The sequence below is a fragment of the Phalacrocorax carbo genome, chromosome 19, assembly GCF_963921805.1.
Source record: "Phalacrocorax carbo chromosome 19, bPhaCar2.1, whole genome shotgun sequence".
Classification (NCBI taxonomy): Eukaryota; Metazoa; Chordata; class Aves; order Suliformes; family Phalacrocoracidae; genus Phalacrocorax; species Phalacrocorax carbo.
Window position 1 is genome coordinate 9,695,779 of NC_087531.1, and position 138,960 is coordinate 9,834,738.

The following is a 138,960-nucleotide window of genomic DNA, read 5'->3' on the forward strand; positions in this document are numbered from 1 at the left end:
TCACATGGACAAGGTTGTGATGCAGAGGAGGCAGTGGCAGCGCCGCACCCCCATGCGAGCCCACGGCTGCACCCACCCGTGTCCCCGTCCCTGCGGGTCCCCTCCGCGCTTGCCCCAGCCCCCCGGCTCAGCCCCCCTCCCCATCCAGGCCAAGGGCACCCATGGGTGGGGGTCCCCCCTCCAGGGTGATGGGTGCCTATAGTGTGGCACGGTTCTGCTCCAGTACACCCCAGTGCCCACCCCCAGCTGGGACACCCGGTTCCTCCCCTGGGCCGGGCGCTGTGCCTCAGTTTCCCCCGGGGCAGTGAAGGAAGGGCGGAGGCGGGCTGGAGTTGAAGCATAGCTTGTTTAATTTTTATGCATTTTTTGGGTCTTTTTTTTTGGTCTTTTTTTTTATTTTATTTTTTTAATCTTTTTTTTTGTGTCAGGTTTTTTATTATTCTTTTTGTCTCTTTTTCTCTTTTTTGCATAGGGGAAGGGGGGAACCAACAGCAACAAAAAAACCAAAACAAAAAACCAAAACCAAAACAAAACGAAAGAAAAAACAAAAAAAAACCCCAAATCCATAGTCATGGTCAGTAACTGGTATGTAGGCAGGAGCGGTGGCTATCAGTAATGGCTGCATACAATGGTATAATCAAATATCGTGAAGCACCAGGGAGGTGAGCAGGGGGCTCGGGGGGGGTCATGCAGGGGCTGGGGAGGGGGCACAGCTGGGGGGGGTCCCGGCCCCAGCTCTCAGCCCTGGTGCACTCGGCAGGTGTGTAACAGCTGTGGCAAGCGAGAAGCGAGACTCTGGCTAACTAATAAAATGTAACTGCAAGGGATGGGGCACCCACCCAACACCCCACGGGGGGGGAGGGGGGACCCCCCGAAAAGGCAGGCAAGGGCAGCCGGTGGCGTGGAGGCACTGCGGCGGGATTTTTGGTATGGGTGTGAGTCGTGGTCCTGCCGGCTGCTGCCTTGACACCTTTTTGGGGCGGGTTCTCTCCTTTTGCTGCTCTTTGCCCCGGGGGTGGGTTCCCCCCACCCCCGTCTCTCCCTCTGCTCCCACCTGCCCGTGGGCATCACGCGGGGCACTCACGGGTGTTGCCTGCCCCAGCCGGCAGCGGGAGCCTGGGCGGGGACGGACAGAAAGCAGCAATTCCAAACTCATAGTACAAAAAAACAAAAACAAAAAAACCCAAAACAACCACAAAGACCTATATATATAGGGGTTTATATATATATATATATATTCCTTTGCACTTTAAAGTACCTTAACTGTGTGTTGGCCTGCAGGGACTCGTGCCCACCTCTGGCCCCTGCAGCCCCAGAGATATATATATGTGGGGGGAGAGAGAGAGAGAGATATGTACAGGGTTTTTTTTATTTATAAGTCATAAGGACTATTTTTTTAATTAGTTATTTTTTTTAAAAGCTGACAAGCCTGACTAAAAACCCTCTAGGAGAGACTGTAGTGCATGAAACCCCTGCGGGAGCCCTGGGCGCAGTGATTGTCGAGCGGACCCCCACCATGTCCCCGACCTGCCGGGGAGGGCCTCCCTGGAGCATCCTCAGTGATGGGGACTCTCCCACTTCGCGCCCACCCCGGCTGCGGCCACCAAGCCCAGAGGCCACGGGGGGGGGGATTAAAAAATAAGGGAGAATGATTTAAAAAAAAAAATTAGTGGTCGTCCCCCCATGGCCAGTGCCCCCCAGCGAGGAGTGGGGGGGAGTTTGCATATCCCCTTTGAGCAGAGCTGGGGTGGGGGGATGAGGCCCTGGGGTGGTGGGTGTTGGGGTGAGCAGTGCAAAGACCCCGGGGGTAGTGGGGGCTTCCCAGATCCCCAAGCAAAAGCCCCCAGCCCGAGCCCCCGCTGCCGCCCTCCAGGCTGGGGAGGGGGGCCGTCGAGTTGATTATTTTTTTGCCTTTTCTTTTTTTTTAACATGTTTTAAGGTGCTTTTCTTGCCAAGGGCGGGTTTTGGGGGCTGTGGCTGCAGCCTGGCCAGACATGCTGCAGGCCCTGGCGGGGGGCAGGCAGCAAAAGGAGGGGTGCGGTTGGGACCCTGGATGGTGTCCCTGTGGGGCTGGGTGCTTCCTTGGGGCAGGGGGACCCAGGCCTGAGGGGTGCCAGCACCCCTCGCCTCCCCCCAGACCCTGTGCTCGCTGGGGGGGCTGCCCCAGGGGCCCCCCACTCCCTCCCTCCACTGGCTGGCGTCTGGTCACCACTGAGAAATGCTTTTTTTAATACTTTTTTTTTGCTTTGAGCTGATCCTTTTCTAGCCTTAACCCCCTTTTTTTTCTTTTTTTTTTTTCAATTTTCTCTCTTTTTTTAAAATCCTATTTTTTGAATTTATTTTCCCCCAACCAGACACTAACCTCCTGCTCCCCGCGTTGCATTGTCCTTGCAGAAATCAATACTGCACCTTGCATAAAGAAGAGTCTCCCAAGGATGTTCCCTCGCCCCGTGGGACCCCTGACACCCCGCACCAGGGGGCGAGACCCCGGCAGGACCTGATCCCCCCATCCCCCGCTAATACTTTTGGACACACACAGAAAAAAAAAATTAAAATTTTTAAAAAAATTGTTGACGACAAAGTTTCTTCATTACAAAGCAGCAGTGACGTGCGGTGCCACCTGCCCATTGGTGTCACGACCTGCGTCAGTCCTCAGCCTCGGGAGGGTGTCTCTCTCTCTCTGGCCGGTGGGACGCTTGGGTTTTAAGGCAAATTCTGGATTTTTTTGGGGTGTCAGGATCCTGCTCGGCAGCCAGCGTAGCAAGGAACAGGCGAGAGGGAACCCCCTGACAGGGCTTTGCCTGTTCCCAGCTGTGCCAGTTGGAGCCCTGGAGCTGCAGCCAATGGGGATGGAGGTGGGGAGGGGGCTGCGACCCCCCTGATGCCAGCCCTTGGCAGGGTTGCAAGGGGGGGCACACAGCTACATTCACACGGTTCCATTCCTGTCACAAGAGCAGCTGGGCTCAGCCCTACCGGCCCTGTGCCCCACTGAAAACTAATTAAAAAAGGGGTGTGGGGTGTCCCAAAGGGGGGTGTGGGATGCTGTGGCCCCCCCATAAGGGCTCAGTCATGGCGGTCTCCATCCCTGGTCCTCCCCACTTGGACCCCCCGACTGCACCCTTGTCCATCCTGCCAGGCATGGACCCCTGGGTTCCCCCAGGCATTACGGGGTGGCTCTGAGCCAGGGGTGGGGTGGGGGTGTCCCTGCCACCTCCCGCCTCACTGCCTTTGGTTGCTGTAAGCAGAAAAACAAAATAAAAACCCCCAAAACAGAAGGAAAAAAAAAAGTAAAAGAGGTGAAGCAAAGGGGTGGCCAGGGCCCCCCATGGGCCCACCCCAGCCGGGCCCCCCACTGGACACCCCTTCACCGGCACAGCCAAGCGGCTATTGCATATTCTGGTGTGTTGGCGCAGAGGATGCATTGGTATTACCAACTGGAAGACATTTCCGAGGGGGGAAAATTGGTTAAAAAAATAACAATAATAGAGAGAAAAGGGACTTTTCTGGCCGAGAAGAAGCCATGCAGGAGGCGGGGAGGGGGCAGCCGCTCCCGGCCCCCTCGGCCCCCCGGGAGCCCCGGGCATGCAGCGACTCCCTTGCACTGATATCAGGTCCGGTAATACTTAGTCTTCGAAGGCAAGGCACATCATGTGGTATAAAATTTCGTGCAAATTAGGAAAACATGGATTTTTTTTTTCTTGTGTGTTTTTTTTTACAGCTTTTTTTTCTTTTATACAGATTTTTTTTTTCTCCTCTTCTTTTTTTTTTCTCTTTTGCTGAAGGGGGAAGGTAGAGCTGGTTAATACAGTCTGCCATGCACAGCATCAGCCATCTGCGGCTGGGTTGAGCCAGGTCACCAGATCCTGTTAAAGCACCATGCAGTTTATTTGTCTTTTTTTTTTTTTGTCCTCTTTTTATTTTTTTTAATGTGTTTCTTTTCTCAGATCTTTTTTAAAAAAAACAGGTTTCCCTCTCCGCCAAGTGCTTTTTTTGTTTTTTGGGTTTTTTTCCTCCTCTTTTTTTTGGTGGGTTTTCTCCTTTTCTTGTCCTTTCTGATTGTTTTTCTCTCTCCCGGGATTTCCTGTGTCAGCCCTTTCCCCGGTGCTGCGCTGTGGGTGGGCAGGATCCGGCTTTGCTGTGCCGTCCCAGGGGAGTGGGAAGTGGGGTGAAGCGGGGGGCTGGCAGGGCGGGGGATGCGATGCCGGTGGTCCGCGGGGCAGCTCTGGGTGCCAGGGGAGGGTGCAGGCGGGTGGCAGTGGTGGCCTCAGCGATGTCCCCTGCTCCCCGACGTCCCGTGGCGGTTCCTCTCCATCATCACCCATGGGGCGTCATGGGGTCCGTGGGGTTCTGCTGGGGATGCTCCTGGGGTCTCCTCTGTGGCCACCACCATCTTGCTGGAGACGCCGGGTGCCTTTGTCAGCCTCCTCCTCCTCGCCTCAGCCGCCACATGGATCCCTCTGCTCTAAGGCACTGCCACATCCCCGCATCCCCGTCTGGCCATGCCGCCATCGCGTGGGATGGGGACAGCCGGGCATTTCCTCCAGCACTGCACCTGGCCAGGGGCTCCTCCGGGAGTCCCGGGACCCCTCCCCGCCGCAGTTCAGGCACTTGACGCAGGGCCAGGGGCTCCGTGGGGTTGGCTCTGCCCTCGCCCTCTCTCGGGCTCCTTTTCTCTATCCTTTTGTATTTAAAAAAAAAACACAACCCAAAAAACCCCAAACCAGCCATCCCAGCAAGCCAGTGCTGGGGGCTCCAACTCCTCTTCCTCCTTCTCCTCTTTCTCCTTCTCCTTTTTTGTGATCTTTTTTCCTTTTCTTCTTTTTCTTTTTTTTTTTTTTTTGACGATTCCCTCTTAAAAGTGCATTTCCTACAAAATGTGCAACACGAGCGCACCCTCTCCTCACCACCACCTGCTACCTGTCCACAGGAATGCATAGCTCAGACACACAGACGCGCACCCCGCCACAGCCCTGTGGTCTCCTGGTGTGGGGACACATGTGGGGCCAGGGCCGGTGCACACCGCGGGGGTCACGAAGGCATTGCAGAGAGACAGCGACCGCTCTCCCAGCCCAACAGCGGCAGCCCAGTTCCCACTGGGGCCCCAGTGGGAGCGTCCCCACGCCATGTCCCCCTGGGAGTTGGGGTGCCACCGCTGCCGCGACCGGCTCTGGCACCTTCCGTGGGCCCGAAGCCCCCTCCTCCTGTGACATCTGCTCATGCCAAGCTGATCTGGCCACCGTGCCACTGCAGCACGGCGTCACCCATCCCCGAGGCGCTTTAATGGCACGGAGCATCACCTTGCCCCACGGCGAGTGCAGCCGCATCCCTCGAGAACCGAGAGCACGAAGCAGCCCCAGCCCCCCCGTCCCCCCCCACTGTGCCCCCTCCCAGCCCCGGGGCCCCTCGAGAGTCTGTGTGGGGTGGGGGAGGGCGGCGGGTGGGGGGGGTGTTTGATCTTTTCTACTCACATAGAGGCAAGAATGAGAGTCAAGAGCCATTTGCATATCCGACCCTCTGTCGAAGGCCACAGTCCTGCTGCCACTCCGGGAGGCATTGCTGCCATGAGTTGTGTCAGGTCTCATTGCGGCACTGGACGACAGGGCAAATAATAGTGTTTTTTTTTTCCTTTTTTTCTGTTTCTTTGTTTTCTGGTGCATCACCGGGGGGGGGCAAGGTCCTCCTGGGATGGGTTGTTGTTTTTGTTTTGTTTTGTTTTGTTTTTTCCTTTTTAAAAGAGTTTGACCCTTTTCTTTCTTCCTTTCCCTCGCTCTTTCCTTTGTGTGTGGGTTTTGCTTGTCGTCATTGTCGTCGTGAGTCCGCGCTCTCTGTCATCACCGCAAGGCTGGGCCTGGTGCTCGGGGACAGGGATGTTCCTCTGGGGATGCCTAAAGCAGAGGAGAAGGGAGGCGAAGGGGCGGCACGGCGGTGGTTATCCCAGGTACCAGGACTGCCGGGAGAGAAGAGAGAGGCTGGCTTTAGTGCCCTGCATCGTGGAGCAGCTCCGTCCCTCCAGCACGCCCGCCCCCCCACCCCAAGCTGTCCCTATTCTGTCCCCCTGCTTGGCTCGCTTTGCCGTCCCACACGGGGCTGGCGTCCCCATTCCTGCACTGAGTTTGTCAGTCCTCTGCGCCAGGGCCCCTCTTGTCCCTCCGCACTTCCACGGCCAAGGCAACACTCCCCAGGGAATGGGCCCCCTTGGGGATGGGTAGGGGGGTGGCAGGGCTGGGGACCCCACGGGGTGGCCCCTGGCCACCCTCCCTTTGTCTCCCCCACCCCCAGCCCCAAGTTCAAGTTCATCCCCAATTACCTCATGTCTGGTTTCCATTGGCAATGAGACAGCTTGTGGCCGCCACGTCCCTTAACCCTTCCCCGCCCTGCCACACATGACCCGAGAGCAGCAGGTCTCAGCTACCCCTCCCAGGGACGTGGGACACCGCTTCGTTTCCCCATGCCTCAGTTTCCCCACACAGACCGTCCCTGAGCCCTGGGGAGGCTCCCAGAGTGTGATCGGACACACATACGCATGGACTCTGGAGTGCTGGGAGTGGCTGTGACCCCCGGGGGGGTCCCTTTTTAGGGACCCAAAGGCCTCGGGGTGCCCACCCCACTGTGCTCTGCCCACGCGTAGGACCGGGGAAACTGAGGCAGGGTGGGGGGCTGCGGTCAGAGCTGGGCCCTCAATGTTCACCCCCTGCTACAGCACAGCACCCTTGCGTGTCCCAGCTCACGGTCCCTGAGCGCTTGCACCCTGGCACAGCACAGCACCTCTGGGCGCCCCATGGCACGGCTCAGCACCCTGAGTACTCACCCCCAGCAGGTGCAGCACCCCAGGGTGCCCTGGCACGGCACCATCCACACACCCATCCTGCTGCCGGTGTCACCCGCCAGGCAAGGCTGCAGCCTCCCAAAGCTGCCCCCACTGGGACTGCTGAGGCTGGCCAACTCATATCGCAAGTGAGGCCAGGCGCTGGCACCCCTGCCCTGGCCCCGCAGCACTGCCCACGGCACTGGTGCCCGCTCACAAACTACTCATCAAAAAATACTCAGGACTAATGAAAAGCCCCTAGAAAGGCGCACGCAACATCCCGCTGCGGCTGGAGCAGCCGGCGGGTGCAGTTGGGTGAGAGCAGGGTGCCTAGGCCCACTTGGGGGGGGGCACATGGCCCCAGTGCTCCTCATTCAGGGATGCTGCGGGCACTGCGGCAGCCTGGCTGTGCCACGGTGCCAGGAGGGGCATGACCAGAGCCTGGCAAGGGGAGGGGACGGTGCCAGGCATGGGCATGGCAGTGACGCCCTCTGCCCTTGTGGACCTTGGGTGGCCCCTGGCCACCAGCAGTGCCCGAGCCCTGGCACGGGGCACTGGGTGGTGATGCCACGGCAGCGATGCCCACAGTAACAATGCTACAGTGGCAGTGCCCACAGTGGCGATGCCTACGGTAGCGATGCCCAGGGCAATGCGATGCCACTGCAGCAATGCCATGGCAGCGACGCCATGGCGGGGATGCCCATGTCAGCAATGCCATAGCAGCGACGCCCATGACGGTGATGCCTACAACGGTCATGACCATGGTGGTGACGCCCTTGGCAGCGATGCCGTGATGGGGATGCCCACGTCAGCAACGCCATGGCAGCGATACCCACGATGGTGATGCCCGCAACAGCCATGCCCACGGCGATGCCACAGCGGTGGTGCCCAGGATGAGGGCAGGAGGGTCCCCCCAGCAGCATCCCTGCTCTCACCTGTGCCTGATAGATACTCCCAGGATCCCTTGGTCCTAATCCCACGAAGGAACGGTTCGCAGGGGGCGTGCCTGGTGCAGAGTAGGCTGGGGAACAAACGAGAGCTTGTTAATGGGGCTTCCAGTGGCACCGCCATCGTCACCCCCGGGGCCAAACCCAGCCCACTCCCCGGTGCTGCTGGGACGGGTGTCCCAGGCATGTGGAGCTGCGGCTGGGCGATGTCCCCAGCTGCACCCCAGCAGCATGCGAGTGAGGCCAGGGATGCTGCGTCTGGTGCGGTGCTGCTCATGCCTGTGCCCCGCTGGAGAGGCAGCTTCAGGGTGACAGCAGGCTGCAGGCAAGGCGAGATGCCCCTGGGGTGCAGGTGCAGACGGGTGCTCCCCGGCTGTGCCAGCACTGTGGCTTCCTGAGCAGAGCTGTTGTGGGGCAAGTGCGATGGGAGCCACCGGCTCCACTCGACATATCCCCCTGCAGCCACCTCCACTGCCCAGCTGGGGGTCCAGCAGTGGGACCCCCAGCCCCGCTGAGCTCCTGGGCTCAGCCCTGTTGAAGGCAGGGTGCTGCTGGGGGACACGGGGGGCTCAGAGCCAGCTGGCCTCTGCACCCTTTGGGGACAACCAGTGTCCCCCACGTACATCCTTCCCCAAGCCCAGGGTGGAACCGGCACTGCCTGGTCACCCCCCGTGGCTGTGGCCCCATCACTGGCCAGGCTACGCCACCCCAAGCTCTGCCCTCCAGGTCAGCCAGGCTTTGATTTCTTCACACCACATAACCTCAACCCCCGCTGGCTGGTTTCCGGCACCCAGCAGTGGCCTGTGCCGGGGACGGTGCCCCCGGGCAGGGCTCGACCCTGTGGGGACGTGGCAGCCTCTTGGGGCGCCAGGAGGTGCCCTGTGGGTACAGCGGGATGGGGACAGGGCCAACCCCCTCCCAGAGCGTGGCGATGGCACAGTGTCCCACCGCTGCAACACATGCCCCAATGCCAGCCCAGGGGCAACACCAGCATCTCCCCTCTGCGGCCCTGGGCCCAGCACCCCAAAATCCTCCTGGCCAAGGCGCTGAAGTCTCCCAAGGTAGAGCAGAGATGGATGAGCTTGTCAGCCACCACTGCTAACAAAGGCCTCCCAGGTGCCTCCCGCCAAGGGCTCCAGGGGGCTTGCACGCAGTCCTTGCACCCATATTGCTTCACAGCCCCCGATCAGATTGGGGTCCCCAGTGCCGGGGACCCCACAGCAGCAAGAGGACGGCACACTGCTCCCAGCCCCAGCACTGCAGCTATGCTAGGTGGTCCCTGCGTCACAGGCAGCAAAACTGCTGCAAGCTGATGGGAAAACTGAGGCACAGAGAGGCAACAGCCTCCCCCACAAGCCCTGCCCACGCCAGCGGGGTTTGGGCAGGACATTGGCTCCCCTAAGGGAGCCCCACTGCAGCTCTGCTCCCATTCTCCCGGCTGCCTCAGACGGATGTGGGTCTCAGGCTGGTCTCTGGGACCAGCACAGGGCCCCCCGGCTTGGGGGACACAACAGCTGCCTGCCCAAACCCTGCCTGCTCTGATCTTCCAGAGACCCAGCAAACTCATTGCGTGCCAGCTGCTGCCCTCTCCCCGGCTGCGGGGAGGCCACCTCCGCCAACATCCCCTCAGCAGCACCGAGACTGGGGGGACCTTAGGGGGGCTGCAAGAGGAGGGGGCCAGCCGGGCCAGGGAGAGGGGTGGGCGCCACAGGGTGCTTACTGGGTGATGTCGGTGAGGTCGTCCCTCCCTCGGTAGTTGTCGTGGTGGATTTGGTGTCAGGAGAGACGGCCAAGCGGGGCATGCCAGGGGGAGGTGGCGGTGCCAGCATCTGCGTGGGCAGGTAGTGGCTGGGCACTTTCACTTGACCACTTCCATTTAACTGGGGACACAACACAGACAGAAAAACAAACAGCACAAGCCATTAGGAAGCACGTGCAGCACCGGCAAAGCCGTCCCGGGGAGCCCCCAGTGCCGCCTGGCACTGGCGCAGAGCATCCCTCACCACTGACACGAGTTTGTTGGGTCTCAGAACAACCCTGAATGGTCGGCAATGGCGACAGGGGAAATCATGTTGGTGCAGGGGGTTCAGGGTGGGCTGGAGGGGGCCATGACCTGTGGCGGCGCATACCAGAGCCGGGGCGCTATGACCCTCTTGCTGCAGTGGTGGGAGGCCTTTGAAGCGCTCACCTGCAGGGATGGGGCATCCCGTGGCAGTGGCGTGGTGCCAGCATTCAAAGGCTCCTGCGCCAGCTCCCCATGCCTGACCCGGCGGGGGGCTGCTCCAAATCCGGCCTACACCGGCCTGGCACTGAGCCGCTGTGCGGGTCAAGAGCATCCATGCCCCTCACCCTGGCATCAGGCCTCGCTGGTGCGGGGCAGCAGGTGGGTGCTGGGCGGAGCTCAGAGGGGCTCCCTGAGACCCTGTGCATCCAGGGGACAGAGTGGGGGTGTGGGGCATGGGAGCGGGAATGTGGCCACCCCCAGCTCCCGGCTTCAGGCATGAAAGGAGCCCTGGGAGGTGGGTGCATGGGGTCCTGGGTGCATAGCATGATGGGTGCTGCATGCACGGGGTGCTGGGTGCATGGGGTCCTGGGTGCATAGGGTCCTGGGTGCATGGGGTGCTGGGTGCGCAGGGTGCTGCGTGCATGGGGTGCTGGTGTGTGGGGTGCTGGGCGTGCAGGGTGCTGCATGCACGGGGTGCTGTGTGCACGGGGTGCTGTGTGAGCTGGGTGTGCAGGGGGCGAGGGAAAGCACACAGCAGCACGGTGTGACCCTGCCACCCCCATGGGGATGCTGGGGGACACGGCGCAGTGGTGGGGCTGACAGGCTGCCAGCTGGCTGCACGGGCGGATGGGGCACGCAGAGCCCATCGCTCTCCCAGGCACGCTGGCAGATGGTGGCTCTTCGGCGACGGTCACACATCCCCTGCCGGATGCTCCGCTCCCCCCACAGGCACCCCCAGCCCCAGCTGACGGCTCAGCCCTGGCACCTATTGCCCTGTCTCCCTGCAAGGCAGTGCCCTGTGCTGAACCAGGGGACAGGAACTCCATCACTTGAGAAACGAGGTGCCAACACTGACCAGGCACAGCAGCGCTCTCGAACCAACGCAAGGCACCATCCAGAGCCGCTCAGTCCCAACCGCAGTGGCAGGAATACCCTACCAGGCTGGGTGCCGGCACCCAGGTGCCACTGGAGAACCCTGATCCCCCATGTGTCGGCAGTGGTGGCGGTGATGGCAGACGATCCAGGGGACGCCCCTCTGGCAGTCCGGTCGGCAGCAGCCCCCGGCCCCCCACGGCAAGGTCGGTGATGGGATGCAGGGTAGGGCCAGATCCTTACCGGTCCGGGCTGCTGGTTGGACGGGTCGCAGGCCAGCGAGACGAGATCTTTCAGAGGGTCCTGCGGGTTGAGATGAGGCGGGTACCGAATGGCCGTGTGGGGGAAGTAGGTGGAGGCCGTCTGGGGGAGGATGGAGGTAGTGGGGAAATGCAGCGCAGACGACGGGTGTGGGCTTCGAGCAATACCTGTGGGTGAGAGCGGAAGGGGGGACCCACTGGTGTCACTGTGAACTAGCCGCTGCCCCAGCCCCCCACCCGCTCACCTGCGCGCTCTGTGCCTTGGTTTCCCTGCCAGGACACTCACCGCTGTGCACCGCGATGACAGGACGGTGGTGCTGTGTGAAGCTGCTCAGCCGGGGCGAGGAGTCCTGGGGTGATGGGCTGTGGAAGGGGGACTTGTCCATCTCAGTCTTTTTCACGGTGGGGGAGATGCCTGGGGAAAGTGGGGTGCAGCGTCACGCCCTGGCACCCGCCACAGGACCCCGAAGTCCCAGGGCTGCTGCCAGCCTGGCCTGGGGTTGGGGCGCTTGTTCCTGGTGTGAGGGGCACCCTGGAGACAGGCTGGGCATGGGAGGGTGTGTGGGTCTGAGCGTACGTGTGCATGTCTCTGTGTGTGCATGTGTGTGGGTGTCTCTAGGGGGTGCACTGCAGGTGTGCACGTGTATACATGTGAGTGCACCATCATACAGGTGTGCACACACCTGCGTGTGTATGTTCATGCACGGGCATCAGCCGGAGCGTGCGTGAATGCCTGTGTGCACAACTGTGCATGCAAGTGCACACGTGTGTGCATGCAGCTGCACACAGCTCTGCGTGGGTGCATGTGCCTGCTCTGGGTGCAGAAGTGGCTGCCCTCACAGTGCTCCATGACCCTGCAGCCCCCCCCCGGGCACCCACCTCCCCTGGCACCCCGGGGCTGGGGGCCACATCCTGCCAGCACAGCCCGGGCTGTGACCGCTCCAGGGTCCTGCAGCCCCGGCCCCCAGGACCCCCATGCAGCGCTGGATGCCTGGCTCCCCAAGGGCCACCCCGGGGTGCAGGGCCAAGTGGGAGGGGGCGGCAGGTGCGTTAATCCCCTGCTGCTGTGGTTTTAGCTCTGGCCATTTGGCCCAGGCCTGGTAATGGGTTTAGCCCCTTCTCAGCCAGGGGTTAGGAGGATTTCCCAGCACATCCTGTAGGGGATTGCCGTAACCACCATCCCCCCCATCACAGCTGAGCCCCCCGCCACCCCCTCTTGCCCCCGCCACAGATCAGGCCACCAATGGGGGACAGGGACACTACTGCACAGCTCCTTCTGCCACGCATGCCCGTGTGCAATGCTTCAGGGAGGGGGTTACATCTCCACCCAGCACCCTCCTGCCCTCCCATCTGTCCCCCATGGCACCGGCCCCGTGGAGCCTGACGTGGGGCAGGATGGGGCACAGTCCCCAGCACATATGGGGCATTGTCCTGGGGCAGGACTTGCTTTCCCCCAGATTCCTTCCAACAGGATCGGTGCCTCCAGGCCCCCTGGCTGAGCACCCCTCAGGCTCTGGCAGGGCTTGGGGGCCAGGACCAATCCTGCCCTGCTGTCGGGGGCATGGGGCGGCAGGATGAGAGCCAAGCAAAGGTGCCCCAGGGCGTGGGAGCTGCTGTGCCAGCCCTGCAGCATCTCTTTAATTAGCCCAGCCCCGCTCTTTTCTTAATGAACAGCTAATTGGGGCTGTCTAGACAGGAAAGGGAAAAAACTGCCAAGCAAGAAAGCAAGCTGTCCGTAATGCCAGTGGCTGTCATGGGGCTGGAAGAGGGTAGTGTGGGGCTGGGGCACTGGGCTGGCCCTATAGAGAGCACCTATGGAGAGAGCCAATGCCCAAATGGGGGGGTCCTGCAGCAACACCTCAGCACCTACAGAGAGCCTGTGCCTAAATGGGGGGGGGCTATAGCAACACCTGGACACCTATGGAGAGCCTGTGCCTACATCAGGGGGCTCTATAGCAACACTATAGCACCTATAGCCAGCTCGTGCTTTGGCTTGAGGCCCCTATAGCAACACCACCGCACACACAGAGTGCCCGGGCTTTCACAGGGGGTCTGACAGTGGTGCCTGTAGAGAACAGGTGAGCTGGCTGGGGGGCCCTATAGCAGCAGGAGGGCACCTATAGGGAGGCCCCTATAGGGGAGGCACTTACCCCCTTCCATGTCTTCTGTCCAGTTGCGGCTGCTGCTGGTGGGGGAGTTGGAGGAGGTATAGTACTCGCCCCCCGGGCTGGTGTCGATGTCATCCTCCATGGACCCCGACTTGTGCCGTTTGCTCCTGGGGGGCAGTGAAGGGATCAGCACCAGCCTGCGGCAGGATCCATCCTGCCCCCTGCCTCCCCCTGCGGCAAGATGGCCCGCGGCCCATGGCCATGCCCAGGCTGGCCCCAGCATCGCCCTGGCACAGCCCTGGTGGCACCTACCCGCTGGAGGAGGTGCTGGGCAGTGTCCTCCTCATGCTGGTGCTGGAGGGGTTCAGGTCATAGGCCAGGTGGCCCTGCAGCTCCCCCAGGGAGAAGTTTGGCCCCGTGCCCGTCACCACCGGCGCTGTGGGGAGAGAGGGGGATCAGGGAGGGCCTGGCATTGCCCCCTGTCCAGCAGGGAGGGGAGCCCCGGCCCGCAGCTGGGACGGGAGAGCTGGGATGGGGGTGGTGGTGGCACCATCGCGGCACTCACTTCGGGACACCTGGATTAGCTCAGTGACGCTGAACACCCCCGAGGTGACGAAGCTTTCCTGGAAGTCTGTCGAATCTGCACAGGAGAGAGGAGGGAGTGCTTTTTGGGGGGGCAGGACCACCCCTCCTGCCCTGCACTGTCTTGTGACGATGCTTGAGGGCACCCCAACATGCTCAAATCCCCTGTAACACCACCTGCCCCTCCCTCCTCAGCTGGCTTTGCTCCCCTTCTCTCCTCCAGCGAAAGACCACCCTGACTAGTCCCCTCTGCCGAGGATGCCCTGGGGCTGTTCCATGCCTCAGTTTCCCTGTGGCTGAGAGCACCAGCAGGGCTGGGACCCCAACTGTGGGACCGCCATGGCAACTGCTGTCCCCAAGGGACATGGCCCTGGTGGGGCTCTGTTGGCCATGGGATGAGGCTGAGGCCATGCCCAGCTCATTGCAGGTACCAGGCAGTGGCTGGCTGGGGGGCACCGGGTCAGCTGGTGGGAGCCGCTGGTGTAGAGGCCATGACTGCCTGTCGAGGGGGCTGCGCCGGCTGCAGGGACCCTGGGGACGGGCTCGGGTGTCCCTTGACCCCTTGCCTGAGCCCTGCCTGCCCCACTCACCCAGCGTGATGGGTTTGCTGTCCTCCTGGTCTGAGCCAATGCCTGTCCGGGGGCTGCTGCTCTGCTCTGCATCTGCAAGAGGGAAAAACCACCAGGGTGAGCCACCGTATGCTGGTACCAGCTGGGGATACCTGCTGGCCAACTGTCCTGGCGGCTGCCCTCACTGCTCTGCTGGACTGGGGGGACACTGAGGCCAGTCTGGCCAGCGGCTCCCACCCTGCAGGAGGACCATGACCAAGCCGGCATGTCCCCAGCCACCGAGCGTCTGCCCCTTTGGTGACAGGAACAGGGACACCCCATGCTGGCATGTGGGATGCAGGCACTGCTTCCCAGCAGGAGGGAAACCCATGGTGCTTGACCCATGCCAAGGCAGGGTGACGGCTGCCTGGCCCCGATCCTGCCTCCTCTCCTCCATCCAGCCGCTGCCATGACCCATCGCTGCCCCAGCGGGCAGCATCACCGTGGCCAGACATCACCCTTGCCACCCCGTGGCACCTCATCCTGCCTCCCCCAAGCCCTGCCGAGGGCAGCAAGGCCCTGGGGCAGCACCCGCTCTGACCCGCAAAGCCCCCGCTGTCTCTCCTCCATCTTGGCTAAAAATAACCTGGCTCCACCACTGAGCTCAGCAGCACCGGCGCACCCTGGCGCATCCCGGCACAGCATGGCACAGCACAGCGTGGCTGACACACCCTCTGGCTCCCTGCCCCCGCTGGGGCCTAATCCACAATTGGGAGCATCCTTCCTCCCCAGTGCAGGCTGGGTCACGCGCCCCTCACCTGGCTGCTCCCAAAGCCCTCCTCTGTCCTCCGCCTCATCCCACCCCTTGGCCTTTGGCGTTTCTCTTTCACAGCTTTGGCTGATGCCAGGAAAAGGCTGCGACAATCCAAACACTATCGAAACAGAGCAGCCGCCGCTGCCAGCCCGCCTGCTGTGGCTTGGGGCTTTTTCCTTTTCTTTCCTTTTTTTCCTCCCCCCCCGCCCTGCTCTCCCCCCAAGTCCCTCGTGCACGTGTGGCTCCTGGGGCAGTTATTTTTGGCCAGCCAGGCAGAGCCATGCAGGCAGCGGGAACTGCGTTGCTCTCCACCCTGACGCCCCCATGTGCTGCCCGCGCCACCCCCAGGGCTGCTTGATGTCGATGCTGAACGCAGCCATTTTGTCTCCCTCCCCAATTGCTGGTGTTCCTCCCCACCCTTTTCCCGCACCGGCCTGGCAGCCCTTCCATGCCAGCGGCCCCATGGCATCCCGCCCCAAAACCGCATCCCACCACCAGCCAGCCTCGTGCCTGCACGCTTGCCTGTGCACTTGCCTTCTTCCAGACAGCCATTTTAGGGAGCAGAAGTTTCCCCAATGATGGGCGCAGGGTTTTTTTCCCCCCTTCTCTCACTTTTTCTCCCCCCCCCCTTTTTTTTTCACCCCCCATTTTGAAAGCTGCTGCATGCCTAAGCGTGCAGGAGTGGGCAGCAGGAGTGAGCAGGGCACAAGCAAGCTGGGGAAGGGGGTGAGAGGCAGCAGGGACCCCCGGCACGCCCACGGGCACTGTATGGCCAGACACAGCCCCTCCTCGCCTCTTAAAACAACAAATCTCGCAGCGGCTCTGGAAGTGGTTAGTGGTGGAGCTTGGCCAAGGCACGGGGCGGTGTCTCGCGGTTACAGCCCCGAGGCCAGCCCAGCTCCCTGTGCCCCCCCCCCCCCGCCATCACCACGATTGCTCGTCCCGAGATACCAAGCACAGACCCTGCTCGCCTCAAGATGCCCGACATGGACCTTCGCTCATGCCGAGATGTTCCACATGGACCTTTGCTCCCCCAGGACATCTGGCACAGCCCTTTGGTCCCCCCAAAGCCACCCCAGCCTGGCCCCTGTTCCCCCCAGGGCACATAGCAGGGCCACTCACCCTGGGTAGCCCCCTCGCCCCACCGGTGTCCCTGTGCCCCCACACCCTCCCACCAGCATCACCCTGACCCAGCACCGCTGACACCACCCCATGCACCCCTGTTCCCAGGGGGCACCCCAGGGACCTTCCCCCAAGCTTGAGCACCCCACTCCCAGCCACGGCACCCCAAGGAGCACCGTGGACTTTCCCGAGCTCCAAGGTTTGGCAGCAGGATTGTCCCCTTCCAGCACCCTCGTGTCCCCACTGACGGAGGCGTGTGGGCACAAGGACAGGGGCCGTGGGCTCAGTACCCGCCCAGCTGCTGGCGATCCTCACGGCTGGGCCGGGTGAGCTCGCCAGCAGATTTCTGGCTGCCTCCTCCGGGAGGCCGCAACGTGGCCGGGCCAAACGCTGCTCTCACCGCCATGTGATGGCTGCCTGCGGCCAGCTGGCGCGTGCTAAAATGGCGAAGGGATCACTGGCCTCCTGCTGCAGCCTCGCTCCCCGCAAGGGTACCACATCCAGCATCCGACCCATGGCTCGGCCACACCAGGAAGGTGAAAGAAGCCTGGGGAGCCCCCTGCGCCCCCCCGGCCTTGCTGATGGGGAACATCCTGCACCCTCCACACCCCTGGGACTGGGATGGGGGATGGAGGGGGGGGGCCCTGCTGCCACATTGCAGGGACTCCAGGGGGGAGGGATTCAGTGCTGGGGTCCCCCCTGGTGTGGAGGGGGGGACAGTACTTGGTGTCCAAACAGGTTGATCAAATCACTTTTAAAAATAGCAAAGTGTGTGCCTGGGGGTGGGGTGGGGGGCTGCCTGGGCCCCGGCCATGCTGGCAGCCTGGACCGATGCCACCCATTGAATTATGGATCCCCAGCACCCTGGCCCCACTGGCTGGCAAGGTGCTGCCAGCCCCATGGCGACTCCCTGCCCATGGCCTTGGTGTGTGGGAACGACCCCGGGCAGCAGGGCCAGCCCTGGAGGGTGTGGTCCCTGCGGGATGGGTGCCCCCCTGGGGCTGGTGCAGCTGCGGGAGAGCCCTGGCTCTGTGCCTGAGCGCTGATGGCAACAGGGCATGGTGTTACTGGCAGTGTCGCAGGGCACAGGCGCAGAGGCTGGAGGATGCTCAGGGCTGGTGGAGCTGCTGGCACCGGCGTGCATGGCCTAGGCCCCCTAGCAAGGGCAGCAGCTGTCCTGCTCCCCCTCCAGCTCTGCTAGTGACAGGGCAGGAGATGGGAGGGGGTGCAGCACCACTGCCTGCAGGGTCCTGCCCTGTGCCTCAGTTTCCCCTGGGGTTGGCTTGGGGCTAAGTCCTCCAGAGAACTGCCCCCCTGCCTCTCCCTTGCTGGTGGCGCAGCCCCAGCACCTACCCAGGAGCAGTGCACAGCTCACCCGGTGCCTCTGCCTGGCCCTCCCCTGCCGTGTGCATCACTAGGGCCCAGAGTGAACAGCCTGGTCAGGATGGGGGAAACCTGGAGTCTGGAGGGGGCCTAAGTGCTGTGGGACAGTGGCCCCACTGCAAGGGCCAGGGGTGGGCAAGGCTGTGGGGGAGCATGACTTGGGGGCCCCTCCCTGACAGGGCCCTAGCACCCCCCACCCCCCAGTGGCTGCACTGGTCTGAGACCAGCATCGGGTGGGCTGGGGTGGCCCTTACATAAAACCCAGAACAGATCTGCTTGTGTAACCTCCTTTATATAATAACCCAAGAAATGCCATGTGTTCCTTGTAAATCCCAGCTCAGCCAGGCTGGCCAGCGTGCCAGGGGCACCGGACCCCTCCGCCATGCCCTTTGTAATGCCCGGCACCTCCTTCAGCGCCCCCCCTGCCACACCTGGAGGGCTGGGGTGCTCTGAGGGGGTGAGATGAGTTTGATGGGTCTCAGCCCCCTCTCTCCCAGCCCGCCAATGCTGTGTGGGGGCAGCTTCTCCTCCCCAAGCTGAGCAAACCCCTGGGGAGGTCCTGGCTGGAGGCATCCCCCGAGGCAGCGGGGGGGGACAGACGCACCCCACTGCCACGTTTGCCAGCTGCAGCCAGCTGGCCTGGGCAGGAGGCTGGGGAGGTGCGAGCACGTTGGCCGGTGCCTGCGAGTGAGCACTGGCACGCTGGGAGTGAGCGGGTTTGTCCTCAGCTGACCCCGGCCGGCGCGGGGAGAGAGCAGTGGCTGGGGGGAAACCCCTCAGTGGGCGGCACAGCCGCCCCCTCACTTGGCCCTGCCAAGCCTGGGACACGTCCAGGGCTGCCGGTGCCTGTGGAGGCGAGCGGTGGCAGATGGCAGCGGACAAAGGGATGGACAAAGATACAGCTGAGCCCCCTGCCTGCCCTGGGAGCGCTCCCGCGGCTGCTGGCACCCAGCCCCGGCACCCTGGGCTGGGAGGGCTGGGGGCACCTGGGCATGCAGCTGCTGGGAGAAGACAGGTGAGGGGAGAGAGGGATGGGGGAGAGAAAGGATGGAAGAAATCAAAGTGGAGGGAAAGGGAAAGGGAAGGAAAATGAAAATGAAACAGGAAAAGATAAAGAACAAAAGAAAAGAAAAGTAAGGAAAGGGAAAGAGCTGACAGGGAGGAGGGAGGGAAGGGAAAGAAGAAGGCAGGCAAGAGGAAGACAGAGGAAAGGCAGGAGAAGGGCAGGAGGAAAGAGAAGGGAGATGGGGAGGACAGGGTGGGGGACACCTCAGCCCTGCAGGCGCAGCCAGAGGGTCCCGGGTCTGGACCCCCTGTCTGCCCTGGATGGACTCACCGCCCTGCTGGACCCACTGCCCCTGCCCTGCCCTGCCTGGCCCTGGGCAGCTGCTGGGGGCTGCCAGCATCTCACTGCCCCTCCATCCCCAGCCCCATGGCACGGCCAGCCCCACCGCAGAGTCCCACAGCCTCCCCCCATGGTCCCCCCGAGCCCCGCAACCCCTGGCTCACTCCCACGCTGACTGCAGCATTGCTCCCAGTGTGCTGGGGGAACCTCCCACCCCACGGCCGAGGTCTGAGGCCACACTGGGCTCAGGGGAGGCAGGTTCCAGCCCTCCCCAGGGCCAGCTGAGACCCCAGCATGGGGGCTGGCATGGCAGGGGACCGCAGGCTTCAGCTGTTGGTGCCAGCCTGGCTTGGAAGCGCAGTGGCACGCTGGGGGGCTTGGCGGTGTCTGCTCACCCACTCCGTGCCTGCGGCTGCCAGCGGGAGGGAGCACTGTGGGCATCTGCCACCCCAGCTGACCCTGCCAGTGTGGCACGGAGCCAGGTGCCCGGCCAGGATGGCAACTGCAGCCCCAGGGAGGGCACGGCGCTTGCCAGCGCAGGGGGATGGTGGGTGGCAAAGGCGGGGGATGGCAGGTGCTCACGAGACAGAGCTCGCTCATCTTTAATTCATTGGGTGCTGAATGGTGCGGGCAACTGCTCTGGCCCCTTGTCCCCCTACGCTGACACCACAGGATGCGGCACCCCACGCCAGGTCCCCAGCAGGCTCCGCTCACCCCGGCCAAGGCTGCGGGGCTGATCATGGGGCAACTTGCTTCACTGGTGACGCGGGGCTGGGGCTGCCTCCTGCCACTGGGCACCGCGGGGGAGCCGGCTGGCTCTGGCACACTGCCAGCTCGGTGCACTGCAGGAGAGCTGGGGAAGCCCTGACCTCCCCAAGGTCGCCGGCACATCGATCCAGAGAGCGTCAGCATGCCAAAACCATCCCAGCTGCTGCCGCCGCTGGGCTTGCAGAAGGGCCAGGCACTGGGATGGCAGGTCCCTGAGTCAGTGACTCAGCAGGGGATGGGGATGGCGAGGGGTCACCGCACCCTGGTGAGCTCCTTCCCACCCCGCCTCTGTAGCACGCAGCTCAAGGGCAGGAACCCACCCCCTGTCGATTCTCTCACGTCTCACACCCTTGTGCCCTTTCCTGGGGGGTTTCTCCTCCGGGACCTGCTGGGCTCTGCCTATCTCGCTCCCCTCAACCCCAGCCTCCCTCGCTGTTTGGCTGGGAGTGGAGAAATACCTGGAGCAGGAGGGTTTTCACGTGTTTATCTGTGTGCTGGGGGGGTTCTCCGGCCCGCCTGTCCACTGGTGCCCAGCCCTGCGAATGGCAGAGCCTGAATATTGTACACGCCATCAATCTCCCCATGACCCTACCCATAAATATTTGTGCGGGGGCTGGTGGAGTGGCACTGCCCAGGGAAACACTGCTCTGCCATCTGGAGGGACCATGCAGACGTTTGGCATGGCTGGCCTGGCAAGGCCGGCAGGTGCACTCAAGACGAGAGCCCTGGCACGGGCTCCCTGGCAGATTGGTGCTATCCGCCTCATGCCGCAGCCAGGGGTGAGGCTGGTGAGGGGAGATAAGAGGCTGCCAGGCGGTGGAAGATGCAGATCCTGGCACAGTGTGGAGGTCCCTGCCCCCTGCCGGGTGCTGTCTGCTGGTGGTGGCATGGCCGGCTGCATGCAGCAGCATGCCAAGGGTGCCGGGAGCAGGATGCCACCCTGGGGCTTGCCGCCTGCTTGCCCTGGGCACCCATCTGCTCCCACCCCCTGTGGCCCTGGGAGGGGCACTGCCAGAGGAAGCTCACTGCAGGGCAGAGCATTGCCTCTACTGCCTTGCTAAGCATGTCCCTGCCAGCCCCAGAGCACCCCAGAGTGTGCGAGGGATCAGCACTGATCCCAGCGTGCTTCCCCCCAGCTCCTGGGATGGGATCCAGGGATGGGGGTGCCAGGATGGGGAGCCAGGGACAGGAGGTGCCAGGATGGAGGCCCGGGGATGCAGGATACAGGGATGGGTGCATAGGGGTGGGGATGCAGGGATGGAGGCATAAGGGTGAGGGCGCAGGGAAGGGGGACCCATGGAGGTGGGGAACACTGAAGTGAGGGTGCAGGGAGGGGGGCACAGCCCCCTTCAGACTGGCTGCTGCCGTTGGGACCTGCTGGGAGGAATCTCTCTGTAACACTTTGAAGGTCCTGGAACCATCGACTGGGGAGATTGATTACCATTTTACTGCAATGCTTTTGACTTTCACCAGTGACCTCCGAGCTCCCCCCCCCACTGCTGCACACCCAGCTCTGGGCTGCAGCGCCATCCCCTCCCCCACTGCGGTGTGCACAGCCCAGCCCTGCACCTAGCCCTGCTCACATCCAGCACCCAGCACGGCTCCTGGTCCCCCAAACAGCCCTGCACTCATCCAGCACCCAGCCCTGCACCCAGCCGGCAGCCCACCCTGCCCCTAGCCCTGCTCACATCCAGCACCCAGTCCTGCACCCAGCATGGCTCCTGGTCCCCCAAACAGCCCTGCACTCATCCAGCACCCAGCCCTGCTCAGATGCAGCACCCAGCCCTGCACCCAGCCGGCAGCCCACCCTGCCCACAGGGGTGCTGGGGGCCGCTGGTGTGGGGCAGGGTGTGTGGGGGGCTGGTGCTGTGCTGCTGAGCACTGGGGAGCAGATCCAGGTGTCTGGTGCCCCCCCTGCACCCCACGGCAGCCCCCCCTGGCCAGCCCGGCATTGCTCAAGCCCCATGTGCACCTGGGGGAATGGGAAGCTGGGCAGGTCTTCCAGGCAGTGGGATGGGGGGCAAGAGAGAGCTGAGAGGCAGAGCTGGACCTTGGCATCAGTCCAGGGGGGGACACCCAGGAATTCAGCCCCCTGGCTGCCTCTGACCCCAGGTGGGGAGAGCAGGGCCGGGAGCTCCTCCGCTGCCTCCCCTCCCTGGCATTGCCAGAGCAGCAGCTGGGAAATTGTGCTGACACCAGCAAAACGGACTGGGTGTAGGCAGGGGATCCAAGAGCCCACGTGCTCCGGCCTGATAATGGGGGGCCGTGGGGAGTCGGTGCTGCCCAGCCAGGAGGGCCCCGCATGGGCGAGATCACCTCCGGCCTCTTCCCGCTCACCCCCTCCAGCCTCTTCGGGGTCGGGGATGCCACGGGGTGGCTGGCTGCAGGGTGAGATGTGCAAAGGGGGAAAGCAATTGGGAGCGAGTAGGCGGCATGCTGGGCAGGGAGGAGGGCAGAGAGCCTTTGAGGCCGTGGGGATGCCCAGCACGCCCCGAGCGGTGCCGCGGCCTGGCCTGGCCATACAGTGCAGGGTCCCCTTGGTGCAGTGGCAACCCCGACCTCCCTCCATGCCTCAGTTTCCCCAGGGACGTGGCAGGCCAGATAAGCTCTCGCTAGCCACAGCCCCACGGAAAGTGCCCGCTGCGGGCTGGGGCCAGGGCAATGCCAAGTGCCCACCCCACCACAGCACCCAGCGGCACCCTGGGAGGTCCCACCTGGCACAGCTGGTGCTGCCGCCAGTCCCGGTCCCCCTTAACCGGGGCACAGAGCGACCTTAACAGGGAAAGTGAGAGCCTGCCAGGCCTTATCAGAGAGTATTTACAGCCGCGTTGTTCCCAATTAGACGGTCAGGTGACTGCGGCTGCTGGGGACCCAGACACCGGGGTCAAGGTCGCCGGTGGGGGGATGGGGGGTGGCAGAGGGGCAGCCATCTCCCCAGGGATGCCTGCCGGCTGCAGCGTGGCAGGGGAACCCGCCAGCACGGGCACCCCAATGCAGCATGCTGAGGGGCAAAGAGGACCCCATCACAGCTGCTGTTGGCTTCCTGGTCCCTGCCATTAGCACGGCCACTATAGTACCCCCCCAGCACAGTGTGACACTATACCTCCAGCCAAACCAGTGCAGGGTGTCCCCAGTCCAGCACAGTATGCAGCACTCCTATCCCAGCCTGTATGGGGTGCCTCCAGCATGGCATACAGCACCCCAGTTAAGCCCAGTATCCCATTCCAGTTCAGCCCAGCACGGCCGTGTCTCAGCCCAGTACACGACAACCCCCTACCCTGCCCAGCAGCCACTGCCTCATCCTGCACAGGGCACCCATGCCCCTACCCAAGGCCCCCCCATCCCCGGCACAGCACCCACTGTTCCCAGTGCACTGCTGAGAAATGGTGGCACCGGGCCCCACTGGGCCCCTCCGAGCAGACGAGCCACGTGCATGGTATTGGGAGACGTGGCTGGGCAGGCAGGTCCTGGCTGTGCACACGTGTGAGACTGCACATGTGCACACACCCCCCACCTGCCTGGGCTCCCACACGGGCCCTGGGGCAGGATCCGGCCCCAGCTATCCACTGCCAGAGGCTGTGCCCTGCTTGTCCCCAGAGCCACAGGTCTTGGTGGTGCCCCCCCATGCCCATGTGGCTGCCTGGGGTGCAGGGGGGGTCACAAGCCCACTGTGCCTCAGTTTCCCCAGTGACACCCAGCGTATCCCACCAGCAAACCTGCCTGGATAAAATAAGGTCTGACCTGAGCTACTACAAGCTTCCCCTTCCCAACACAGGGGGAGGTGGCGTGAGTTGATGGCGAGGATGATGGCTTAGTGACCTAATCTTCTGAGCCTGGAAACTGCCGTCTGCTCTGCCCACTGTGCCTCAGTTTCCCCCTTTCGATCGTCAAAGCTTCGAAAGCGGGTCTGACCCCCCCTCCTTGCTGCAGTGAAACCAGCCCAGTTCTCCCAGTGGGTCTGTGGGAACCCTGGCAGGTGAGGGGCAAGGGGGCAGCATCCCCTTGGTGCACAGCAGGAGCTGCTGGGAGCTGCCCCCACTGGCACTATTGCTGCCCCCTCCCCAGCCAGCCTTGGCTGCTCCTGTCCCCACCTCGGTCACCTGCTGGGTGAGGGGCCGGGACCACGGCCCATGTCAAATTGGTGCTGCTGGAACTCTCCCAGCTCCAGCTGTTGCTGCCCCATCCCTGCCCACGCCACCCACCCACTCCTCACCGGGCTGCCGGCACAGGCAGCCATGTCTGGCAGGCATGGGGAGTGGGGTCAACCCCCCCGCCCCGAGACTCCCTTCTGCGGATGCCCAGAGCCAGGAGCATCCTCAGGGACCACTTGCCTCCTCCCCTCCCTTGCACGCGTCCCCCGGGATCCATCCCAGCTCAGGGAGAGGGGCTGCATGGGCACAGTGCGGGGCACCCACTCAGGCAGCAGTTTGGAGAGAGGGGAGCACCAGGCTCATCTTTGCCAGGTCTGCAGTGGGAAATGTGTCCCCAAGCGGCATCTCCAGGCCAGAGCTGGGGATGGGACAGGCCTCGGGGGGATGGGAAATCTGGAACAACACCCCCCCCGGGGAGCTGGCTCCGGTGGGGACGCATCCTGCCTCTGCCCTGCAGGCAGGCGAGCACCCACCTCTCTCGCGGACGAAGTAAGCCAAGTAGAGGTCAAGCTCCTTGACAGAGACACTGATGTGGTGGGGCTGGACACAGAGGATGGGGTTGGTGCACTGGCCCGACTTGACCAGGCGCTCGCCATCGGTGCTCTCCAGCGGGATCCCTTTGAAAAGGATGACCATGACCAGGTCCAGCCGCCACACCTTGTCCGCCTGCCGCAGGCAGTCAATGCGGCGCATCTTCCCCTTCTGGTCAGGGTTGGAGAGGACGCAGCACGAGGGCTTCTTGCCCGTGATGGAGAGCACAAAGTCCTCACGGCACTCGGGCCGGATGTCCTTGCGCAGCTTGGCCAGGAGGCGCGAGGCCCATTTCTGCTTCACCTCCTGCTTCTCGCTCAGCAGCTCATCCTTCACTGCCCTCTCCTCATCCTTCGTCATCCTCTTCTCGTGCTTCTTGAAGTACTTGCGCTTGCGGGCCTGCAGGTTGAACCAGGTGTAGGCGAAGGCCCGGACGTGGGGGAGCAATGCCTCGATGAAGGGGTGGAACTCATCCTGCAGGAGCAGAGGGACAGGCGGTCACTCCCAGACAAGCCCCCCCAGACCCATCCCGGGATGGCTGAGGAGGCTGCCGGGACCCGCCAGGGACGTCCCTGCCGGGCTGCATCCCCACACAACCAGGAGGAAGAGGAGCTGGTGCAGAGGCATGTGCCTGCCAGGGATGGTGGACCCCTTCCCATGCAGAGGGATTTCCCCCATCCCAGCAGCCCCCCATAAATCCCACTGGCTGCAACGCTCCCAGGCCAGTAACCTGCTGGGGGTGGCTGGGGCATGCCGGAGCCGGCAGTGCTGTGGAGGGGGAGGCACTTGCGCAAGGCACGCCACCTCAGCAGCACCCAGACCCTCTCCCCTTCCCACCCATGCGTGCTGGGATCTTCTCCATGCCCACCAGAGCTGCCATGCCAGTGCCAGGCGCTACCAGACTGCAGCACCCAAGGGATGGGTCCCCCACACCTGCAGCATTCTGGGTGCTCCCGCACGGGCTGTGGGTGCCTTGGACCTCTCCACTCCCTCCGGACCAGCAGGAACTCCCCCAGTTTGCCCCAGTTGCAGCCAGCCCAGCAGCTGGCGCCTGGCCCAGCACACAAGGCGTGCTCTGACTGCCTTTTTCCATTTGGCGAGCACTGCTGGATGAGTCTCGCCCCAAAAGAAAACAAAGAAAATGCATCCCTCTCCCCAGCCCCTCCTTCCCACACCCCATGTTTTTTTTTCCCCGGTTTGGAAAATCAGTGCTTCCTGGTGGGGGGGCCCACAGCCTGCCGGGGGATGGAGAGGTGTCAGGAGCCCTCCCAGCAGGGATCAGCATGGCTTAGAAAATGGCAAGGAGAGGGCCAAGCATCCCCATGCATGGCCAGGGCGGCAACAAGCTGGTCCCTGAGGGCAGGATTTGGCCATCAGGGACCCTCATTATGGGTGATGATGTGGAGGAGGAAGGAACCCAGCTTGGTGCTGGAGTCCTGCCAGAGGCTGGCAGGGCCAGGTGGGGGGTGGCTGGTGGCAGCCGCCAACATCTTGCCGAGCCCCAGTTTGCAGGGTCATGCCCAGGTTTGGGTCACCCCCCCCGGTGGGGATGGTGCCAAAGTCAGGCGCCGCTCCAGGGAGGGACACGGGAGGTAGCTGCAAGCAGGAGCTGGGGAAGGATGGAGCCCTGGCAGTGGGATGGGGTGAGCGGCTCCGGAGTGCCCCACACATCCCAGGGCAGCGACGTCATTCCCCCGTGGACACAGCCCTGTCCCAAAGTGACCCTGCTTGGAGGGAACAGTGTCCCCTGAAGCAGGCTCCCAGCAGGGACCGACCCCATATGGACCCACTAGCTCCCACTTGGCCCCACATCCAGCAAAAAAAACATTAATCCCAAAACAAGCCCCTGCACGGCCCCTACGAGACCCCAAACCTGCTCCCCCAGCACAAACCCTGCTAACCACCAGTGTAGGTCCCCGGCACGGCCCCTGCTGTCCCCTGAACCCAGCACTGATGCCAATAACTGTCAGCACCAACCACCAGCACAGCCCCACTACCCCCCCAAAAGTCCCCCCAAGCACAGACCCCATTATTTGCCAGCACAGACCCATCACCCCATCACAGACCCTGCCAACCCCGGGAGCAAACAGCCCCCGCTCCAGACCCAGCTCCACCAGAGCTGTGACCCCACAGGTATCCCCCCATACACCACAAAGGACAGGGGCCCACCCTTGCTGGGGAACCCATCCCACCTGTGGCGACCCAACCTTCCCAGGGGATCCATTGTGACCCTGGGGACCCGTCCTTGCCTGGGGGACTCATCCTGTCAGGGGAACCCGTCCCTGCCAGGGGGACCCATCCCCGGCAGCTGCTCCCAGGGCAGCTGCAGCCCTGTGTAGCCGCAGGGTCTGGTTCCCTCCCCTGCAGCAGCTGCTAATTCAGTGCAGCTGGGCAAGGGCTGGGCATGTGTCTTAAATCAGGGAAGAGGGTCAAAGAAAAGTAAGACAGGAACTGAAAAAAGCAGCAGCAAGTTCAAAAAACAATACTTGGCTGGGGTGGTGGGCAGCTGATCTTCCTTGGTGGCTGGTAATTCAGATGAGCCCTACAAATTGCTGCCATCCCCCGGCCCCAGCACCCTCCCCAGGCAGCCGGTGGCAGGGCTGGCTGCAGGGCTGGAGGGGAGCACCACACCATTGTCCCCATCCCTGCCCTCCCACCAGGCAGTGCCACCCTGGGCACCACTGTGGGCATGTCGGGCAAGAAACAGCTCATCCCTGTTGGGGGAGGCAGCACCCTTGGGCGCTGCTCACCCTCACTATGAGGGCCAGGGGATGCTCGGTGCCCTGCCACAGGGTGGCAAGCATCAGCCCCATTTTCTGTGGGGCTCCAAGAAGACGCCTGCTTTGCTCCCCCCTTCACCACAGTGCCAAGGATGTTCATATCCCACTTGGACCCATGCCTGGGACCCTCCAAAAACCTGCTGTGTGCAGATCCCCCTATGGCCCTTGGTGCCCCCAAAGCCATCATGGGCCCTGCCCCGCCCCCCCGGATTACGGCGGGACGGGAGCTGCACCAAAAGCCGATCAGCCCCTCGCCAACTTTCCCTCCCGCCTGGTTTATCCCGAGCCGAGATGCCGTGTGGAGTTAAGCCGATTTAGCGGGGCCAGGCGAGGGCAGCAGACAGGTGGGACTGCTGCAGCTGGGTGCAAGGGGACAAGCGAGAGGACTTGGGGACCATCCCCGTGCCCTGCATCCCTGCCACGCCACCGGCACTGTGCAGCCAGCGAGCCCCCCAGCCAGGCACATTGCCCCAGCTGTCACCAGCCAGCTTCACGCTCAGCTCCACTTTGGAAAACAAAGGCTGGGATGCGCTTTCTGTCTGTCCCAAGCCCGACCCCCACTGGCCCCCCGCCCCAGCCAGCAGCATGAAGCACTGGCAAAGGGCTGGTTAAGCGTTTCTCCTGCTGGTCTTCCATTGCAGGGCTGGGAAGTGGAGATGTGCTGCAGTACCCGAGATGAGGCTGCTCCTGGGGCATTTCCGGATGGGAATCTGGCAGCAGAGCCTGTGCTTGGGCCCCATCCAGCCCAGGCTTGTAAAGCCCCGCGACCCCAGGAGGAGCACGCCTGTGCCAGAGTGCTGCCAGCCCCAGCACAGGGCTCCCCCACACCCTGCCTTCCAGGTGGAGCACTGACTTTCTGTGCCAGATGCTGCAAGGGGAAACTGAGGCAGGGGCCAAGCCCCCCATCCTGGTGTCAGTCCTGCTGTGGAGCGGCGAGGGGAAGGAGTGATGCTCTGTGTGGAGCTGGGCATTCCATGCCAGGATTAACTCCTCTGGCAGCCTGGGTTTTAGCAGCACCAGGGAGCCGGGGGGGGGACACACAGCCGGGGCACTGCCTCGCCCCATGCTCCTGTCCATCCTCACCGACTCGGCTGGTGCTGGGGCTCTGCACCCCGGCTGCTCGGCCACAGTGGGTGCCCTCCACCCTGGGGATGGTGGACGATGCTCTGTGCCACACGGGGACACAGCGCTGGGCACCAGCACCGTGGCTGGGCACTGTGGCATGGGCTGGCCAAGCCTCTGAGCATCCTCTGCTTGAGCACCTTGCCCAAACAGGTCAGGCTTGGTGAAACAGCCTGAATTTTCCAGTGAAAAAACCCCGTTTCCTCAGGAAATTCCCGAGCAGTTTTCTTGGGGGGTAGGGGGTAGGTGTAGGAAAAGGGGGACGGGAGGGGTCAGTCACCTCAGCAGTGGGTTTTGCTCCCCACCAGCGTGGCCCCGGCCCCAGGGAGGAGCGCAGTGCCATCCCCACCACGGGGAGGGAGCAATGCAGGGCAACCTTATGGCATCCCAGCCCTGCAGGGACCACACAGGGTTTATTTTATGAAAGGATGCTCAGCCCCCCCGCCAGCCACACACCTCCAAACTGTTGCCAGCTCCCGTGACTGCCGCTCCTGCCAGGTCCTGCTCCCTGTGGCTGCGCGAGCCCGGGCAGGGGCTGGCAAGTTCAGCACTGGGCACCATGCCCCTAAAGGAAGCCTTGGCGCAGCGGCAGGAGTGGAGATGCAGCTGGAGAGGTTCCAGTAATCCTGAAAATCCCTAAATCACGGTACCCAAAAGGGGCACGGCAGGGACTTGCTCCTTGCCCCAGCCTCAGTTTCCCCTCAACGGAGCCCACGGGCGCCCTTGGCATGGACGAGATGCTCTCATGTGGCCTCAGAAAAGCCTCCGGTAGCCGCTTAACTGTTTGCTGAAGCAGCTCTTGGTAATAAATTAATCTGGTAATGAGACCTGTTGCCGAGACAGATGCAAATGATTCGGAAGTGCTCATTAGAGGGGATGGAAGGAGGCACTTAGGCCCTGAAAAGTACCCAGCCCTTCCCGGGGCTGGCCTTGCACCATATTAGAGCCCATTTTACAATAATTGCTCCAGAGGAGGAAATCTATTTGGATTCATCATAAAGTATTTATTAACAAGAGCTTATTCAGACTTTTTGCTGCTCACCAGCACAGCACAGGCTTCCTGGCCTGCTCGGCAAGTCCTAGCGAGGCTTCCCCGGCACTGCTGAGTGGCATGGCCCTGCTGGCAGGGGGGAAACTGAGGCACGCCGAGTGCGGGGCAGCAAGGAGGGAGCACAGTGGCTGAAGCTCCCAGGAAAAGCAGCTGGGGATGGTACAAGCTGTGCTGGCCTCGCCTGCGTGCGCCTGGCCCCCAGTCCCACACCGGAGCTGCCCATGGGGCAGAACTGGCCATCATGGCCATGCTCCCTCCCAGCTCCCAGCAGCAGCAGCTGAGCTGGGGTGGGTATGACCCAGCCCCACGCTTGCAAAACCCCTCTTGCAGCTCATGCCAGGGCATGGAGCCCTGGTGCCTGGGACAGCCTGGCTGGCACTGCCAGCGTGGGCAGAGGTGAAGGCAGGATGTGGTGCAACCTCCATGCAGCTGCTCTCCCCAGACCTCGGGGCTTTTTTTTCCCCCAGAGCTGACAGCATCCTCCAGCCAACATCTGTGCACGGCTCAAGGCTGCGTATGGGCTGGACCATACCCACAGCATGCTCTGGATGCAGCCACCCTGTTGGGAGAGTCAGCCAGCATGGATGCAAGGCCAGAAGGAGCTCCCATGCTTTCATTTACAGCCTCGATGCTCAGCCCCACTCCAAATCAGACCGGGAAGTGGCAGATGGGCTAATAAAGCACCTGGTGCCCACCACGCACCGGGGACCACAGTGGCCGCGGACCATCTGCCGAGATGTCCTGGGCTCCCTGCACCCAGTGCTGCCCAAAACTGCCCCGCTGAGTCCTTTGAGCCATCTGGGGGCAGGGAGGTCCCTGCCACACCATGGGTGCCAGGAGCACCCCATACTGGGCTGGTGCCTGCCTACGTGCCGGGGCGAGAGGCGATGCCAGCGCTCACCCTTGCAAGTGGTACGGCTGCAAGTGGGGACGTGGGGAGCGCGTCGAGGCCACTGCCGCGGGTCACAGGAGGCCACGGCAGGCAGCAAACCTGCCAGTTGCTTTGGAAAACAGCAGGAAGAAAAGCAGCGCTCTCTGCATCCCCGGGCTCAGGTGCCAGCGCTGCCTGGGCCCACGCCAGCCGGCACAGCCCTCCCTGGGGAGGCAGTGCTGCCAGCAGACGGCGGCTGGGGGTGGCCCAGGTGGGCTGAAGCCAACGGGGGCTTCTCCGGCGGCACGGTATGTGCCCCAACCCTGTGCCCATCACCCCGTGTCTGGTCTGCCTGCGTGCACCTTCATCTCCAGCAGCAATTGGTGTTGCTGGTCCCCAGCTTTACTAACAACACCCTGAACTGGGGAGCGGCATGCCCGGGGTGTGGGGAAGGGGTGAGGGTGCCCCGGGGATGGCACCCAGCAGCGGCACAGCCAGCTCTGTCAGGCGCAGGAGCCAGGAGGACGCTGGGGAGGGAGACCTGGTGGTGTGAGCACCCAGGGCCACCTGCCGCCTTCCTGCAGACTCACTCAGATCCCCCAGGTGCCGTCTCTACCTGTCCCCCTTGAGGTGTGGGAGCCGACAGCTCAGCCGCTTCCCAGAGGTGACCCCACCTGCCCCCAGGGTGCAGCACTGCCTTTCCAAAAGTTGGGGAAACTGAGGCATGGCACCCGCCAGGCCAGGCCGCAGGAGAGGCAGGATACGACAGCGGTGCTGGGGTCTGGGAAAAGCCCTGCAAGCAGCACAGGTGGAGCACAGAGGGGACCTGGCCCATGGCTAAGATGTCCCCCCACCCCGGGAAGCATCCCGTGGCCAGCAGCACCAGGGCCACGTGGCTTCCCAGCCGAAACCCCCCCCGGGGCTCCAAGGAAGGGAAATGTTTTATGGAACTGGAAAAAAAAAAAGCTTTGCCAACAGGCCCCGGCACTGCCAGCTCCTCTGCCCGGCCCTGTGTCAGCACGGGGCCCTGGGTGTGGCCCGCTCCCCCAAGCCCCACTCCCGGCACATGGCGTGGACTGCGGCTACGGGGGCGGCAGGGTTGGAGTGGTGCCTGAGACCCAGCGCTTCGCCCACCCTGGACCCTGGGGTCCCAGCCTGGGAGCTGCTGGGATGCAACGCAGGGATGGTGGCAACTTGCACCCCCAGGAACGCAGAGGAAACTGAGGCATGAGACACCCCGGGGACAGCAGCACCGCATTTGCCCTAGGGAGGACAGGCAGCCCTGGCTCAGCATCCCCCCCCAGCACCGAGGAAGCCAGGACCAGGCAGGGTCCCCCAAGCCCTGCTGGGCCAAGCCCAGGGCTTTAGCCCCTGACACCAGATGTTTTAGTTCCCTCCCAACATATTTTTACCCTTGCTTACTCTGTCCTGGCCTTTCTGAGGGGGACTAACTCCCCCCCTCTGTCATGCACCATTAAAGGTCTGGGGGTGCAGAGAGGGGTCCCCAACTACCTCCCAGGGGGTGCCCATTGTGGGGTGGGGATGGCACCAGGTGTGTCTCTGCACCCTGTGATGGGGAGCAGCGGGATGGGCTTGCAGTGCTCACCCTGCTGCAAATCCAATCCCTGGCGGGTTGGAGCAAGTCACCGGTTAAAAATAGCACTGGCCTTTCATTGAGGAGCTGGCGATCTTGTGGGAGGATCAGCCGCCCCGGGGCCTGGCGGTGAAGAGTTCACAGCTCCCCTGCAGCCCCATCGCCTCTGCCATGCCATGGACACAACGGTGATTCAGCCTCCGCTCTGGCATCTCACACGCTCCCCGGCAATTGGGGACACCCTGCCAGGACCCTCCACCTAGGGCTGGGGAAACTGAGACGGTGACAGGGCCTCCCAGAGAGCAAAGGGAGACAAGAGCATCCCCAAAGCATCAGCACTGCCCTGAGCGTGATTGGATCCTGAACCCCAAGCGCTGAAGGACGGGACTGCTTTAACTGGGCAGGGTGCTTCATCTGCTTTCGGCAGCTCAGCAGAACCTTCCTGGGGAGGTTCAAAGGCCGAGCCCGGACGGGTCCTATTTTGGGAGGGTTTTGGATGCCTTCCAAGCGGCAGGAGTGGGGGCTGGCCCAGACAAAGGGACTCTGGGACGCTGGGCTCCGGCAGTGCCCAGCGTGGAGGCTGGTGGCTGTGGCCAGTCCCCTTGTCCCCCTTGTGATGAGTCAGCACCCGGGCTGAGGCAGGAGCCGAGCACCCCTCTCTCATGCTGGGTGCTGTTCTCCACCTGGAGGTAAACTGAGGCACGAAGCAGGACTGTCCTTGCCTCCCAGGCCACTGGTGTAACCACTAACTGCTAAGTGACACTGCCATACCGCGGAGACGGCTGTGCCAACCTGCCTCATGACGTGGAGTCCACCAGCCACCCGCCCTGGGCTACTTGCCCAGGCTGGCCCCGAGCCATCCCCTGGGGGAGTCCAAGGTCCCTGTGCGGGGCCGGGCGCTCCGGGAGCCAATATGCGGCCACCAGCTCCACGGCAGAGCAGAAGGAAACCCCCCCATCAGGCCAGATCCTGCCAGCCTGACGCCACAACGAGGTGCACGGCAGTGCTGGCGAGGTGCAGTGTTGCCAGCACCACCGGCCCAGGGACTGGGGGGGGCCTCCCATGCATCACCTCAGCCCCGCACCCCCCTGCCCACCCCAGGCCCTGGGGGGCTTTGGAAAGCCCCCAGGTTTGGGGGTCATTGCACTGTTACCAGCCTGCGCATGCTCGCACCCATGGGTGCTGGGCACAGAAACCCCAGGGATGGGGCCCAGCTGAGTGGGGAGGGTCCTCACCACAGTCATACTGGGCAAGCCCCAGCCGGGCGGCTCCTGTCCCCATCCCCACACAGGACACAGTGAGGCCGTGGCTTGGCCCCAGCGCTGCTGCCAATGACTTTCCTCTCCAACCAATTCACCACCACAAGGCGAGGAGGCTGGCAGTGTGTCCCGGTTCCCTCTGGCGGTACCTCAGGATGCAATGCAGTCATTGCTAATGCATCTGGACTCATTTACAGGGATGAGAAAATGTTTCCAGGTTTCCCACAAAGTCCCATTAAGATCCCAGTCCCACTCTAATTTTAGTGCCCTCATCAACAACGCCTTCTCCAGCCACCCTGACGCTCCAGGGCCCCATGGGGCTGGCAGGGGCACCCCAGCCACATGCCTGCTTTTGGGGGGAGCTAAGCTACACCGGGAACAGATGCCTGGAGGGGGTGAACCCAAGCCCCACATTCCCCGACCCAGCAGCTTTGCACCCATGGACAGTGGGGATGCCCCAGCGCAGCTTTTGCTTGAGAGAGGCTGAGGAAGGAAACCTGGTGGGAAAACAACAGCGAAAGCCCCCCCCAGTCACTGCGTTGGCCACTGAGCCTCAGGCTGTGGGACCCTGCTCACCGCTGAGGTTGGAGAGGGGACAGCGGCAGGGGGCAATGCTCGGTGGGGCTGGGCATGCGGCACAGCACAGCCCTGCAGGTGCAGGGTCACAACCCGTGGCACCAGTTTGTCCCCTGGCGACGGCCGGTGGCTGGCCCAGCACCACACTTGCCGCCAGCAACCCTCAGAGCTGGCAGCGCCTGCCCCACCAAGGCAGCGGGTGCCCACAGGGCTCCCGTTGGAGCTGGTGAGGGCACACATGGATTCTGCCCTCAGCCCCACACCCTCCCAGGCTATCTATAGCCATGACCTCAGCGGGAGCCAGGGCAGACACCCAGCCGTGCATCCTCCCTTCTTGGCAGGGCTGCTGCCACAGCCCCCACCCAGTAAAGAGCCACGGCCAAGCCGAGGCTTTTATCCCATACACTCGCTAATCCAACAGGATTCAGTGTCAGGGGCTGCCCACAGGCAGCTTGCAAAGGTCGTTTCCAGGGGGGCTCAGCCAAGCGATGGAGAATGCCAGCCAGCAAGGGCAGATGGCGGCACTGGGTGTCACTGTGTTAGGTGACAGGGTCTGACCCCAGGGGCTGGGCATGTAGGTGACCTGGCTCTGAGGAGGTTGAGCGGGGGACACCCCAGTGCAGGCACGGGTGACCTGAGGACACCCCGCAGCAGTGCCCCACGGGCATCTGGGTCGCAGCCTCCCGCAGAGCTGGGGAGGGGGGTGCGGGGAGGGACCTGCTCACACTCCGCCAGCTGCCTGGGGGTAAGTGGGGAAGGGGTGGCCCAAAGGAGGGGAATTTCCCCACCTTTTTTCTCCAACAAACTCTGGCTTGTGCAATTAGAGAAATTTGTTTAACAAACTCCCGGGGGAGCGTGGGAAGGTGGGGTGGTGCGGCCAGGGGCGCTGCTCACACAGGCCTGCTCCCTCCCCACCCGTGTCTTTGATCAGTGGCACTCTTCGCCGGGGGAGGGGAGTGGTTCCCTGCAGCCAGAGCACAGCTAGAGCCGTGCTGTGCCGCAGGGAGCACCTCAGACCCTGCGGACGTGCTGCCTGCAGCAGCCCCCCGCCCTGGCCACACGCCCCCCTCAAGCAGCGCTTCGCAACCCCCTCTGCTTGCTCACCCCCATCCCAATGGCCTCACGGTTGCTGGGGCAGCATGGCCCCGGCACCCCACTGCACTGTTGCGTGTGGCCCCCCAAGCTCCAGGGCCGCATGTGCGCACCCATGCATGCGCCCTGGCGCGCCCATGCACGTGGCGTCAGCTGGCAGGCAGGCGCAGGCTCCAGGCGCCCGCTTGCTCTTTCTCATGCAATGCCATTTCCATTAAAAACCCTTTACTCTGCACTTTTTGCCAGCACCACTTCATTGGTATTCATGCCACGCCGCTTGCCTGTCCTGGTGCACAGGTTACTAAAGGAGATATTGCAGCACAGTGCGGCGGGGGTCACATTACAGCCTGCGCCGTCTTGCTTTCCCAAATCGCCGGGCAGGAGCCAGGGGACAGCAGGAGGGGGTTCAGGATCTGGCACATCACAGCTCCTGCCAAGCAACCATGGGACAAAGCAGCCCCGTCACCCGTTGCACTGGGGCGAGGCAGGCTGGCAGGCAGGCTGTGGGAAGCTTTGCAGCAAACAGCGTGATGGGTGGCTCCCCAGGGAGAGCCGGCAGGTCATGGGTGCTTGCCATCCCCCCCAGCAGCCCACCGAGCCTGGCACGAGGCAAGAGCTGCCGGCAAAGTGGGGCCTGAGTGGAGAGCGGGGCGCACACTTGGCACTGCCATCGCCCTCACCGCCGGTGCCCAGACGAGTCCTGGGTGGTATCTGCCGTGTCCCTGGCACAACTGTACCCCCAGGATGGCGTCCTTGGGTGAGGAGGGAGCGGTGGTGCCTCTCATTTTGGGGCTGGTTTGGGGAAAGGGGAAACGTCTGGGTGGAAAATCAACATTTCTCTCTCTGGGGTGGTTTTTTTTTCCCTTTGAAAGCAAAAATATTTCTTGGTTTTTCATGATCAGAAACATGTTGGGGGTTTTTTTTGGACAACAGCCGGTCAAATACCATTTCTCCGCAAAGGGAATGCAGGGGCCCTTTGCAAGGAGAACAAAAGCCTTCTTAAAAAACAAGATAAAACCCCCAGTTTTTTTAAAAAAATCTGCCTGGCCACAGACTCTAACAAACTCCTGGGGAAGAGGGGTCAGCAGGAGGGCCAGATCCTGGCATTCCTGTGCCAGGCAGCGCTGCCTAAGGGTGCCACGGCCCCTCCCGGTGCAGTGGTAGTGGACAGTCCAAAGCCCAGACTTGGGGATTTTGCCCAAAATGCTGATTAGAGCTGGCTGCTGGCCGGAGAAGGGAGGATTAATGCGTTTTTAAAGCAGCGGCAAGTTAACAGAGAAATCAATCCTTGGCAGGAGCTGGCCCGCAGGTCCCCTGGTGCATGAGCACTGCCACACCTGTGCCATGGGATCCTTTCCCAGCTTACCTCCGGGACTTGGGAAGCACTGGGCCTTGGCGGCCGGCACAGGGTGTTGGGTATTGGCCAAGCTGGCACACCACGGCACAGCCATGGGGGATGCCTGCCCAGGGCTGACGTGATGGATGGTGAGCCCAGCCACCCACCCAGGTGCAAGCCAGGCCCCGGGATGCCGGCAGGGACCCTGCACATCCTCACCCTGCAGCTCGCACATCCTGGGGGTCTGTGTCCCCTCCCAGAGGGGATGACACTGTCTCAGGGTGCCCAACTGGCCAGGGCAGGGAGGGAGGCTGCGGTCAGGCTCTTGCCTGTGCCAATTTGGCACATCCAAAGCCTCCAAAGGTGCTTTGGTACCCAAAACTCACAAGGGTTTGGCACTGGGCACCCCTGGCCCCCCCATGAGGCTGTGCCCCCTCGGGCTCAGCCCCACAAGCAGCCCCCAGCCGTGCTGTGGGGATGTCACTGGTGATGCCACACGGTGCCAGCCTGGTGCGGCAGGGCTGAGCACCCCTTGATGCCCTGGCTGCTCCCCATCGCCTTTGCTGCCCTGCCCGGCACACCCCAAGGAGCTGCAGGAGAAATCCCCGCCCTGCAGATCCCCAATGAGCAGATCACGTCCCTGCACCCCAAGGCCCTGCCTGCACCCACTGGCTTGGGCGCAGGGACTGGGGGAGATGGGAGCCCCCCTCCCAGCCCCCTGCCACAAGCACTCAGCCCCCTCAGTGGTGCTCAGTGCCAGCACTGCCATCCTGTGCAGGAAGAGCCACAGCATGGCTGAGGGCGGCAGGCAGCAAGCCAGCCTTGCAGAGAGATGTTTTGCCTCCCCTCCAGCCCTCCTTCTTCCCCTCCAGCAAGGGACCTGGGGACGCTCCCCGTTGCCACCAACGCCCCCGTCGGTGCCATTCAGGGTTGTCCCCAGGACAAGTGCAGCCATGCTGGAAGCAATGGGGTGGGGGGGATGATGGGCACCCCTGGGGCTGCGGGGAAGTGTCCGGGGGGCCAGGCACAGGGAAGGCCAGTGCATGCAGCACCGGGTAAGGAAAGCTGGCAAGGCAAGCCGTCCCTGTCCCCTGCGGCCATCCTTGGCCAGCCTCTGGGGAGCCCTGCCTCCTCCATCACCCCCAAAGGCAGGGGACACTGCCTCCCCCTTTCCCTCTGGGTGCCAAACCACCACCAGGCCCTTCCCACACGCACAGCCCTGGGCTGGGACAAATCTCTCACTGCCACCGTGGCAGTTTTCCCCCAGGGCTCCCGAGCTCTCTGCGCTGGGGCTGCCCAGGACTCCCAGAGGGACCCCCCTTTCACGCACTTTGCTGCACCTCGCCAAGGGGAGCGTGGCTGGCCCTCAGCACGGCTCCTCTGCCCATGGAGCCTCACCACGCCAGCGCTGCCCTGTCCACACCCTGCTGCACCAGCCATGCTGCAGCCACCCCTGCGAGAGGGGAAAAACTGCCGGGTCAAAGCAGGCTCAGGCTACAGCTCCAGGCATCCATCCCCAGCCTGCCCGGGCTCAGGGGAGTAAAAAAAACACCAGAGCGAGCTATTCCCTGCTCTCTTTGAGGTAGCCAGGCAGCGAGCTGGGCCCCAGCAGCTGGGCTTTGTTCAGGGAGCTGCAAAAGTGCACGCATGCTTGCAGTACTGGGTACGCGGTGGGTTTGCTCCCTGCCATGGTATGGAGGGAAACACAGGGGGGTAAGGAACTGTGGGCAGGGAGGGAAGCACAGGCAGGGGCAGAGCTGCCCAGGGAAGGTGAACTATTGGTGGGCGCCTCAGCACGCTGGAGGAGGGTGCCTGATTTATCGTGCGAGGCCCCAGCCAAGTTCAAGGTGATGCGGTAGAGAGTGGCGCAGCGTGAACGCCAGCCACCCGGCCGCTCAGCTCTCACCCCACGGCATCTCTTGTGCAGCGGGCCTTATCCTGCCCGCTGCCCCGCGTGCCTATTCCAGCCCTCCAATCCAGCTTCATATACCACACTTAAAACAGGATTGTTCCTGGGCAAGGATGTAAGATCAGATCAGGCAGAAGCAGCAGGGTCCTCGGCGGTGCGAGCGGCAGGGCAGGGTTAGCTGGGGCAGGCGGGCACAGCATGGTGGGCGCCTCGCGGGGAAAGCAAGCATCTCCCGAAGGTTACATTTAAAGAACAGCCTCATTGTTTTTCCCAAACAATACTCAGCAGATGAAGAATTGAAAGTATGTTGCAACCTTCCCTCTCTCCCCCCGCCGTGCCCGGCTTGCTGCTCCCATCCATTGGCAACTGATCTGAGCTCCCGGCTAGAAACCAGTTTGCCGGAGCTACTGGTGGAGGGGGTGAGTGCTGGCGCTCCCCTTGCTGGCTGAAAAGCCACAGCGCTTTTGGGAAGGAGGTTTGCCAAAGGATGCCCCAATGAGGTGTGCCCAGCGGGTAGCTCCCTGCTATGGCCACATGCCCAAGCCAGCGGTGGCAGCCGGGTGACCTGCAGGGCCAATTGGTGGCAGCCGGGGAAAGGCAAAAACCCCCTCAGCACCCAGGAGACGTGGCTGCGACCAGGCCACGTGGCTGCAATGCCTCTTACAGCCCGTCTCTGTCCCCCGAGCACTGCAGCGTGCCCGTTTCCCCAGGCGCTGACAGTGCTGGCAGGTACAGAGCTCTGTGCCAGGCCAGCTTGGCCAGGCTGCTTCCTGATGCCCCCAGAACTGGGCGCTGCTGGCTACAGCACATGCACAGGTTCGTGACTGGCTGCTGGCTCTCGGTCAGGCAACGCAGGCGCGTTGCCTCTGCGCTGAAACCAGTCTCCAAGGATGCATCTGAGCCATGTGGTGGGAGCCAGGTGTCCAGTGGGAGACCCTCTCCCAGGCTCCATGGGTCCACTGGGGCCCACAAGCAGGGAAAGGGTCTCTGGCCAGACCCTGGTGGGACGCCCAGCTCCCACTGCTCCAGCTGCCTTTGAGTCCGGCTCCCATCTCACCTCACCGCCAACCAACGGGTACCAGGGTGGGGGGCTCAAGGAGTGCCGGGACGACTGCCAGGGGCCAAGAGACGAGCCAGAGGTTTGCAGAAGCATCACCAAGTCATAAAATTTGCACATGTACCCCTGGGAGTATCCCAATCCAACCCCCTAACCCTGCTGCGGATCCAGGCGCTAGGGATAACTGTTCTGGCTCTGGAAGCACCACTGGCTCCTCGGCAGCAGCTCCCAAGGGACACATGCACGGAGCCAGCGGTGGGTGCTTAGCCCTGGAGTTATTTTGGCATCCTGGCAGCCGGAACGGCCCCCACTTTGCTGTGGGCAGGGTGAGGCCTCACATCTGGCGGCACTGCCAGTGCCGCTTCCCCACTAATCCAGACAGCTCCCTCTTGACTTCCCGTCCTGTCCCTGAGGGGGGACAGAGGTGAGCCAGGGGAGCATGAGAAGTCCTCGAGCAGGGACGGGGAGCTGAGGAGGGCACAAAGTCACCCTCCCTGCCTGGCAGGAGACTCGACCGAGGCCCCAGCCAGGAGCGTGTCACGAACGATGCCTTTGCCAGGGCTATTTTGGTGCCACTGGGCTGCCAAGCCCCAGCTTGGACCAGCTCCAGCCAGGAAGGGCGGCTGCCCGAGTGGTAGCCGGGGTCCGAGTGGCCACGCTGGGCTTGAGGGGCCGTTGGTGGCAGTAGCAGCAGGGAGATGCGCAAAGGCAGAGGCAGGGCGGCTCCCGCGCACGTTCCAACGTATCCACATCACCATCCGCAGCTCCCAAGCCCAGGCGAGCCTCCTCGCCGCGCGGGTGGGATGGAAACAGCTCGGCAGCGGTGGGGGGGCCAGATCCGGTAGGTGCAGACAACGTCTGATCCCATCCAAGCCAGGCTGGATTACAGCTGAGGCTACACTAGGGCAAGGGGGGGAACCGGAGCCTTCCCTGCGTGAAGGTGGCGGGGCAGAGGCTAGGATCTGCGGCAGAAAAACCAGCTCCCCCCCATCGGCTGGGCAAAGTGCTGGGAACAGCATGGGTTTGTGAGCAGAATGGCTCCTGCCAGCCCTGGCCCGGCCAGCCAGTGACCGCACAGCTTCCCACATCAGACCAGTGTTGTTAGCTGGCAACAACAGGCTCTGACGACCCAGCGCCGGCTGGAGACAGGAATGGTAGGGAGGTGGCAGGACCCCCAGGAAGGATGGAGTTGGGGGAGGAAGAGATGGGGAGGAAGAGGAGAAAAAGAAAAAGAAGAGAGAAGAAAAAGAAGAGAAAAAAAAAAAGAGAGAAGAAAACAGAGTAAGAGAATAGAAAAGAAAAAAAGACAGATCGAGGTGTGACCCTTGCCAAGTCAACCACACAGTGGGGAGCACTATCGCCAGGGTCATTTGAGCCACCCCAGCGCAGCCCACCCGTGCCCATGCCATGCCTGTGCTGTCACCAGCCTCACCCGCTGCAACGCACCCAGGGTAGAGCGGGGATGAGGCTGGACCCCACGATACCCTCCGGCACAATGCAGGTGTCACTGAGGGGATCCCCCAAAACCCCCACAAGGCAGCCGAGCCCAAGCCTCTGAGGTGGGACCTGATCCTGCCCTGCAGTTCCAGTGCAAGGGACGGGGTCTGGAGGGAGAAGCGCGGGCACGGGCTCTGGCAGCACAGCCTCCCGCACCACAGTGGGCTCTCGCAGGGTGCAGCATGAGGCCGAGCTTGGAGCGGGCAGCAGCGCCAGCAGGGAAGAGGTTACCAGCTGGGGACACGTGGGGGAAGCTGCCTGCTCAATAATTAAATAAATATCAGAGATCAATAAGGACAGAGCAAAGGCATGGCCGCAGCGGTCATGGTGCAAGCAAAGGGGGGGGGTCCCCTAAGTCTCCCCACCGTGGCCATACCAGCTGTAGGGGGACGACTTCGGGGACCACGCCGTTGCCTGCGCTGTGGGCCTTGGCGTAGCCACCCCGCCACACGCTGCCGGGCCACGTTGGTGTGGCCTGGAGTGACACCAGCGTTCCCACGCACGCAGCTCCCCTTGCCACCCCTACGTGCGGATGGGGGGCCGTCGTTGCCCACCCCCCCAGCTCGGAGACTGAGGGGGTGTCCCCCACATCCTGCCATGCACACTCCCCGTGCCCTCCGGCCCGCCAGCGCAGCACGGCGCAGCTGTTTGCAAATTGTCCCAAACTTGGTGGATTTTGAAGAAAAAGCCTGTGCCCCCCCCACCTTCTTGCACCCCACCATGTGCAGCCAGGCTGGGGGTGTGTGTGGGGGGGGGGAAGGAAAAAGTTTCATGCTACGCAAGAGGCGGCGCGGCCGAGGCCGAACCCGCAGCGCCAAGCCCCCCCAACCTCCCCGAAGCCAAGCGGGGACCCCCCGCAGCCCCAGAGCCGGCGGCTTCCCCGTTCCATCCACCGCCGGGCGCAGCGAAGGGAAGAAAAAAAACCCAGAAATACCCAAACCACAACGCAACCTTCTCCCCCCCCCGGCACCCCAAGTGAAAGCGGAGGCAGAAAAACCCCGAAAAGCACCAGAAACACACACAAAAAAAACCCCAAAACACCAACCTAAAAAAGGCGCGGGGCGGGGGGAACAAGAGGGAAACGCGGGTCCTCCGAGCAGCCCCCACCCGCCCTTTCCATGTTAAGATTATTTTAATCGGGGGGTGGTGGTGGGGTTGCTTTATATTTTTTTTCTTTTTCTTTGCATTGCAACTGTAAGAGTCTGTTGCGGCGAAGGGGGGGGGGATTGGGGGGACGCGGGGTTGGGGGGGCGGTGTTACCTGGGTCAGGCAGAGAGGAGACGAATACATCCCGAGCCGTGCTGGGAAAGTGGCTAATTGCAGGGCTGAGACTCGAGGCGTAAAAGTTACTGAGTCATTTCGGAGGCTGGAGCAGTCCGGACGTCTTTTCTCTCTCTCTCCTCCGGAGCGGCTCTGCGGGGCCCGGGGTGGGGAGGCGGCCGGGCAGGGGGAGCCAGCCCCACGGAAGGGGGGGCCGAGGAGGAAATAAAAAAGGTCCAACTTCCACACACCCCCCCCCCCCCCCCCAACAACAAAATATTTAAAAATAAAAAGCAAAATAGCAAAATTTTCCCTCTCTGGAAAATAAAGCGCTGCTTTTTTGTTGTTGTTGTTTGTTTGTTGGGGGGTGGGGGGTAGTTAAAGAGGCAAAAGGCTCATCTTCGCCCGAGGCAGGGGTCGGGGGGGGCCGCACCCAGCCTGCAGGCAGGGGCGGCGGGCAGCGGGGAAGTTAGAGGGGTAGCGGCTCCATCCGAGAGCGAAAGAGGGAGGAAAGAAAGAATGAGAAAATAAAAAAAAAAAAAGAGAGAGAGAAAACGAAAAAATGAGCGGGGAATGAAGTGACGTTATGAAAAAAGCCCATCCCAAAATATTACATCCCATTTAAAGATGTAGGAACCCCCTTTGGCTCACAGGGCCGAGGCACGGCGGGGCGGGGCGGGCCGCCGCCGCCGCCCCGCGGGTCGGCGAGTTCCGCCGTGGCCGGGCCAACCCCCCCCCATTTTCTGTTGGTTTGGGTTTTCTAATTTCTATTTTTTAAATAAACGGAGTCAATACGACGAGAAGCGAGAAAAAAACCCCAAAAACCTGCAAATTCATGTGCAAGTTCTGGGCAGCGGCCGGGGGATGCGCCCCCTCCACAGCCCGGGGGGGGGGGCACCCCGCTGGGAGACGCTTAGTTTCTCTTCCCGCCACCCACCCCCTTTATTAAATGACCGGCGGCAGCTCGACGCTCTTCCCCGGTACCGGGCGGGGGAGGAGCCCCCCCCGGGCAGCCCCGCGTCCCCCCAGCCCCGGGCGCACAAAGATGAAAAAGAGCAAAAGCGGAGCCGGGCGAACTGCAAACCACAAGTTCTCGCTGCAGAACCCACCCCCCGCCGCCCCCCCGGGCCGTAGGCGCCCGTACGGGCTAATTAGAGAGCGGGCAGGGCGAGAAAAACAAAGGGAATCCCCGGTTCCGAATTGTGAGTGAGCCGGGGCCGTGCGAGATGGCGTGCGGGGCGCCGAGCCCCGCTCCCACGGCCTGTGGACACGCATATGGGGGGGTGGGGTGTGTGTGTATTTTTATTTTTAATTGCTCCCTGCAGTGACCTGAAACGCAGGCAGGGACCGCTGCGGGGCCGGAGCTGGGAGCGGCCCCGCAGCTGCCCCCGGGCACGCCCTGCCGGAGCCCCCTCCCCGCACCACTGATCTTCACTCCCAACTTTTACCGCCCCCCCAAGGATGAGCCCCCCCCGGGGGTTTGGGGTTCAATCCCTGCCCCCATTAAAAACAACCCGGCGGCGGCACAGGCTCCCCGCAAACTTCACGGCCGGGCCCCACCCCCGCACCCTCCCTGCCCCGGGGGGAGGGGGGAGCCGTGGCCCGGCAGGAGGCGAAACCCAGCACGGCGGGGCCGGGGAGGGATGTTTTTATTGTTACATCGAGAACAGCGATTCGGTTTCTCCCTCGCCCCCAACCCCCCGCCCCCGGTGCGGGCAGGGTGGCCCCGCATGGCGCGGCGCGGACTTGAGCGCGACCCTCCCAGGCGTCACTTCCAAGTTCAAGTCGGTGCGGCTGTCGAGCCTCTCCGCCCCCTTTTTTTTAGCGGCCATTTTCAGCTCCATCCAGCCCTCGGCGGGCTGCGGAGGCTCCCCCCGTGCCGCGACCTCCCCGCCGGGCGGCTCCCGCCTCCGCCCCTCCCCCCCCAGGGCCCGCGGGGAGTGGGGTGTGCGGCGGGGTGGGCAGGGGGAGGAGAGACGGCGGCACCTCCACTCCGGCCCCCCCTCCCCCCACACACACCCTGTTAAACTCCGCTGCCGGCAGCACCCCAGGCCCGTCGCCTCCTCCCCCGCAGGCAACTTTTGTTCGTGGGTACTCACGCGAAGACACGCACGCGGGTGGGGTGGGGGTTGGGGGGAAGAGGAGGAAAGTAGAAGAGAAAATGAAAGTGTCATGGGACCTACCATAGCCAAGTGCAATTAACGGGCTTCCAAGTTGCTGCGAAAAGCAAAGCAAAGAGGGTGGGCTTTTTTGGTATTTTGTTCTTAAAACGTGTGTTTTCCACCGAGCCGAAGGGGGGGGTAGCCCCAAAGAGAATAAAAAAAAAATTACCCAAGACTAATTAATAATAAAAGCCCCCCAAGGGCGGCGGGCGCTCAGCGCCGCTCCGGCCCCGCCCGCCTGCCCAGGGCCACGCTCCGGCCGGGCCGCAGCCGCTGAGTGCCGGAGGGGCGGCGGGGCCGGGGGGAGCGCGGCGGGCCCGAGCTCAGCCCGGCGTCATGCGCCGCGGGAGGGGGGGGGGGGCTGATTTTAAAAGGGGAAAAAAATTAATTAAAAAAAATAATTTAAATAATTTTGAATAAAAACAATAAACGAGCGCGGGCGGAGGCCGGCGGCGCGCCGGGCTGCGCCTATGGCAAAGAGAAGCCGGCATCCCCCCCGCCCCCCCCCCAGCGAAGCCCAACTCCGGCCGGGCACGGCTCCTCCTCGCAGCCCGCAGCGCCCCGACCCCATCGCCGCCGCCTCCTCCTCCTCTGCCTCCTCCCCTCGCCCGGGGCACCGGCGGCGCTGCGGAGGGGACGCTCCCGTTGCGGGGGCGGGGAGGGAGAGGGAAGAGGAGGAAGGCTCCGGCCCCGACCCTGCTCGCCCGGCAGCGCGACGGTGGCCCCCAGCTGGTGCTGGTAGGTGGCGGGGGCTGCAGCGCGGCCCCCCCGGGACCGGCGGGCTGCGGAGGGAGGCGCGGGGCCGCCCCCGGCCCTGCCAGGCGCGGGTGGGCGGAGGGAGGGAGGGATGGGGGGGTGCGGCCCCGGTGCGGAGCTACCGCAGAGCTGGGAGGAGCCGCGGGCAACCCCCGGCCCCGCACAGCCCGCCCCTGCACCGGGCCCACGGCGTGTTCCCGGCCCCGCACACCGGCGGCCCCTCTCCCTAACTCACGAGCACCCCAATCCCCACGACCACCTCCACCCCTGTTCTCCGGACACCCCCCGTCACCCCCATCAGGGGGGCGCAGACCTGCCGCCACCCCCATCCCTGCCCCACCGACACCTCCCCCCCAGACTCCGGGACCCCCCCGAGCATCCCCCACCCCCGCCCCCATTCCCTCCAGGGTGCCCCATCCCTGACCCCCCTTTCCCTTATGCCCCCCTCAGCACCCGCTCTCTCTTAAAGCCACAGGCCGCCTTGCAGCTGGTACAGGGGCTTCATCGCGGGGTGGCTGGGGTTTGCCCCCCGCCCCGGTCCCGCTCGGAAAGTTGGCAGCACCCTGGGAGCCGGGTTTGGTGTGGGAGCGGCAAAGGGCGCTTGTGGGGGAGCGCTTCCCTTCGGTTCTGCCGAGCCCTTTTGTGTCTGGCCCTGTATTTTTAACCCTTGTTATCGAGTAATCCTTTAATCTTTTAATCCTTTCAAATAACCATATTTTTCTATAGGAAGGGAACAACAATTAGATTTCCCCCCCCCCCAGTTTGTGAAGGGGCGAAGCGGGCGCTGTGCGGCCGTGTTCTCAGGCACACTCCATAGCCTTGAACAAACAGGAACATAATCTCCTGTCTTGCACTCAAATGATTTCAGTGTGATAAATAATATGCTAAATAATTTATTCCATACTTTTGAAATAAAATTAAAGCGAGCTACGCTGATATTCCCCATGTTTTTATTTCATTATTTTCTCCCTCTTTTTTTTTTTCTTTTTTTTGGGGGGGACTCAGTGAGCCCTGAGCGTTTTTACAATGGATCAGCTCGATTTTAACAGGGATTTTGTGTACACTAGAGGTTTATTTTATTCATCCCCGTATCCCCTTCACGTGCTAAACCCACCGTGCACATACCAAGATACTGGATGTTACATGGCACAATTTGTGCGTTCACAGGGTGTATTTTACTGCCGTTCAAGTTTTGTCAGACACCGAAGTACGGCAATCGGCCTTATGGAAATGAGAGCTAATTTGGTTCCAGCTTTCTATATATAAAAAAAATTCTTTATCTTTACAAGCTCTAGAACTTTTGTGTGTTTTTTTTTAATCACCATCTGCTCCCCCCCCAAAAAGCCACTTCCCTGTTGTAAAGACGAAAAAAAGGTTTCTGGCTGAAATGAGCAGTTCACTTGCCTCGTCCCAGCTCCATAAGCCTTAAGGAATGTAAATGCGGCGGTAACTTTCCTCACAGAATACAGTTTTCATTTTCTGCCTGACACTGGGTGAGATACAGCGCAAAAATAAACCCGGGGAAGAATTTGCCAGTTTTTAACCACTTCCGAGGCTGCCATCGGTGCCTGCCTGGCAGCTCCCCTCCCTCCTGCCAGTGCTGCCTTTCGCTGCGGCAATTCCTTGGCTCCTCATGTTTTGGGGAGGACGTGGGTGTTCGATGGGCCCTGATGGGCCAGGGGTGCCAGGCTGAGGAGGAGAAAGGGGGCTGGGGATGATGGGGGAGGGTGTGAGAAAAAGTGGGGCTGGGGTTTTATTTTCACTTCTGCAAGGGCCTGGGCCACGGGACGGTGGGGAAGGGGGTTCTGCCTTATTTATTTTTGTAATGCTGTTAAAGTATTTCCTGGATGATTCGAAGCCGGGCTTGAAGGGCTGCCGGCCTCGTCTCTGAGACACCCCCGTGGGTTTCCAGCAGCCCCGAATGAATTCCATTTCTCCCATCCCGGCGAGGGGCCTGGGGACTGATCCTGCACACACCATAATGGCAATGACCCCGGGCTGAAATAATCTCGGCACAGCAAATGGCACTTGCGGGTCCCAGCGTGGGAGACGTCCTGGCCAGCCGCAGCGCTGATCCTTGTGCCCCGCTGCGGGAGGGGTTTCACTCAGCCCCAGGGGTGCAGGCGGGCTGTGGGGGTGCAGGCAGGCTGTGGGGTGCAGGTGGGCTGTGGGGGTGCAGGCAGGCGGCACTGTTGCAGGGCTGGGGAGCAGCTGCTGGACCCCACTACCAACCCATCCCCGCTTGTCCCAGCCAGCCCCGGTTCCCAGTTCCCTGGCCCTGGTGCAGCCACCCCAGCCTCAGCCCCAATTCCTAGTGTAAACCCAGGCAGAAAACCACCAAAAATGCAATAATTCTTTTTTTCTGTTGTTTCCAGGCTGCCTCTAAACAGCATTTTCGGGGGGGGGGGAGGGCAGAATCCAAACCCAATTTAATTTTCCTGTGCAGGACATCCCTGCTTCCTCAAATAAGAAAAAAAAGGGGGGGATTTGGGGTCCTGTTCTGTTTCTCCTAATGGATTTTCACAAGGGTTGAACCCTGGCAGTTGAAGCTGAGTTACTCCTATTTTGGCACAGAGATGGAGAGTCTGGATCAGGCCCTTTATTTCATGCCTTGGGTGCACATCTCAGCCTGGCTGCAGGCTTCCGACCACTCGTCTGTGAAATCAGTGCTGGGAACAAGTGGAAATTTGTGTGTGTCCCCCCCCAGTGAAATTTGCTGCTGCAAAGCCAGTGAAATCCCACGCTGGGGGTTCATGCCGTTCCCCACCGCCCTGTGCCCCCCCGGCTGGCCTGTGGGCAAGAGCCCCTGCCGGGTGTCAGCCCAAACAGCACCGGACAGCCCCCGGCACGGCCCTGGTGGCTAAGACAGCTGTGCTTGCCCCTCCTCAAAGCTGGGTTTTATTTCTAAAGAGCATTTAATGGTTGATTTGTGCTGCTAAGACACCTTGATGCCAACTTTTGGGCTCAGCCAAGGGGGTGCAGATACCTGTGGAGCAGCGCGGGGCTGGGTAACCCCCCCCATCACCAAGGGAAAATATCCCCCAGCCTCATTAGCCCTTTTCTTGGGCTCATTTCTAGCATTTTTGCAGGGTTTTTTCAAAGGTCCCATTCTGCTGGGTGCAGCCCTTGGGACTGCCAGCGCCGCCTAGCCACGTCCCTCACTGGAAAGAAAGAGAAAGGGAAATAACCCACGTTGGGACAGTTTTGTTGCTGCCTTTCTTTGCTTTTAAAGTAACTTTTAAGAAGAATATTCTGGTTTTGACCAGAATTTATTTACTTTATTCCTGCATATGGCTCTTGGCCCGAGTCCCAAACAGGCAGAGGTCTGGCCCGGCTCAATTCAAAGCCAAAACGTGCAATGAAAAAATATTTTATTTTTCCCTTTTCTCTTTCTTTATAAAGCAAGTTTTTAACTGGTGAAATTGTTGCTGACAAGGGGGGCGATTTCAGTTTTAAAACTTCTAGCAGATTTCAGTGAATTATTCTGCAGGAATTTCAAGGTTTTTCAGGATTTTTGCTGTGGCGCTTTTTTTTTTTTTGCTGCAGGTTAGATGTAAAAACAAAAAAATAAATCCCCACATTTTTTTCCCCCTCTATTTATTTCATCAGCTCAAACACCACCTCTTCCCCCCAGGTTTGTTGGAAACCAGCCCTTGAAGAGCCACGGCCGGTGAGAAACCCCCTTTGCAACCCTTTCCTGGCTCCCACGCTGCTCTGCACCGGGAAGCCTGATTTCCCTGGGCTGATCTTCCCCGAACTGACCCTAAAACTTGTTTCTTTACATCAGAAGGGAGGATTTTCATCTTTTCTCCTGTGTGCACTGGCCTTGCTGCTGCCAAACAGCTTCAAATCCACCCGCAGGGCTGGAGTGCCGCTGCCGACCCTGACCTGGGGGCTCGGCCAGTGCAAAGCCCCAGTGGGGTTTTTGCAGACACGTGTAGATGGAAGCGCCAGGAACTCTCACAAATGCCAAAATTTCACTCGATTAAAAAAACCCAACCAACAACCAAACCCCAAATGCAACCAGGAAACATCTCCTCACTTGATTTCCACCCCCCACAAAAAAAAAAAAAAAGAAATAAATCAGGTGTGGCCACTCTCTAGGGCTGGTTTGTCATGTTAGTATTGGGAATTTGGGAAATTTCTGGAGTGGGAGGAAATATGGCCCCGTCTCTTAGCTCAGTGCGAGTGCATCCAGATTCGCTTTTCTTCCCCTCCCTGCAGACGGACCTGGCAGACGGGGGCTCCTGCCGTCGTCCCTGTGCTGCTCAGCAAAGCTGCCAAACAGCCGCGGATGCCCCGTGGCCCTGGCAGCCGGGGAGGGCTCAGCTTCAGGAGCGTGGCCAGCTCTGTGCCACAGCCCTCATGGCTTCCTTGGCATGGCAATGTGGCTCTGCACCCGCACGCTGCAGGCAGGTGCCGCCGCCACGCTGCTCCCAGCAGCGCCCCGATACTGGGGGCCTCCAAAACACCCGTGGGCCAATGTGAGCAGCACCCAAGGGTGGGGGATGACAAAATTGACCCCAAATATGGCTTTGCTGGGGGGGAGGGTGGAGGAGCAGGGAAGCTTCTCACCAGCTTTGGGGAGCAGAAAGTGAAAGTGGTTGGCGGTGGGTGTGATGAGCACATCGGGGCTCTGCGCCCCGGTACCCGGCTGGCACCCCTGTCCCCTGGGGGGTCAGTCCCCGGGAGCTGCCAAAGCCTGGGGAGGACAAAAGCAGCCAGTGCTGGCGTTTTGGAGCCCGAGCGGGAGGGGAGGAGGAATTGTGGGGGGATTTTAATCAGTTGCCAAAGCAAACAGAAGCACGGGGAGGTAACGAGCTACCTGCTCCTGCTGCTGCTCCCGCGGTTCTGCCTCACTGCCCACCGCAGCAGGGAGGCTGTGCCTGGTCCCGAGCCCCCGTTCTCCTGGTGCACGTAATATCAGGGACTGGGGCTCCAGACCAGTGCCGGGGGCCAAATGCCCCAGCAGCAGCAATGGAAAATCACCATCGCCCAGTCGCTCCGGTCCAACACCGGGGCCAGGCGTGGGGGTTCATGCTCCAGGCGCAGCCCTCGTGCCCGCCACGCCGCAGTGGGAGCCCAGTGCTGGCCCCAGCCCCATGGGTGGCCCTTTGGACGAGGCATTTGCTGCAGTAGGAAATGGTTTCTCCAAGGGTTTTGTTTGCCAGATGAGAAAACTGGGCTGGAATTTGCAAGAAGAAAGTTTGAAGGGAAAGAACGGCAAAGAATTATATTAGTTTTCCAGAATGAGCTTCCAATTGCACTGGTGCACAGAGACGCGTCCCAAAGCAACGTGAACCAGAGGCATATGCAAAAGTAATATCGGGCAAAGGGTCCCTTCTCCAGGAAAAGTTTAGCAACTCACATAATCAATTGCCAGCCTACATCTATAGCTAAACCAATTACTGCAAACAAATTGGCATGAATATTCGCCTCACAAAGCTCTCCGGCTGCACAAAGGGCTCGCTTTCCCCCTTATCCGCCACAATTTTACGAGGAAAATTACTCGGATGCTGAGCATACTGTAAGTAATAGGCTCCTAATTAAAAAGTATACCATTGCTCATTTGTTTTTAAGCACACATTAAATGTGGTGGGTTTTTTTCCCCCCTGCTGCATTCAAATGTTGGGGTTGCTGGCTTGGGGTTTTTTTGCAAAAATTGGCTTTCCATGTCCTGATTCTGGTTTGATTTGACTCCCCCCACCCCCTCTGGGGTCTGCTTTGAATTAGTGAAAGCCAAATCCAAGAATCTGGAAAGGGATATTATAGAATTTTCCATGTCATTGTTATTTTTTTTATTTTGTGGGACCGGGCAGCTCGGCCGAGTGGGGAAGAAAAAATGGCTTTTGTGGTTGTGGCAGTTGTGTGAGCTGCTGGCGCTGGGGCTGTGCTCGCTGGGTGCGGAGGTGGCAGCACCCGCCTGCAGCTGTGCTCACCGGCCCCAGGCCTTGGCAGGAGACACGCTGCCCAGAGCGCTCGGCACAGGGCATTGAGTTGTTCCAGCCTGGGGAGAGCACCGGCCTGGCTGCCTGCAGTGTTTTGCCGGGGGGGGTTCATCCCCTCTGCAGCACCCCGGGGTGGTGAGCGAGGGGCTGGGGTGGTGGCAAGGGATGCGCAGTGCCAGCGTAGCGCTCGCACTGTGACGTCACAGCCTGCGGACTGGCAGGCAGTCCAGGCGCCAGCCAGCCCAGGCACATGAAGCAGGCACCGAGGGATGCTGTGCTACCTGCCAGAGGCTCCCTGGGGGACACGGGGACACGCAGGGGACACATGGCTGCCGTGACGGCCCCCCAAGGTGCATTGCCCTGGAGGGAGCACCACCACGCCACGTTTCGGCAGCACCCCAGTGGTGGTGGGTGCCGTATGGCCTCGTGGTGCCGGCAAGTGGCGCCAGGGGCCAGGGACCTCTGCGGGGCAGGTGGGGGCCTCGTGTAGCCCTGGCAGGGGGGCACGGGGGGGATGATGTTTCACGGTCCTGGTCTAGACTTGGCTCGTAAACCCGAAGTTACTGCAGGGAGAGGGGCTGGGGCAGCAAGTTCACAGGCTGCGGAGGGTCGAGCCCGTCCCCTTGCCCAGGTGAAGGTGCCCCTGCCTCAGTTTCCTCATTCCACGCCATGCCAGGGAGTGGGGATTCAGTGGCCGGTTCCCTCCGTTTCACGCACAGGGGCTCTGAGCAGGGCCTGGAGAGTTAACACCAGCGACACCAGCCCTTGGCTGCCAGCACATGCTCTGCCCGGCCCTGAAACCCAGCCAGCTCCGGGATCCAGCAACAACAGCCGCTATTGTGCACCAGCAGCCCTGCGCAAGCACCCAGCTGCCACCGTAGGGTGGGAGGGTGCAACCGGCAGGTGACAAGTGGACTTTGTATCCCTGCTTTGGGCTGCTGGTTGTTGCCTTTTTTTTTTTTTACGGGAAGTACAGAAAACAGGGCGTTCAGCTCCCAGCAGTTCTCTCAACCTGCTTTGCAGCAAGCGAGGGGAAAAAAATTTTTTTTAAGGGAATTGCTTGGCTTTTTTTTTGCTTTTCTTTATTTTCTGCCTTTTTTTTTCCAACCTTTTTTTTCTTTTCCTCCCTTCCCTTATTTCCCCTCTTTTTTGCTTTTTTCTCTTTTTTCCTTTTTTTTTTTCCTGGGTCTTTTCCTACAGTGGCTGTGGATGCATCTCCTCAGAGGGGCTGTGTTTACCCAAGTGGCACCATGTTTGTCACCGGGGCTGGCTTGCTCCCATGTGTAAATATGTGGTGGGAGCCACATGACTGTGCCAGCAAACATCCTCCTGCCGCCTGTCAGTGCTGGGGCTGTTTCGTCTCCCTCCCCGGCAGCTCCCGGGTCGCTCCTGCGAGAGTGGGGCCGAAGCCTCCCAGCTGCTGCTCCCCAAGTTTGGGGTTCAGCCCAAAACTCCAGCTGTTCCGGGGTGAAGAGGGGCTCTGCGGTCCCTGCCCCAGGCTGCCTGCTGGGGCAGGAGGCACAGTCTGTCCCTGCTGGCCCATTCCCATGGCGCTGCAGGAGAATCACCTCCTCCCGCTGTGTTAGGAGGGGGGAAACTGAGGCACAGCTCTGTGCTGGCTTTTTGCCGTCGATGGCAGTGGGAGCAGATCACACACACACGGGAGGTTTTTCCTGTCAGATCCTGAATCTTTTTAAACCAACATTTTTGTGCCTTTTGGGGTGAGGGCTGTCGCTGCGGCAGAGACATGGGGTCTTGCACCCCACTCCCAGCTCGGCGCGTTGATTTTTTTGTCTTCCCCTTCCTCCACCATGGCAGGACTTTGGTGCATGCAGAGCCAACAGCTCCTGTGGCACAGACTCCTTGCCACAGCGCTGTCCTGCATCCGTGTGTCCCATCCCCTCCATCCCGACCGGGCTCTGAGGCCTAGACCTGTCTGGGAGGCTTGGAAGCTGACAGACCCTCCAAATAAAGAGTGTTTTGGAGGGATGGAGGCACCCTGAATTCAGGGTTTCTTTGGCCAGGAGCAGGCCCCTGCGGGTGCTCTGCTGCAGCCAGGTGCTGTGCAAAGCTGCGTCCCTCATCCCAGCCCTGCATACACTGCATCTGCCTGTTACCCCCCCTCAGCCCCCGGCTGCCACTTCTGTGCCAAGGGCACAAATGCACAGGGAAACAAAACTGATTGCAAAAAGTGGGGCCGGGGCAGTGGTTCCTCACCCCGAGAGCCTGTTAGCACGGAAGGAAGATGACGGAGGAGTTCCCAGGCACCGCTGTGCTGCACCTGTGCCTGACCCTGAGAGGGGAGCAGGGCTCTGGGGAGCACGGTGCAATGCCTGGCTCCCAAATTTTCCCATAAATGTGGGGTTTGGGTCACATCCCCCAAGCCTTGGGGAGGACCCTGCCAGCCCCAGCCTCCTGCATGGAGCATTGCCGGCTGTGGGGCTGGGTCTGTCCAGCCCATGCACCCCAGACCCACCAACACTGCGGTGCAGGGCTGTGCCGGCTGCAGGTGGGTCTCACCCTGCTCCTGCCCCGTCTTTCTATGGGCAGCAGAAAGTGCTGTGGCGACCGGCTTGGGGCTGCTGGGGAGCCCCGCACCACCTGCCCTGTAGCACCGCAGACCCAGCTCCAGCCTCTGAACTGGGAAGTCTGTCTTGAAACCAGTCCAACTAGAATAACTGGTAAGGCAACTGTGGTTTCTTTTCAGGAAAAAAGAGATCTTGAAAACGAACTGAAACTGTTTTCATTTGGACAAAAATATTCCTAGACATGTTTCCACATTTTGCCAGCGTGCAAGAGCATTTACTTTTCATTTTTCAATGGAAAGCCAGAGAACTGTAATTGAAAATGTTGCTTTCCCTGAGGAAAAAAAAAAAGGCAAGGCAATTACTGCTGAAAATACGTTTTGGTAAAAACAAAGCAACTTGGTGAAAGAAAACCCTTCCAAAACCGGGCCTGGCCTGTTCTGACATGGTTCCCCCGAGTTCCCGTTGTGCCTGAGCCACACCGGGATGCGCGGTGCTGCCCATCGTGGGCTGCCCGGTGGGCTCTGCTGGTAGTTGCGCCCTCGGGACCGGCAGTGGCCGGCGGACTTGTGGCCCCGGCCCCTCGCCCTCTACTGGAGCTGGGGACCCGCCTGACAGCGGGTGTGGGGCACAGCAAGGCATCCCCTCCGCGTCCCTGCCGCATCCCCCACGGCCCGCCTGCATTTTGGAGAGGGGTGTGAAGCAAACATGACACGGCCTCAAACACTCAGTCCCATGGTGCTTTTTGGAGTAGTGATAATTAAATTCAGACTTTTTTCCTTTCAAAATGCCCTGGAAAAATCCCATCACTTTGCAAATCAAAATAAGCATTTCCAATTAATCCTCTAACTCAAACCACATGGCTTTTAGGGAACGCGGTTGCACTCTGCTGAGATGCTATTTTTAAACTGGTAATGGCTCTGGCGATGTTCTGAGTGTGCTGCAAGGCAGGCACGGTGTGGCCCAGGCAGCTGGGAGCTGCCAGGCACAGGCGCTGCCAGAGAGGGGCTTGGGGGCACCTCATCCCCATCCCCGCAGGTGTGAAGGCGCCAGTGCCAGGGCGGGTGACAGCTTTTCCTGACCGCCCTGGGGGCTGCAGGGACACGGGCTGAGGCTTTGTGAGTTCAGCTTCCCACCTCCAGTGTAGTAGTGGTGACCCCGTGCCCCTCCCCAGAGCTAAGGTGTCCCAGCACCAGCACTCCCCAAACGCCTCCCCTGTGGGCTGAGGCTGCACGAACTTGCAGGCAGGGGCATGGGGTTTGTGGGGCCAGGCACTGGGGCTGTGCCAGGGACAAGGGTGGGCACAGGCGGTGTAAGAGCAGCACTGGTGTCATAGGGGGAGGATGAGAACATTAAACCCTCCCCCTGAAACACCCTCCTGGGTTTACCGCAGAGATTCTGCCAGTGGGTGAAAATCCCTGGCCCCGCTTGTGAGGCCTGAAGCACCTGGCACCACTCCCAGTTGTGCCAGTGGGAGGGACTGGTGGCACTGCTGGGCCACCTCCCTCCTCCCCAGGGACAAGAGCCCCGAGGTGCCCCGTGGCAGCCAAGGGCACCTGGCTAAGTGATGGGCCCAGCTCCTGTCCCCCAGTCCTTGTCCCTGTGCCACCCACCCCCCGTCAGTGGCATTTCCAGGGCCCCTCCACAGTGGTGCCAAGGCAGTGCTGAGCGGTGCCAGCTGCCACCTGCCAAGCCCAGGGGGTTATTTTTAGCCCTGGCTGGGGATTTGGGTGCTAAGCAGATGCCACCTTGCAAGCTGATTTGAGTGCTAAGCTGAAAAGCTGGGGCTGTGGCCAAGGCAGGCACTGATCTGGCCCCGGCCCCCACCTGCCCCTGTGCTGGGAGAACTGGTACCTGCGCCCTCCCAGGGAGGGGGCACTGGGTGAGCGGGAGATGCTGCGGGGTGGCATCCCCCCGCCCCCCGCCACCAGTGTCCATCACCCCCCTGTGCCCAGGGATGCCATGGGGCAGTGCCGCGGGGAGTGGGGGTGCTGGCCCCCCTCCAGGCTGTGGGGGCTGGCGCTGGGAGAAGCCGCCGCCGGCAGGGCGAGGTGGGAGTGGGAGTCGCGCATCCCAGCCAAAGTCAACTCTGCCATCGCCGTTCCCAGGCTCCATGTGCTGATGGGTGCCCGGGACCTGCGCAAGTGAGGTGCTACCCACCCCCCAGATCCTCCTCTTCCTCACACATGTGCTCCTGCACCAGTTTTTCCTCCTGGACTGTTTTGGGAGCAGCCAGGAGCCCGCAGGATCCCCTTTCCCCAGGGGTGGGAGCTGTGGTGGGGCTGAGGCTGGGTTTGGCACTGTTCTGGGCACCAAGCCAGCACCTGGAGCTGGGGGACATGGGGATGCTTAGGTCCTGCTTCACCCCACTGTGGGGGCTGGAGCACCCACATCACCAGTGGAGGGAGAAACGAGGGTGCTGAGCTCCTCTGGGAGCTGTGACAAAGGCAGGGTGGTGGAGCCAGACGCTGGAGCAATGAAAGTGCCCATCCTCAGCCCAAGGTGCCCCAAACTTTGTGCTGTGCCCCCCTGACCAGCTTCTCCCAAACAGCATCCTGGCCTCGCCTCCTTCATCACCTCCTACCCGTGCCCTGTCCCCCATCCCGGCCATCCCCTGTCTCCCATGCTGTCCCCACTGGGGTCCCCGATGGCTAGGATGCTGGTTGGGAAGGAGCCATCCCCTGGGGACACCCAGTGTGGTGGCAGGCTGGGGGTAGCACGTCAGGGATGGCTGGCAAGTGGCAGAGGGGACAACCTCGGCCCATCCCCCATCACCCTCTGCCGACTACAGGGTGTTGCCCACTGCTCGCAAACGCCCACAGCAGCCCTTCCACGCCAGCTGGCTGCCAGCCCTGCCTGGCGCCCACTCCCTGCCCGCTCCTGCCTGCACACGCCACCAGCAGGGCCCGCACCCAAGCCCCAGCGTGCTCAGCACCCGCCTCGTGCCCTGTGCCAAGGAGGCCAGCCTGACCCTTCTCCCTGCCGCAGCTTTGCCAGTGACAGCGCAGACACTGGGTCTGGCCCCATGCGGAAACGCTTTGCTCTTACACCGATGGCTGATTTAGTGCCTGTAGCCAGGCTCATGGCACCCAACACCCCAGGGACAGGCAGCGCAGACCAGCCGGGCTGGTGGGTGTTCGACAGATGGGCGCAGAGGCGGCTTTCGGCACTGTATCTGTGCCAATCAGGCAGCTCCGAAACACTGTGGCTCCCGGGGAGGCTGAGAGGGGGTGATAGCGGGGTACCAGCCCCGGCACTGCCCCAGCCCTGGGGCTGCTGGGAGCAGAGTCAAGGGTATTTTGTGGGGAGAAAGAAGGCCACCGCGCTAGGCCCCCGGCCCTGCAGTGTAGGCTTTCCAAGACGCTCACCATTAATTTCTGAGCTTACTAAGAGCTGGGCTTTGTCAGTAAGGCACCATGTAAAGCACATTGTTGTCTCTTAGCAACCTTAACTAGTTTAAGAAATTTTTTTGGGTTTTTTTTTGGAATATAGAAGAAATGAGCCAGGAAATGGCTGTGCCATCTGGGTTCATCCGGGAGCATCAGCTCTCCCGTGCGAGTCGTCAGTGCAGCACAATGGCTTGGCCCCAGTTCCCTGGCGCCCGGCCCCAGCTCCCGGCGAGCCGTCCCTGCTCCCACTTTACAAAACGGGAGTGTGGGGAGCACTGGGAGGCTGCTGAGGGGGATGCAGATCTGGGGATGGGCGATGCTGGTGATGGGGAGGGGGAGGTCACCAGGCTGTGCCGGGGTGGCTGGGATGGGCTGGCTCTGTACGGGCAGGGTGCAGGGAGGTGGGGAGGGTGTGGAGGGACCATGTGAGAACAGGAGGGAGCCTTGGCCATGCCCCACCACTCTTGGCTTGGAGCCCTCCCCGTGTTGCCAGCCCTCTCCCCTGCACAGGAGCAGATTGGGGTGCCATGGCCAAGGGCACTGGGCAGGTGGCGGCAGAGCAGACGGGACCCCAGGTTCCCCACTCCTGCTGAAGTGGGACAAGGATGGATGGGGCCAGAGCTCCCACCACATCCCTGTCCAGGCTATACTGGGGTAACTGGGCCCCAGCGTCACTTTCCCCATGGTGACGGAGCCAGTTAATGGCAAACGGTGCTGGGGAGCATTAACCGAAGTGGGCAGGGGGGCGGGGGTATAAACAAGCACAGAAGGTGAATCTGCAACCACAGGAAATCAGTTCTTAATTCGAGTGAGACACTTTGCCCCTTGATTTCCTGTAATCGTGCCTTTATGTAATGGCGGGGGAAGGGCGGGCAATGCTGTGGGGAGGGGGCAGCTGGCAGGAGGGGCGTGAGGAGTCCAGAATCCCCCACCCTGCGCCCCTTCAGCTGCTCCCCAAGCCTCCCCCCCATGTCAGCCCCGAGGGAGAAGGGTGTTGGGGGGGGAGCCCGCTGGCTCACTGCCATGCCGGGGGACACAGGGGGACCCCGAGCGTGTCCTGTGCCTTTCCCATGGGAAGTACTCCCTCACCATTCCCAGCCGGGGCCTCGGCCGGCTGTTGTCCCCTTGGGGACATGGCTGGGGCCTCATGTCCTTGTATCACCTCCTGTGTTAGGGGACAGGAGCTGGCAGAGCTGACCGCCCCCTGCACAGTGCCGGCACGCAAACATGGGGGTGTTTGTGCACAGATGTGCTCGCACACGTGGACATAAGTGCATGTGTGTCCATATGGACACGTGCACATGCCTGTGCATGTGAACTCACACATGTGCACACACATGGGTGTGCGCAGCTGCATGTTTGCATGTGTGCACACACCCGCGTGTTACTGTGTCCCCTCAAAGTGCGCCATGGGGCACCACCATGCACACACTGAGGAACACAGGTACGCATTCAGGCCTGTGGTGGGAGGATGCGTGGAGTGCCAGCAAGGCCCATGGCAGCCCTTCATGCTGGCTGGCGGGCAGCCGGGACTGAGGCGGGCTGGGAGGGGGCCAGGGGATGCACCACTCCCCTGCCCTCAATTGGCTGAGCAGTAAATAAATAAAAGGGAATTAAATAAATAGAGGCAAGTCAGTTTATATAATCGCTGGTACAGTTTGTCCTGAACCTCTGCATGGATTAGAGAGCTGGCACTGGCCGTGGGTCATTAGCAGTTGGGCTGAGACCCCACCAGTGTGGCCGCCCTGGCCCCAGCCCCCTGGACAGCAGCCCCCAGCCTTGCCCCCTATTTACCTACCCGGGTACTTTTTAACAAGCAACCTTGGGAAGGGCTGTGCACGTCTGTGCGTGTGTGTAAGTGCCTACATGGATGTGTGTGCATGCAATGTGCCTCTCTGCAAGTGTGCACAAGTATGTATGTGCATGGGAGGGCACACAGGTGTGTGCAGGTGCCTGAGCATGTCAGTGCACGTGTGCATGGGACTGTGAATGCGTGTGCATGCATTTTTGTGTGCCCATGTCCATGCACACTGCGTGTGTTTTTGTGCATACGTGCACCTGCATGTGCGTGCATGCACACGCATGGGTGTGTGTGCATGCATGGGAGTGTGCATGTGTGTCTGCATGCATATGTATTTGCACACGTGTTTACGTGGGTGGGAGCATTCCAGCACATGCATGTGCCTCTGTGTGTGGCGTATGTGTGCATGTGCACATATGTGTGTGCCTCTGCACAAGCATGTGTGTGTTGGGGTGGGAAGGGCCCCCACAGCATCACCACACCCAGGGGAGGAGATGACAGTGTGCCAGGACACACTGGGTGCCAGCAGACCAGGGTCCCCATATCCCCCCCACCCCACCCTCTCCCAAAAGGCCCCCACACCCCCGCCCTCGCGCCCACAGTCGCCCCCAAACCTTGATTCCGCCCCCAGCCTCCACAACCCGCCCCGGGCGGGGGCCACGGCAGAGCATCCCACGGCATCGTGCGGGCAGCGGGGACGGCCACGGGGGTGTCCCCGGGCTCAGCCCGAGTGTCCCCGCCGGCGGCCCCCGGTGCAGTTCCGGTGCCTCCCGGAGCCAGGGCTGAGCGTGGCTGTGTGCGCTCTTCTGCTGCCATCTAGTGCTCGCCCACGGGTGAGCCCCGGCCCGCGGGGACCGCAGGGAGCCCATCGCCCGTGGCCTCCGGCCGCGGCGGGCAGCACCCCGGCTCTGGGTGCCATGGGGAAGCCACCTGCGAACCGAGGTAACCCCGGGCACCCTGGTCCTCTCTTAGGGGCGGTGGTGGTGGGGCTGGGAGCCCCTTGCTCTGCACCCCGACACAGTGGTGGGGCCCTTGGCGCCGGGGGACCCAGAGCAGCAGCACCCTGGGAACTGGAGGAGAAAAAGCCTTTTCTTGTATAAAGCTTATGGAACCGCACCACAGGGAAGGGTTCGGTGTCATTGGAGCAGTGATGCCGCCTGGACGCCCCTTTACCTTCTGCCTCCCAGCCACCCCATCTACCCAGGCACAGGCTGTGGTGGGGGGGATGCAGGATCCCTGGTCTACCCACCAGCGACAGTCTTGGCACTGGAAGGGCTGGTGTCACAGAGTGGCCGACATGCTGCCATGGACCAGTGCTGTGGGTGGCTGCAGCAGGCATCTCACCGCCACCATGGTGGTGATGGGCTGGTCTGCAAACTGCTGCTGCAGCAGTCCCCAGTGGAGCCTTTTTATGCGTGATGCTGGCAAGCAGGTTTCCTCCCTTTCTCCAGAGGCAGCTGAGCTTCCCTGAGATGGATAGCCTCACCCTGTGCTCAATACCTGCTGACTCAGGGACTTGTGTGCTAGCATTGACTGATCGGCTGGCCGCATCCCTGCTGGGGCTTGGAGGTAAATTGGCTGTGCTAAAGCCAGCTGAGCCCATGAAACACTCGTGTGCAGATGCTTGCTCCAGCCCTGCCCTGGCGGAGTGATCACTGGGGTATCAGCAGAGTTTTGGGCTCTTTGGTGCTTTGCTTGGGGATGGCTCAGCAGGAGATGCCGCAGAGGTATTTTTAGATGTGTAATTCATAGCTATCTCCAGCCTGATTAATTTTTTCCTCCATTAGTCAATCCATCATGCACCCTATGCCAGCTGATGGATGCATGCTTGGAGCTGGGCGTGCTGGGAGGGGCTGATGCAAAGCCTGAGCATCCCTCTGTGTCAGCTCCAACCTTTGCTCCTGTTTCATATGGGGTAACGCAAAAATGCAACAAGCCAGGGCACAGCATGGCAGGGAGACAGCCCACCTGGCTCAGGGGCCTTGCAACTGGCTGGTGCCACCCAGCTGGGCAGGACAGGCACGCTGGGATGCTCCAGCCTTTGCCAGGAAACTTTCCCAGCCAGAAATCCAGGGAGAGGATGCAGCATCCCATGTCTTTCATCCACAGTGAAAGCATCTCCACTCAGCCCTGATTCAGCAAAACAGTGTTTTTTCCCAAGTGCTGTTGCTCCCAGGATGAGGACAGACAGTCCCAGGGGCTGCCAGCATCTCCCGGGGGTGCAGAAGGTGGATTCCCAAAATATTTTTGGGGTTAAAAGCAGGTGGCTGATGTGCTTGTTGCCTTGGTGGGAAATGTGGGCTGAAGGAGCTGAAAGGCCCAGTCTTATCTGGGATTTAGGGTTCCATTTGTGTTAGCTCACCTCCCCACGTGCCCACTGCCCCCCCAACCCTCCCAAACCCTGTGAGCACCCTGGTGAGCAGCACCACCTGCCCGTGCGAGAGCTGGCATACGTGGGTGCACCCCAGGGCACCCAGCAGTAAGGCTGCCCTGACGCCCGCCCAGAGCTCCTGGGCTCCTGCTAGCCCCTCTTCCTGTCCGCCGAGTGTCACCCGCTGCCCCCGCATGCCGGCACGACCCACCTCCCCACACTGGTGGCTGTGGCCATGGCCGGAGGCAGCACGGGGCTGCGGGGGCTGCTTCAAAGGCCCAATTTTCTTGCTCTGAAGCCCCAGCTCTGATCGCGGCTGTAGGCAGGGCCACGGGGTTGCCAGGGCAGCATGGGTGCTCCTGAGCAAAGGGGCACTGTGTTCCCATTGTGGAACAGGGGGCTGCTGGCAGGGGCTGAAAAGCCGGTGCCCTCCACCTACAGCCCTTTGATACCAGCCCAGCCTCTTGCCCTGGAAACTGCCCTGGCAAGCAGGTTGTACCCCAACCTTCCTCCCGCCTTGGTCCCAGCCAGAGCTGCAGTGTAACCCCCGCGTCCTTGGCCCAAAGCCCCACTTCTTCCCCACGGTTGGCCTCCCCCCTCCAACATCAAGCAGCCAAGACCTGACCCTGACTCCCCAACCTGGCCACTCCCACTCACCATCCACCACGTCTTTGCTCTCATGTCGTAGCACAGCTGCCACTTCACCGAGCCCTCTGCTGTGCCTGGTGCCTCCATCCCCACCTGGCTACTCCAGGAGGTGCCTGGTGTCCTGCCCTACTCCCGCTGCCATCGCAGACCCTTTTCCCCTCAAAAAGCACCCAGAGCAGCCCCCGAGCCCAGAGCACGCTTGGGAAAAAGCAGCTGGATGGAGGAGAGGACTAATCCCTGTCCAGGTGCTTTCTTGGCCACCCCTGAGGGAGGTGGGCTGGCTGCTCTTGGTTGGGCTCATGGGTGGTCACTGCACTGCACGGGCTGTGCCGGTGGCCAGCTGGGCCTGCCTGCAGGACGGCACCCACGTCGGGGGGCTGGGGGCACCCTGGGGGGGGGGAAGGCAAAGGGATGTGCAGGGTCTCCAAGGCTTTGGGGGTTGTTTTGGCTTTCTCTGCCCAGGGAAGGGGCTGCTGCAGGTACCACTTAGAACACACAAGCCCCCACGCGAAGGAACCCCAAAGCCAGACAGATGCACAGACATGTACCTGACGGCCTCCTACGCCACTCCTTGCAGCACTGCCTGCCTGTGTCACCCTGACATGTGCATGCCAAGCACGGCACACTCAGCTCGGGGGGCCTGCTCCCCTCTGTAGACACTCAGGGACGAAGCGGTGGTGTGTAGTAGCCTTGTCTGAGGGTCAGGGGGCTGGGGGCCGGCAGGGCTGTAGGGGCTGATCTCTGCTCATGGTGTGGCGGCAGGACCTGGTCACTGGGGAAAAGCAATGGCAGGTCCCAACTGGGGAGCCCCAGCCCTGTTGCCCTGGCTCCGTCCCAGCGTGACCCGGCCCTGAGGATGGCGGAGGATCCTGTGGGGTGACGTCCTTTGGGTCCCACTGGTGCCATGTGTGCTGCAGGACACCAGAGGATCCCAACTGGGGTCACACCTGCCCCCTTCCCCCTGAGCCTGTGCCCTGGTCCCTACCTTGGGATGGGAACCTCAACCACCAGCGAGCGCTTGGGGCTGTCACTTGTCCATGTCACCATCAATTTAGGTGGATTTAGTATCCATCCTCCTGGCAGGGTCAGGGGGTTGTGGGCTTGATCACCTCCTCTGCATGTGGTTGAACCGCTAGTTATGGCTTCGTTACCTTCTGCTGGAGCTGGGTCCTTCCTGGTGCTGCCCACTGGGACAATCCCCAGGCCCTGCTGGGTGCCCTGCCTCCCCCCTTGCCCCCTGCCCACCCTCCTGCCTGCTGCCCACTGGTTTTCCAACCCTGCCCGATTGCCCAGCCAACACACTGGCAGAGCCCAGCTCCTCCAGGCTCCTATCCATGCCTCTGCCAGGAGGTGCAGTGGTTGCCCTGGGCATCCCTGGAACCCAGAAACCACTGGTGATGCTGGTGGCAGGCAGGTGGGACCTGGGGTTTTGCTGGGAGGATTGAGGTGGTTTGGGTTTTTTTGGCTTTGAAGGCTCAGGAGTCACAGGAGAAGCTGATTTTATGCTGAGCTGGGGATTTGGTGACAATTGGGACTATTTAGACAAGGAGCTTTTGGGGACAGGAGCATGGCTCTGTCTGTGCTAGGGGCTTGGGCACTGCTGCGGCCAAGCGCTGAATGATTTGGGGATGGAGGAAATGGATGTGTAGGGAGGGACGCAGCATGAGAGGCAGGCTGCAGGAATTTAGCTCCTGGAAATATTTAATTTCATGGCCTAGAGACTACTTTCTGATTTTTTTCCCCTGGAGTACAATTTTTTTTGTCCTTATTTTTGATCAAAAGCCAGGATTTTTGGGGGAGAGAACTCAGGAGCTTTTTATGAACATTTCCCCTTCCGATGAGGCTTGTTTTCATCCAAATGAGGGCTTGGAGAAGAAAACAAACCCAAAGGTGAGCCTTGGGAGCAGCTCAGTGTTGGGTGCCAGAGCTGGAAGGGAGATGCTTTGGGACAGGGGTGCTGGAGGGAGGCATCAGGCAGCGGTGGGTGCAGGCCCTCAGTGGAGGTGTGGCAGATGGACTGTGCTGAACAAGAAATCTTCCTGTTTAAGAATTGCTGTTTGGCTTGAAAAGGATGATTTTAAAGCAGTGTGTGCCTGCATGCATGCAATAACGTGTGCCCATGCCTCTGTGTGTGTGCAAGCACCAGTGTACGTGTGCACGAGCATGTTTGTGTGCATTTGTGTGGTGTGGCACATGCGTGTGTTGGTCCATGCGGGCGATGTGCTGACTGTGAGCGGAGGAGTTGCATCCTGCTCGAAGCAGGGCTTTCCTGCCCTGGGGCTGCAGTGCTGGCGGAAGCAGGGAGGAGATGCCACAAGACAGTACCCAAAAAGACATGGGGGTCTGGAGAGACCTTGGCGGAGTTGGGAAGGGCCCTGGCAGGGTCTGGGGGTACCCTGCACCTCCTGCAGGGCACTGCAGCCCTGCCAGGATGGTAGGCATGGGGGTAAGCGCCATAGGAGATGGGATGCTGCAAGGCCTGAGGGGCACCACGCCGCCAGCCCGGTTTAGCAGAGCTGGGCCATCAACAGGGGCATCGCCCCGACTTTGTGGGAGTTTGGGAGGGCTTTTTACGGGCCAGTCGGAGGCAGAAGGGGGTGAGTCCCCCACAGAGGGGACAGGGGGAGGTAGCTGCAGTGCTGGCTGCCATGCCAGGCGTTGGCACCCACCCTGGCGTGGGTCGGCTCTGCTGTCCCTGTGCAGGGACAGGGCAGGGACCCCCTCAGGGGTTCGTACATTCAGGACAGCCCCTTTCGGGGCTGCGCAGGGCCGGGCTTTCCCCCCCTAAACCCGGCTCGCTCTCCCCACCCGGACGGGGGGCGCGGGGGGCGGTGCCCGCCGGCTCTTTTAAGGCGGGGGCGGCGGGTCTGACGTCAGGAGCTGTTCCCGGTGCTGAAGCAAGATGGCCGCCCGCTAGCAACCAGGGCGGCGGCGGCGGCGGCGGCGAGCGCCCCCCGCGCCCGGCACCGGCACCGGCACCGGCACCGGCACCGGCGCCGGCACCGGGACCATGTCGCTGCTTTGCGTCGGAGGTACCGGGGGGGGGGGAGGGAGCACAGCGCGGGGAGGGGGCCATGGGGCAGCCCCGCTTCCCGCGGGGGGGGCGGGGCTCGCTGCCGGTACCAGGGCACCGAGCCCGCCTCCCCTTCCCTCCCCCCCCCGGGCAGTGGGGCGCCCGGGCTGGCGGAGATAGTTGGGGGGCGGGGGGGAAGGTCGTGAGAACGGCTCCATTCACAAAAAAGCGGCGCGTGGATTTATGAATGAACCGGCGGGGGCGCGCGCGCGGGGCCGGGAGTGGGGGTGGGGAAGCGAGGGGGGTGTGGGCGCACCCCGCCCGCCGAGGGTCCCCCCCCGCTAACGTCTCCCCCGCCGTGGGGAGAGCCAGGGAGGAAGGGGGCTCCCCCCGCACCGCCCACCGCAGCTTCTCCCGTCCATCCCCCTCCGCCTTCCTCCCCCCCGGAGCTCCCTCCTTCCCCCTCCCCCCATCTCCTTCCACCCCCACTCCAACGCAAAGCCCGGGTGCCCACCCCCACCCGTCCACCATCACCCTCCCATCTCTCCCCAAATACCCCCCACCTCAAGCACCCCACACACGCCCACCCCTCCCATCTGTCCCCACGCACCCCCACCCTGCAGACGCGACCCCCCGCATTCCCAAACACCCCCGCCCTCGTCACGCCCCACACCCCCCCAACACCCCACACATCCCCCCAACGCCCCATGTCTATCCCCACACCCCCGATTCCCACCCCCAGCATCCCCCACCCCAAACACCCCCCACTCCCAATCATCATCTATCCCCAACCACATTCCTTTCCCAAAACAAACCCCATACACCCCAAATCCCCCTATCTTTCCCCACCCCCAAACCCCTAAATACCCCCAGCTCCAGTGACACCCCCAGCCCCAAACACCCCTCCACCCCCAGCACCCTGTGCCACCACAGGCATTGCCCCACTTTGGGTGTGGGGGTGCTGGGGAGGAGTCAGGGCAGGAGCATGGTGGTCTGGTGCTGGTGGGGGTTCATTTAGGGGTGCTGGTCACCCCATACTGGGAGGAACTGGGGGGAGTGTGCAAGTAGGGGATCCCCACCCCCCAGCATGCTGAGACCTGCCCAACTCGGTGCGCAGATGATCCCTGCAGTCTTGGCCTTGCTGGTGGTTAATCTGGATTGAGTGGTCAGTCTGGGGGGGTCCCTTCCCCCCTCCCCAGGCCCTATGGCACCCCGATGGCGTGGGGGTGGCACTGGGGGCTCTGGGGGTGGTGGGACAGAGGTGGTGGCGTGGCAGCTGGGGACCAGGAGGGGCACAGGTTGCTGGGATTCCCCCCACAGTGTCCCCCCCCCCGGGGGAAAGCAGGAGGAAAACGGGGGCTCCCCCACAGCTGCCTGAGCTCAGCGGGATGGGGGCCTGTGCCCCCTCCCACCCACCCACCCACTATGTCCTCATCCCTTAGGTGCCACCACAGCCCCCTCTCCCGTGGCAGAGCCACAATGGAGCTGCTCCCCAGGGGGCCCCCCCCGCCAGCCCCAGGTTTGGGGTCCTTCCCTCTGACAGGGGAACGGCCACGTCTTTACTCCTGTTTAAGGGACTGTCACACGTGGTGACACCCTCAGTGAAGCTGGGCATGGATGGTGAGGAACAACTCTCAGCAGGTTCAGGCTTCCCCTGCCACCCTGTCACCGCTTGCTGGGGGCAGCTATTTTTGTCACCCTATTTTTGAGGTCCCACCCCAGATCCTCCCCTGGCCTCCCCCTGCCCCTCCTGGTGCGCCGGGGCCTCGCGCGGTCCCTGAGGGCTTCGTGCTGGGGGGATGCACCTGGGTGAGGGGCGCTGGTGTGGCCCGGGTGGTATGGGGTGAGTAGGGACAGGGGTGTGTGGCCAGGAGGGGCGTGTCTGAAGTGGTGCGAGGCAGACAGACAGATGGACGGGCGGGTGGATGGGCATCCGGAGAGACAGATGGATGGACAGATTGGTGGAGGGGTGGGGATACATGAGCAGGTAGACATAGGGGTGGGTGGGTGGACAGAGGGAGTGCATGGATGGATGGATGAAGAAAGGGGATAGATGGAGAGACAGGTGAGCAGATGGATGGTCAAAGGATGGACGGACAGTGGGATGGGTGGATGGACAGACAGGTGAATGGATGGATGGACAGAGGGATGGGTGGACAGAAGGATGGGTGGATGGACCAGGGGATGGACAGACAGATAGGCCTGTTGCAGGATGCCTACAGCCCAGCCATTGCCAGTCTGATCCCTGCCAGCTGCCTCCTGCCTCAGTTTCCCCAACTGGCCTGTGCCCCCTGGGCGGCAGCTGGCTACCCCAGCCTGGGGGGCGCTCTGGGTTTCCAGCCCATTGTGGGGGGCCCCCGCTCCTGTGGGGATCCTGCTCCTTGTCCCCAGCCTCCTTGCCTGGGGGCTCAGGTAGAATTTGGCCCGGGGGGCACCCGGGGACCCCCCACCCCTGCGTCAGGGGGATCATTGGTGGGCGGGAGGGGAGTGCAGCCCGCCCGGGGCTGCCGGCTGCAGATGGTGGCAGCAGGACTTCTCCCTGGCAGCAGATGACAGTCAGGAGAGCCATGTGTTCCCTGGGTAATTGGCTGTTCCTGTCAGCTGGGGTATTTTTGGAGCTTTTCCTTCCTCTGCTCCCCCGTTTCGGGGGGCAGTGGGTGGAGGGAGCTGTTGGTGGGTGTGTTGGCGTCCGGAGCAAGGGTGAACTCCCATGCCAGGGTCCCCATGCAGCTCCAAGCATGCACCACAGGCTGCTCCTGCTACCAAATACTGTATTATAATATAATAATATATTTTAAATATATATACACCAAAACATTATATATAATATAACCTACAAAAAAAATTAATATAATATTATAATGCACAGTGGGGTTGGCCATCCCCGTGCAGTCGCCCCGGCTCCTGGCCTGGCGATGCCAGGGGATCTTTGGGATCCCAGAGCCTCGTGCCTGGCCTCGAACCAAACCCCCCCCCCCCAAGCATGAAACCCGCCATCCCTGAGTGAAGCCACAGCTCCTGGAGTCCCGTGATTCCCCAGGAACGTGAGCACCAGCAATGCATCTGGCAACCTTCCTTTGGGCAAAGTCGCTGCAAAGAGCCGCCCAGTGCGTGACCCTCTCGGCAGCATGGGGCTGGCAGCTGAGCTGAAGGATCCCCAATTATTTTCTGAGTGGTGTGCCAAGGCTGAGCCAATGATTCCCTCCCGCCCAGGGCCTGGCGGGGGCTGCTTCTCCAAACCCTGCTGGGCACATGGAGCCGAGGGCAGCCCCCGTGGCCCTTCCAGCGCTGGCAGCGGGTGATAAGCGGCTGGCGAGTGACACGTCTCTGAAATCAAATTACCTTTGATATCACCAGGGCTATTTTCAGCCCTCCTCGGTCACGTTGGCCTTCCACCCGCTGGCACCCACGTCATTTAACTGTTCTCCGGGTGCTGTGTCATTCCCTCTCCGTCTGGTCCCCTCCTGTGAGCCCCAGACACCCCTCGCCCCCACCACCCCCTGGCATGGGCAGTGTTGGTACCTGGCTCTGCCCAGCTGCCCTTTTGCCTCCCCGCTGTGGGAAAACCTGGGTGCCACCTGCTCACACTGGTGTAAAGTGGGGTGGGGGGGGATCAGCCAGCATCGGGGGTGTTTGTTCCCATGGTGTTGAGCAGGATCTGGCCCAGATGCAAACCCCCCCCCCATGCAATCAGCCAATTGGGAGAGGTCCCCAATGGGCAGGATGAGAACCTCGGTGCCCCTGCAAGGGGGACAGGGCTGGAGTGCAGCAGGGAGCACCTCCACTGGCCCTGGGGCTGCTGTGGGGCAGGGGAGGGTTACAGCCTGCACCCCCCCTTCCACCCCCGTGTTTCCTGTATGAACTCTGGGTCAGCGGTTTGGGAGACAGGCAAGAGCCTTAACCCTGGCGCTGCTGGGCTGGTGCCTCTCGGCAGGGGTTGGAGCTGGGAGACGGCTCACCCAAACCCCCCTTTTCCCCCTGGATGTGTACAGTAACATCATCTGTTTCCCCAAATGTATCCAAATTCAGAAGCAGGGGGGTGAGGGGGGTTAAATGCCCCCTCAACAGATGAAGGCTGGTCATTTGGGGCTGCACTGGGATGTTTCAAGTTGTTCCAAAGCGGCAGGTTTTTTGGGGGGGCCTTTGCTCCCCTCCGGTGCCCACCTCCAGCTCCTGCCTGATCCCCCTCCCTCGTGCCTGGCATTGAGGACTCCTGATTTACACCAGCAGGAGGGATCCCACCGCCTTCCCCCACCTTGCAGCTGGGGAGGGGGGGAGCAAGGCCTGGGGTCCTCCCACCCCTTTGGCACGCTGGTGGGGGTCCCCAGCCCCCTGCACGGGGGTCTCAGGCTGAATCTTTTCCCTCCCTCTCTGTCCCTGCAGTTAAAAAGGCCAAGTTCGATGGGCCCCAAGGTAAGCGGTCCCCCGCCTGTCTGCCCACCTCAGGGTGGGCTGGGACTTGGGGCTTGGCTCTGGGGCTGGTTGGGTGGGGCAGGCTCAGAGAAAGGGCTCGGGGGTGGCAAGGGGATCCCAGGCTCAGCCTCAGCTCTGGAGGTATGATTGGGCAAGTTGGGGGGGGCACACACAGAGATGGGGTGCCCTGGGCAGGATGGAGGGGCGCACAGCCAAGCCAGCCCTGGCAGGGGTAGGGTCCATCCTGCCTGGCTGACTGGGGCTGGGGTGCTGAGAACAGTGTGGGGGGACCCCATGGGAGGGTGCAGTGGGGGGCATCTGGGGGGTGGGTGCATGGCTGGGGGGGCACTGAGGGACATTTCACCCTCTGCTTGCTCCCACAGAGAAGTTTAACACCTATGTGACACTGAAGGTGCAAAATGTCAAGAGCACAACCATCGCAGTGCGGGGCAACCTGCCCTCCTGGGAGCAGGACTTCATGTTGTGAGTGTCCAGGGGCTGCCCCAGGGTCCCCCCGCACTGCTCCCCCTACCTGCCCCCCACCAAGAGGAGGTCATGCACTGCTGGTGCTCCCCTGACCCCAGCCCTGGGGGCTCACCTGAGTCCTGGGGCCAAGGGGTCAGGCAGAGACTGGGGTGGGGGCTGCAGGGGAGGGGGGTGACCTGACGCCTCTCCCCCTTCCCCAGCGAGATCAACCGGCTCGACCTGGGCCTGACGGTGGAGGTGTGGAACAAGGGGCTCATCTGGGACACCATGGTGGGAATGGTGTGGATCCCCCTCCGGACCGTCCAGCAGTCCAATGAGGTAGGCAGCCAGGCACCTCCATCCCCCGCTGGACCCTAAGGGACATGTAGCCCCCATCCTGGCTGTCCTTCGCAGGGAGCAGAGCCTTCCCCATCTGTGCCTAGAGAGGGCCCTGCTTCGGGATGGACCCTGTGTTCGTGGGGTTGTGGAGCTGGGGAAGGGTGTGCCTGCAGTTCTCCTCACCCCCATTTCCTCCCCACAGGAGGGCCCTGGGGAATGGCTCACGCTCGACTCCCAGGTCATCATGACCAACAATGAGATTTCAGGCACCAAGGACCCCACTTTCCACCGTATCCTCCTTGACACCCGCTTCGAGCTGCCGCTGGGTGGGTACCGTCCCCGGGCGCCCTAGGTCTGGGGTGCAGCCTTCCTTGCCACCAGTCCCAGGGATGCTTATGGGGCTTGGAGTTGAGCCTGGGGGACTGATCCTGTAGTCCTAAAAGCTGGGGTCTGTTTTGGAAGGGGGTCTGTGAACCAGTCGGGATCTTTGCCCTTGCAGATATTCCCGAGGAGGAGGCCAGGTATTGGGCCAAGAAGCTGGAGCAGCTCAATGCCATGCGGGACCAGGACGATGTAAGTCAGTGCAGAGTCAGGCCCAGGGTGAGGGCTGGGCAGGGAGCAGCGGTGCTGCGAGTGGGCAGCCCTTACCGGCCTGTCTCTCCTCAGTACACCTTCCAGGAGGAACAAGAAAAGCCTCTGCCCGTTCACAGCTCCCAGTGCTGTAAGTGCTGCCCTGCCCCTGCCCTGCTGCAGGACCCCAGCTCCCCTCACCGGGGATGCACAGGAACGGGGTCTGTGCCTTGGGGCACTGGACCCCAACCCAAGTGGGGCTCAACCTCACCCCACACACTGTTCCCATCCCCGTTCCTATCCTCCCTCCCATGTCTGCCGGTGTTTCTTTGCTGTCTCCCTGCCGCACAGTGTATGAGCCCTCCTGTGGGGCTGAGCCATAGGGGACGTGGGGGGGCATGGCAATGGGGCTGGTGAGGACGGTCCCCTGGGGAGCCTGGGCGAGGGGCAGCAAGGCTGGTGAGGGGGCTGCTTGGTGGGGGCACTGGCAGGGGGTCTGGGGGATTTGGGGCGGCAGCTCCGTTTGTCCCAACCCATGCCTCAGTTTCCCATTCTGTAATCGAGCCAGGGCAATGCACAGGCAGGGCCTGTCCCAAGCACAGCTCAGTGCCTGTGTGCCCAGCCCCCGCCCCTCTCCCCTGCACAGTTCAGTGCTACCATGCCTAGCCATAGCACTTGTCCCCAGCTTGGGTTGGTGTCACCATGGCCAGGCCTGGGCACCATCCCCAGAGCACTTCAGTGCCACTGTGCCCATCCCTAGGCCCCATCACCACCCCATCTCAGTCCCTGTCCCCAGCATGGCTCAGTGCCAATGTGCTCCATCTGGGCGCTATCCTCAACCTGTCTCGGGGCACTGTCCCCAGCCCAGCTTGGTGTCACTGTGCCTGGGCGATGCTGGTTTCTCCCAGCCAGCTCCTGCTGCTGCCCCGCAGCTGCCTCCATCCTTATTGTCTCTGCCACCTTTTTTTTTTTGTAGGTAACTGGAATTATTTTGGCTGGGGAGAACAGCAGAGTAAGTATCCTGTCCCCTCCTCTTCTCCCAGCCTGGTGGTCCCCAGCACATCCCCCTTTGCTGGTCTAGGGCTCAGGGGACCTGGGGCTTGGGTTCAGCCTGCGGCCTCGTGCAGTGGCTCTGTGCTGGGCAAGGGCGGAGGCACGGAGTGCCCTGTCCTGGGCAGGGTTGTTCCCACAGGCTGGTGGGGACATGGCACCATGAAGCTCTGTGCCCTCAGGGTGCTCTGGTGGCAATAAGCAGCTGTGGTGGGACATCGGTGGGGCGGAGGGAGGGTCCCCACCCACTGTCCTCCTCTTCCCTCCTGGATATCTCATTTCCCCCCTCTGCCCTTTCCTTGACCCCCAAAACCCCTTTCTGCAGAGGAGAACGTGTGCAGCCCCTCACCCCTTCCAGGGTCTGTCTTCCCAGCATGGTCCCACAGTGGTGGGGACATGGTGGTGGCAGTAGCGGGGCTGTGTTGGGTGTGGGGCAGATTTGGGGCATCTCTGGCCACAACAGTCATGGGGCCGTCCCCGTCCCACTCACTGTGGCCCCTTGCAGACGATGACCCCGACAGCACGGTGGATGACCGGGACAGTGATTACCGCAGCGAGACCAGCAACAGCATCCCACCGCCATATTACACCACCTCCCAGCCCAACGCCTCCGTCCACCAGTACCCCATGAGGCACCAGCAGCAGAGCTCCCATGACTCCTACACTGACTCCATGCAGAGTTATGAGATGGACTACTCAGACCAGCATCCCATCAGGTAGCATTGGCACAGCCAGCTCCCCCCGGGACCTGCTCTCTCAATCACCCCCCAGAGGTGGCAGAGGGTCCTGGGGTGACGCCAGGGATGGTGCTCCCAGGGTGGTGGGTGACAGAGGGAAGGATGCTGAGGCGAGGAAGAGGGGGATGGTGCTGGCCCCAAGCCTTTCCTTCTCACTGGAAAGTTTTCAAGCTCTTTTGAGTCACCACCCTCCTCTGTCCTCGCTGGGCTTTGGGACCCCCAAGCCCCAGCTGTCCTTGCTGGGAGCTGAGTAGTGGGCTGTGGCCTGGCTGGGGATGCAGACATGGCTGTAGGCAGAGCCGTAGGCAGGGATGCCTGCCCAGCGCTTTGTCCCCATGGTCGCAGCACGGCCCAGTTCCTCGCCAGCATCCAGCCCAAGGTTCCAGCCCCGTCCGCCAGGACGGAGCCACCCTGCCGGCATCCCCATGGTAGCAGGGGATGCTGGGGTGTGGTGGGTGCGGCAGCGCGGTGCCTGGAACCTTGCTGATCATCTTCCTCTCCTCCCTGGCAGACGCTATGGTAGCATAGACTCTGCCGCAAATGGACGCAGCGACGCTGAGTCCGCTTCTGAGTCGAGCAGGCGGACAAGCCGCCAGCCTTCCCTTGAGATCAGGCAGTCCCTAGACCAATTGGATAGGTGGGTTGCTACCTCGTCGCATGCTGTGTGCTGTCGCAGAGTGCTGTGGTTGGTCCTTGCAGCCATGGTGAGGCCAACACCAGTCACGGCAAGGGCGGCCTTGTGCTGCTGCGGGGTCCCCCTCTCCCTGCCCTGGACTGCCTCGGAAAGGAGCAGTGTTGGGATGCTCCAGGTGTCTCTTGGCCCCATGGCATCCCTTCTTGCTGCTGTGCCCCAGTTCATGGGGGCGATGCCCCAGCGTCCTGGTCCTGCTCACCAGCACAGTGACTGGCTGGCAGCACTGCTGCCTGTTCTCCGTCATGCCAGTGTGTATGGGAGCTGGGGCCTCAGGGACTCAAATGCCACCCTCCGTTTCTGGTCACTTCCCAGGGAACACCTGGCTGGGCAAAAGCCTCACACAATAATTTGGGACACTCACGATGTGCCAAGGGCCCTTCTCCCAGATCTGGCCAGGATCAGGCTGGGGAGATGAGGGGTTTCCAAGCATGAGCCATGTCTCCTGCACTCCTGTGTCCCAAGTCCCGCTTCCCAAGGTACCTGGATGGCGCCAGTACCACCCCCGTGCTGGGACCAGCCTGGGAATCCCCCAGTACCCTCCTCCCTGCGGTGTCCCCTGGCTCCCCACTGCCTGGCCCAGCCACTCTGGGCCCAGGGCTCTGCCCATCCCATCCCCTTGTCCCTTTCTCCCTTGCCCACCCCTGAGCCCTGGCTGCTGGTGCTGGAGACGTGGTGTCGGCCTCTTCCTAGGCATGTCCCTGTCCTGTCTGCATGTTTGCTTATGTGAGCCTCTCCCCACGGAGCCCTGCGTCTGTCCTGTCCCTGGCAGCCTCCTGGGACACAGGGAGACCCTCTGTGCTCCCCCAGGTGCAGGTGGCTGTGAGAGGGGTATACTGGAAGGGCCAGGGGCCAGTGGAGCAGGTGGGGCGGTGGGAAGGGGGTCTGGCCTGGCAGGAAGACTGGAGAGGAGACCCCCAGGTAGGGATGATGTGGCTAAGGGGAGTGATGGGGTTGAGGGTATGTCCTTGGAGAGGGGGTGCCAGGGAGGTCTACAGGGAGTGCTGGCATGTCAGGATAGATGTTGGGTGACGGATCTGTGGGTTGGGGGCAGGATGGGGTGTCTGGCAGAAGAAGGAGGCAGGATCTGGCTGGGGGTGCTGCCTGGCCACGCTCTGACCCCACCCCTGGCAGGGGTGAGCTGAGGGGACAGACGCTGTCCCCCACGTCCCCATGCTCAGCCCAGGCACAGGCAGGGCACCCCTGCGTGTGCCCCAGCCTGGGGGGCTAGTCCCAGTCCACAGAGTCTCCTGGGTCCATGCCTTTGACTCCCAGGATGAGGAGCCTGCTGCTCACCCCGGCTGTGCCCTGGGGTGAGCTGCACATCCTTGCGCCTGTGCTGCAGGGACCCCTGGGGCTCTGGCTGGGGCCGCATGGGTCAGGCGAGGCTGCAGCACAGACCCACAGGAGCCCTGTCCTTGTCTCCCCTTGGCCCTGCAGCCCCACAGGGAGCAGCCACTATGCCTCGTCAGCCGAGCTGAGCCAGGGCAGCTCCCAGCTGAGCGAGGACTTCGAGAACGAGAGCCTGCGGGACTCAGAGCTGGATGAGCGGGACGGCGACTCCTACCACTCCTGCCACAGCTCCGTCAGCTACCGCAAGGACTCGCCCCACTGGGAAGAGGAGGACGATGACCTCTATCTGGAGGAGGAGGAAGAGTTCAATGAGGACTACAGCGAGAATGAGGAAGGCTACCCCAAGGAGGAGGAGGACCTTCGGCAGCAGGGCACCTACAAAACCCCTGAGCATGATGCGTACCCCCCACTGCAGAAACCCCCTGGGCAGCAGCAGCAACAAGTCCCGCAGCAGCAGCAGCAACCGCAGCTGGTCCCACAGCTGAAACCGCAGCAGCAGGAGAGGAAGGAGAAGAAAGAGGAAAGGAAGGAGGAGAAGGACACCTCTGTCCCCCCAGAAACCCCAGAGGCCCTCCAGGCCCAGCGGGGAGTGGACGAAGCTCCCCTGCAAGAGGCGGCCCCCAAGCCTGAGCCCCCAAAACTGGCTGAGAGGTAGGAGAGAGTTGTTGATCTGTAGCACCGTTGGAATGGCACTGTGCCTGGAGACACTGAGGATGTTCTGGAGGTGGCCTGGGGCTGGTGCTGGTGCTGCTGATGCCAAGGGGCAGCACAAGGGACCTTCTGTGGTGTCTGGGGTTTTTCCAGGTGCCTGAGGCCTTTAATTATTGAACATGTCCATTTTCCCATGGTTTGGTGAGCACCACCACTCTGCACAGGGTGGGAAGCGTGATGGGCTTTTTCAGCCTTTTATTTAGTTTAAATTATAGACCACAGCTGGGGAATCTCTAATTTAAAAAAATGTGTAATGAGCTTTTTTTAAAAAAAAGTATTTAGGCCCAAGGGCTGGCTAGAGTCCTGGCGAAGGTGGCCTTAGTTCATGTCTGCCTGCAGTGCCTCTTCTCCGGGCAGGGGGCTTGGGGGGGGGTCACTTGCTGGGCACTGGGGATCATGGATTAGTGCTGAGGAGCCCAGGTTAGCACTGGGGACCACATATTAGCCCAGGCAAGGCCCCACAGGGCTGGTTTGGGCAGGCTCCTCTCCCAAGCTCCCCACGGCCTCGTCCCAGCCCTGTTCTGAGCACCGATCTCCAGTGTGATGTCACACCAGGCTCTCCAGGAGGCTGGGGTGATGGGAGGATTTATTTTCTTTTCCTCCATATCTTGTTTTTGCAAGAGAGGAGAAAAATTCCCCACAACAACCAGCATGTCCAGGCTGGCAGGTCCCCCTGGGCTCGGAGCCTCTGGGGTGTTGGGAGCTCTTAACCCCAGGAGGTCCCAGCATGGTGGGAGGCAGCCAGAGGACGTTCTGCTGGGGAGATGGGGGGTGAGGGATGTTTAATCCATGTGCTTGTGTCCCAGCAGTCCCCTGACCCTTTGCTGCTGGAGGGATCCCTCACGTTGCTTGGGTGCCCAGGACAGTCTCCCAAGGGAGGGGGATCTCCCAGCTTCTCATTGCTCTGCCTTGACTGCACTGTCCTTTGCAGCAGGACTTGCTACCTTCTTAGTGCCCTTCCTGGTAGCAAGAGGGGGTTTTTGTCATGGCCACACTGGCTCAAGGCCCATCAGGATCCCTAAATTGCAGCCTCAGTCCTGCCAGGGGTGTGGGGGCTGACACCCCATCCCCAGTGCCATGCTGGGAGGTGAGCAAGGTGTGTGTGCTTGCAGGGAGCAAATAGAGGCAGAGGTGCAGGACCCCAAAGCACGAGCCAAAGCCAACTGGTTGAGAGCCTTCAACAAGGTCTGCATGCAGCTGCAGGAGGTGAGCAATCCGGTGGCTGCCCGCTGCCAGGTCCCAGCGCCAGCCACGTGCTGGACTGGGGGCACAGCCCCTTCCCGTGCCTGGGCATCTTCCAGACATGTCTGCTCCCCAATCCCATGGACGTCCCACACCCTGAAGGCAGTGGGGGCCTGGGGGACCCCAACAGTGGTGGCCCCACAACCCCGTTCACACCAAGTGGGACTCCCTCAAGGGGCAGGGAGTGCTGAGGACCTTCCTGCGGTGTGTTGCATGTGGTGTGCTGGTGCAAGCCCCTCCGCCCTCTCCCCTGTATTGAGTTGACAATTTTTTTTGTTCTGTTTTTAGACTCCATCCTCCATCTTTTCTTTTTGTTTTGGCTCTGGATTCACCCCCCAGGGCTTCGATCCCCCTCCCCACCGCTTCTCTTTTGAGTTGTCCACCACGGCCCTTGCGCCCACATCTCCCCTTCCTGCAGGGAAGGGGTGTAGCCTGCCTGCAGGTAAGCATGTCCAACTGGAATGACCCAGCAATGTGTGTGCCTTCACCATGTGTGTGCACGCGCGCACGCGTGTGTGTGCGCGCGTGCATGCAGGGAGGTGTAATTGGCTCTTTCCTCCCTTCTCCCCCAGAATAATCCCCTCCCTGCAAGGGAGGTGTCACTGCGGGATGGTCCCTGTGTACACCCTACCTCCAGTGTGCTTTGGCTTTTCCCTGCACTTCTCTCCAACTGGCTGTGGGTCTGTGTGGACTTGCCGAGCCTTTCCAATGATGCTTCTCCATTCCCCCAAACCCTGAATTTTTGCACGGTGCAGCCACCCCCACTGCTTTGCCAGCCCAAGCCCCTCTGCTGAAGCCTGCCCACCGCTTGCCCAGCTCAGCCTCTTGAAGATATTCCCAGTGCAAGCTCTTTGCTGGAAAGAGCCCTGTTGTTTCAGGAACACGCTTTTCTCTGCCCACCCTGTAAATCCTTTACGTGCTTCCCCAGTGCTGTGGGTGCCGGCTGGGTGCTCAGCTGCCAGCAGCGCTGGGGTGGGCTGCCATGTGCACTGGGGGCTCGGTGCTGCACCCATGACAGCTGCCCCATGTCTTGCAGGCCTGCGGAGAAGGCAATGGAGAAGCTAAATCCCTGTGGTTCAAAGGCGGGTGAGTATGTGGGGAAGCCGGTACTTTATGCCCCCATGGGGGCTTGCGGGCTGCTCTCCCCTCCTCATTAGGATGTGATTAACAAGCTTGTTGGGGGGCTGGTGTGGGGAAGCGTTGCTGAGCTGTGGGCATGTGGGGGCCAGATGAATGCTGGTTGCTTGGTGCTTTTGGAGGAGCCAGCAGAGATGCCACTGCTCCGTGTCCCCAGGAGCTGCTGCCAAAGGGGAGAGCAAGGAGGTGAGTGGGTTGGGAGGGGACTGAGCTGGGGTGGCAGCTACCACTTCTCTCCTGCCATCTGGGGCTTGAGTAGTGCCACGGGGAACCCTGAACCTCTCACCCTGACAGGCTGTGGGTCTCACCCTCACAGGTGGCCCTGCTGCTGAGCCAGGCAGAACCTGGCACATTTCCTTGAGAACCCACCAGATTATGCCAGGGTTTTTTTGCAGACAGGACTGGAGGCTGCGAAGCGGTGTTTCTGCCTGAGCTGCGGTGCCTCGGTTTCTCTCACAACAGAACAGCTTGGTGCTCGCCTTTTGTGTCCCAGAGGGAAACCCCAGCTCTCCCGCTCCACGCCGCAGTGTCAAAGCGGCTATTGTTTTCCTGTGTTCCACTGTCACACCACTGAAGCAAAACATCTTCATGTGGGGAAAATCACAGTTTTCTGCCAGAATCTCCTTCCCCCATAGTTTTCAGTCTAATGATCCCTGCCTCAGCTGGGGCGGTGGTGGGGATGGGGGTCCCCAGGCCACCCAGGGGTTGTCCTGCAGTTTTGTCCGCCAAGTCCCGAGTGAACATGGGGCAATAGCAGGGGACCCTGCCTCTGTTCCCCCTTCCCCGCTGACTCTCATCTCTCTTGCAGGCCTGGTGGCGGGCTGATCATTATAGACAGCATGCCGGACATATGCAAGCGAAAACCCATCCCCCTAGTTAGTGATTTGGTGAGGTTCCTCCTAACGCTTTGCACCTCACAGTTGCCAGCTTCGCTCCTGCTGCACCCCGCTGGACTGCGCTGCCCGCCTGCCCTGGCCAATGCTTGCGGGGTGCCCGTGCTCTGCTCCCCAGCTGCCTCTAACATGGCTTGTGTTTTCTGTTTTCTTTTCTCTGGCCTGGCTTGGCTGTCCTTGGCGGCAGGGGGGCAGCAGTAAAGTTTCTGCGCTGCATTAACAGCATGCCCGACATTAAGCCTGGACGCAAATCTCTCCCTCTAGTCAGTGATCTGGTGAGCGTGGTCTGAGGGGTTAAAGAGAGAGCACTCACCCAAGGGTGCTTCTCTTTAATGGAGTTCCAGGGCCCTGTCCCTACACCAAGCATCAGCCCAAGGCTTCCTGGGGCTGCATCTGGTTTCCCATTTTTTTACTGGTGCTGTGTCCCTGGTCCCTTCTCGTCCCACCTGCCATAAGTTCCCCGCAGCTCGGGCCATGGTGGTGCCAGGCAGATGGACCCACATATCAGAGGAGGGGTAGCGCTGGCTTTTCTGAGCTGCACAGACTCTATGCTCCTGTCCCCACCATTGTCACACTGCACCGCTACAGCCCAGTCCCCATGTTGGGGTCCCATCCAGCCCCCTGGGCTATAATGCATAGGGTCACTCTGCTGTCACCCCCCTGGTGACGAGAGACAGCAGTTTTGGAAACCAGACACCCTTTGTGCCCAGAATTAGGTGCCCTTCACCTCCTTCCCCTCTCTTTACACCTCGCTGCCTCCACTCTGTGCCCTCCCAGGGTGCCTCCATCCTGTCCCCAGCCCACCTGCCCTCCCCCATCCCGCTGCCCCCCCCCTTGCTGCTCTAACCCCAGTGCCCTCTGCCCCCCAGCTCACCTGGGCAGCCGCTGATGCTTCTGCACTGTGTTGTGTTGGTGTCAGGGTTTTGGGGTGTTGGGTTGTGGGTGGTGATGGGGTGGGCAGAGTGCAGGGGTCAGGCAGGGGCCACTGCCTTTCCCTGCTGGGGTTTGGCAGTGCTGCGGCTTGGGGTGGCAAACCCCCCAGGGACTGGTCTGGTGCTGGGTGAGGGGTTGGTTTTGTCCCAGTTCCCACTAGTTCCAGCAGGGAAGGGGCAGGACTTGATCTGCTGTGAGGTGGCTAGTGCTAACAGCCTTTTATTCCCCCTCTCGCTGGCCCTGGCTGCCTGCAGGCAATGGTAAGTGCCATCCTTGCTCTGGTCTCCCCAGGGTCTCAGTTGAGAGGCTGTGCCCATTGGGGCTGAACTGGGAATGCCGTGGGCTACTGAACTGGTTCCAGTCCCACAGCAGCGGGGTGGTGCTTTGAAGTGCTGGTGTCACTGGGAGCTGGGCTGTCCCCACTGCCAGCTCATGCAGCCAGCACCCTCCCCCATCTGGGGTGGGGGTCCACCCCAGGTGGTTTATGGCCACTGGGACCCCAAAGGGGTGTGGGAGGGACAGCCTGTGGTCTGCCAGATCTGGGAATTATGTTTCTTTCCCGCAGTCCCTGGTCCAGTCCAGGAAAGCAGGAATCACATCCGCGCTGGCCTCGAGCACATTGAACAATGAGGAGCTGGTAGGTGCTGGGGCTGGCTGGGGTGTGGGGCGGTCATGGTTGGAGAGCTGAGCCAGGCCAGCAATGGGGGTGCGGGGTCTGTGCTACACCAGCATCCTCCTCCAGCGATGCCAAAGCAGCCAGGATGCTCACGGCTGCACTTGGGGATGGTGGTGTTTGTCCTCTGCCCTCCTTGCCCGCACCCAGCAGTGATGCTGTATGTGGCCCAGCACCTGTGGATGGCATCTCTGCACCCTGCTGCATGGCTTGGTTGCTGCACGTTGCCTGAGCTTTCCTCCCCCACTCTCTTCTGTCCTTGCACAGAAAAACCATGTTTACAAGAAGACTCTGCAAGCCTTAGTGTACCCCATCTCCTGCACGACGCCCCACAACTTTGAGGTGTGGACAGCCACCACCCCCACCTACTGCTACGAGTGTGAGGGGCTGCTCTGGGGCATTGCCCGGCAGGGCATGCGCTGCGCCGAGTGCGGCGTCAAGTGTCACGAGAAGTGCCAGGACCTGCTCAATGCCGACTGCCTGCAGAGTAAGGAGCTGTTGCCTGCAGCCTCATCCCTTCTCACTTTGGAGAGGGAGGAGGGAGAAATGGAGAGGTGGACTCCTGCCTTGTGCATGGGGGAAGTGGTGGGCAGGGCAGATCTGTCCTGGGCAGGGTGTAGACCTCTCCAGGTTTGACTTCATTCATGCATGGTGGGCTTGGGGAGCTCTCGGCTCTCTCCTGGATGCCGCCTGCCCCCCACATCTCACCCATGGCTTTCCTCTCCCAGGGGCGGTGGAGAAGAGCTCCAAGCATGGAGCGGAGGACCGGACCCAGAATATTATCATGGTGCTCAAGGACCGCATGAAGATCCGGGAGCGCAACAAGCCAGAGATATTTGAGCTGATTCAGGAGGTGTTTGGGGTGACCAAGACCACACACACACAGCAGATGAAGGCCATGAAGCAGAGCGTCCTGGACGGCACCTCCAAATGGTCGGCCAAGATCAGCATCACGGGTAGGCACCGGTAGTGCCTGGCACCATGTGCCGTGGGGGACTATGTGGCTGTCCCCTTGCACAAGGACACTGTGTGCTCCAACCCGCCTCCTGCCCCTCATCTTGCAAAGTGGCTTCAGCCCCTGGGGCTCTGGTGGGGGACACAAGATGCCTGTTGCGGGATCTCGGAGTGGCTGTGGCACTGACTCATCTCTCTGTCTGTTCTCTCCCCTGTGTGTGCCATGCATGTGCCTTGTGTGGATGGGCATGTGCTGCGCCATGCTGTGCTGCAGTCGTTTGTGCCCAGGGCCTGCAAGCAAAGGATAAGACAGGTTCCAGTGACCCGTATGTCACTGTCCAGGTTGGAAAGACAAAAAAAAGGACTAAAACTATCTACGGCAATCTCAATCCAGTCTGGGAGGAGAATTTCCATTTGTAAGTTCACCCCTGGCCCACCCTGTCCCCTTTCCTGGCCGCCCGCGGTCATGCTGAGCCGTGCTGGCTGTCAGCACGTCCCTGTGGGGGGTGGAGAGCCTCATCCTGACCCAGATGAGGGTGGAGGGGGGATGCTGGGGTCACTGGGAGTGCTGGTTTTGCGCTATGGAGTGTTTTGTTCCTGGTGATGGGGGCTGATCCAGGCTGTGTTGGGGCCACCTTGGCATGGTGCAGAGCCATGCCGAGCCAACCAGGGAGGGTTGGTGCTCCCACATCTCTTCCCCAGTTCCTGCCCTGTGCTGGGATGGTCCCTCTTGTTTAGGGAAACAGAGGCTGTGGAGAGGCCAGAAAGGTTTCCCTGCTCATCCTGGGGCTTTTGCCCCTTCTCTCCTCCCCAGCGAGTGCCATAACTCCTCCGACCGCATCAAGGTCCGCGTCTGGGACGAAGACGATGACATTAAGTCCCGTGTCAAGCAGCGCTTCAAGAGGGAGTCTGATGACTTCCTGGGCCAGACAATCATCGAGGTCCGGACCCTGAGTGGGGAGATGGATGTCTGGTACAACCTCGGTAACCAGCTTCCCTGGCACGGCCTGCTCGGGCTGGGACTCCTGGTCCTGCATTCCCAGGGGGACATGCTGCCAGCCCTGGTTTGAAGGCTACTTCAGCATATTAGTATAGGGTCTGCTGTTAAAAACACTTAATATCAAAAGCCATTGGGATCAAGCATTTTCCCAGGCTCATTCTCAAAACTCTTTGCCCAGGAGGTCTGAAGCACTGGCCCTCTGTAGAGGGGAAATTGAGGCATGAAGAGGCCACATCTCTGTAGTGCCTGGAGATATGACCAAATCCCTCTCTGGAATGCCTTGGCTGCACTTGGTGCTGGGTGTCTCCCTGGCCCCAGCCCCAAGGCCCCTCCGTGCCAGAGCTGTCTGCCCCTTTGGGGCTAGGGGTGAGCAGAGTTGCTCTGGGGAAGCCTCACGTCTTGTCCCCCTTCCTGTCCCCCCACAGACAAGCGGACAGACAAGTCAGCTGTATCAGGAGCCATCCGGCTGCACATCAGCGTGGAGATCAAAGGCGAGGAGAAGGTGGCTCCCTACCATGTACAGTACACTTGCCTGCATGAGGTGAGGAGCCCAGGCAGGCGTGGGGGGCATGACCCCCACCCCAGCAAAGCCACCATGCCACCACAAGCCCTGGGGACCTGACAGGACTCATTTGTACCTCCAGAACCTCTTCCACTTTGTGACGGATTTGCAAAACAATGGGGTGGTGAAAATCCCTGATGCCAAGGGGGATGACGCCTGGAAGGTGTACTTTGACGAAACGGCGCAGGAGATCGTGGATGAGTTTGCCATGCGCTATGGGGTGGAGTCCATCTACCAGGCCATGACGTGAGTCACTCGCCCTCCACCTTGCTCAAAGGGGCTGCGCCAGCCCTGGGTTGGCGGGGGTCACTATTGGCGTCTTCCTCCCCTGCTGCTCTTTGCACCCACCTCCCCACCATGGGTGCAGACATGCTCCCCTAGCTCGCCCTGCACCTGTGCACCCGTGCACCCGTCCCTCCCCTCCTCTGTGCGTGCACCCCAAATGCCGCGCCCCTTCCTACAGGCAGCCCCTCCTGTGGCCCTGCACCCTCACCTTCTGCCTCCCTCTGCAGGCATTTTGCCTGTCTTTCCTCCAAATACATGTGCCCGGGTGTGCCAGCAGTGATGAGTACCCTGCTAGCCAACATTAATGCCTACTATGCCCATACCACGGCTTCCACCAATGTCTCAGCCTCTGACCGCTTTGCCGCTTCCAATTTCGGGGTAAGTCCGATGGTGCGTAAACACTCCTTCCTTCTTCTCTCTCTTCTCTTGGGAGCGGGTGGGGGGCTTGGGGGGCAAAAAGGGCTGTGCAAAACACCCTGCTCCAAACTGTAGCTGAGCAGCAGATGGGTCAGCCCCTGCTTGCCCCGAAATTCATCCCACTCGGGATTTTCAGGAAGGAAAAGAGCCACCACCTTCCTGGAAGAAGGTCTAAATTAGCTCTCCAAATTTGCTCTCCAACCATGAGGGTCTGAGCAGGCTGGGATGCTGGGTGGCAGTGTGGCAGGAGGGGGAAACCTTGGCGGCAAAATCACAAGCAGGTGGCAAGGAGCCATCCCTGCAGCTTGCTGGGTTTTGCATGGCCCTGTGTGCTTTGGACGCATCCCGGGACCGCTGCAAACTCACCCGACTGTGCCAGCACCCACGCGTGCCTGCTGGGTGCCTCACTTGCAGCAAGCAGGGTGAGTTTGTGCCGGCGCTGGGTACGCCCTTGGGGACGTGGGCCGGGAGGGGCTGAGCTCTCGCCCCGCCTCCCCCTGCGTGTCCTAGAGGCAGCAGGTGGTTGCTCTGGACGTGCACAGGTTGAGCCAGGATCAGTGCCCAGCCCTGGGTCAGGCAAAGTGCTGGGTAGCCAGGGATGCAGCCAGGGCTGAGTGCAGCTCTGGACAGGGGCTGCTTTGGCTCACCTCCCACTTCCCATCGCAGGGGGTAGCTAGAGCCGAGCAAGCTGTGCCTCCGGGGTATGAAAGAAGAGGAAACCATACAAGAAGAAAAAACCAAACACCTTTTCTCTGATGTGGAGGATTAAAAAAACTTTTTTCTTTTTCTTTTTTTAGCGAGCCTAAGGTTGGGTCCTAAAGTGCCCGGCCGCGTCACTTTAACCCCGAGTACCTGTCGTGTCCAGTTTTAAAGCACTACAGCTGTTTGGATGCATGGTCTCAGCCCAGAGCCTGGCTTTGCCATCTCTGGCAGGCGAGCACGCCGAAGGTTTGCGGTCGCCAGTGCAGGCTGTGGGCTTGGCCGGGCTGCGGCCAGGTGGGCGTGGGACTTGCTGTCCCATCCTGTCCCCATGTCCTCCCCCAGGACTCAGGAGCTGCTCCAGGCTCTCAGGAGCCCTGCGGGGCAGCCCTGACCCAGTACAGCTGGTGCTGTGGAGGAAACCCAGGGCTCTTGTGAGAGACCCACGGGGTTGTCCAATGCCCCACCCCGGCAAAGGTGCAAAGCGAAATGCCTCCCAACACTGTTTTGGGGCAGATTGGTTGCTTTGCCCTCAGCTGATGCCTGATCCACAGCTCAACATGGGTTTTGCATCCTCTTGCCCCGCGCTCCCTGGCCAGGAGCTGGGCTAAGCTGAATTAAAGGCACTCAGCCCCAATGGCGACTGTCTACCTGGGGCGGTTCTCTGCCTACATCCCTTGATGCAGCCCGGTTGGGCGAGCAAGGAACCCATGGAGGTGTCCAACTCCTGGGGACCATCCTGGCCTTGTCTTGAAGCACCTCAGCCCTGAAGGTGGGCGACCATTGCAAGAACCCAGCTGCTCTTTCTCTGCCCTTTCTTCCTGAGCTCTTTGAAAGCTTCAACCTAGGGGCCACACAGCCCACAGGGACAATCCTGCACACCCTCTCCCTGGTCCTGCCCCAAGCCCAGGCTTGGAGGTGCTCAAGTGCGCAGGGCAGACAGAGCAGCCTGTCCCTCCTCTGGCGCTCACCGCCAGCGAGAGCAAAGGGGATGCACGGTGTTGCCTCTCGATGCTGTACCTCACCCGGCATGGCCACATGTGCCCCGGGAGCTGTGATGGCTGCCAGTGAGCCCCAGCTACCAGCGAGGACATGCTCTTCTTTGTGGGCATCCTGTGCCTGCCCATAGGGCTCTGATGAAGGAAGGAGGGAAGGAAAGACAGCAGGAAGGAGAGGGATGAGTGAGGGGCAGCATGGGCTGGGCTTGGGGCAGAGAGAGCCAGGGGCAGCAGGGAAGGGGGATGGTCCCTGCCACCTTTCTCCTGTTTACCTGGCTCTGGGGCATTTCTCCGCAGAAGGAGCGGTTTGTCAAACTCCTCGACCAGCTGCACAACTCACTGCGGATCGACCTCTCCATGTACCGGGTAAGGCGCCTCAGCTTCCCCACCTGTCTAATAAGGTCTGAAACAACAGGTGGCTGTTTCTTCCCCCTCCACTCGCCCCATGAAAGTTCTGTGTCCAACTCTGCTCTTTTCTTGCCCTTTGGCAGAACAACTTCCCTGCCAGCAGTCCCGAACGGCTGCAGGATCTCAAATCCACGGTGGATTTGCTGACCAGCATTACTTTCTTTCGGATGAAGGTATTGCTGGGGCCCCACTTGCCCCATCCCTCTGATGGGGAGCCTTGACCCTTGCTGTGCCTTGTTCTTTGCAAGGTTGGGGTCCCGCTGACCCCGTGGTAGCTCCCAGGTGGCTGGCCAGGGCTGCAGGTCTGCCTCCAGCACCGCTCCCTCCCTGCACACCCAGGTCCAGGAACTGCAGAGCCCACCCCGAGCCAGCCAGGTGGTGAAGGACTGCGTGAAAGCCTGCCTCAACTCCACCTATGAGTACATCTTCAACAACTGTCATGAGCTGTACAGTCGCGAGTACCAGACGGACCCGGTGTGTGGGGTGGGTGGAGCTGGGATGCATTAGAATGCTGGGTGCTGCGGGGGACCTCACTGCGCTCTGCTGACCTTCCCCATCTCCTGCCCTTCTCCTTCACGCAATGCTCCTGCTCCCTCTCCAGAGCACTCAATTCCATGCAGAATGAGCCCCAAGCCTTGGGCAGGGTTTGAGCCCCACTGCTGTAGGGTTGAGATGGGGGTCAGACAAGAGGGGACTGCGTGGGGGCCTCCAGGGTGTTCCCAGAGCCCTCCCACCTCCTCATTAGCCCTGCCATGAAATTGAGCCCTGAAGGTGGGGTGACCAGAGCCTCTGCTGTGTCCCCATCACTACAGACTAAGAAAGGCGAGGTGCCCCCTGAGGAACAAGGCCCCAGCATCAAAAACCTGGACTTCTGGTCCAAGCTCATCACCCTGATAGTCTCCATTATAGAGGAGGACAAGAACTCCTACACACCCTGCCTGAACCAGTGAGTAGGTGCTGGGAAAGGGGACCCTGCTTTGCACCCGGGGGGATGCCCACACAGTGGCAATGGTAGCTTTAGTCCTTTGGAAGTGGCTTGTAACATCCAGTCTACAGATGGGGAAACTGAGGCAGGCAGGAGGTGTGGGGGGGAGGTATCTCCAAGGGGAGGGCTGGTCCACCCCATGTCCATGCTTCTCCCCCACCCCAGGTTCCCCCAGGAACTGAACGTGGGGAAGATCAGTGCCGAGGTGATGTGGAACCTCTTTGCTCAGGACATGAAGTATGCGATGGAGGGTGAGTCTCCCAACACCGCCCCAAGCTGGGTGGGGCAACCAGGCAGAAGCTGCACTCTGCTCCCACCTCACCTGTTCCCTGGGCCAACCCATTCCACCGCCCATCAACACAATGCCTAGCTTAAATCCCACCCAAGAAGCACTTTCATCTTCTCCCCATTACCCTGGCATCCCTGGAGCTGCCCTTGGGACAGCTGCCCCCCACGTTTGGGGCTCGACGCAACCCCCGCACACACTCGGCTTCCCTGTGCAGAGCATGACAAGCACCGCCTGTGCAAGAGTGCGGACTACATGAACCTGCACTTCAAGGTGAAGTGGCTGTACAACGAGTACGTCACCGAGCTGCCTTCCTTCAAGAGCCGTGTGCCTGAGTACCCTGCGTGAGTGCAGCCCTCGGGGGGGCAGGTGAGGGGGTGCTTGCACCCTGGGGGCTGGTTGGCCTCACCAGGGATGGGCCTCTCTTCCAGCTGGTTCGAGCCCTTTGTTATCCAATGGCTGGATGAGAATGAAGAGGTGTCACGGGATTTCCTGCATGGAGCGCTGGAGCGGGACAAGAAGGATGGGGTATAAACAGGACTGTCAGTGGGCACAGGAGCTGCAGCTGGGGGTGGACAGGGGGCTTGTCCCTCGATGCCCAGTGTGTCCCCATCAGGGTCAAAATCTGTCCTCCCTGCCTCCTGCTGACATTGCCTCTCACTCCCCCAGTTCCAGCAGACGTCGGAGCACGCACTCTTCTCTTGCTCTGTGGTGGATGTCTTCTCCCAGCTCAACCAGAGCTTCGAGATCATCAAGAAGCTTGAGTGTCCTGACCCCCAGATTGTTGGGCACTACATGCGGAGGTTTGCCAAGGTGGGCAGCTGCTGGGGAAGGAGACTGCTAGGCCAGCAGCACCCCTGGGACCCTGGTCCGGGGTGCTCTCTAACACCTTCCCTCCAGCTGCAAGCAACAGCATAGGGCACAGACTGCCCCTCCTCTGACAGTGATACTCAAGCAAGACCCTGTGGTGCTCTCAGCTTTGCTAGCACAGGAGATTAGCTAATTAATGAGTTAATTGGTTAATTAATCTAGATTAATTAAATGCCACTGGTTTACTGCAACATGGGAGGGTATAGATGCAGTATGCAGGCTTGGTGGCGTCACAGCTGTGCTGGTGACGGAGCTGCCTCTGGAGATCAGGTGTGCTGATCTGGCTTCTGGTGTCTGTGCCTATGTGGCTCCTGGTGCATCTAGAGGGTCTAGGGGTCCCAGGGTGTATCTAGGTGTTGGGTTGTCCCACTGCTGTGGGATTCATGGTTTCCTTCTCTCCCTTCTTCCTCCTTTTGCTGCTCTCTGGGTGGGTCCCATCCCTCATTTGACTGCAGACCATCAGCAATGTGCTACTCCAGTATGCTGAGATAATCTCCAATGATTTTGCCTCATACTGCTCCAAGGAGAAGGAGAAAGTGGTGATGTATCTCCCTTCAGCTTGCCACCTGCCTGGTGCTGCCAGGCAGGACTGCCCCCACATGGTGACCCCAGCCATCACCTCAGCTCCAGTGCTGATTCCCATGATGCAGGTCCTGCCCTCAGTCTCTGTTTGATGACAGTCCCTGAAATGCTGCCAGTCAGGGCTCCATGCCCTGACTCTTCTCATGTCCACCAGTGCAGGGTTGGAGGGACCTGGGGTGGTGGGCAGCTGTTCCAGCCACAGTTATTGGTGGTGACTCTACTCTCCATCCCCCCCCTCTAGCCCTGCATCCTGATGAACAACATCCAGCAGCTCCGTGTCCAGCTTGAGAAGATGTTTGAAGCCATGGGTGGGAAGGAGGTGTGTATTGGGGGTCTCCAGGAGGGAGCCCTGTGGAGGGGCTGGATCAGTCCCCTCTCCCTAGAGGCAGCCCCTTCCCTAGCTCTGCAGTGTTGGGAGCAGACCCAAGTTCCTCACTCCTGTATGGGATCATGCTGTCCCACCCCATGGCACCCTGCTCTCCCAGCACGTTGGGTGATGGATGGGATTCACCCTGCCCTGGGGTGCATTTGGGGTGCAGAGAAGCCCCAGGGCTGGGCCAGGGACCCTGACAGATTCTCCAACCTGTCCTTCCTCCAGCTGGACACAGAAGCCAGTGATATCCTCAAGGAACTGCAGGTGAAACTCAACAATGTCCTGGATGAGCTGAGCCGAGTCTTTGCCACCAGGTACACCCAGGCAAGAGGGTGTGGGTGGTGGGCCAAGGAGAGGTTTGGGGATTCAGGAGCTGCAGCTGGGGCCAGGCCAGGGGCTTTGCTTGGCCAAGTGGGTCCTGGGTGCAGCTGTGGGGGATGCTGAGCTGCCTGGGCATTGCGGTCCCCAGTTTCCAGCCGCACATCGAGGAGTGTGTGAAGCAGATGGGCGACATCCTGGGCCAGGTGAAGGGCACTGGCAATGTCCCCGCCAGCACCTGCAGCAGCGTTGCGCAGGATGCTGACAACGTCCTGCAGCCCATCATGGACCTCCTAGACAGCAAGTGAGTGTGGGGGGCATCAGGGACCCCCACCGTCCCCAATGCCTGGGGAGTGTGCGGGACCTGCATGGTCAGGGTGACTGGGCAAGGGGTGGTGTCAGGGGTGTCGTGCTGGGAACTTCAGCCCTGTCCCCTTTCTGCAGCCTGATGCTCTTTGCCAAGATCTGCGAGAAGACAGTGCTGAAGCGGGTGCTGAAGGAGCTCTGGAAGCTGGTGATGAACATGATGGAGAAGACTATTGTCCTGCCCCCGCTTACTGACCAGACGGTGAGTGATGGGGAGGGGGACCAGGGACAGGGGACCCTGGAGCTGAGACACAGGTGGCTGATGGGGCCAGTGTGGGACATTGCTGGCCGGGGCCCTCACTGGCAGCTGAGGGTGTGGGGGCTTCGGCAGCCTCCCCAAATCTGCCTTCAGCTCATGGCCAGGAAAGGGATGGAGGAGAGAAAGGTTGTCCTTGAACCAGGTCCCCACTGCAGCCCAGCACCCTCTTGGATGGCTTTGCCAAAGGACCTTCCTGCCATCTCCATCATGGCACTGGGTGGGGCACTGGTCCTTTCCTCTCCATCCTTCCCTCTGAGCTGGGGCAGCATCCCGTGCTCAGCACCGGCTGTGGGCACAGTGCCTGTGCCATGGGGTGAATCAGGAGGCTCTTGGGGTGCCAGGAGCCACCACATGTCGGCATTGCTGTGGGGCTGGGGTTGCCTGGGGAGCAGGGACTGGCTTCACCAGGGATGGGGGTGATGTGGGGATGGGGGGCCATGTTCCCACAGCAGGGCTGAACTCCTCTGTGTGTATGGGCTGAACAGGCTCTAGAGGAGCAGAGCAAAGCTAAGGGAATGGTCCCTCCTCAGAGGGAGGTTGCCTACAGGCTTTGAGGCTCTGTATCGCATTGCTGTGTGTCTGTCCTCCATGTAGCCATGCACCCCAAAGCTTGCCTGAATGACTGTTCCCTTGGGGTCAGGCAGGGAAGGGTGACACCAAGGGCTCTGAGCCAGCCACACATCTTTTGTCACTGTCACAAAGCTGGACTCTGGATCTTGCTTGGAGTCCCTGGAGCCACTGGCCACTGTGTCACCTTTCTGGGGCTGTGGGCCTCCTCATGCTGTGTCTGTAAGGAACAGTGCATTGGTGACCTGTCAGACCTCAGTGGTGCCACCTCACTGGCACCTTGTCACAGCCCAGAGCCCGGCTCAGGTCAGCCCTGCACTGCTCCTGGCCAGGGTCACACACCCTTGGCCAAAGGAGACAAATCTAGCAGGAACACTGGTGCCACTGGGCCCCAGTTGCCATCCCAGTCCCCATCTCTGTCCCTTCCTGCCATGTGAGGCTATGCCATGTTCTGGAGGCAGCAAGCAGAGGAGGTGGCATGGACATGTGGATCTGTTGGGTGACCTTCCTGAGGGGAGGCAGTCCTTGAAGGGGGCTGTGCTGGGTCTGGTCTGTACAGCAGGGGACAGCTCACCCAGGGTGCTCTGGGCTCCAGCATGGGTGTGGCTGGGCAGGTTGGTGGCATGGGGCTATGTGTCAGAGTTGAACGTCAAGAGGGGCCCACCAGCTCCCTGGAGCTGAGTCCCCCTGGGGCAGAGCCCCCTGCCACAGTGATGAAGGACTGGGCAGGTTGGGATGGGGCTGCTTTGGGGCTCTGGAGACCTGTGGTGCTGGTGGCAGGGCATCAATGCTGAGTGCTGTGGCAGGTCAGATGGAGGACACCCCTCCTGTCTGGTGGGGGAGGGGGGACGGCCAGGGCTGGTACCCAGCCATGGGGCACCTGGGGCTGGGGGGGGATGGAGGAGGGGGCCAACAATCATGTCACGGTTATTCTCTCCAATTGCTCCGCTCACCTTTCAATGGCAGATGATTGTAAGTATGGTAGCTCCCTGTCTGTCTGTCTGCTGTGTGTCAGTCCTGGCCTTGCCAGTTTTTTTCTTGTGTGGCTGTCCGCACCCTGCCCACATCCTCCTCCAGCTCACAACTTGGTCCACCTCTGTGGTCCCCATCCTTGTGCTGCCTGTTTGGCACTGGCTCCTGGTGGGCACTTGCCCATGGCCCCAGCTGGGTTTGGGGGGTGGAAAGGTCTTGGACAGACTTGGGGTGCCTGGATGTGGGGAGGTGCAAGGGTTAGTGATGGGGTGGGAGGGGACGGTGATGGGGCAGTGCCATGTAATCAGGGACAGCCAAACCCAGGCTGATCCTATCTTTTTGTTCTGTGCTGAGGGTGAGAGGGGCCACTGGAGACATGAGCAAGGGGAGTGGTGTGAGCCTGGCAGTCAGGGCTGTTCTTCCTAACCCTTTGTGCCTCAGTTTCCCCTTGAGGCCCTGGCTGGGGTGTGGCTATGTTGGGGGCTGAGGGTAGGGGCGGTCCCTGCCTGCGGAGGGGAGCATCTCTCTGGGACATGATGGTCCCTGGCCCCGTTGCTCAATGGTGGGGCACGTTGCTAGCATGAGTTGTGAGACTTTTTCCCTGGTGGGATATGGCCCTGGGAGACCAGACTCCTGGGTTCCCTTCTCAGCATTGCTGCTGGGTCCTTGCGCTGCTTTGGCTGAGCAGTTTCCTTTTGTCCTCTTCTGCTCAGTCTGTGGCCATGGGCTTATGCCCTGTGGGGCAAGGGAAGGACCACATCCACCCACAGTCCTGCCCCCATCTGTGCACCCTTGCAAGGAGGAGCAGTGGTGCAGGTGCCGGTAGGTGGGCGCTGGGTGCCAATCCTTGCAGGGATGAATGCCCGTCCCGTGTCCCCCAACACCTTTTGTTTCCAACAGCAGCATTTGGAGAGACCCTGAGGGCAGCTTGGGGCTGAGCCTCCCCTCAGACCTTATGGGGACCCCTTGTCCCAGCCTTGCTGAGGCTGCTGGGTGACTGGGGTGATGGGTTACAAGGTCCTCTTGTTCATCCATCACCCTGTGCCTCAGTTTCCCTCCAAGCCAAGAAACCCTTCTGGTAGCCCTGCTTGGCCTTAACTGTGCTGCTTGTCCCTCCTGCAGGCTTCCCTGCCAGCTGACCCCCTGTGCTACCCCCTCCTGAGTCAGACGTGACTCAGCCGCCCACCCCAAGAGGCTGATTAGGAGCCCCTCGTGTGGCACTGCTGTCCCATTTTACACTGTTTCTCTTGCCACTGCTGGGCCTGGGTCAGTGTAGGATTGTCGCTGTGCCCAGCACTGCACGGACCAGAACTCTGCGTCCAAAACCCAAGTACAGCTGCCCCTTCCCCCCTCCCTCGCCAGAGCTGGAGGGGGATGTGGGGGCACCAGAGGCTGCCCACACACAGTGCCAGCTGGGTCCTGCATCTCTATATCCCAGTCCCTCATGGGCTCAGCATCCCTGTATCCCAGCAGGGACTACCTACCTATAAGTCCAGTGTGGGGACCAGTTCCCCATCAGTGCAACATCCTGCATTTGAGTGGGGACCAGTTGGCCCAGCATCCCAAAGACACCAGTCTATCACTGACCCAGCCTCCCTCTGGGGATTAGTCCCATGCTAACCCAGTATCCCAGTGGCAACCTTTCCCCCATGGGCCCAGCACCCCAACAGGGACCAGTCCCCCATTGGTCCTTGCTGTCCTTTAGGTGCTCAGTGATGTCTTTGCCACCAGATTGCAGTCACCCCACGTGCCCAGCCTTGCCCTGCATCCCCTGTGTCCCATCCCACGCTTGTCACCCCACCCCACCACTCAACCTCTGACATTGCTTCTACAGGGCACACTCTTGAGAAAGCATGGCAAGGGGACAGAGAAGGTAAATAGCCATGGGCTCTATGTGTGTCATCGCCCTGTGGCCATGCTTGTGGCCTCACACCTGCCTGCTCTGGAGGTCCAGGCTTGTCCGTGCTTCCTCTGTCGTGCTGTTCCCTGCGTGGCATGTTGTTGTGTTGAGGTGTGCCGTGTTGTCCAGGATGTGCTGCCTGTGTGCCGGATGGGGGCAGTGACCTGTTTCTGTGTGTCGCCCAGGGTCATGTCATGTTTAGTCCCTGTGGGTGGGTATGTGAGGGGTTATGCATCCCTGGGCAGGCATGGGGGATACTGCCCCATGGTGCTCAGCACCCCTCCAGGTGCCTGGCTGGGATAGTGTGGGGATGGGGTGCCTGAGCATGGGAGATCCCAGGCACAAACCCGTCCCACCACTGAGGGGCAGGAAGAGGTGACCCCCAGGATGCTGGGCCATGCTGGGGATGTGCAGGGCATACTGGGGGCCATGGGGCTGCTGAGATCCCCTGGACCTCTGAGCCTGCTTCCCCTTGATGCTTAGGGGGCCTCAGCAAGACTTGCTGAGCCCCAAAACTTGCCAAAGGGCTTTCTCCAGGCACACAGGCTCTCCCTCTGTCTGGGTGCTCCTCACCACCAGGCTGGGGGCCCAGCACAGCCCTCCAGGCAGCCTGCTCCCAAAACCTGGCTCTCAGGAAGAGCCATGCTGGTATCCATCTGAGCAATGCCTGTGGCTCATCCCGGCTCCCCGCCCTCTCATAGGGGACACTGGGTCCTGCCCCAGTTTACTGAGCATGTTGGGTGAGCTGCTTTCCTCCACCTGCTGCTATTTCTCCAGCCTCAAACAAGGTGGGGAGCAAGCCTAGCCCCACTCAGGAAGAGACTTGGCATGCTCATCACAGGTTCATCAGCAAGCACATGGGGCTGGGCCTTTACAGGTGTGAACTGGTGCTGAACCAGTGGCAGCAGCGGAGAATTGGGCACAGCCAGAGAGGAGTACAGGGCTGGAGCCCGCATGGCTGGGGGACATGGGGGGCCCAGACCCATGACTGGCTGCTGCTGGGGCCACCAGTAACTGTCCCTTGCTGTTCTCTTCCAGAGCAGGGTGAAGCTGCCCAGTCACACTGAAGTAAGGACATGGCTCTTCTGTTCCCCATTTGACTCTAGTCCCTCCTCTTGTCTCCTCCCTGTCCTTTGTCCTGTGTGCTGTGGGTTGGAGGGGGTCCCAGCTCAGTACAGTGTCCTGTCATGCTCTGGGTGACACCAGTGTCCCCAGCTCCCAGCCTGTTCACTGGCTGGGGAAGATGCGGACAGCAAGGGAAGCATTAATGGGACAGAACTTGGGGGATGGAGGGGTGGGCACGAAGGATTAATGGGAGTACAAAATGAGGACATGGGGGGAGGCCAGACCCCTGCAGAAGGTAACGGTTAGTGGGATAGATGCCGGGGTTTCTCATTGTTGGGAAGGACTGGAGCTACTTGTGCTGGGAAGGGGAAGGAGGTGGGAATTGCTGGCTCTGCCCCACTGAGCCCCAGTGTACCCAGCTGTATGATGCACACTGGAGGACTTGAGAAAGGTAGCTTGGGCTTATCCCAGTGAGTGGATGCTAGGCCAGGGAAGGAGCCCCTGGCTACCTTTGCCTGCCCTGACTGTGCCATGGGACTGTATCCCCAGGAACTGTGCCAGTGGGCCACATGGAATGGCTTCATGGCCCCTGCCCATGGGCATGGCACGGAACAGGGCAGGCAAAGGCGGCCAGGGTCTCCCATCCATGGTGTTCCCTGGGGTGCAAAGGGGCTGGGAACCTTCCTGGGGCTGGGACTGGGCAGAGGTCTGGGCGGCAGGGGGGTGTTTGGCTTGGCTGCCAGCACCACAGGGTACGGGGGGACCATGCCACAGCCTCCCTGTGCCTGCTGTTCCCCTGCACTCAGTCTCTGCTCTCCCCACCCAGATGTCATATGATTGTCCCTGCGGTGCCAGTGATGTGCTGTGCTGGGCTCTGTTGAATTCATAAGTGGGTTCTTGGGCACCACAGGGAGCAGGATGGGACACTTGGGCCAAGCTGCTTGTGCTGAGCAGGGTGTGAGGTCCCTGATGCCAGGGTGATGTTCTGCCCTGGGGTCCCCTGGCCCCCAGCCACACACCTGTGCTGAGAACTCAGGGGCTGGGATGGGGGCTGCACCATCTCCCTGTGCCTGCATCACCATGCCTGGCATGGCCAGTGGCACCTGGGGCTCTCTGAGGAGCACCCTTCTGCCCTCCTGGAGCCTGGGGGGGCTGGGGCAGCCCCCAGAGCTACAGCAAGCTCCTGGCACCATGTGCCCAGCCTGGCCGTGGTACCCCCAGCCCGGCCACTCACTGGGGCCATTCCTGTGTCTTTGCTCTCTGCAGGGCACGCAGATGATTTTCAGTGCAGCCAAGGAGCTGGGACAGCTCTCCAAGCTGAAGGTGAGGGCTGGGAGGCTGGGCTGGGGTGGGGCCAGATGGTCCGAGCTCCTCTCTGTGCTAGGGTGGGTGGCAGTTTGCAGGCTGGCACTGGTACTGTTTTAAGAACCCTACCAGTGCTGGTTTGCTGGCATGGCTGGGGCAAGGTGAGTGGGGCCCTGGTTCCATCCTGAGAGCAGGATTTGTGCCTTGCAGGACCACATGGTTCGGGAGGAAGCCAAGAGCCTGACTCCAAAGCAATGTGCCGTGGTGGAGCTGGCACTGGACACCATCAAGGTGAGGGTGCTCTGGGAGATGAAGGGGGGGTGCCCCTGAGGGCTCTAGCCCTGAGGCACAGACCTGGTGTGGCACTGGGGGGGCTCCAGCAGAGCCACTGAGGACCCTGTGCTTGTCTCCCCACTCCAGCAATACTTCCATGCTGGTGGCGTGGGGCTGAAGAAGACATTCCTGGAGAAGAGCCCTGACCTGCAGTCGCTGCGCTATGCCCTGTCCCTCTACACCCAGGCCACTGACCTCCTCATCAAAACCTTTGTGCAGACCCAGGCTTCGCAGGGTAGGATGCACCACCTGGGCCCCCTATACCCACACAGGGGCTCAGCCCCACGGCCAGGGCCCCACCCTGCCCCCATCCCGGTGGGGTTGGGGGTCCCAGCCAGGCTCACGGAGGAATAGGTGGGGAGAGAAGGGCTTTTTTCTCCCATGGTTTGCAGGTGAAGAGGGGTCATGAGTGCCCAGAGGCAGCCTGGCACCCTCAAGTCCCCCACCAGCAAGAACATGCCAGGGTGTGGCTGGGCTGGCACAGAAATGGGGCTGTGTGTGTGGGAGAGGGTCACCCGCTGGCCATGACAGTGTTTATCCACTCTGTATGGCCTCTGTCACCCAACACAGACACCTTTGTCCAGCGCTGCCTTGGAGCTGCCAGTCTTGGCCAAGCAGTGCCAGCCTGGCCAGGGCTCAGACCTCACACAGGATCGGCTGGATCTGGATGCTGTGCCAGGGCCTGTACTGGGCATGCTGGGTACCCCAAATACCCCATGATTTGGGGTCCATCCAGGGTGCCAGGTGCCTCTCAGGTTCTGTCCCTGTCCCAGAGCCATGTGGTACAGGGTGCTGGGCACCCTCTGGGCCAGGACTACCCCTCAGCTCTAAATGCTGCCCTTTATTTTGTCCCTTGGCTGCTCGAGGAGGGGACAGAGATACTCACTGGTGGTCATGGGCCATTGCATAGTGCCCCAGCCAGGCTTGTATGTGTCCTTGGGGAGAGGGACATGCATTTGCTGTCTGTGTGTCTCCTGCTGTCTGTTCCTCCTGTGCCAGCCATGCTGGGGGTGTGGGGTTGGGTCCAGTGGGTGCCAGCACCCCTGGTTGCAGTCTGACCTCAGGAACTCCTGGACTCAGAGCTGGGTGGTGCCCAGCACTCCTGTGTTGCTGCAGTGTTGTCCAGATGCTCAGCTGTCCATCTGTCTGCAAGATCTGATCTCTCTTTCTCTCTCTTTTTCTCCCCCTTTTTTTCACTGTTTCCATCCCCCATGCATGTCATGTCCTTCATTCTCTCTTTTTCTACTCTGTTCTGTGTCGCTGTATCTTTCTCTCTCCTTCCCACTAGTTCATGGTGGGAAAGGTATTAGGTTTACCCTTAGTGAAGAAATTTATCCTGAGAAGGGTATGTGTGCTGCTCGCCTGCCCCTGCACCTGCCTGCCGCTGGCAGCCTGGGCTAGTAACAGTCCCAGCACTGTGGGCTGGGGTGGACCAGAGCCCTGTCCCAGCACGGCCGGCCTTGGAGACACCTAGTGTGGGCAGAGCTGGAGCCCTCTGCCCACAGATTTGCACTCCTGGGGCTGCTTTAGGCTGAATTCAGAGGAACTGTGCTCAGCTGTCTTGACCCACCCACCCTCTCCCCCCAGACCAGGGAGAGGGGGCTGTGCCCTGTGGGGATAGGGGTGCCCACCGTTGCTTGCAAGCTCTGGGCACCCTGCATTGTCCCCAGTGCTGCTGCCTGGGGGTGGGCACCTGCCATGACCTCCCTGCAAGGCAGGGAACTGTCTACCTGGGACATGTGGCCCCAGGGGAGGCTGTGTTCATGTCCCCCTCCCACCCTGCTGCCAGAAGGACCATTACTAGCCTTGCTCCGGTGAGCTCTGCCTGCCCTGGGGTGTGAGGAATGAGCCCAGCTCCACGGGCCCTGCTTTGCCTCCATCGCACCCTGCCAGAGGGGCTGGGACTGCACCCCATGCTTGGCCTCCTGTACCCAGATGCCTCCTCCTCACCCGCCATCACCTCCATTTTGGCTCAGCATGCGCGGCTGCCTGGGTGGCAGGTGCCTGGGGTGCTGGGGGTGGGGCAGAGAAGGGGCGCTGGGAGTGGGGTGGAGGATTAAGGTGGATGGAAAGTGTACCATTACCAGCTTCTTGCCTCAGCCTGGTACCCTTGTGCTGGGGACACATGCAGTAACACATGGGGATGTGTCCTCCTTTACACTGCTATTTCTGCCCTGGGAGCTTTCTGCTGAGCTCAGTTTGATCTCCTTGGCCCCCGTCTGACCCACAGAGCCTGTCCCTCTGCCTTGAACCCCTTCCTTCACCCATGGGTGCATGCGTGGCTCTTGGGGGTGGGGTGGGGAGGGGATGAGTTGGGCTGTTGGTTGCAGGTCACCCAAGTTCCCCAGGCTTGGGGACCCCAGGGCTTGATGTGGTCCCTGAGATGGAGGGGCTACAAGCCTTGGCAGGGCCATGGCTGCCCTGTGGCACAAGGGCCAGATTGGGTTCCTCCTGCTCAGCATTGTGTCCATGTTCATAACCATGCATGGAGCACTGACACCCACCCCCTGCCCATAGTAGGGGGATGTGGACCCTGCCCCATCCCACCCAGACACCTCAGCCCCTGCCTGGGCAAGGGGGCTCACTGGGGCCTGCCAATGTGGGGTGGGTTGACAGAGAGCCAGCCTGGTGCTGGGGATGTCCTGCCATGCCCCAGCCCAGCCTGGTGCCAGCCCCAGCCATCACTGACAGTTGCTGCACCCATGCTGCTGTCTCCAGAACTCTTTGGCAGAGGCCACATTGGGTCAAATCCTACTGCCCACACTCTCCCGCCCCATGGCAGGTGATCTGCTTCCTCCAGTGGGGTTGGTGGTGGGCAAGGGATGTCAAAGACACAGGGGAGGGGATGCTCATGGCTCCTCCTTTTGCCATGCAGGCTCTGGTGTGGATGACCCTACTGGGGAGGTGTCCATTCACGTGGAGCTCTTCACCCACCCTGGCACCGGTGAACACAAAGTCACTGTCAAAGGTGGGGTCTGCTGGCTGGGATGCTAGGGTCTGGCAGGTGGCAATGCCCTGCAAGCCTCATGTTCCCCCTCCTTGCAGTGGTGGCTGCGAACGACCTCAAATGGCAGACGTCGGGCATCTTTCGGCCCTTCATTGAGGTCAACATCATTGGGCCCCACCTCAGTGGCAAGAAGAGGAAATTTGCCACCAAATCCAAGAACAACAGCTGGGCCCCCAAGTACAATGAGAGCTTCCAGTTGTGAGTGACACCATGGGGCTGGGGATGTGGGACTGGGCTGGGGGATGTGTCCTCACGATGTGGGGACTCCCTTCTCCTGGGGTCTGCCAGTGAATTTGCTTGTCCCCCAGGGGATGATGTAGAAGTTTCCTCATTGGTAGAAGCAGGGATTGGGGAAAAGGAAGAAAAGAAAGGCTTTTTTAGGGGCAGTGGGGAGGCAGCACCCATATAGGGTGCTGTTGTAGAGCCAGGGGGCCTGGGAGTGTGACCTCCTATGCCAACACTGCCTGTCCCTTGCCCCCTGCAGCACGCTGGGGACAGAGACAGGCCCTGAGTGCTATGAGCTGCAGGTGTGTGTGAAGGATTACTGCTTCGCCCGGGAGGACCGGACAGTGGGCATCGCTGTCCTGCAACTCCGTGATATCCTGCAGCGACCTGGCTGCGCCTGCTGGCTGCCCTTGGGCCGCCGCATCCACATGGATGACACTGGCCTCACCGTCCTCCGCATCCTCTCCCAACGCAACAATGACGAGGTGGCCAAGGAGTTCGTCAAGCTCAAGTCGGACACACGCTCGGCTGAGGAGGGCAGCAGTTAAACCCCTTCTGCCCCCCCCAGCCCTCTCCCCAACTCCTGGCCCCTTTTCTACAGCATCCTCCAGCCATGTATAAGCCATAAGAGCAGCCACAGGAGGAGTCTCCTTCCTGACTCCAGTGTGGGTGAGGGGGATGTGGCTGCAGTGACAGACCCTCCCTGTCCCTCCCTTGACCAGACTGACTGGGTGACAGTGGTGTAGAGCATGGCCATACCCCCATCCCACCCCGATGGGAAAGGTGCTGCAGGGAAGGGCTGGAGCCCAGACTGGGTGATGGGACAGATCTGCCCCTTCCCAGACTGTCTGAGATGGAGGAACCCAAATGGCCCATCCCTGACCTCATCCAGTGAGACAAGGAAAGGGCTGGAGGGGGTGGGGGATAGTGTCTCATTCCACCCAGTGCTGTTGGTGAGTGGCTGGCACAGCACAATGGCCCCTTGTCCACATCCATTGAGCATCACTGGGCACCCTGAAGGACAGGGAGGCTCCTACCCGCTGAGCACCCTGTATGTATGTAAATAGCTGTACATATACAGGGCAGCTGGATGATACTTCTGTGTCCTGCACCCAGAAGGGCTATAGGGGCTGTTTGGTTGGTGGGTGCAGCCCATGCATGCCCCGCACAGGGTCCACTCCCTGGCTGGCAGTGGCATCACTGGGGCTGGGAGCAGCAGGGAGCAACCCTCAATCCCTATCTTGTCTTCCCTGCCTTGCTGCCACTGTGGGCTACCCCACTGCTGCCCCCCAGGGTTCCAGGTCTTGGAGGTGAGGGCTGGGGGCACTGGAGCAGAGGGACCCATCTCCCTTTGCTCTGGCCAGTGGGGACCAGCCATCCCTGTGCAGTGCAGCAGCGCCCATGGGACCTCCTTGGCACAAGCAAGACACTTCCCACCCCCAACCCAGAGGACCCCCCCAATTTCCCATTAACCACCATTTCTGCGTGATCAGTGGGGCATCTCCTGTGAATGCCCAGGAGGCCAGGGTGTATGGTATCGGGGATGGCCACCCCAGGTGGCCAGTTTGCCCTAAGTACTGGGGAAGACAGAGGCCTGATGACCCCACAAGTCAATATACTTCTCTCAGCCCCCTCCCCAGCTCAAAACAGGGTACTCCGACTGGCCCCCTGTGGTCCTTTTTCTATAAGGTTTGCCTGGGACCAAAGGGTCTAGCTTTCCTCTCTCATTTCTGTTCAATGTTTACACCCCTTTTCTAACTGCTGCTCCTGCATGGCCAGGCTGGGGCTCAGCCCTGCACCCCCTGACTGTGGTGCCCCTGGCCCTGTGCCACCTCCCCAAACCCTCCTGTTTGGCATGTTATTGAACCAACCAATTCTGCTCCTGTAGCACGCCTCACTGATGCCTGTGTGTCTGTACCACCCCGTGTGGCACTGCTGGCAGCGGCTACCATGGATGCATGACAGTGAGATGTTTTGAACCTTTTTGAATTTTTTTTGGCTCTGTAAAAATATTTTATTATAACTGAAATTAAAAAGCACACCCTTCACTGTGCCTGCTGTGGGGGTGTGGGAGGGCAGGCACCCAGGGACTCGTCAACCCCACTCCCACCCTAATGCAGCACTTGCAACTTTAAGGTTAACACCAAGGATAAATAGCCCAGAGACACTGTACCAACTCTGTCTGCACTCAGCATCTGGAAAGGGCTGCTCTTCAGTGCACTCACCCTTTGCAAAGTCCAGAGCTTAAATGGAACTGGGGTTCCATTTAACTGGGGTTAAATGGAACTGGGACAGACCTGTCCCAAGAATTGACGCTCTAGTCTCAATCACCATGCTGCAAACTCCCAGGCATGGGAGTGACTAGAAACCACCAACATGGCCCCATCAAGGGCAAACCCATGCCTCACTAAACTAGCGGCCTTCCACAATGGAGTGACTGCATCAGTGGACAAGGGAAGAGCTTCAGATATCATTTACCTGGACTTCTGTAAGGCTTTTGACACAGTCCCCAAAACATTCTTGCCACAAAATTGGAGTGATAAGGATTTGATAAATCTGGGGCCCTGGTCCCCAACAGAGAGACCTGGGGCTTTTGCTGGCTTTTTCCTGGGGCCTGGGCAGGGGCCTGCTTCTCTCCAGGGAGCACCGGGGCTTTCACTAGGCTTTGCTGGGTTCCAGGTGGCACCCTGATGACATACAGAGAGCACCCAGGACCTTTGCCAGGCTTTGCCAGGGCCTGGGCAGTGCCCTGCTGCCCTCCAGAGAGCCCCAGAGCCACCGCAAGGCTTTGCCCTAAGCCTCAAGGGGGCCTGCAGCCTTCCAGAGAGCCCCAGGGCTTTTGCCAGTGCCCTGGCAGGGCCCTGCTTCTCTCCAGAGTTCCCCAGGTCCTTTGCCAGGCTTTGCAGGCACCCAGGCAGGATCCTGCTGCCCTCAAGTACTCTGGGTCTTTGCTGAGCATTGGTGGGGCCTGGGTGAGGCCCTGTTGCCCTCCAGAGAGTCCTCGGGCCATCACCAGGCATTGCTGGAATCACAGAATGATAGAATGTTTTGGATTGGAAGGAACCTTTTAAGATCATTGAGTCTAACCCTATCCTGGCTACTGGAAGCTCTTGTCTTTTCCCAGTGACCCCTGATGGATATACCCTTTCCCAAGGTTTTCTGGATTAATGCCACACCATCCCTAGCTTTAATCATCAATTCTGATCAACAAATCCCCTGTTTCTCCCAAGAGGCCCCATAACCATCTCTGTTCTGGGTCTCACTCCTGTCAGTCAGGGGGTCCTTTTATTTCAGACTGATTGGTTTTAATGGGGAGTTTTTTAGTATTTTGTCCCTTACTCTTATGCCTGGTCAGGGTCCCACTGCCCTCCAGAGAGCCCCAGGCCCTTCACCAGGCCTTGTTGGGGCCCACAGGGGCTCTACTTCCATAAAGACTGGTCCAGGGCTTTTCCCAGTCTTCCAGGGCTGGGCAGTGCTCTGCTGTCCTGTGGAGAGCCCCAGGGATGTTACCTGGCTTTGCCAAGACCCACAAGGAGCCCTGCTTCTCTCTAGAGTGCTCCAGGGCTTTTGCTGGTGTGTTGGGTTTGTGGCAAGGTTTTGGTATCCAGGTGGGCTGCAAGGGTGGCTTCTGTGAGATGCCAGAAGCTGCCCCCCATGTCAGACAGAGCCAGTTCCAGCTGGCTCCAAGATGGACCCACTGCTGGCTAAAGGTGAGCCAATCTGTGACAGTGGTAGCACCTCTGTGATAACATATTTAAGAAAGGGTAAAAACTGCTGCATAGCAGCGGCCAAGAGAGTAGTGAGAATATGTGAGAGAAACAACCCTGCAGACACCAAGTTCACTGGAGGGGGAGCAGGTGCCAGAGCAGCGATTCCCCTGCAGTGCATGGTGAAGACCATGGTGAAGAAGGTTGTCCTTCTGCAGCCCATGTAGGTCGATGGTGGAGCAGATATCCACCCTGCAGCCTGTGGAGGACCCCATGCTGGAGCAGGCTTCTGGCAGGACCTGTGGCCCCATGGAGAGAAGCCCATGCTGGAGCAGGTTTTCTGGCAGGACCTGTGGTCCTGCGGGGGACCCATGCTGGAGCAGGCCATTCCTGAAGGACTGCACCCCGTGGAAAGGACCCACACTGGAGCAGTTTGTGAAGGACCCATGCCGGCAAGGTTTGTGAAGAACTGTCTTCTGTGGGAGGACCCCATGTTGGAGCAGGGGAAGAGCATGAGGAGGAAGGAGCAGCAGAGACAACTTGCGATGAGCTGACCTCCCATCCCCCTGCATCACTTGGAGGAGGAGGTAGAGAATTCGGGAGTTAAGTTGAGCCTGGGAAGAAGGGAGGGGTGGGGAAAGGTGTTTTAAGATTTGTTTTTATTTCTCTTTATCCTACTCTGATTCAATTGCCAATAAATGAAATTAATTTCCCCAAGTCAAGTCTGTTTTGTCCGTGATGGTAATTGCTGAGTGATCTCCCTATCTGTATCTCAACCCATGACCCTTTTGTTGTATTTTCTCCCCCTGTCCAGTTGAGGAGGGGGAGTGACAGGGTGACTTGGTGGGGACCTGGCAGCCAGCCTAGGTCAAGCCACCACACCTAGGGTTTGTTCGGGCCTGGGCTGAGCCCTGATCCCCAACATAGAGACCTGGGGCTTTTGCTGGGCTTTGTTACGGCCTATGCAGGGTCTTGCTCCTCTTCAAAGTGTCCCAGAGTTTTTGTCAGGCTTTGCTGCGTCCCAGTTGGACCCCGATGGCCTACAGAGAGCACTGGGGCTTTAGCCAGACTTTGCCAGGGCCTGGACAGTGCTCTGCTGCCATCTAGATTGCTCTGAGGCTTTCACTGCCCCAGGAGTGCCCCAGACACTTTGTTGGGTGCCGTAAGGAGCCCTGCTTATCTAGAGAATTCCCCAGGTCGTTTGCCAGGCTTTCAGTTGCTTGGGCAATGCCCTGCTGCCCTCCAGAGAGACCCCCCCCGGGGCTGATGCTGGGCTTTGCTAGGGCCTGGTCAGGGCCCTGCTGCTCTCCAGAGAGCCCTGGGGCATTTGCCAGACCTTTCCAATGCCTGGGAAATGCCCTGCTGCTCTCCAGGAGTGAGGAGGAGGCTCCGCACTGCACACTGCACCTAAATATCACCCTCCCCCCCCTCCCTAACCAGAGCCCAGGCCCAAAACAGACACCCACCACATAGGGCTCCCATACAGAAGTGGCCAGGACTGAGCTCCTTTGCGGCCATCACCTTCCCTTGGGAGCCCTTTCACAGCCCCACCAACACTGGGGCTCTGCACTTGCTCTGCCATCTAATTCTGTACCTTGCCTAGCCCATCAGTCTAGCTAGATCTCAGGTACAAAACAGACACCCCACCACCTAGGGCTCCAACACAGCAGTGGCCAGGACTGAAAGCTGTTGGAGACATGTGAGGGACTGAAGCTCCCAGCATTCTGTGGGGGGGAGGGAGCAGGGAGGACAGGAGAGACTACAGCTCCCAGCATGCTGGTGGGGGTGTGTGTAGTGGTGAGGGTGTACAGCTCACAAGATGCCGCAAGGGGTGAGGGACTACAGCTCCCATCATGTTGTGGCAATTGAGGGACTACAGCTTGGACATGCCAGGGGGAGGGGTGTGTGTGTGTGTGTGAGTGTGTGTGAGGGGGTGAGGGTCTACAGCTCCCATCATGTCTTGGGCTTTATGGAATACAGCTCCCAGCATTCTGTGGGGGTGTAGGGGACTACAGCTCCCAGTATGCTGGGTGTTTGTGTGTTTGAGGGCCTATAGCTCCCAGCATGCTGCATGGGGACGTGGTGTGGGGACACCACCTGGAGCTGCCACACAGAAGTGGCCAGGACTGAACGCTGTTAGTGGCCCTCACCTTCCCTTGGCATCACCTTCAAAGCCCCACCAACACTGGAGCTCTGCACTTGTTCTACCACCTGACTCTCACCCACACTTAACCCTCACCCTAGCCATAGCCCAGGTCCAAAATGGAGACCCACTACCTAGGGCTTGGACACAGAGCTGGCCAGGACTGAAAGCTGTTAGTGGCCTTCAGGAAGAGGCAGAGGAGGTGGACAAGGACCAGGAGGCAGCAAGAAGAAAAAGGATGATGAGAAGGTTGTAAGAGGAAAAAACAGGAGGAGGTAGAGGAAACAGGAGGCGTAAACAGAGGAGGAGGCAATAGGAGGACAGAGGATGCAACAGGAGGAGCAGGCAGATGAGGCAACAGGAGGCTCCGGGGGAGGAGGAAGAAGAGGAGGTAGAGCAGAAGGTAGAGGAAGGTGAGGAAGTGAAGAGGAGGCTATGAGAGGAGGATGAGGAGTAGGCAACAGCAGGCAATAGAAGGTTAAAGGAGGAGGAAGAGGAAGAGGGGGATGAGGAGGCAACAGGAGAAGGCAGAGGAAAAGGAGGACACAAAGGAGAAAGAGGAGAAGGAGGAGGCGACAAAAGCAGAATGGGAGAAACAGGAGGAGAAGGCAACAGGAGAATGAGGCAAAAGAAGGCAAAAGGAGCTAAGAGGAGGAAACAGGAGGTGCAGGAGGAGAAGGATGAGGAGGCAACAGGAGGCAGAGGAGGAAGCAGGAGGCAAGAGGAGGAGGCAACAGCAGGAGGAGGAGGAAAAAGCAACACAAGGTAACTGGAGGCAAGATTAGTAGTAGGTGGAGGAGGCAAGAGGAGGATGAAGAGGAGGGGAAAAATGGAGGTAACAGGAGGAAGAGAAAGATGAGGAACATAGGGAACAGGGGAAGCAGGAGGAGGTGACAAGAGGGGGAGGAGGAAACAAGAGGCCACAGGAGGAGGCAGGGGAGGAGGAGGCAACAGGAGAATGAGGAAACAGGATGTAACAGGAGGAGGAGACAACAGGAGGAAACATGAGGAGAAGATGGAGGTGTTACTGAAAAATGCGGTAAAATCAGAAACAACTCTTTAACACCAATTTAGTATTAAAGAGCAGGCATTCTTCATTAACGGCGCTGGATGCACAGGGGATCGCTCCACCTAACGTGCATACCTTACACACCTTTCCTTTGTGATTTATATAGACCAAAAATATGCATATTCATCTTATCCATACATATTCAATATTATTCTCTTCGGTGATTGGCACAAACTTGCTCACTTCACATGTAAATTATTGTGCAGGCTCAGTTGTCCTTTCCCATTGTTCTCTTTTGAGTAGGTGGTATTACTTGGGTTGGTGGTCCGTGAGTCGGTGGTTGCGATCTCCCCCTGCCAGAATTACCTTTTACCTACTTGGCTCTTAATCTTGGCAGTCCTGGCTAGTTTTCTCAGCCCACTACATGAAACCACATTTTGTCATCCTTTTCTGACAGAAGCACATTGTATATTGTTTCATTCACATTAATGATTACCGAGGGACTAAAATGCAGATCAAAGAATACACTGATTGATATACTCCATGTCCCCAGACTTAACATCCAGTTGGATAGGGCTGTACAAGGAGTATAGCAACATCCATGGTTGGTTAATTCCATCACTCCAGTTACAGAGGCAATAAGAAGCAACAGAAAGAGGAGGACAAGGAGGGAAAAAGGAGACAACAGGAGGAAGAAGAGGAGGAAGAGAGAAGAGGAGGCAAGAACGGGCAACAGGAAGAGGAGGAAGAGGACAGGAAGCAACAGGAGGAAACAAGAGGAGGAGGAGAACTACTCAACAGGAGGCCACAGGAAGAAAAAGCATGATGATGAGAATGTGGTAAGAGGAAGAAAAAGGAAGCAACAGGAGGAGTAGGCAAAAACAGGAACAGGAGGCAGCAGGAAGTTAAAGGAGAAGGAGGAGGGGGAAAAGGAGGAAGATGAGAAGCACGAAGCAGCAGGATGAAAATACACCAGCAGGAGAAGGACAAGGAAATGGAGGAGGAGAGGGGGACCAACAAGAGAAGGAGGCAACAGGATGCAACAGGAAGGAGAGGAGGCAGCGGAGGAGGTGGAGACAAGGGCAAGAGAAGACAACAGGAGGAGGTGGCAACTGGAGGAGGATGCAACAGGAAAGAACAGGAGGACTCAGGAGAGTAAGAGGAGGCATCAGGAGGCAAGAGCAGGTGGAGGAGGTAACAGGAGGCAACAAGAGGACAAGGAGGCAAAAGACACAACAGGTAGAAGAAGAGGATGAGTAGGCAACAGGAAGACGAGGAGAAGGAGCAAGCAACAGCAGGCAACAGGACATTACAGGAGAAGGAGGAGGAAGAGGAGGAGGAGAAGGAGCAGGAGTAGGAGGAGGCAACAAGAGGCAATAGGAGGCAACAGGTGGATGATTAGGAGAAGGCAGCAGGAGGTAACAAGAGGAAGAGGAGTAGACAAGAGGAGGAAGAGGAGGAAGCGACAGGAGGAGAAGGAGGATAACACAGTCAGAAACAGGACTCAACAAGGGGAGGAGGTGGAGAAATAAAAGAGTTAGGGCCAGAAGTTGAGGAACCCATGGAGAAACAGGTAAAGTAGGAGAAGAATCACAAGGAACAGGAGGAAGATGAACAGAAGGAATGCGAAGAAACTTGATGAGAAAAAAGAATAAGAGCAACAGTAGGAACAGAGAAAATGCAATGGAACAGGAGGAGGGATAAAATGAGGAGGAAAAAGTGGAGAAATAAAGAAAGGGAATATGAGAAACAAGTTGCAGACAGAAAAGAATGAGGAGGAGCAGGAGAAGGAGGATGTAGGGGAATAGACAGGGATCGGCGACCGGAAGATTACGGGATGTGACGGAAAGATAGACTCCTCCCCATAGGAGTGGCAGGAACAGGAACCGCAAGAGCTATATAAGCGTGTGACGCAGCCAAATAGACGGACATTTTGCATCCATCATATTGATGTCTGTGCATCACTGTCCCCAGGGTGGGTAGAGCCCTGTGTCCCGGAGGTATGCGGCCCAAGATAAGTTCTCCCGTAGAAGCGTACAGCTACAAGTGGTGACCCCGACGTGATTAGCGGGGAGGCTTGGCAGGTTCGCCGGGGGGAAAAGAGAGCTTGGGGCAGGCAGGGGCGGGACGGGGAGCCGCAGGTCGGCGGGCGCGCCATGGATTCAGTCGTAAAGGTACTGAAGGGATTGGGGAAGGAATATGGTACTTCGATATCGAAGACGCCTACCTCAAAGGCCATCCGATGGATGATTACGCAGGGGCTCATACGAAGTCCCGCAGACATATTTAATAAGGATAAGTGGGTGAGGATTAAAGAGGAGTTAGCCGAAAGGGCTATGATGGGAAAACCCCAGTACATACAGCTCTGGGGAAAGATACACCGATTACTATTGAAAGCTCGGGATGATCAGGAGACGTGGCGGCAGGCGCGGCTGTGCCTGCACGGTGCTACAGGCGACAGTAGCCCGGAAATAGACCCAGGAGGGGCAGTGGGGACGCAGACAGGGGCAAGCATCGCGGGGGATGGGGAAGAAGGGGAGAGTTCGGACGGAGTAGCCTGGCCAGCGACTCAGTCTGAGGCTCCTGTCATAAATTGAGACCACAATGGATCAGAATCCAATTAGAATTTTATTAATTATAGCAAGTAGAATATGAGCAAATACAGCGCTGGACGGCAGGGGAGTCTGCGCTCCGCCAACTGCCGTACTGAGCAGTTCAAACAGTCTCTTTTTATACATCTTTACTTCCATGTTCAAAGGAATAGTGGGAGGTATTCTTCTCATGCTTCAGTTTCTTATCTCTGTCTTCGCAAGCTTCAGTTCCTTATCTCTGTTGGTTAGTCTGGACATCTGGTGGTTTGGGAGGTATTCTTCGCATGACCTCTACCTTGACCTCAACCTAAGTCTTAATAAGCAGTACCCTAATTTATAGTTTCTCACAATCTCGACATAAGTCTTAATAAGCAGTATCCTAATTTATAGTTTCTCACAATCTCGACATAAGTCTTAGTAAGCAGTATCCTAATTTATAGTTTCTCACAATCTCAACATAAGTCTTAATAAACAATACCCTAGTTTATGGTTTCTCACAATCCCCCCTTTTTCTTTTTGTCCTATTATTGTTTATTAGACACTACTTCCATTTTCGGCACTGCAGGCAAATCTTCTTCCAGAATTCCAACATTTATCATAACACTCACAAGGTAATATCTCACAATTACAATCATAGTTCTTATGTGGCATAACACACTCACAACAATCGTCATCTTCATTAATAGCTTTACTTGGACCTGCTGGGCCTTGGTCAGTAATCAGGTCTTCTATGCTCACTTTAAAACTAATTGTTCTCCCATCTGTTTGTGCTTGGATTTGCTTATTTGGATATTGTATGTTTGTTATTATCCAGTTCATGGGTTCATGAGGGTTTCTTTTTCCATTTGCTTGGGCTATTATCAACAATAAAACTAACGGTATACCAGGAAAAAGGGTGTCTGTCAATTTTGCTAACTTAGGTACACTTTTACCAGTCTTGGGGAAGTTCGACCATAGCTGCTGTTGCGTCTCATTGTTCTGGTTCTTTTCTCCACAGTTTGTTTCTCCTCTGCCTCGCCCGTCGACTCGGTTGCTTCGAGCCACGGGGTGTACCATCTTCTCGGCAGCAAGGGAAATCTTCAGGAGAACAGCTGTTTCGGGCTTACTGCCTGTTTATATAGGCTTTCCACTTTACAGCTTTAACTAACGGGACAAAGCAAGACACAGCTAGTACTTCCCTTCTGCACTTTGTAGCCAAAATTTCAACCACAAAGGGGACTGGTTCGTTGGAATGGTAACAATAATACTGAGGGTTTATTCCTTTGGCAAAAATTTCCCACCATTCATGGGATCCTCGAATAATTTCTTGTTCCGACTCTAATTGTTTTTATTTTCCACTTAGTGAGAGACTGTGTGCAAACTCTTATCGGAAGGTATCCATATTCACAGTGTGTCCACCATTTATCCTGGCATACCTTACACTTGCAACAAGCAAATGGATAACAATTGCAGTTCAAATTATTGCATCTAATTCGTATATCTAGAGTGCTTAATAGCTTTTCCTCTATATTCAATATTGTGTTACTGCATAAGTTTAGCAATTTCCTTCAACACACTTCGTACGCTTCCAAATATAATAGATAAAAAGAGAGATAATTATAGCAAATATAAACAGCAATATACACTTTATACTAAAAGGTAATGCGGCAAAATAATCAACTAAAGTTTCTATCATTACATTATCTTCTCAGAGTTATTTTGGTGTCACCTGGAGTACTGATTACTTTCCAGTGAGGTCTCGTCACTGGGCCTTTAATGCGACTGGCATGAGTCCATCCACGCTCAGCAGTCCGGACAGCTGTTTCTGTTGTAAGCAAAACAAGATAAGGTCCCTCCCAATTGGGTTTTAGGGTTTCTTCTTTCCACGTTTTAACCAATACCCAGTCCCCAGGTTTAAAATTGTGAATTTTTAAGTCCAACGGGGGTCGTTGCACAATCAGTCCATGTTCCCAAAGCTTGTTACGATGTTCTGCTAATTGTGAAACATATTCATTAACCACATGATCTCGAATTAAAACATTTGTTTGTGGATTTTCGATTCTATAGGGCATTCCATACACCAGTTCAAACGCTGATATTCTTACATCTGCTCGGGGCCTGGTTCTGAGAATTAATAGTGCCATGGGTAGGCACTTAACCCATGATAATTTGGTTTCTATCATTAATTTAGTCAAAATAGTTTTGATTTCTCCATTCATCCTTTCAACTTTTCCCGAACTTTGTGGATGCCATGGCGTATGGTATTCCCACCTAATACCCAAACTTCCTGTTAGATTTCTAACAATTTTTGGCACAAAGTGTGTTCCTCTGTCCGAATCGATTACATCAGGTACTCCATATCGAGGTATAATATGCTCAAGTAATACCTTAGTAACTTGGTTAGCAGTTGCCTTAGAGGTAGGAAAAGCCTCAACATAATGTGTTAAATGATCCACCATTACTAATAAATATTTGTAACGCCCTACCTTGGGTAGTTCAGTAAAATCCACTTGTATGTGTGAGAAAGGTCTGTATGCTGGGGAACGTCCTCCAAGAGGTTTTTGTCTCATGTTGTTTCGATTAACCTTTTGACAGGTCTCGCAGGCTGCCGTGACTGCCTTTGCTATGTTATATACGCTTATACAGGCAAACTGCTGATTGAAATGATCAACTAACGCCTGGGTTCCCCAGTGTGTTTTACTGTGTATTTTTGAAAATATTTCAAGTGCTATGCCCTTCAGCAAGACTTCTCTCCCATCTGGCAATATGTGCTTACCATCTTGTTCCTTAGCTCCCATTTGTTCTAGTTTTTCCTTTTCTGCAGACTCAAAACTCAAATTTTTACTCACAGGCACTTGTTGCATAGTCAAAATCGTACTATAATTGCCTGCTACTCGTTTTGCTTCTGTATCAGCTGCATTATTTCCCCTAACTTGATAACTCGTGCCTCGCTGGTGTCCCTTTATATGTACAACTGCTATTTTATTTGGCATTTTCAATGCCCCCAGAACTCGCCGAATTAATTCTGGGTGTATCAGTTCTTTTCCCTGTGAGTTAACAAATCCTCTTTCCTCCCATATTTTCCCAAAGGTATGTACTACTCCAAACGCATAGCGTGAGTCCGTATATATAGTTCCATCCTTTCCCTTCAGTGACACTAAGGCTTTCCACAATGCGTACAGCTCACAGGCTTGAGCCGACCAGCTGGCACTCAGGGGGCCCGATTCTATTGTCTTAAATTCTCCTTTCTCTAACTTAACGATGGCATACCCTGACAATCGTTTACCTTCCACTATTCGAGATGACCCATCTATAAAAAATATTTCTCCATGTTGTAATTCCTCTTCTTCTAGATCTGGTCGGATTCGTGTTTGTTGTTCAATCGTTTGGAGACAATCGTGTATTAACTCAGTACTTTCCCCTGGGTATAGAAATTCTGCAGGGTTAACCGCTCCGACAGTCCTTAGGGACAGTTTTGGAGATTCTATAAGTATTCCCTCATACTTTAGTAGTCGGCTATCTGTAAGCCATTTTTCTGCTTTTTGTTGAAGCACCCCCCTTATGTTATGAGGCGCATATAGGACAACTTCTCCATTGAAGGTAATACGATTCGTTTCTTCAAGTAATAAGGCAGCAGCAACAATGATTTGTAAACAACTTGGCCAACCCCTGCTCACAGGATCTAACAGCTTTGATAAGTATGCCACCGGTTTCTTTTGTCCGGCCCATTCCTGAGTTAATACTCCGAATGCTGTTCCTTCATGTATGTTAACGAATAAATGGAATGGCTGCTTTAGATCTGGGAGGCTTAAAACCGGTGCTTGACTTAACTCCCTTTTGAGGCTGGCAAACTGCTCTTGATCCTGAGGGGTCCACTTGGGTATTTTGTCTTTAGACAGTTGTTCATATAAAATTTTAACTTTAAAGCTGTAATTCTCTATCCACTGCCTACAATATCCAAATAGCCCTAATGCTTGCCGAATTTGCCTCTTAGTGACAGGCATAGGTAATTCTAGAATTCCCTTAATGCGCTCCGGATCCAATATCTTTTTGCCGTTAAACAAATAATGCCCCAAATATTTCACTTTTTCCTCCACAAATTGTAACTTTTCTTGTGATACCCGTAGTCCCTGTTGTGCAAGAAAGTTTAGGAGTCGAATGCTTTCTTTTCTTACATCCTTCTTATTATTCCCTGCTATGAGCAGATCATCTACATACTGTAGCAGCACATTTCCCGTTTGTACCTGGTATTCTTTTAAGAGCTCTTCCAGGGCCTGTCCAAACAGATTAGGGGACTCAGTGAACCCTTGGGGGAGCACCGTCCATCTCAATTGCTGTCTACGGCCTGTCTCTATGTCTTCCCATTCAAAGGCAAAATAATCACGGCATTCTTCTGTCAGTGGACAGGCCCAAAAGGCATCCTTTAAATCAATCACACTATACCAGGAGTTATGGGGTCCTAGCTTGCTTAGCCGTGTGTATGGATTTGCTACTACAGGGAACCGGGTGATGGTTCTTTTGTTTTTTTCCCTTAAATCATGTACAAGCCGATATTTCCCATTTGGCTTTCTTACAGGCAAAATGGGAGTGTTAAAGGGTGACATACAAGGCTCTAAGATTCCTTGTGCTAACAATCGATCAATTTCTGGCTTTAATCCTCTCCGTCCTTCTAGGGATATGGGATATTGCCTTACCCTCACAGGTATGTGGGGTTCGGAAATTTGAATTTTAATCGGTGGGATTTTTAGTTTACTTATTGTGTCCGGAGAGTACCAGACATCAGGGTTAATTTGTTTTTGATCATCTACGGTCAAAGGATAAGCAGACACCGTTAGCTCTTGATTTTTTACTTTAATTTCTAATTGCAATTCAACAATTAAATCCCGTCCTAACAGATTAAATTCTGCTTCAGGGACGAGCAAGAGTTCACCCATTCCAAATTTATTTTCAGTTTCGAATACTACATTTTTGATTTTGCTTACTTTAAAGGGTTCTCCTTTTGCCCCAATTACTTGTACTTTTTCAGGGGAAACTTTACATCCCTCAGGTATTTGCCTAATAGTCGATTTCTCAGCCCCAGTGTCTACTAAAAAGGTGAACTCTTGTTTATGGGGACCTATTTTTAATTTTATCAAGGGCTCATGATGACTCCGGTCCCCTAAGATATAGAGCCCCTGACTCTCCTATTCCGTTTTCAATATTTCCTCATCCCTGATCCTTTCTCTGCAATTCTTCTTTATATGTCCCTTCTTTCCACAGTAAAAACAACATCGCTGTTCCTTCTTTACTACTACATTCCCTTGTTTCGCTCCAGCAGATCTGTGTTCACCAGTCTGCCCTTTGCGATCCTCTCTGACTGCTGCTACCATCATTTTTACTTGTCGCTTGCTGCTCTCTTCTTCCCGCCTTACGTAGACTTTCTGAGCTTCCCTCAATAATTCATCCAACCCTCTATTCTGCCAGTCTTCTAACTTTTCAATCTTCTTTCTGATATCTTCCCATGATTTTGCCACAAACTGAGTTTTGAGGAGCGCTTGCCCTAAAGGGTCGTCTGGATTTACCCCAGAGTACAGCTGAAGGGCTTTCCTCAGTCGTTCCAGCCACTCAGTAGGGCTCTCATCTTTCTTTTGCATTTCATTAAATGCTTTATTGATATTCTGGCCACGGGGTACTGCTTCTCTAATCCCTTGAATTACTATAGTTCTCAGGTCCTGCATATGAGTTCTATGCACCGGATCCTGATTATCCCAATTAGGTTTTTGGAGTGGCCATTTAATATCTGCTTGGGGTCCCTGGGCATGCTGAGCATCCCACAGTCTCATTCCTGCTCGTCTGATCATATCTCTTTCCTCGGTAGTAAATAATTGACCAAGGATAGATTGCATCTCATCCCAAGTATAAAGGTTTGGTCCCAAAAATTGATCTAATCTTTCTGCCACTCCGAGTGGGTCCTCAATTAGGTTTCCCATCTCGGTTCTTTTAAAATCTCGTAGGTCAGCCGAGCTTAGGGGTACAGAAATATATCCAATCACAGGTTGGGGTCCCCCCATGGGCATTTCCCTTAGAGGATACATCTGAGCTGCCCCTTTTTGACTCCTAGTCACGCGTCTAGGAGGAGGGGGAGACCCTTGTTCTGATTCTGGTGGGGGAGTGGGCGCTCTGGGGACCTCTGGAGGGGCTGTGGGAGCAGGAGGAGGAATGTAAGGAGGGGGGGTTAGAAGGGTTTCATCTAACTCTTCCTTCTTTTTCTTTTGTTTAGTTTTCACTTCATTCAGTGGATAAAGTCTAGCTCCCGGTCTTTCTAGCCACATTTTCGCATACTGACTCTCTTCCGGGTTAAGGGGTTTTTTATTATTAACCCAGAGGTTTAATTGTTGTCTGACCCAGTCTTTTTCTGACCCATAGACTGGCCAAAAAACATCTTTAGAAATCTTCTTCCCTCCCCATATCCTAGTACAATATTCTATCATTTTCTGTTTATCTCTCCCTAGGGTTCCAGGGAAATATCTCCAATTGTCTAGGATATATGCCAGAGGGGTATTCTTAGGTACAGTGGGTACCCTTCCCATGGGAGTCGAAGGCTTGCTGCCCTTCGCCCCCATCTTCTGGAATATCCACAAGCATACACTCACTCGCTCCCCTTGTTCCTGGCCCAGTCCCTCGCGGGAGATGGGAAACGCAGTACTTAAGGGTCCACACTCGCTTGGTTCAATATAGCGAACCTCTCACCTGTTATATTCCAGGAAACCCAATCCCGCCCGAACGGTAAACCTGCGACCAAATTCGCAATATACTTACGCACCCTGCGTCTTTGTCCGGACTCCCGTGCACAGAATTTTTATGGGATTTTACCGGTTTCTCCTTTGCTCATCATTCTAGAATTTAGGTTCGTCGGTAAGGTTGAGGTAAGCTGTCGGTCGCGGGGCCGCGGATTGCCGCGGGGCGCCTCCCCGGAGGACAGAAGCTCACCGTTCCTTATCCGAGTCACGGCACCAAGATTGTCATAAATTGAGACCACAATGGATCAGAATCCAATTAGAATTTTATTAATTATAGCAAGTAGAATATGAGCAAATACAGCGCTGGACGGCAGGGGAGTCTGCGCTCCGCCAACTGCCGTACTGAGCAGTTCAAACAGTCTCTTTTTATACATCTTTACTTCCATGTTCAAAGGAATAGTGGGAGGTATTCTTCTCATGCTTCAGTTTCTTATCTCTGTCTTCGCAAGCTTCAGTTCCTTATCTCTGTTGGTTAGTCTGGACATCTGGTGGTTTGGGAGGTATTCTTCGCATGACCTCTACCTTGACCTCAACCTAAGTCTTAATAAGCAGTGCCCTAATTTATAGTTTCTCACAATCTCGACATAAGTCTTAATAAGCAGTATCCTAATTTATAGTTTCTCACAATCTCAACATAAGTCTTAATAAACAATACCCTAGTTTATGGTTTCTCACACTCCCAAGGAGGTGGATCGGGAAGCGGCAGTGTTCCCTGTTGAGCCAGCAGGGCCTTTAGAGTGCCCCCCCCCCGCATACCCCTGGGATGATTTGGCACAGGCTCGGGAGCCCGCGCGCGGGGAGAGTGACGTGGCAGCGGACGCAGCGGGAGTGACGGAGCGGAAGGAGAAAGATGACCAGCGCCGGAAGCAGCGCCGGCAGCGGCACAGCCCTCTGCCCGACCCTCGAGACTGGCTCCCGGGGCAACCCTTGAGATGGGAGTCGGATGAGGAGGGGGATTGGGGTGCCTGGAGGGGAGGACAGGGGGAGTATAGAACAACTTTGAGTAGCAGCGAATCAGAAATTGGGGGAGAAACCGATGCCCACATGTGGGAAGAGAGAGCAGCTTGCCTGCGGCGCGCAAAAAAAGAGGCACAAAACAGCAGAGACTCGGAGGACCAGTCAGAAGGAGGGAGGAAAGGGACCGTCAAAAGGGGAGGTCCGGGGCGCTGCAGCTCCGGAGGGGTCCGCGGAGGACGTGCTGCGGCAGCTGCAGCAGGCTATGCGCGCACTAGGGGAAGTAACTCGGCGGCAGACAGGACTTTTAACGAAGGGTGCACCCCAGCGACAGTCAGTTGAGTTACCTAACTGGCGGCTGATAGCTAGAGATTGTAGCCTCGATGGAGTAAGGATAGAGATGCCCGGGATCTTCCCTGTCCGATTAGCTCCAGGAGGAGGAGTGGAGTGGACGCCAATAGATGCCAAACTAGTGCGAACTTTATGGCGAGAAATTAGAGAAAAGGGGCTGAAAGACGAAGGAGTAGGATTGCTGCTGGACGCTGCGCATGCAGCGCCATTGACCCCCTCTGATGCTAAGCAGTTGGCGAAAGCAATATTAGCTCCCACAATGTACATACTTTGGAAGGAGGCAATGCACAGTGCCTGCCATGCCCTTGTACAGCAAGTGGCGGCAGTTCCGGGCCACCCGCTGAGGGGGACCACCCTTGACCGGCTCACTGGCAGAAGTCAAGGACTGGAAACCCCGCAGTTGCAAGCAGCAGAATTAAGGGGCAGGGAGCTGCAAGCGGTAACGGAGAGTTCCCGCAAAGCGTATAGTGAAGTGGGCAGGTATGAGAAAAAAGCAGAACCTTGGCAAAAGATACAGCAAGGTCTAGCAGAGCCATTTACAACGTTTTGTGATAGGTTGCAAAAGGCTATTATAGAATCAGAATTGCCACCAGCAGCCAAGGAGGCAGTCCTTATGGATTGCCTCCGAAATCAAGCAAATCCGCAAACAAAAGATATCCTCCGCACCCTGGCGGTAGGGGCGCCATTGGGTGAAACCATCAGGCATGTCTTGCGCCAGGAAGCATTGAACCAGCATGGCGGTGCGGGAGCGCACGTCTGCCAGAACCCTGACTGTGGAAGCGAAGAAAGGGTGATGGTGCAAGCAGCCGGGGTGGGGCCGATATGTCACTTGTGTGGCCGGCAAGGGCACTTTAGAGCTGGGTGCCCGCTAGCGGAAAGGGGAGGACGTAATGGAGGAGGAGTCCGCCCAGTAGGGAGGTGCTGGGTGTGTGGGAAGCCAGGACACCTGGCAAGAGATTTTCCAGCTACGAGGCCGGGAAACGGCCAAGGGAGGGCGAAGCGAGGGGGATTCGGGCCTCCTATGAGTCAAATGACCCCCATCACAGTGCCAACGCCAGGAGCTTGGCCCACTGTAGCGAGCCAAGGGGGAGTGAACCGTCACGCAGGGGAGCAAGATTTGCAGGTTACAGCCCCCGCGTGGCCTTGGTCATAGGCTGTGACGAGAGACCCATGGCAGCAGTGATGATTACCCCACAAGAACCGAGTTACCTGGCACGGATATGCCTGGGAATGTTAGTGGATACCGGGGCAGATGTCACAATAATGCCACTCGAACAGTGGCCACCAACTTGGCCCCTTGCCATGGGAAAACGTATAATAGGGGTAGGAGGAGAACAACAGACGAGAACAAGTACTTGCCCTGTGAAACTCGAAGTCATGGACGAGGACGCAGGGAAGCTCCTCACAGCCGTAGTGACCATACTAGTAGCAGATGGGGTAGCAAGCCCCTTGTTAGGGCGAGACGCCCTTGCCCAGATGGGGATCGGGTTGAAAAATTTAGCATAAGGGCCACTGCCTCAGAGGGGCTTCATCAGCACAAGTTAGTGTGGAAAACTGAACAGCCCGTCTGGGTGGAGCAGTGGCCCCTGACAACAGAGAAAACAGAGGCTGTAAGAGCTATAGTAAAACGAGAGTACGAAGCAGGGCACCTAGAGCCCTCGATGAGCCCGTGGAACACCCCTATATTTGCTATAAAAAAGAAAGATAAAAACCAATGGAGGATGCTGCATGATCTTAGAGCAGTAAATCAGCAAATGGAGGACATGGGGCCTCTCCAACCTGGCCTACCAGATCTGAGTGCTGTCCCGAGAGGATGGCGAGTCATTATTTTAGATATCAAAGACTGCTTCTTCAGCATTCCGCTACATCCAGATGATAGAAAGAGATTTGCCTTTACTCTGCCTGCGGTGAACCGCGCAGAACCAGGTAGTAGATGGCAGCGGACAGTACTTCCGCAGGGGATGAAAAATTCTCCAGCGATCTGCCAGAGGTATGTGGCTTCCGCATTGCGGCAAGTAAGGCAGCAGTATCAGGAGAAAATCTACATGATCCACTACATGGATGACGTCCTCATAGCTGTGCCCACCGAGGCATTGTGTGAACACGTCTTTTCAGACACCCAAAGGGGCCTTGCGGGACAGGGCCTCAAGGTAGCTGAGGCAAAGGTACAGCGAGGACCAGTGTGTGGATTTCTGGGTGCTAGAATACAAGGGGATTCCATACAAGCTCAGCCTATTAAACTTACACCTAAGGTTAAAAATTTACACGATGTCCAGAAGCTGGTAGGAGCACTGCAGTGGTTGCGGACATTCGTGCGCGTCACCGGTGAGGAGATGCAACCTTTCTATGCGTTGCTGAAAGGGACCAACCCATGGGAGCCCAGGAGTTTAGACGCTGAGGCAGTCCAGCAATTGCAGATGATAGAACATCGAATGCAAAAGGAAAGAATATGGCGGTGGGACCCCCAGGAGGAATTAATTGCAGGTTGGATTCTGACCGCCAGTGGAGGGTTAGGATTGCTATATCAAATACGAGCAGGGGAAGAAAAACCACTGCGATGGGTATATCAGAAGGTTCCCAAGGATGCGTTCTCCACAAAAGTCAAAGTAGCTGGGGGAATGATTTGGCGGCTGCGACGGGAAAGCAAGGTAATTTTTGGGAAAGAGCCAGATAAGCTGACAGTGCCGTGGAATGGGGAGAAATGGCAGAAGGTGGTAGAGAGTGAAGAGGATATACAATTGGCAGTATACTCATACCCAGGGAAAATCGTCACAGGAACAACTGCACCTGGGTGCTAAAGCCTTGGCAAAGGAGTGTAGCATCTCAATAAGAGCAGCAAGAGAAGTAGTAGCCACCTGTCCTTACTGTCAGCACTCGCCATTGTGGGAGGCAGGAGTCAACCCTCGAGGACTGGAAGCAAATTCTATCTGGCAGACTGACTTTACTGAATGTCCACAGTTGGCCCCCGGAAGGCACCTGGCAATTACAGTTGATACATATAGTGGAGTCATCATGGCTACTCAACATCGGAAGCAGACCGCAACGCACTTGACTGCGCATTGGACCACGGTAATGGCGTGGCTTGGAAAGCCTACCGAGATAAAAACAGACAATGGACCATGCTTTCGGGCTCGAAGTACCCAAGAATGGTGTAAAGCTTGGAATATTGTATTAAAACACAGCATTGCTTACAATAGCACAGGGCAGGCTATAGTAGAATGCGCTCATTGCACCTTGAAAGCAAAAATAATACAGCTTGGGGAGGGGGAGGGGTATAAGGGAACTATACCCATAGCAGCTCAGCAAACTATTTTAATGCGTGCATTATATTCGCTTAATCATTTTATACGCGGGCAGGAGCAAGTTACAGCAGTGGAGAAGCACTTTGGCAAAGCTCAAGCAAGCGAGCGCTATCCGCAGGTACGAGTAAGGTTCCCAGGCAGTGAGCAATGGGAGAGAGGATGGAAACTGAGATGCCTGGGGAGGGGCTACGCCGCGGTTGAGAACGAGGGGCGCATAGAATGGGTGCCTGCAAAGTGCGTGAAAGCAGAACTGTGCAAGGATGTACAATGAATAATCCCTTTCTGAGTTGTCTCTTTGCAGGGTCTGCTGACATGGATCCTCATGCTAGCCGTACCATTGGGAAAAGAAATGAGCTCCTTGACAAGATCGCAAGCAATATTGAAACGAGAGCGACACTGGGAAAGGGCGGCAAAAGAGAGATATAAACTGGGACTGGATAGTAATAATTGGGGGGATCTTGTTGTGTGTAGTAATCATGGTTACTTGTGGGCTACCATTGTTATGCTGTGTTATAAGACAAATCAAAGAGCGCCTGCAAGAGTTACATGAATATAGACCTGACCGCAATATGTATCCGCTTACGCAAGTAGCTTTGTAGAATTTTAGTAGCATGGGGAGGGGGAGATGTAGGGGAATAGACAGGGATCGGCGACCGGAAGATTATGGGATGTGACGGAAAGATAGACTCCTCCCCATAGGAGTGGCAGGAACAGGAAGCGCAAGAGCTATATAAGCATGTGACGCAGCCAAATAGACGGACATTTTGTATCCATCATATTGATGTCTGTGCATCACTGTCCCCAGGGTGGGTAGAGCCCTGTGTCCCGGAGGTATGCGGCCCAAGATAAGTTCTCCCGTAGAAGCGTACAGCTACAGAGGAGGAAGAAGAAAAGAAAGAACTGAAGGAGAAAGAGATAGAGGGTGAGAAGGAAGAGGAAGAAGAGAAAGAACTAAAACAGCCAGAAGATAAAAAGGAGGCGGAGGTAACAGGAGAAGAAAAAGGGACAAGGGGATGAAAAAAGAGGAGTTGGAGAAACTGGACAAGGAACAGGAGGAATAGGAAGAACAGGAGGAGATGAAAGAAAAAAAGGAGGAAGAGAAGAAGAAAAGGATAAAGGAAAGGCAGGAGGAAGAACAGGAAGTGGAAAAGAAAGAACAGGAAGCAGATGAATAACAGGAGGTGGATGAGGAGGGAGAAATGAGAAAGGAGTAGAAAGAAAAAGAGGGAGGAGGAAGATAAAAAAGGAAAAAGTGGAGAAATAGGAGAAGGAGAAAAAGAGGAGGAAGAGGAAAAGGAGAAATAAGAGAACAGGAGAAGGTTGAAGAAGAAAACAGAAGGAACAAAAAGAACAGGAAGAACAGCAGGAAGACTAAGAATATAAAAAGTAAGAATACAAGGAGGAGGAGGATGAAGAACAGGAGAAAGGAGAAGGGATAGGTGGAGGAAGAAGAAGATTGGGGAGGAAGAACAGGAGGATGAAGATCAGGAAATTTTAAAGGAGGATGGGGAGGACAAGGAAGGAGAGGAGGAGGAATGGGTGAAAGAATAGGAGGAGGAACAGTAAGGGGAAGAGGAGGAAAAACAAAAGGAAGAACAAGAGGAGTAGGAGAATGAGGAATTAAAAAGGAAGAAGAGGTCTGAGGAGGAGGCAGAAGAGAAAGAAGAAGGGGAAGATGAAAAATCAATAATAGGAGAATGAGGATGAAGAACAGGAGAAGGGGAGAAAGAACAGGGCAAAAGAGGGAAAGCAAGAGGAAGAGCAGGAAAAGAAAGAGGAGAAGGAAGAATAAATGGAAGAGAAAGAAAAAAACAGGGGCAGGAACTTTAGGAACCAGAGCAAAAGCAGAAAAAGGAGGAGGAGAAAGAACAGGTGAAATAGGAGTATGATGAACATGAGGAATGGGAGGAAAATGAGGAATGGGAGGAAAAGGATGAGGAAATTTAAGTTGAGGAGGAAAAAGAAGTAAAGGTGGAGGAAGGACAGAAACTATAGCACGAACAGAAACTATAGGCAGAACAACAAGAAGAGGAGGAGTAGGAAAAACAATAGAACGGGAGGAGAATGAGAAGATGGAAAGGAGGAGGAGGAAGACCAAGAAGAAAAGAAGTTTGAGAAAAAAGAGGTGGAAGAAATGGAGAAAGAAGAGTAGGAAAATGAGGAAAAGGAACAGGATGAGGAAGAACAACAGAAGGAGGAAGATCAACAGAAGGAGGAGGAAGAACGAGAGGAAGATGAACCAGAGGAGGAAGAACAGGAGGAAGAAAAAGAGTAGGTAAAGGTGGAAGAAGAGGAGGAAGAAGACAATAGAAGAGTAGTAGGAGGAGGAAAAGCAGAAGGATGTAGAGAATGAACAGCAGGAAGAGAAGGAGAAAGAACAGGAGGAGGAAGAAAAAGATGAGGAAAAAGAAGAAGAGGACCATGAGGAAGAGGAAGAAAAAGATGAGGAAAAAGAAGAAGAAGACCATGAGGGGGAGGAACAGGAGGACAAGAAGAAGAGAAACAGTAGAAGTTGGAGGAAAAAGAGGAGGAGAAAGAGGAGGAGAAGTAGAAGGAAAAAGAAAGAAGATCAGGAGGAGGAATAAGAGGTGGAGAAGGAGTAAGAACAGGAGGAGAAAAAAGAGGAGAAGGAGAAAGAAGAGGAGCAAAAGAGGAGAAGGGGAAGCAAGAGGAAGAAGGTGAGGAAGACGATGATGAGGGGGAAGAAGAACAGGAGGAGGAAAAAGAGAAGAATGAGGAAGACCTATAGGAGGATGATAAGAAATAGAACAAGAGGAAGAAGAAAGCAAGGAGGAAGAGGAGAAACAGGAGGAGCAGACAAAACAGGAGGAAGAGGAGGACAGCTGTCCACTCTTTCCTTTCTTCCTTACTCAGTATTTTTTCTTTCTCCCTCTCTCTGTCCCCCTGTCCATCACAGTTGTTTTTTTCTCCAATGCTCTCCTGCTCCCTGTACCTTTTTCCTGCTCTCACGCTGTCCTGCTCCCTGTGTCTTTTCTCCAATTCCTCCCTCTTGGTCTTGCAGCTTATCACTATTTTTTGCCTCTTCCATCTGTTTTTCCTGCTCCCTCTCCCTGTCTCTCTTCCCTTTGCCTGTCCTTTTTCCCCTTCTTGCTCTATCTCTCTGTCCTCTTTCCTGTCCTGCTCATTGTCTCTTGGTTTCTCTGAGTTTCTCCATATCACCCCTGCTCCACTTCTCTACCCTGCTCCTTCTTCAGTTTTTTTCTTCTGTCTGTCTGTCGTGGTTTAGCCGGCAGCTCAGCCCCACACAGTCACTCGCTCACTCCCCCACCGGTAGATGGGGGAGAGAATCAGAAGGGTAATGCTCGTGGGTTGGGATAAGAACAGTTTAATAATTAAAATTAAAAGAAACAACAACAGAAATGCAATGTAAAGGAGAACAACGAGAGGTGCAAAACCCTGGGGGGGGAAGAGGAATTACCGCCGAAACAAACCGCACACGACGCAGCCGCTCACCGCCTGCCGACCTGACACTGCACTGCTCCCGAGCCGCACACTGCCTCCCCTTAATATACTGGTCATGGTGTCACATTGTATGGAATGAACATGCCATTGGCCAGTCGGGGTCAGCCGCCCCCCCGCCATGGCCCTGCCCCTCCCAGCCCCCCCTGCCACACGGCAGAGCGAGGGAAGCTGGAAAGGTAGCCGACCCCCCACGGTGAGGAGAATTAACCCCTTCTCAGACAAAACCAGCACACTGTCATTCTGTCCTTCTCCCTGTCACTGTTTTTTTCTCACTCCTCCTCTGTCCTGAAGCCATGGGCTGTTTTTTTTTCCTTCTGTCTGGCCTTCTGCCCAACCCAGGATTTCCCCTCTCCATTGCTGTCCTGCTCCCTGTCTCTTATTTTTGCCTTTTTTTCACTTTGACCTACCTCCCTGTCTCTTTTTTTTTCTCTCTGTATTGGCCTGTGTTTCTCGCTGTCCCTCTTTTTCTTTGACAATGTGTTGTGCTCCCTGTCCTTGTCTTTTCCTCTCTAGCCCCGTCCTTCTTCCTGTCGTTTCTTCTCTCTCCCCCTCAGTCCCTGCTGCTTCTTTCTTATCCTGCTCCCTGCCCCTTTTTCCTTTTGCTGTCCCTGTGTCCTCCTGTCTGTCCCCATCTTTATTTCTCTGTCCCACTGCCTGTACAATCTTTTCCTGCTATACCTCCCTGTCCAGCTGGCTCTCAATTTTTTCTGTCCTCTCTTCCTCTATCCTGCTTCTCGGCCCTCTTTTCCTCTTCCTACATCTCTGATCTCCAGGCCATTGCTTTTCCCATTCTTGTTCTCTTTGAATCTGAACCTCTCGTTGTTTCTCAGCCGCTCTGGCCTGTTCCCTGTCCTTCTATTTATCAATCTGTATGTCCCACTCTCTGTCCCTCTCTTTCTCTATACCATCTTCTTCCTCTCCTCCCCCTGGCTTTATCCCTCTGTCCTGCTCCCCAACCTTACTTTTTCTTTCTCTATCTGTCTGCAGGACTCATCATCCCTATGTTTCTTGATATATCCAGATCTCTAGCCTTTCCCCTGCGCCTTTCTTTCTCTCTTGGCTCCTCGATCTTCTCTCTCATCTTATTTTTTTCTTTCTAGTCCTTTGTCCTTCTCCCAATAAGCTTAAACTGAATGACCAGGTCTCCCTGTGCTAGCTACTTATTTAACATTCCCCAGGGAGTGTCTGTGTTTTTAGGGCTAGAGCTCATTTAGGAGCTGATCTCCTTATGTAGTTGGCAGAGCTAGGTGTATTTAAAGCAGAGGTTATTCTCTGCTGGTGCTCTCTGCATCTTGTTGAAACAGCAGGCTCATGGGTCTTATTTAAAAGGAAGATTTCTTTTTCTGGAGTTATTTTTCCTAGGATTGCTGCACAGGAGTGGTGTTGGCATTTGGAGGGATGGATGGGACCTGCTGTGATTATTAGTAAAAGTGAACTGAACTTGTCCTAATTACTCAGATGAAACCAGAGTCACTGCATATGGTTTTCTTCCCATCTCCAATTCCAGCCTACATGCTCGGTGCTGTTGAAGAAGAGCCAGTGTGCTATTTTCCAGATGTCAGTGGCTGCAAAATAGCTGAGAACATAGGTACATAGCTAATGCTGCAGGTGGTCTGTGATAAGGGATGTGTACGTGCATGACACTGCTTTCATGACCATTGTCTGGTATTGCATTTCTTTTTCTGGGATATGGACCAGAGTTGGTGTCGTGGTTTAGCCCCAGTCATCAATCAAACTCCACGCAGCCCCTCCCTCGCTCCCCCCAGTGGGTCGGGGAGAGAATCAGAAGAGTAAAAGTGAGGAAACTCATGGGTTGAGTGTCGTGGTTTAGCGGCAGCTCAGCCCCACACAGTCGCTCGCTCACTCCCCACCGGTAGATGGGGGAGAGAATCAGAAGGGTAACGCTCGTGGGTTGGGATAAGAACAGTTTAATAATTAAAATTAAAAGAAACAACAGTAGAAATGCAATGTCATGGAGAACAACGAGAGGCGCAAAGCCCCGGGGGGGGGGGGGAAGGGAGGGGAGAGGGGGAACGAACCGCCGAAACAAACCACACGCACCGCAGCCGCCCGCCGACCCGACGCCGCGCCGCCTCCGTGCTGCCACTGCCCCCCCTCAACATACTGGTCATGGTGTCACATGGTATGGAATGAACCTGCCATTGGCCAGTCGGGGCCAGCCGCCCCCACCATGGCCCCGCCCCTCCCAGCCCCCCCACCCACCACGCGGCAGAGCTCGGGAAGCTGGAAAGGTAACCGACCCCGCCACGGTGAGGAGAATTAACCCCTTCTCAGCCAAAACCAGCACATTGAGATAAAGGCAGTTTCACAGGTAAAGCTAAGGCTACGCGCGGAAGCAAATCAAAACAAGGAATTAATTCACTACTTCCCGGGGCAGGCAGCTATTCAGCCACCTCCAGGAAAGCAGGACTCCATCAGGCCTAATGGTTACTTGGGAAGACAAACACCTTCACTCCAAATGTCACCCCCTTCCTTTTTCTTCCCCCAGTTTATATACTGAGCATGACATCATATGGTGTGGGATATCCCTCTGGTCAGTTTGGGTCAGCTGTCCTGGCTGTGTCGCCTACCCTCCTGGCTTCTTGTTCACCCGGCAGAGCATGGGAAGCTGAAAAGGTCCTTCACTAGTGTAAGCACTACTTAGCAACAACTACAACATCTCTGCATTATCACGACTGTTTCCAGGACAAGTCCAAAATACTGCCTCATACTAGCTACTATGAAGAAAATTAACTCTATCCCAGCTGAAACCAGGACTTAACACTGACCAGCTGATATAATGGGCTCCATAAAATACAAAAGAGGACCCTGATTTTTTGTTGTTGTTTTCTAACACTATCTGAATATAGGCCTTATTAGGGATTTCTTCAACAGTGAAAATGCGACTTGGCCGAGGGCGGGAACATTTGGATTTTTGGGAGGCTAGGCAGGCGCAGAGCCCCAGCGTTGGTGTGCCTGCGTGTGCAGTGTCGGAGGCCGGTGAGGCCCGGCAATATCTTTTGGCGGTGGAACCTTTGGTGTGGGAGCAATCCTGGGACGTTGGGCATTTCTAAGGCCGTCTCGGCGAAAATGCAACTCGGCCGAGGGCGGGAACGTTTGGATTTTTGGGAGGCTAGGCAGGCGCAGAGCCCCAGCGTTGGTGTGCCTGCGCGTGCGGTGCCGGAGGCTGGTGAGGCCCGGCAATAGCTTATTGGCGGTGGCCCCATTGGTGTGGGAGCAATCCTGGCACGTTCGGGATTTCGGCGGACGTCTCGGCAAAAATGCGACTCGGCCGAGGGCGGGAACGTTTGGATTTTTAGGGGTCTAGGCAGGCGCAGAGTCCCAGTGTTGGTGTGTGTGCGCAAACGGTTCCAAAGGCTGGTGAGGCCCAGCTATAGCTTTTAGCAGTGGCCCCTTTGGTGTGGGAGCAATCCTGGGATGTTCTGAATTTTGGAGGCCGTCTGCGACAAAAATGAGAATCAGACGATGGAGGGAATGCTGGGGTTTTTGAGGAGCTAGGCAGGCGCAGATCCCTACTGTTGGTGTGTCTGTGCAAGCGGTGTCAAAGACTGGTGAGGCTGTGCTGTTTTTGGCTGAGAATGGGTTAATTCTCCTCACTGTGTGGGTCGGCTACATCGCTTGGGGTTTGTTTCAGCGGTTTGTTCCCCTTCTCCCCTCCCTTCCCCCCTCCCCCGGGGCTTTGCGCCTCTCGTTGTTCCCCTTTACATTGCATTTCTGTTGTTGTTTCTTTTAATTTTAATTATTACACTGTTCTTATCCCAACCCACGAGCGTTACCCTTCTGATTCTCTCCCCCATCTAGCGGTGGGGGAGTGAGCGAGCGACTGTGTGGGGCTGAGCTGCCGCTAAACCACAACAGTCTTTTTGGCGCCCAACGTGGGGCTCAAGGGTTGGAGATAATAACAGCTGCTGGTCACAACACCATGTTGTCCTTTTTGCAGTTGGTGTTCAAGATTGGTGTTGGTTTGTTGAGTCTGCTGTGTTCTGCTGTGATTAGTAATGTTTTGCCTACGAGATTTGTTATACAAACACTCGTTTTCAGCTTTATCTGGTATTTGGGGTTTTTGCTGAAACCCTTACTGTACTTTGGATTCCACCTTGTTGAGGCAATTAGCAATTATACCTCCTCCTCTGAGAGATTTTATATGGAGGAAATACAGAATAGTAACTTTGCAACTTTGTTCTATGATGTCTCTGCCTCTATTACAAGAACCTTTTTGTATCTTGAACATCCTTGGGTGGTTAAGGTGCACTTATTGTTAGTTTTTGGGCATGTTGTTTTGGTTTTGACTAAGCAACTTAAGAATATCACCCAGAAATCTGCCCCAAGGCTTGATAGTTACGAGTGGCAGGGCATGTGGGACAGCATGGGCAAATCCCTAGGGCAGTGGGCACCCCCAGTGTTTTGGAGTTTCACCCCCGAACAAGTGCAGAATCCTGAAAAACTAGTAGAATATTTGGAGAGAGTATGTTGTTATGCTGGGAACTCCAGAGAGACACAGATAACCGCAACATGCTGGGGCCTGGCCCATGCATACCGAGCCCTGCTCAACAGTAGTCAGTGCCCCCAAGGGGAAGAGAAGGTCTCTGGATTGAAAAGCAAAGTGACTGGCACTGTAGACACTCCAGCCCTGAGGACAGGCACTGCAGCCACTCAAACCCCCATGACAAGTACTGGAGGTGGCTCAGAGAATCAACCCGTACCACTATCAGTTGCCCCCATACACAAGACGAAATATTGGAAGCAGACGTAAACTCGTTTAGAACGGGATGATGAAAAAGCAGGGCCGTCACGGGGAGAAGAGAAAGAAGTCATAAATGAAATAGAGACCACCCGATCCCTGTCCTTAAGCGAGTTGCGAGATATGCGAAAAGATTATAGCCGTCGTTCAGGTGAGCACATTGTCACCTGGCTGCTCCGATGCTGGGATAATGGGGCCAGTAGCCTGGAACTAGAGGGAAAAGAAGCCAAACAATTGGGATCCCTTTCTGGGGAAGGGGGCGTTGACAAAGCAATTGGGAAAAAAACACAAGCCCTCAGCCTCTGGAGGCGACTCCTTTCTGGAGTGAAGGAAAGGTATCCCTTTAAGGAAGATGTTACATATCACCCAGGAAAATGGACAACTATGGAGAAAGGCATCCAGTATCTAAGGGAATTAGCTGTGCTTGAGGTGATTTATGGTGACCTGGACGATCAACAGTCATCCAAAGATCCAGATGAAGCTGAGCGCACACGACCCATGTGGCGGAAGTTTGTATGGAGCGCACTATCTTCGCATGCAAACTCATTGGCAGTGATGTCCTGGAAAGATGACGAGACGCCAATGGTGGCGGAGGTGATTCATAGACTCCGGGATTACGAAACAAATATCTCTTCCTTGCTCGACTCTGCTGTGGAGAAACTATCCCAAGAGGTCCAGCAACTCAAAGAAGATCTGTCCTACTCCCCACCTCGACAGAGCAGTGTCTCAGCTGTTAGGAATAAGCATCCTTTGGCTCAAAGGAGGGGATACACACCATGGGCCACCCTATGGTTCTACCTGCGTGACCACGGAGAGGACATGATGAGGTGGGATGGCAAGCCTGCCTCGACCCTACAGGCACGAGTGTGTGAGCTGCAGGGAAGAACAGTCACTCAGGGAGGCTCTTCCAGGAAAGCTGCTGCTCCAGTTTCCAGTGAGCAAGTCCCCAGACAGAGGAGTAGAAGCGCTGATTTTTTTTCTAAGCCTAATAGAGAGACTCCTGATAAACATTTACAGGAAGTGAGTTGTGACTGCCATGATCAAGACTAGAGGGGGCCCGGCCTCCAGCCAGGTGGAGGAAAGGGATAACTGGGCTTACTGGACTGTGTGGATCCGATGGCCTGGCACATCTGACCCACAGGAGTATAAAGCTTTAGTGGACACCGGCGCACAGTGCACCTTAATGCCATCAAACTATAAAGGGGCAGAACCCATCAGTATTGCTGGAGTGACAGGGGGATCCCAAGAGCTAACCGTATTGGAGGCCAAAGTAAGCCTAACAAGGAATGGGTGGCAAAAGTACCCCATTGTGACTGGCCCAGAGGCTCCATGCATCCTTGGCATAGACTACCTCAAGAGAGGGTATTTCAAGGACCCAAAAGGGTACAGGTGGGCTTTTGGTGTAGCTGCCTTGGAGATGGAGGAAAGTAAACAGCTGTCTGCCTTGCCTGGCCTCTCAAAGGACCCTTCTGTTGTGGGGTTGCTGAGGGTCAAAGACCAATAGGTGCCAATCGCCACCACAACAGTGCACTGGCGGCAATATCGCACCAACCGAGACTCTCTGATCCCCATCCATGGGCTCATTCTTCAACTGGAGAGCCAAGGAGTGATCAGTAAAACCCGCTCACCCTTTAACAGTCCCATATGGCCAGTGTGGAAGTCTAATGGAGAGTGGAGGCTAACAGTAGACTATCGTGGCCTGAATGAAGTCACTCCACCGTTGGGTGCTGCTGTGCCAGACATGCTAGAACTTCAATACGAACTGGAGTCCAAGGCAGCCAAGTGGTATGCCACAACTGATATTGCTAATGCATTCTTCCCAATCCCTCTGGCAGCAGAATGCAGGCCACAGTTTGCTTTCACATGGAGGAGCATCTAGTACACCTGGAATCAACCGCCCCAGGGGTGGAAACACAGTCCTACCATTTGCCATGGACTGATTCAGACTGTACTGGAACAGGGAGAAGCTCCAGAACACCTTCAATACATTGATGACATCATCGTGTGGGGCAACACAGCAGAAGTTGTTTTTGAGAAAGGAGAGAAAATAGTCCAAATCCTCCTGAAAGCTGGTTTTGCCATAAAATAATGTAGGATAAAGGGACCTGCACAAGAGATCCAGTTTTTAGGAATCAAATGGCAAGATGGACGTCGTCAGATTCCAATGGATGTGATCAACAAAACAGCAGCCATGTCTCCACCAACCAGCAAAAAGGAAACACAAGCTTTCTTGGGCGTTGTGGGTTTTTGGAGAATGCATATTCCAAATTACAGTCTGATCGTGCGCCCTCTCTATCAAGTGACCTGGAAAAAGAATGATTTCAAATGGGGCCCTGAGCAACGACAAGCCTTTGAACAGATTAAACGAGAAATATTTCATGCAGTAGCTCTTGGGCCAGTCCGGGCAGGACAAGATGTAAAGAATGTGCTCTACACTGCAGCTGGGGAGAATGGCCCTACCTGGAGCCTCTGGCAGAAAGCACCAGGGGAGACCCGAGGCCAACCCCTAGGGTTTTGGAGTCTGGGATACAGAGGGACCAAAGCCCGCTATACTCCAACTGAAAAAGAGATATTGGCAGCATATGAAGGGGTTCGAGCTGCTTCAGAAGTGGTTGGTACTGAAGCACAGCTGCTCCTGGCACCCCGACTGCCAGTGCTGGGCTGGATGTTCAAAGGAAACGTCCCCTCTACACACCATGCAACTGATGCTACGTGGAGTAAATGGGTTGCACTGATCACCCAGCGGGCTCGAGTAGGAAACCCCAGTCGCCCAGGAATCTTGGAAGTGATCATGGACTGGCCAGAAGGCAAAGATTTTGGAATATCACCAGAGGAGGGGATGACACGTGCTGAAGAAGCCCCACTTTATAACAAACTGCCAGAAGATGAAAAGCAATATGCCCTGTTCACTGATGGGTCCTGTCGCCTTGTGGGAAAGCACCGGAGATGGAAGGCTGCTGTATGGAGTCCTATACGACAAGTAGCAGAAACTGCTGAAGGAGAAGGAGAATCGAGCCAGTTTGCAGAGGTAAAGGCCATCCAGCTGGCCTTAGACATTGCTGAACGGGAAAAGTGGCCAGTGCTCTATCTCTATACTGACTCCTGGATGGTGGCAAATGCCCTGTGGGGCTGGCTGCAGCAGTGGAAGCAAAGCAACTGGCAACGTAGAGGTAAACACATCTGGGGCGTCACATTGTGGCAAGATATTGCTGCACGGGTAAAGAACCTGGTTGTAAAGGTACGGCATGTGGATGCTCACCTATCCCAAGAGTCGGGCCACTGAAGAACATCGAAACAATCAGCAGGTAGATCAGGCTGCCAAGATTGAAGTGGCTGAGGTGGATCTGGACTGGCAACATAAGGGCGAACTATTTCTAGCTCGGTGGGCCCATGACACCTCAGGCCATCAAGGGAGAGATGCAACATACAGGTGGGCTCGTGATCGAGGGGTGGACTTGCCCATGGATGTTATTGCACAGGCTATCCACGAATGTGAAACGTGCTGCAATCAAGCAAGCGAAGCTGGTAAAGCCTCTGTGGTATGGGGGACAATGGCTGAAATATAAATATGGGGACGCCTGGCAAATTGACTATATCACACTCCCACAGACCCGTCAAGCAAGCGCCATGTGCTTACAATGGTGGAAGCAACACCTGGCTGGCTGGAAACATATCCTGTCCCCCACGCCACTGCCCGGAACACTATCCTGGGTCTCGAAAAACAAGTCCTGTGGTAACGTGGCACCCCAGAGAGAACTGAGTCAGACAACAGGACTCATTTCCAGAATGACCTCATAGACACCTGGGCCAAAGAGCATGGCATTGAGCGGGTGTATCACATCCTTTATCATGCACCAGCCTCTGGGAAAATCGAAAGATACAATGGACTCTTAAAGATGACACTGAGAGCAATGGGGGTGTGTGTGGAACATTTAAACACTGGGATGCACATTTAGCAAAAGCCACCTGGTTAGTCAACACGAGGGGATCTGCCAGGCGAGCTGGCCCTGCCCAATCAGAATCCTTACGTACTGTGGAAGGGGATAGAGTCTCTGTAGTGCACATAAAAAATATATTGGGGAAGACAGTCTGGGTTATTCCTGCTTCAGGCAGAGGCAAACCCATTCATGGGATTGCGTTTGCTCGAGGACCTGGGTGCAGTTGGTGGGTGATGCGGGAGGATGGAGAAATCTGATGTGTGCCTCAAGTGGATTTGATTTTGGGTGAAAACAGTCAATGAACTGAATGGCAGAATGCGAACTCCTATATAATATTGTGTGTCACCTCTGTGTTGTATCAATGATATCAGAGTACGTGCCTCCCAACCCATGGAATATAGTCTGTGAAACAAGCAGTGCAGCAGTGATGGAAGGATGACTAACTTGGTATGCAGCAACCCAACGCCACACACGCCACCTCTCCCACCCTGAAAGACTGATACAACAGATGGACCCCGGAGTCATGGACTGGGTGAACTCAGTGGACATTTTAATGGACATTTTACAGGGAAGGTCCGTGAACTAAGGGAATGATGTCTGTGTATTATGTTAAAGGATGGGAAGGAGAGGGGTGGTGGTTGGTACAGTTGTATTGCATCATATGGGACCTGGGCATGGTGTAAATGGTATGGAATAAGGGGTGGAGAATGTGCTGGTTTTGGCTGAGAAGGGGCTAATTCTCCTCACTGTGGGGGTCGGCTACCTTTCCAGCTTCCAGCGCTCTGCCGTGTGGTGGGGGGCTGGGAGGGGCAGGGCCATGGTGGGGGCAGCTGACCCCGACTGGCCAATGGCATGTTCATTCCATACCATGTGGCACCATGACCAGTATATTAAGGGTGGGCAATTTGCAGCTCAGGAGCGGCGCGGCGTCAGATTGGCGGGCGGTGTGCGGCTGCGTCGCGTGCTGTTTGTTTTGGTGGTTTTTGTCCCTTCCCCCGGGGCTTTGCGCCTCTCGTTGTTCTCCTCTACTTTGCTTTTCTGTTGTTGTTTCTTTTAATTTTAATTATTAAACTGTTCTTATCCCAACCCACGAGCATTACCCTTCTGATTCTCTCCCCATCTACTGGTGGGGGAGTGAGCAAGCGACTGTGTGGGGCTGAGCTGCCGGCTAAACCACGACACTTCTTCTCCTGTTTCCTCCTTTTCCTCCTTCTCCTTCTTGTCGTTATAATATTTCTCCTCCTTCTCCTCCTTGTCATTGTGTTATCCTTCCACTTTCTCTTCATTCTCCTCCTTGTCCTTGCAGTATTTCTCCTCCTTCTCTTTGTTGTCATTTTATTACTTCTCTTTCTTAATGTCCTTCTCCTCCTTGTCTTTCTATTATTTCTCCTCTTTCACCTACTTATTTTCCTTTTCAGTCTATTATTTCTCTTTCTTCTCCTCCTTCTCCTCCTTGTCATTATATTATTTCTCCTCCTTCACATACTTCTCCTCCTTCTCCTCCTTCTCATTATAGGCACTGTATTATTTCTCCTCCTTCTCCTCCTTTTCCTTATTGTACTTATATTATTTCTCCTCCTTCTCTTTCTTTTCCTCCTTCTGCTCCTTGTAATTGTATTGTTTCTACTCCTTCTCCTCCTTCTCCTCCTTGTCATTTACTATTTCTCCTCCTTCTATACTTCTCCTCCTTGTCATTGCATTTTTTCTCCTCCTTCTCCTCTTTCTCCTCCTTCTCCTCCTTCACGTCCTCCCACTACTTGTCGTTGTATTGCTTGTCCTCCTTCTCCTCCTTGTCATAGTATTATTTCTGCTCCTTCACTGCTTTCTCCTCCTAGTCGTTTTATTATTTCTCCTCTTTCTTTTCCTTCTCCTCCCTCTCCCCCTTCTCCTCCTTTTCGTTGTATTATTTCTCCTCCATCTACTCCTCTTCCCCCTTCTCGTTATATTGTTTCTCGTCCTTCTCCTCCTTCTACTCTTTCTTCTCCTTGTCCTCCATGTCACTGTATTATTAACTCCTCCTTCTCTCTTTGTCGTTGTCTAATTTCTTTTCCTTCTCCTCCTTCTCCTCATTCTCGTTGTATTATTTCTTCTCCTTCTCCTATTTCTCCTCTTACTCCTCCCTGTCGTTCTAGTATTTCTTCTCATTCTCCTCCTTCTCCTCCTTCTCCACCTTGTCGTTGTATTATTTCTTATCCTTCTCCTCCTTCTACTCATTCTGCTCCTTTTCATTGTATATTTCTCCTCCGTCTCCTCCTACTTCTCCTTGTCATTGCATTATTTCTCCTCCATCTCCTCCTTTCCTCATTCTCGTTCTATTATTTCTCCTCCTTCTCCTTCTCTTCCTTGTCATTGTATTACTTCTTCTCCTTTTATTCATTTTCCTCCTTGTCATTGTAATATTTCTCCTCCTTTTCCTCCTTTTCCTCCTCCTTCTCCTCATTCTACTCATTGTCCTTCTTCTCCTTTTCCTTATTGTCATTGTATTATTTCTCCTCCGTCTCCTCTTTTTCCTCCTTCTCCTCCTTGTCCTCCTTGTTGATGTCTTATTTCTCCTCCTTCTCCTCCTTCTCTTCCTTGTTGTTTTATTATTTCTTTTCCTTCTTCTTCTCCTTGTTGTATTATTTCTCCTCCTCCTCCTCCTCCTCATTGTCGTATTATTTTGCCTCCTTCTCGTCCTTCTCCTCCTTCTCCTCCTTCTCCTCCTACTTTTTGTATTATTTCTCCTCCTTTTACTCCCAGCTCCTCTGTAGGGGAATAGACAGGGATCGGCGACCGGAAGATCACGGGATGTGACGGAAAGATAGACTCCTCCCCATAGGAGTGGCAGGAACAGCAACCGCAAGAGCTATATAAGCGTGTGACGCAGCTAAATAGACGGACATTTTGTATCCATCATATTGATGTCTGTGCATCACTGTCCCCAGGGTGGGTAGAGCCCTGTGTCCCGGAGATATGCGGTCCAAGATAAGTTCTCCCATAGAAGCGTACAGCAACACTCCTCCTTCTCCTCCTTCTCCTCCTTGTCGTTGTATTTTTCCTCCTCCTTTTACTCCTCATCCTCCTTGTCGTCGTATTCTTTCCCCTCCTTCTCCTACTTCTCTACCTTCTACTCCTTGTAGTTATATAATTTCTCCTCTTTCTCCTCCTTATCCTCCTTCTTGCATTTTTTTCTCCTCCTCCTACTTCTCCTCCTTCTACTTCTGTTTGTTGAAATATTTATCCTCCTTCTCCTCCTTGTTGTTGTATTATTTCTCCTCCTTCTCCGCCTACTCCTCCTTGTCATTTTATTTTTTCTCGTCCTTCTCCACCTTATCCTCCTTCTGCTACTTCTGCTCCTTCTCCTCCTTGTATTTGTATTATTCTACCTCCTTCTCCTCCTTCTCATCCTTGTTGTTGCAATATTTCTCCTCGTTCTCCTCCTTTTCCTCCATGTTGTTGTATTATTTCTCCTCCTTTTCCTCCATGTTGTTGTATTATTTCTCCTCCTTCTCCTCTTGTGGTTCTACTATTTCTCCTCCTTCTCCTTCTTCTCCACCTTGTTGTTGTATTATTTCTCCTCCTTCTCCTCCTTGTCATTGTATTATTTCTCCTCTATCTCCTCCTCGTTGTATTCTTTCTCCTCCTTCTCCTCCCTCTCTTCCGTCTCCTCCTTGTCCTTGTCTTGTGGCATTTTTCTCCAACTTCTTCTCCTTCTCATCATTTGTGTTGTATCATTTCTCCTTCTCATCATTTGTGTTGTATCATTTCTCCTCCTTATCTTCCTTCCCCATGTTGTCGTTGTGTTATTTCTCCTGCTTCTCCTCCTTCTCCTCCTTCTCATTGTATTATTTCTCCTCCATCTCCTCCTTCTCGTTGTATTCTTTCTTCTCCTTCTCCTCCTTTTGTTCCTTCTCCTCCTTGTCACAGTATTATTTCTCCTCCTTGTTACTGTATTATTTCTCCTCCTTCTCTTCCTTCTTTTCTTGTCATTCTATTATTTCTCCTCCTTCTTCTCCTTCTCCTCCTTCTGCTCCTAGTCCTCCTTGTTGTTCTATTATTTCTCCTCCTTCTCGCTCTTTTGCTACGTCTCCTCCTTCTCCTCCTTCTCCTCCTAGTCATTGTATTATTTCTCCTCCTCCTCCTTGTTGTCATTGTATTATGTCTCCTCCATCTCCTCCTTTTCCTCTGACTTATCCTACTTCTCCTTCTCCTCCTTCTCTTCTTTCTTGTTGTATTATTTCTCCTTCTTCTCCTCCTTCTCCTCCTTCTCCCCCTTGTCGTTTTATTATTATTCCTTTCTCTTCCTTCTCCTCCTTCTCCTACTATTCATTTAATTATTTATCCTCCTTCTCCCCCTATTCCTCCTTGTTGTCGAATTATTTCTCATTCATCTAGTCCTTTTCCTCCTTCTGCATGTATTTTCTATTCTCCTTCTCCCCTTTCTACTCCTTGTCATTTTATGATTTCTCCTCCTTCTCTTCCTTCTCCTCCTCCTCCTCCTTCTCCTCCCTCTCCTTCTTTTCATTGTATTGTTTCTCCTCCTTCTCCCCCTTCTCCTCCTTCTCGTCCTTGTCGTGTTATTCTCTATCTTCCTTCTCCTCCTTCTCCTCCTTGTCGTTGTATTATTTCTTTTCCTTCTCCTGCTAGTCATTTTATTAATTCTCCTCCTTTTCCTCTTTCCCTTCCTACTCCTCCTATTCGTTTATTATTTCTCCTACTTCTCCTCCTTTACCTCATTCTCCTTCTTTTCGTTGTTTTATTTCTCCTCCTTTTCCTCCTTCTCCTTCTCCTCCTCCTCCTTTTCTTTCTTCTCCTACTCATCGTTGTATTATTTCTCCTCGTTCTCCTCCTTCTCCCACTTGTTGTTGTATATATTTTTCCTCTTTTTCTTCCTTGTCCTCCTTCTCCTACTATTCGTTTAATTGTTTATCCTCCTTCTCCTCCTTCTCTTCCTTCTCCCCTTTCTCCTCCTTGCCGTTGTATTATTTCTCATTCATTTTCTCCTTTTCCTCCTACTCGATGTATTATTTCTCCTCCTTGTCGTTGAATTATTTATCTTCCTTCTCCTACTTCTCCTCTTTCACCTCCTTATCGTTTTATATTCTCCTCCTTCTCATCCTTTTCCTCCCTATCCTTTTTCTCTTTGTAGTATTTCTCCTCCTTCTCCTCCTTCTACTCCTTGTCATATGATTTCTCCTCCTTCTCTTCGTTCTCCTCCTCCTCCTTCTCCTCCTTCTCATTCTATTATTTCTCCTCTTTCTCCTCCTTCTCCTTTTTCTCCTCCTTGTCATTGTCTTATTTCACCACGTTCTCCTCCTCCTCTTTTTCCTCCTTCTCCTCCTTCTCGTTGTATTATTTGTCCACCTTCTCCTCCTTCGCCTCCTTCTCCTTCTCGTCCTTGTTGTGTTATTCTTTATCCGCTTCTCCTCCTTATCCTTCCTGTCTTTCTATTATTTCTCTTCCTTCTCCTCCTTCTTTTCCCTCTCCTCTTTGTTGCTGTATTATTTCTTCTACTTCTCCCCCTTATACTCCTTGTCATTGTATTATTTCTCCTCTTTCTCTTCCTTCTCCTCCTTCTCCTCCTTCTCCTCCTTGTCGTAGTATTATTTCTCTTCATTCTCATCCTTATCTTCCTACTCCTCCTACTCCTTCTCATCATTTTCGTTGTAATAATTCTCCTTCTTCTCCTCCATCTTCCCCTTCTCCTCCTTCTTGTTGTGTTATTTCTCCTCCTTCTCCTTATTGTCGTCGTATATTTCTCCTCCTTCTACTACTTCTCCTTATTAACATATCATTGTTTCTCCTGCTTCTCATCCTTCTCCTTATTGCTGTTGTATTATTTCTCCTCCTTCTGCTTCTCCTCCTTCTCCTCACTGTCGTTGTATTATTTCTCCTCCATCACCTCCTTCTTCTCATTGACTTTGTATTAATTCTCCTCATTCTCCTCCTTCTCCTCATTGTTGTTGCATCACTTCTCCTCTTATCCTCCTTGTCATCGTATTATTTCTTCTCCTTCACTTCCTTTTCCTCCTTCACAACATTCTCCTCCTTCTCCTCCGTCTTCTTTGTCCTTGTATTATTTCTCCTCCTTCTCTGCATTCTCCTCCTCATATTCCTCCTTTATTATTTCTCCTCTTTCTCCTCGTTCTGCTCCTTGTCATTGTATCATTTCTGCTCTTATCGTCCTCGTCATTGTATTATTTCTCCTCCTTTTCCTCCTTCACCTCATTCTCCTCCTTCTCCTCCTCCTCCTTCTCCTGCTACTTCTCCTCCTCATCCTCCTTTTTCTCCTCCTCCTCCTCCTTGTCGCTGTATTTTTCTCCACTTTCTCCTCATTCTCCTTACTATCGTTGCATATTTTCCCCTCCTTCTCCTCCTTCTCTTGTCATTGTATTATTTATCGTCCTTCTTTTCCTTCTCCTTATTGTTGTTGTATTATATTCCTTCTCGTCCTTCTCCTCCTAGTCGTCGTATTATTTCTCCTCCTTCTCCTCCTTGTCATTGTAGTATTTCTCCTCATTCTCCTCATTCTCCTCCTAATTCTCATCCTTGGCACTGTATTATTTATCCTTCTTCTCCTTCTTCTCCTTCCCCACCTTCTGCTACTACTTCTCCTTCTTCTCCTTGTTGCTGTATTCTTTCTCCTCCTTCTGCTCATTCTCCTTCTTGTTTTATTTTTCTCCTCCTTCTCCTACTTCTTTTCCTTCTACACCTTCTCCTCCTTGTCGTTGTATTATTTCTCCGCCTTCTCCTCATTTTCCTACTTGTCTTTATTCTCCCCCTTCTCGTCCTTGTCGTTTTATTTTATCTTCTGCTTCTCCTCCTTGTCCTACTTCTCGTTGTGTTATTTCTCCTCTTTCTGCTACTTCTCGTTCTATTAATTCTCCTCCTTCTCCTCCTTTTTGTTGTATTATTTTACCTGCTTCTCTTAATTCTTTTCCTTCTAAACCTTCTCCTCCTTGTCGTTGTATAATTTCTCCTCCTTCTCCTCCTTATCCTCTTGTCATTCTATAATTTCTCCTCCTTTTCGTCCCTCTCCTCTTTATTGTTGTATTATTTCCCCTTCTTCAACCCTTCTCCTATTGTAATTCTAATATTTCTTCTCCTTCTCCTACTTGTCGTTGTATTATTTCTCCTCCTTCTCAGTCTCCTAATCCTCCTTCTCCTACTTGTCATTGTATTGTTTTTCTTCCTACTCCTCCTTTTTGTTGTATTATTTCTCCTCGGTCTTCTCCTTCTCCTCCTGGTCTTTGTATTATTTCTCTTCCTTCCCCTCCTTCACACTGTATTATTTCTCCTCCTTCTCCTCCTTTTCCTCCCACTCCTTCCCCTGCTTCTCCTCCTTCTCCTTGTTGCTCTATTATTTCTCCTCCTTCTCATTCTGCTCCTCCTTTTTATTGTTTTATTTCTCCTCCTTCTCCTCTTTCTCTTCCTATTCTTTGTATTATTTCTCCTCCTTCTCATTCTTCTCCTCTTTATCGTTGTATTATTTCTCCTGCTTATCCTCCTTCTCCTTATTTTCATTGTATATTTTCTCCTCCTTCTTGTCCTTCTCTTTATTT

At 57.5% G+C, this 138,960-nt stretch overlaps 2 protein-coding genes across 6 annotated transcripts; one reads left to right on the top strand and one right to left on the bottom strand.

The window, feature by feature from the left end:
- Positions 1-327: 327 nt before the first annotated feature.
- Positions 328-44,191, bottom strand: NFIC (nuclear factor I C). 5 transcript variants are annotated; one of them, XM_064469613.1, is made up of 12 exons: positions 44,049-44,168; positions 41,866-42,349; positions 24,404-24,935; positions 14,390-14,461; positions 13,783-13,857; positions 13,530-13,653; positions 13,260-13,384; positions 11,396-11,524; positions 11,093-11,277; positions 9,473-9,632; positions 7,741-7,826; positions 328-5,947 (listed from the first exon to the last, which is right to left on the bottom strand). In XM_064469613.1, exons 2-12 carry the CDS (start codon positions 41,893-41,895, stop codon positions 5,930-5,932), a joined length of 1,536 nt encoding a protein of 511 aa, XP_064325683.1. In that variant the 5' UTR covers positions 41,896-42,349; positions 44,049-44,168; the 3' UTR covers positions 328-5,929. The 5 variants fall into 5 exon arrangements, with proteins under 5 accessions (XP_064325683.1, XP_064325684.1, XP_064325686.1 ...); XM_064469614.1 differs by lacking the exon at positions 41,866-42,349 and having other exon boundaries at positions 44,049-44,191; XM_064469616.1 differs by lacking the exon at positions 9,473-9,632.
- Positions 44,192-64,457: 20,266 nt separating this feature from the next.
- On the top strand, positions 64,458-101,062 carry UNC13A (unc-13 homolog A). The gene is made up of 44 exons (XM_064469974.1): positions 64,458-64,497; positions 68,862-68,891; positions 69,275-69,374; positions 69,578-69,695; positions 69,898-70,021; positions 70,195-70,268; positions 70,362-70,416; positions 71,242-71,277; positions 71,821-72,031; positions 74,184-74,747; positions 75,920-76,013; positions 77,086-77,135; positions 77,995-78,073; positions 79,267-79,272; positions 79,578-79,649; positions 79,953-80,172; positions 80,414-80,641; positions 80,914-81,055; positions 81,454-81,623; positions 82,065-82,180; positions 82,284-82,447; positions 82,714-82,864; positions 84,898-84,966; positions 85,092-85,181; positions 85,348-85,482; positions 85,821-85,954; positions 86,159-86,244; positions 86,497-86,623; positions 86,711-86,807; positions 86,949-87,092; positions 87,605-87,688; positions 87,973-88,050; positions 88,330-88,418; positions 88,574-88,726; positions 88,867-88,990; positions 90,581-90,586; positions 92,421-92,459; positions 93,525-93,554; positions 94,818-94,874; positions 95,067-95,147; positions 95,277-95,424; positions 98,065-98,157; positions 98,235-98,394; positions 98,681-101,062. Exons 1-44 carry the CDS (start codon positions 64,476-64,478, stop codon positions 98,967-98,969), a joined length of 5,139 nt encoding a protein of 1,712 aa, XP_064326044.1. The 5' UTR covers positions 64,458-64,475; the 3' UTR covers positions 98,970-101,062.
- Positions 101,063-138,960: the final 37,898 nt, after the last annotated feature.

What these genes read in the sequence shown, in the direction of transcription:
- NFIC (XM_064469613.1), bottom strand. Translation starts at nt 41,895, where the DNA reads ATGTATTCGTCTCCTCTCTGCCTGACCCAG. An exon ending in CCCAGCACCTCCTCCAGCGG is followed by an intron (nt 13,385 to 13,529) that starts GTAGGTGCCACC and finishes ACTGCCCCCCAG; the next exon opens with GAGCAAACGGCACAAGTCGG. An exon ending in CCAACCAGCAGCCCGGACCG is followed by an intron (nt 9,633 to 11,092) that starts GTAAGGATCTGG and finishes TTGTGTCCCCAG; the next exon opens with TTAAATGGAAGTGGTCAAGT.
- UNC13A (XM_064469974.1), top strand. Translation starts at nt 64,476, where the DNA reads ATGTCGCTGCTTTGCGTCGGAG. An exon ending in TCCCTGTGGTTCAAAGGCGG is followed by an intron (nt 77,136 to 77,994) that starts GTGAGTATGTGG and finishes TCTCTCTTGCAG; the next exon opens with GCCTGGTGGCGGGCTGATCA. An exon ending in AAGCCATGGGTGGGAAGGAG is followed by an intron (nt 88,051 to 88,329) that starts GTGTGTATTGGG and finishes TCCTTCCTCCAG; the next exon opens with CTGGACACAGAAGCCAGTGA.